This window comes from Elephas maximus, chromosome 24, assembly GCF_024166365.1.
Source record: "Elephas maximus indicus isolate mEleMax1 chromosome 24, mEleMax1 primary haplotype, whole genome shotgun sequence".
Taxonomy (NCBI): Eukaryota; Metazoa; Chordata; class Mammalia; order Proboscidea; family Elephantidae; genus Elephas; species Elephas maximus.
This window is the reverse complement of record NC_064842.1, coordinates 15403786-15542717: the sequence shown is the minus strand read 5'-3', so window position 1 is coordinate 15542717 and position 138932 is coordinate 15403786. Positions and strand designations below refer to the sequence as shown.

General features: G+C 49.0%; 3 protein-coding genes across 11 annotated transcripts; 2 read left to right on the top strand and 1 right to left on the bottom strand.

The window, feature by feature from the left end:
- Window positions 1–35346: 35346 nt before the first annotated feature.
- LOC126066953 (left-right determination factor 2-like) lies at window positions 35347–38688 on the top strand. 2 transcript variants are annotated; one of them, XM_049868478.1, is made up of 5 exons: window positions 35347–35593; window positions 37353–37381; window positions 37484–37599; window positions 37742–37984; window positions 38325–38688. In XM_049868478.1, the coding sequence occupies exons 1-5, from the start codon at window positions 35347–35349 to the stop codon at window positions 38686–38688; spliced, it is 999 nt and encodes a 332-aa protein (XP_049724435.1). The 2 variants fall into 2 exon arrangements, with proteins under 2 accessions (XP_049724435.1, XP_049724434.1); XM_049868477.1 differs by having other exon boundaries at window positions 37353–37599.
- A 2061-nt stretch (window positions 38689–40749) lies between these two features.
- TMEM63A (transmembrane protein 63A) lies at window positions 40750–88155 on the top strand. 7 transcript variants are annotated; one of them, XM_049868457.1, is made up of 24 exons: window positions 40750–40892; window positions 45477–45667; window positions 47315–47514; window positions 50249–50328; window positions 55371–55437; window positions 56389–56426; window positions 60817–60959; window positions 61708–61759; window positions 62416–62524; window positions 64028–64098; window positions 67455–67535; window positions 67793–67916; window positions 68019–68152; window positions 68878–69015; window positions 70496–70649; window positions 73263–73369; window positions 73480–73566; window positions 77644–77706; window positions 81337–81499; window positions 82356–82461; window positions 84403–84570; window positions 85445–85560; window positions 85805–85927; window positions 87102–88155. In XM_049868457.1, the coding sequence occupies exons 3-24, from the start codon at window positions 47329–47331 to the stop codon at window positions 87267–87269; spliced, it is 2478 nt and encodes an 825-aa protein (XP_049724414.1). In that variant the 5' UTR covers window positions 40750–40892; window positions 45477–45667; window positions 47315–47328; the 3' UTR covers window positions 87270–88155. The 7 variants fall into 7 exon arrangements, with proteins under 7 accessions (XP_049724414.1, XP_049724412.1, XP_049724415.1 ...); XM_049868455.1 differs by lacking the exon at window positions 45477–45667 and adding an exon at window positions 40995–41402; XM_049868456.1 differs by lacking the exon at window positions 40750–40892 and adding an exon at window positions 40935–41402.
- A 697-nt stretch (window positions 88156–88852) lies between these two features.
- EPHX1 (epoxide hydrolase 1) lies at window positions 88853–130500 on the bottom strand. 2 transcript variants are annotated; one of them, XM_049868472.1, is made up of 10 exons: window positions 130273–130500; window positions 123464–123635; window positions 105033–105220; window positions 102746–102926; window positions 97586–97813; window positions 96856–96985; window positions 96170–96378; window positions 94067–94175; window positions 90033–90158; window positions 88853–89388 (listed from the first exon to the last, which is right to left on the bottom strand). In XM_049868472.1, exons 3-10 carry the CDS (start codon window positions 105213–105215, stop codon window positions 89187–89189), a joined length of 1368 nt encoding a protein of 455 aa, XP_049724429.1. In that variant the 5' UTR covers window positions 105216–105220; window positions 123464–123635; window positions 130273–130500; the 3' UTR covers window positions 88853–89186. The 2 variants fall into 2 exon arrangements, with proteins under 2 accessions (XP_049724429.1, XP_049724430.1); XM_049868473.1 differs by lacking the exon at window positions 123464–123635.
- Between the last annotated feature and the right edge of the window lie 8432 nt (window positions 130501–138932).

Here is a 138932-nt window from a genome sequence, read left to right as displayed (position 1 = left end):
GATAATGCCAAATACCACCCATTTTGTCCCCTAGCATTCGTTATGAAGATTAATAATACTATTTCTGCAAAGAAATAGTTATTAGAGTACTTATGCTAACCAAAGTGTCGGCAGTTCGAATCCGCCAGGCGCTCCTTGGAAACTCAATGGGGCAGTTCTACTCCGTCCTATAGGGTCACTATGGGTCGGAATCGACTTGAGGGCACTGAGTCTGGGATGCCCTGATTTGGCTAAAAAATTCTCTGTAACTGGCCACATAAATTAATCCTGCAGGATAAAAAAGAATAATGGGATCTTTCTGCTGTTTTACATAATATACAGGAAAAATCATCATTAATACCTTTCAAAGGGCTTTGGTAATAAAATGTAACTTCTAAGACCTTAAAAAAAAAAAAAAAGGAAAGTTCTTTCAAAGTTCCATTTGGTTATTTTTATAAACATTCTTTGTCTAAAAAAAAAAACCCAATGAGATACCACTTCACATCCGCTGTCGTTAATTGCTGTTGAGCGGGCTCTGACTCCTGGCACCCCATGTCTGCGGAGTAGGTCTGCCCCACAGGGTTTTCAAGGCTGTGACCTTTTGGAAGCAGGTCACCAGGCCTGTCTCCTGAGACGTCTCTGGGTGGGTTCGAACCATTGCGCCACCCAGGGACTCCTCACACCCACTAGGATGAGTATAATAAAAAAAGACAGACAATAACAAGTGTTGGTGAGGATGTGGAGAAGATGGAACTCCCACAAGTCACTGATGGGAATGCAAAATGGTGCAGCCACTTTGGAAAGCAGTTTGGCAGTTCCTTAAGTTAAATACACAGTGACCATAAAAACCAAACCCATTGCCGTTGAGTCGATTCTGACTCAGCAACCCTCTAAGACAGAGTAGAACTGCCCCATAGGGTTTCCAAGGAGTGGCTGGTGGATTCGAACTGCCAGCCTTCTGGTTAGCAAGCCTGTTCTTAACCACTGCCCCACCAGGGCCGCAGAGTTATCATACCAAAAACCAAACCTGTTGCCGTCAAGTCAATTCTGACTCATAGTGACCCTGTAGGACAAAGTAGAACTGCCCCATAGAGTTTCCAAGGGGCGCCTGGTAGATTTGAACTGCTGACCTCTTGGTTGGCAGCTGTAGCTCTTACCCACTACGCCACCAGGGTTTCCAGAGTTATCACATGACTCTTCAATTCCACACTTAGGTATACAAAGAAATGAAAACATATGTCCACACAAAGACTTACACATAAATGTTCCAAGCAGTGTTATTCACAGTAGAAACAACTCGAATGTCCATCACCTGGTGAGCTGATGTACAGATGTGGTACGTGCATGCCAGGGCATGCTGATATTCAGCAATAAATTTCTGACACATGCTACAACATGGGTGAACCTCAAAAACACTATGCTAAGTGAAAAAAACCAAACCCAAAGGCCACATATTGTGTGGCGCCATTTTTATGGAACACCCACACAAAGGAAATCTCTGGAGACTAACAGTGGCTGCTAAGGTTGGGGGTGGGGATGGGAAGTGACTGCAAACAGGTCCCAGGTTTCTGTTTGGAGTGATGGAAATGATTTAAAATAAGATTGTGGTGATGGTTGCACAACTCTAAATATATAATCATTGAATTGTACACTAAAAATGGGTGAATTTTATGATACAAAGTATACTCAACAAAATTTCAAAAAACTGTAAGTCCAGGTTGGAATTTGCTAGGAAGTGGTGGTGTCTATTCTTGTGCTAGTGAGCTTCCGAGACGACTGAAGTCCGCCCCCTCATCTTCTTTCCCTCCTCTACTACCCTGCCAGGCCACCCCCTTTCCAGGCCTGAACCTACCAACATGCATTTACTGAGGATCTACTAAATGCCAGGCTCCGGCTTGTGCTTGGTTCATGGGGTCGACCTGGCTCAGGTGGGGGTCTCTACGGTGAAACCCACTGCCCTTAGTTTCCAAGCTTCAACCAGGTGTGGTCAGGGTAGCTGAGGCCCTGGTACTTCTCCGGGGAGAGGGAGGAGATGAGCCATTCCTTGGAGAACAGCTCTGGTCATCTCTCCTGGGCCGTTGTCTGGAGTGGACCAGACTTCCAGCTCCCATGTGCCCAGCCGCTCACTTAAAGGGCTGCCTAGCTCTGTGGCTGGTGCCGCAGGCAGGCCAGGGCCTGGCAACTCCCCGAGGTGGCCTAGGGAGCCTCCATGGGGCCAGGCCCTGGATGGAGGTTCTAAAGCTTTGATTCCTGCCCCTCAGGTGCCTGAGCCATCAGGAAAACACCCACGTGTCCCTTCAGGCCTTCCAGGAGTAAGAGCTGGGGTTCCAGGTAAGCTCTGCCTTTTCAAGGAGTATCTGCTGAATGCTGCCTCTGGGCCAAGCACCCTGCTGGGCTGAGTGTGCCCTAGGCAATAAGACTTTGTTGTGGTCCTGAGTTGTGCAAGGGCGGGAAGCGATGTGTAAACAGAGAGATATCGAAAGGCAGCTGGAGAATGTGTAGGAGAGTGTCAGGCAGTGTGCTAACCATCTGCTCCTTGTCCTCCTCCCGCCAGCTTCCTCCTCGCTCTTCTCTTCTCAGGCTTCGTTGACAGTCAGGCTTAGAACAGGCCTCAGTCCTGATTTCATAATTGACTTCACTTGTCAGCGGCTGTTTAGCGGCCCCTACTCATGGCGATCCCATGCACAACAGAACAAAATACTTCCTGGTCTTGCGCCATCCTCATGATTGGTTTTGGATTGGACCATTGTGATCATGGAGTTTTCACTGGCTAACTTTCAGAACCAGATTGCCAGGCCTTTCTTCCTAGTCCATCTTAGTCTGGAAGCTCTGCTGAAACCTGTTCAGTATCAGAGCAACAGGCTAGCCACCACTGACAGACGAGTGGTGGCTGCACATGACACGCATTGGTCAGGGACTGAACCTGGGTCTCCCACATGGAAGGTGAGAATTCTACCATGAAACCACCGGTGCCCTCACTGACTTCTCTTAACTGGAGCCTGGAGAAACACTTTCTTACTTAGTGCGTCGATTTTGCTGTCCTATAAAATGGACATAAGAACCTCTGCCCCCAACTATTAACAAAAGTTGTTTTGGGGATTGTAGGGTTGAGGATGGCACAGGACCAGGCAGTGGTTCGTTCTGTTGCAGGCAGGGTCTCTGTGAGTCGGAGTCCACTGGACGGCACCTAACAACATCAACAACAGGATGAGGTTGACTTCTCACTTGATTTATTTATTTTACTTTAGGTAATTTGTTGATTACAGGCATGACTTTGGTCGTTAAAATATAAGATTAGGCATTTTTCCACTGCTCCTCACACGCAGGCTGCGCGGGAACACAAACACAACCCCCCACCTCCCGCTGCCGAAGATCTCACTGTTACTAAGCAACGCTCTCTGGAGGGACATGAGTGCTGATCTGAGCCACAGGGCTGGCTGTGCTTTCCCTCACAATTCCAGGCCGTATAGACAGGCCTTTCTGCGCATCTTATCAAAATGTTTGTAAACCCTTAACCTGTGCTTTCCTTTCAACAACAAACCAGAACATAAACAAAAATGGGTATTGTTAGTATGTAGAATCAGCAGGATTTGAAAATGAAATACACCTCTTTTCAAGGTCTAAGCCAGTGTGTATAATATACCACCTTACATAACCAAAACCAAACCAAACCCATTGCCATCTAGTAGATTCTGACTCATAGCAACCCTTTAGGACAGAGTAGAACTGCCCCATCGGGTTTCCAAGGAGCAGCTGGTGGATTCAAACTGCCTACCTTTTGGTTAACAGTTGAGCTCTTAACCATTGTGCCACCAGGGCTCCACCTTATCGAAGAAAGGGGGGAGATGAGAAGTTGAATAAAGAAACACTAGAAGGATGCACAAGAAACCAACAAAAGGTGGTACTCGGTTGGGGTGGGGAGGTAATGTGATGGGGCAGGTGGGGGCGGGGGCAGGATTACATTATAAACTTTTTTTTATTGTATCGATTTCTGAATCATACAGAAATAGATAGCAGCTGTCAAGTCAACTCCAACTCATGACGACTTTATGTAAAAAAGAAGGAAACGTTGCCTGGTCCTGTGCCATCCTCACAATTGCTGGCATGTTTGAGTCCATCGTTGCAGCTACTGTGCCAATCCATCTCACTTAGGGTCTCCCTCGCTCTTGCTGGCCCTCTACTTCACCAAAACGATGTCCTCCTCGATTGATTGATCCCTCTTGATGACACGTCCAAAGCAAGCGAGTTAGATAATGTTCTGTTGTGATCCAGAAGGTTTTCATTGGCTAGTTTTCCTGGTGGCATAGTGGTTAAGTGCTGCAGCTGTTAACCAAGAGGTTTGCAGTTCAAACCCGCCAGGCGCTCTTTGGAAACTCTATGGGGCAGGTCTACTCTGTCCTATAGGGTTGCTATGAGTCGGAATCGACTCGATGGCAGTGGGTTTGGTTTTTGGTTTAGTTTTCAAAAGTAGATTGCCAGGCCTTTCTTCCTAGTCTGTCTTAGCCTGGAAGCTCCACTGAAACCTGCCCACCATAGGCGAGTCTGCTGGTATTTGAAACATCAAAGGCATAGCTTCCAGCATTGTAGCAACATGTAAGCCACCGTAACATGACAAACCGTCAGACGGGTGCTGGGTGAACCACGTAAGGTACTATCTATTCACAAAATACATTTTGAAAATTTCTAGGTGGCTGCTTAGGCCTCGCCAGGCATGTGGTGCTTAGCAGAGGTCAATGAGGGCTAGAGCATGTCCTTCCAGCCCCGCTGTGGTCTAGAACTATGTCCAGGAACACTCTGAGCTTGGGAGTGTCTTCCTCAGCAAAGGCGGACACATGGGTCTTCCATGCCCCAGGTTTTCCCTCCACCTAAGCTCACCTTCTGTGTAGCTAGTTCCCAAAACGGGTGGGGAGCACTGCTTAGGCTCCTGTAGCACCCAGGCCTCTCTACTGGCACCTATCATATGGTGTGGTAATAATCTGTTTACCAACCCATCTCCCCCACCAGCCTGGTGCTCCCAGAAGGAATAGCTGGATTGGAGGCCATCCCTCAGGTCCTAGCACAGGGCATGGCACCCAATAAACATGGTTGGATGAATGCATACATCCATGAATAAATAAATGACGGCTCTTCTGCTTGAATGTCAGCTTGGGCTATTTCCTGATGTACCTCAGGTCTACTGGGTGTGAGAACATGGTGCAGCTCCCAGCCTGCCCTTAGACTTGTTTGGTTAAAAGAAAAAAAAACAACCTAACCAGTTGCTGTCGAGTCAATTCCAACTCATGGTGACCCCAGGTATGTCAGAGTAGAAATGTGGTCCATGGGGATTTCTAGGGCTGATTTTGAAGAAAGAGATCACCAGGCCTTTCTTCCAAGGCACCTCTGGGTGGATTTGAACTGCCAACCTTTAGGTTAGCAGTTGAACACAAACTGTTTGTGCCACTGAGGGACCTTAGTCAAGCACTTGGACTTTTCCTATTTATTGAGTGTTTCTGAAGTGCTGAGCTTGTACCTGACTGGCTTGGATATAGGGAAAGCATAGTGAATTTCTCTTCTGGCCATTCTGCCTCCAGTGCCTCCACTAGTGCCCCCTGCCCCTGTCCCAGCAGGCTGTCTAGATGAGGGTGCTTCGGTAGCGGATACCTCAATGGCATCCTGCCATGTTATTCAGGTAAGACGGATGCGGCTCAGGTACGTTTGATGAGCACTGGGATGTAAATCAATTTCGTAACAGTTTTCAATTTTAGGAGCGGTTGCATGGATGAATGTTCATTCTTGCTTGGTGATATAAATAACCCAAAACTTACTTGGTGGGCTGGAGCAGCAACGTGAGAGAGTTGGCTAGACATCGAAGCATTTTCTTATCAGCTGAGGTACTTCAATACTGGGTGACCCAGACAGGCTGAGAAATCTTTGCCTCTGGGATTAAAAAAAATTGATTAGCTTTCATCTGAAGTCTGTTCAGTCACTGTTCCTCCCTGAATTCTAAGATGTGTGAAGACTAAATTGGAATTTAATTTGTAGTACCTTTTCAATTAAATTACGGTGAAGATTGTTTTCTTGCTGCCAGTTTTGTTCATAAATTTTTGGGAACACAAAGACAAAAGGCCTGAGTTCTAATCTTCCCAAGCCAGGTGATCTTGGACAAGAGACTCATCTGTTTCAGTTTCAACTAGTTATTAGTTAATTAAAATGAAATATAATTGCCTGCCCTTCTCCCAGGGTGGTTGGTTGCTTTGGGTAAAGCCTGTGTGTAGCCTGAGTCACAGCACCTCCTGGTGGCCCAGCCCCTCGGCAGGTGAGGGCACTGCCCTGACTAGCCCCTCCACTTGCTGCAACCCCACACACAGCAAAGTTGGCGCTGTGATGGCTCAGTGGTTAAGAGTTCGGCTGCCAACCAAAAGGTCAGCAGTCTGAATTCACAAGCTGCTCCTTAGAAATCTTATGGGGCAGTTCTACTCCGTCCTGTAGGGTCACTGTGAGTCTGAATTGACTCCACAGCAATGTTTTTTTTTTTTTTTAAGATGGGGAGAGGAGCCCTGGTGGCGCAGTGTTAAAGCACTTGGCTGCTAACAGAAAGTAGGCAGAACTCACCAGCCGCTCCTTGGGAGAAAGATATGGAAGTTGGCTGCTGGGAATATTACAGCCTTGGAAACCCTAGGGGGCAGCTCTGCTTTGTCCTACAGGGTCGCTATGAATCAGGATCAACTTGACAGCAATGTTTTTTTTTTAAGATGGGAAGCCCTGCCCATATACCTCTTCAGGCAGCTTCTCATATATGACCTAAAATGTAGAAATTTCCTTAATAAACTAGTATGCATGTTCTTCCTATGTACCTAGTCTTATGCCCGTAAGACACATGCTCTCATTTAATCTTTAACTGAATAATTATGATGTCGTTATTATGTACTATTTTACTGATGGGAAAACACGCTTGGAGAAGTTAGGGACACAGCCAGGGAGGGGAAAGGCCTGGGTGCCTAAAGCCAAGACGTATTTTCTGAAGCCCTGGACTGTCCTGCTCTGACCGAGGGGTCCTGGCTGAGACATGGGAACAACTGGAAAACGAGGTTGGGTGAGAAGCTGTGGGGTGCAGACAGAGACTAATGCTGTGGGGGCCCCTGACAGGGCCTTGGGTAAAAATTGGCCTGGTTTACAGCCTTCAGTGGAGGGGAGGCCCTTGTTTCTGAGAGTCCTGAGCCATGAGGGAATTGGCTCTAAGAGCAGAGAAGTAAACATTTTCATTTTTTTGAAAAGCAAATGTAACTGTCACTCCTACCTGTCTTTTGAATTAAGGGAAAGGAGCAAGAGGTGAGCATTTATTGAGTTCCTTCTCAACCTCAGTGCCCACATCTCTCCACGAAGCTCCGTTTGTGCTAAACAGATGTATCTCTCTCTGCTGAACCCCCAAGCCACCTTTCCCCACCGCCCTCCTGGGTCTCATTCCCATCATCCCCTCCATCCTCAGTGATGTCCTTGCCCTCTTTTCTGCCCCTTTAAGTGCTTCACATTTCAGCCTTAGCCCCAGCTCCTTCCCCCACATCCAGCCCTCAACCACCCTTAGCACCCTGGACCTTTCCCTGTTAACTTTCCATTGAACTTCACACTTTAGTAGCTCTTTCAAGCTGACAGGGTGCTGTCACCCATTGCACCCAGTAGGACTCTCACAATGATCCTGGGAGGCAGATAGGGTGGGGCGGGTGTCCCCATCTCACTTGCTGAAGGCCCCTGTTGGGGGGGTGGTGTAGCTGGTCCAGCCTTGGAACGCCAAGCCCTCTTTCCTGTTTCCCCCTCATTCTCACAGGCGAGCTCTCAAGGCCCTCAGGTCAGCAGCAGTGGCTCCTAAAAATCAGGGCTTCCAGTTTGAACCCCCGCTGAAAATGTGAATTTCTAACAAGTTCCCTGCTGATAATTTGCACTTCCACCCAGATATATTGAGTCAGGCACTGGGGTGGGGATACTGAGTCAGAACCTATGCGTTTTAACAAGATCCCCAGGTGATGCTTATGTATAACGTCCCGGGAACTTGTTAGACAGGTAAATTCTCAGAAGGGGTTGAACGGGAAGGAACTAGTTAGAAGCACCTGCTAACAGTGCACCTTACTGGCAGTCCCACGGAAACCCTGGTGGCATAGTGGTTAAAAGGTATGGCTGCTAACCAAAAGTTCGGCAGTTCGAATCCACCAGGCACTCCTTGGAAACCCTATGATTTTTTTTTTTTTTTGGCAGTCCCACAAATAAAGCTGGTTGCCAGCGCAGGCCCTCCCCAACCCTTGCCCAGATAAAGCGAACAGACTCCCCTGCGCCACTAGAGGGCGCCAGGCGCTAACCGCTGAACACCCTGGGCACCCTGATCCAGGCGGTAAAACCCATCAGCGTGTGCTGGGAGAAACCAGATCTAGAGACACTCCATCCAGCTGGGTGCCCCGCGTGCCAGGGGGACGGGTAGTTTCATGTATTCACGTAAAAAAAAAAACAGCCCAGCTGTAGGTTAAAGAGAGAGCACTTAAATTAATTCTCTGCTTCCTTTTCGAAGAAGCTGTCCTGGCTAACCCACAGACCTGGGTCCCTTCCCTTGGCATCCCAGAACTGAGGGAAGGGGCCTTATCAAGTGCCCACTGTGTCCTGGCTTCTTGTAGACCATCTGAATCAGTGTATACCAGTCTTACTCAGAAAGAGGCCTTGGGAGTCAGACAGGCCTTGTTTGAATCTCAATCTGGCTGTGTGACCTTGGACAGTTACTCAACCTCCAGGAATTTATCTGTAAAAGGAGGATGCTAACAGTCAACACCTGGAAGGGCTGAGATGAGGGTTAAACGAGATAAAGGGTTTAGCATGGTGTCTGGCACCAGGTAAGCACCAGTAACCAGAGGTTGCTGTTCTTATTACAATGTTAAGGAATCTGGCGAGTCCCTCCCTGAGTTGGGCAAACAGTTAAGTGCTTGCCACAAGGTATGAACCCACGCAGAGGCACTCCAAAGAAAGACCTGGCGATTTGCTTCTGAAAAGTCACATAGCCTTGAAAAACCTCTGGAGCAGTTCTGCTCTGCACACATGAGGTCACCGTGAGTCAGAATCGACTTGATGGCAACTAACAACAACAAGGAATCCGGAGCTTGGGGGGTTTAACTGGTAGGACAGGTCTCAGAATCAGGTTCTGGTCTCGGTCGTTCCACAGCCCCTCTTCCCCGGAGTACCACTAGCTCCCAGACTTTGTTCCCAGACCTAGACCCCAAACCGGAATTGATCGCCCGCCTTTTTAACTAAGTAGAGGGGACAGGCAACTAGCATTTATTGAGTTTTGTTTCCAACCTTCTTACCCTCGATGCTCCAAAATGCCCCCTGTGTCTGCCTTATCCATATGCCCTCCACCGTTTGCTTCCCCGTTTCCTCAGCTGGAAATGGCTTCTCCTCAGCTTTTCTTTCTCTCTAAATGTGGCAGATCCGCCTCCCGCTCCAGACCTTGGAATCAGACTCTCCAGAGCACCTGCGGGAGATCCCGGCCCTCAGCCAGCGTGGAAGCCACTGCCCGGGACTGCCCTGCAACTCGACAAATATTTGCTAAATTGAACTGAGGTGTTTGTGGCCTGCAGCCAACATTCCTGGGCCACAAAGGAGATGGACGAGAAAGAAGGCAAGACCAGAGAGAAAGTCCTGCATAATTACCAGTCAACATACATTGATTTAGATCTCATTAGGGGAAAAAAAGTGCAAATTATTCATGTACCAGGACCCATGATGTTATGGTGTCAACATTCTGAGGCATCCAGGACCAGCCTTGGGAAATGGTGGCCCAGGCAAAGAGAAGCCCCAGGGGAGGTGGAGGGAAAGGAAAGGGGAAGGGAGAGGCAGGTACTGGCTTCTTACAGGCTGGTGCTTCCTCAACTGTGTGAGGTTAAATGGGATGAGGCAAGGGAAGCCCCTGGCTCTTCCCATTTATTCATTCGGTCATTTACTGGGTCTGCGCATTTAATGAGCATTCACTGTGTGCCACTCACTGGAGCTACAAGTATGACCAGATCCTATCTCTTCCCCCGCTAACGGGGTTCCTGATCTGGTAGGAAAATGAATTTGTGGAGAAACCATTGCAATGCCATACCGTTGTCGTTAGTTGTCATCAAGTCCGCTCCAACTTACGGCGACCTCGTGTACAACAGAACAACGAAACATTGCCCAATCCTGTGCCATCTTCATGATCTTTGATATGCACGAGTCCACTTTTTCAGCTGCCGTATACTTTGAGTGCCTTCCAACCATTTTCCAGCACTAAATCAGATGATATTCTGTTGTGATCCAAAGCATTTTCATTGGCTAATTTTCAGAAGTAGATCGCCTTTTTTCCTAGTCTGTCTTAGTCTGGAAGCTCTGCTGAAACCTGTCCGCCATGAGTGACCCTGCTGGTATTTGAAATACTGGTGACATAGCTTCTAGCATCATAGCAACACACAAGCCACCACAGTACGACAAGCTGACAGATGGGTGGTGGAAATGCTATAGGTAAGGGCCCTCAAAGAGGCAGTGAGGATTGCTGGGGAGCAGAGAGGAGGTGTGGGACTTGGCAAAGGAAGTGATGCTGGAAATGGACCTTGAAAGATAATGACGAGTTTCCCAGGTAGAAGAGAGGGGGGACAAGGGCAAGGGTGGACTCAGGAGTTGCACCCCGGGCGATGGCACTGCCTCTGCCCGGTATGTTGGTGTAAACCAATGCTGAGTGTTGGTAGAAAGTCTTCTCGTGATAAGAGCGAAGACAGCATGAGTGCTGGGGTGGAGGCAGGGCTGGTGGCTGGGTGACAGACTGGAAGGCAAGTGAAACTGGGCCTGAAGACCCCAGACTGGGCCCACTGGGAGGCAGGTGTATCCACGGAGGTGTTTTAGGCAGGGAGCAATCAGGCCTATTTTTGCTTAAGAAAGAAAACTCTGGAAGCTGGGAGACCTGTAACTTGAGACTTGTAGCCATCTGGGTAAAAGAGGAGGGAGGTCAGTTGCAGAGGGTAATACACAAAGTTTAAGGACTTCTGGCTTCCCCCAACACATCCCCTTATATCATAATTGATTGTGTAAAATCCAATTTGTTTAGTGCCAGATAGGCTGTTGCCTCCTCCCCCTCCAGAGCTCGAGCACAATGGCTGTCATTCAGTAGGCACTCAATGCCAATTGTTGTGTGGGGGGAGGGAGAGAGGCCAGACATAGGGGCCAGGTCAAGACTTCCTGCTCAGTGGCTCCATTAACTGACCTAGGACATACTGGAAGACAGATTGGAGAGAACAATAAAAATAGCAGCTGCTGTTGGTTGAGTGCCAACTACAAGTGAAACCCAGTGCTGGGCCCTTTACATAACCTTCCCTAATTCTCACGGCCACGGCCACTCTGTGGTGGTGCCTTTTGCATTGCTGTGATGCTGGAAGCTACGCCACCAATATTTCAAACACCAGCAGGATCACACGTGGTGGACAGGTTTCGGAGGAGCTTCTAGACTAAGACAAACTAGAAGGAAGAGCATGGCTATCTACTTCCAAAAATTAGCCAAAGAAAACCCTATGGATCACATCAGAACATTATCCAACCCAGTGCTGGAAGATGAGAAGATTGTCCAAAACTGGGCAATGTTTCCTTCTGTTGAACATAGGTCACCATGAGTCAGAGCCAATTAGATGGCAAGTGACAGCAACAGCAGTCCTCATAGATGACCCTGTTGAGTGGGTGTTTTGATCCCCACTTTTACAAACAAGGAAACTAAGACTCTGAGCAGCTTGGCTGTGGCAAGCAACAGTGGAGGCCAGAAGCTGTCTCTCTCCACTTGACTACCACAGGTGGGGTGCTGTAGGGTGAGGTAAGGACACCCAAAGAACAAGTGGGGACAGAGTCAGGGCCTCAGAAGATGCTTGGGGCCCGGATATAGACTTGGACCTGTACCATAAGGTAGAATTAGAGCTGGGTCATCTTCTGTGTACCAAGAGCCCAATACACTGGACCTACAAGTATGACCAGACCCACATCTTCCCTACTAACGGGGCTCCTGATAGAGTAGAGAAATAGATATATAGAGAAACCATTGCCAGTACCATACAGTTGTTGTTGTTGTGTTCTGTGGAGTTGATTCTGGCGCATAGCAACCCCATGTGACAGAGTAGAACTGCCTCATAGGGTTTCCTTGGCTGAAATCTTCATGGGAGCAGATCGCCAGGTCCTTTTTTTCCCCCAGAGCGGCTGGTGGGTTGAAACACCAACCTTTCTGTTAACAGCCAAGTGCTTAACCACGGCTCCACCAGCGCTCCTTAAATGTCATACTAGGAGGTGATGAGGGCTCTCTTAGAGGCAAGGAGGAGTGCTGGAGAGCAGAGAGGAGGTGTGGGGAAGACTTGGCAAAGGAGGTGACATTGGAGATGGGTCTCGAAAGATAAGACAGAGCTTCCCAGGTAGGAAAGAGGCGATAAAAGGCAAGATGGGCACAGTCTGGGGATCACGAGGATTTAAGGGATGGGGTGGGAGGACCATGAGAAAAGAGACACAGAGGGCATGGAAAACAGGAAGGGGAGAGGGAGTCCTGGGAGTACAGTGGGAAGCTCAAGTAGGAGGAGGGTGATAGAGGCCCTGAAGTTGGCAAATGATGTGGGTTAAGTAGGACTGCGTTCCCCAAACCCAGAACTTTCAAAACAGGAGGATGTTCGGGAGGAGATCATGGATGGGGCGGCTACCTCCATCTGCAAAGGCTTCATTCAGTCAGACCTGCTTAAAATGAAGGTCAATGCAGCAATGGAGGGCACACCTGGGAGGGCACATCAGAGGGAGTAAAGGCCACTACAGAGCTGCGGGGTGGGGCTCCCCCCACCCACCCTCTGCTGGCTCACCAGCTAGACATCCAGGCCTCAGGAGGGCAGACTCTGCGGGTGAGTCCTCCCCCTCAGCATGAAGGGTCTGCCGCAGGCCCGATCCACATCTGGGACAAAGGCCGTCATAAGCACAGTGGGGCAGTTGGCCCCAGGACCCAAGGGCACCAATGGTTCATGTTTGTGAACCACCGTGGACTCTCCTGATCTCACCACCTCTGAAGGGGCTGGTTTATTTTCCTTTCTTTCCCCGCCCCATCCCATGTCTGGAATCTGCCTCTGGACACTGGCCCAGCTTCTTCCATTAAAAAACAAAACAAAAATCAAAAACGTTTCCTGGGACCACCATGAGCCGGTTCTGTGGTCATGGTGCAGACACAGAGCCATTGGTCCTGCTCTTGTGCAGCTTGTAGTGGGGGAGGGGGGCGGGAATCACACTTGTACTCACACTCACTCACACACAGATACTCAACACACACACACTGTCGCACAGATACACACACTCACACACAGATACACTCACATAAACTCACATGCATTCACACACACTCTCATATACGCACACACATTCACACACCCCTACTCACACATGTATATACTTACACATGCACACACCCACTCACACCCACTGTCACACAGAAACACACTTGCACACATGCACACACTCACTTATGCACACTTTTTTTTATTGTACTTTAGATGAAGGTTTACAGAACAAACTGGTTTCTCATTAAACAGTACACATACTGCTTTATGACAGGTCAACACTCTCCCTTCTCGACCTTGGGTTCCCTATCACCAACTTTTCTGTCCCCTCCTGCCTTCTCGTCCTTGCCCCTGGGCGGTTGTGACCCTTTAGTCTTGTTTTGTTTTATGGGCCTGTCTAATCTCTGACTGAAGGGTAAACTTCAGGAGTGACTTTATTACTTAACTAAAAGGGTGTCCCGGGGCCATACTCTGGGGGTTTGTCCAGTCTCAGTCAGGCCAGTAAGTTTCATCTTTTTTTGTAAGTAAGAATTTTGTTCTACATTTTTCTCCAGCTCTGTCCTGAACCCTTTATTGTGATCCCTGTCAGAGCAGTCAGTGGTGGTAGTTAGGCACAATCTAGTTGTACTGGTCTCAGTCTGGTGGGGGCCGTGGTAGTTGTCACTCACACACACTTTTATATACCAGAGGATGCTTCTATTTTATCCAGTTGTGGCCGACAGCAAACTAGCACATCTTAGAATCTTCTCATGGTAAACGCCAACAGAAACAACACAGACCCGTCCCTCATGACTCCTGATTAAAGGAGACAGCCTAGAACCAGAGATGCTGGAGGGGCGTGAAGATCACTCAGATCAAACCCTTATTTTCCAGAGTGGTCCTGGGCTGCCCGAGGCCACACAATGCACTGGCCCTGTGGTGGGCCCGCTCCCCTTGCGAGCCCCTTGGATCAAGGTCAAGTTAGGAGGCCAGCCCTGTCAACGCTGACCCACAAGCAGGCCCATGGGGTGTACCTCCAGCATAGCAGGTGCTTTGACCCCAGGTATAGCCTTCTCTGTGCGCAAGGTGACTGTGACTACCTCCTACCTTAGCCTCCCCCTACCCTCAAGCCTCCATGGCTTCCAGGGGCCCTGAGCAGGAAACTGAAGCCTGATGTACGAAAACCAGAGGCTGGTCCCACAGCAGCCCCAGAGCCCAGCTCTCTCCTCCTTACATACTATTTCATTGTTAATTACAGAATCAAAGCTGCAGACTCTCCCAGGCCAAGCCAGAAATAGTCAGATTTTTAATTTGATTTTGTTCTCCTGAAGGAAAGCCTGTGGGCCCACTGCACAGAGCCTGTGGGGTGGAGGACTCAGTGAGGCCCGGGGCTTGGGGATGGGGGATCCTGTGTCCTAGATGCTTGCCTCCATCCTGGCTCCACCATTAACAAGTGGGACGACGTCAGGATTCAGTTTGCCCATCTGTGAGTTGAGGGGTTGGACCAAAGCTTCCTCTCAGGTCCTTTCCAGCACTAAAAACCTGTAGAATCCAGAACTAGGCACAATTCTCTCTCCAAAACCATGGGGACAGACATTTATTTTGCAGTTTTGAAACTGCAGAACCTCTGCCCCTCAGGCCCAGGGTGCAGAAGTGTCCTGATTATGAGCTGGTGACAGAGCCAGGCCAAATTCAGGTCTCTGGACTCCTGTCAGGGGTTTCCTGGGCTGACCTTGCATGCCACACTGCTAGCCCCCCAGCATACAGAGCTCCCTGGAGCTCTCTTGGAGAGGAGCACAGACTGGTATTCAACAAGGACCTGCTGTCACCATGCTGGGGGAGGCCGGGCTCCTGGCACTGCTCCCCTCACCCAGGCAAGGCCCCCATAAAACACACAAGGCACCTTCCTGCCAGGAGATGTCATAGGGGGCTGCAACCCTCTGGAAGTTCTTGGGTGGCCAGAGTCCCTGTTGGACTGGGAAAGACTGAACACCTAACTTAAAGCTTGTTGTCTTGGTTATCTAGTGTTGCTATAACAGAAATATCACAAGTGGGTGGCTTTAACAAAGAGAAATTTATTCTCTCACAGTCTGGGAGGCTAGAAGTTTGAATTCAAGGTGCCAGCTCCAGGAGCAGGCTTTCTGTCTCTGTTGGCTCTGGGGGAAGGTCTTTGTTATCAATCTGGTCTAGGAGTTTCTCAGCACAGGGATCCTGGGCCCCAAAGGACACAATCTGCTCCTGGTTCTTCATTCTTGGTGGTAGGAGGTCCTCCTCCTCTCTGCTCGCTTCTCTCTTTTACATCTATAAGGAGATTGAGTCAAGATACAACCTAATTTTGTAGATTGAGTCATTCCCCATTAACATAACTGCCTCTAATCCTGCCTCATGAACATCATAGAGGTAGTATTTACAACAGGTAGGAAAATCACATCAGATGACAAAATGGTGGACAATCACACAATATGAATATGAATCATGGCCTCACCAAGTTGACACACATTTTTGGGGGACACAATTCAATCCATAATGCTTGTTCCCCAGAAAAGGAGGTGAAATCAAGCCCATCTCCTCACTAAGACACATCTGTGGGGTCAGCCCCTTAGTGCAGAACCCATTGGGGCTGCTGTGTGCACCCAGCGTCCTGCCCCTTGCTGGGACTGAGCCCTTGTCAGACACAGAAACTTCCCCACCACACGGGGGCTGGAGCATTGAGGAGCTGTCGGGCCTGTAGGATGGGCCTGGGCTCAGAGAGCTCCTGGGTGGGTGGCCCACAGCTGGGAAGCTGAGAACCTTCCCGGCCCTGGGGCACCTTCTCTGGCAGGAGTCTGATGGTGTTCAGCACCAATGGAGGTCTCCCTCTTCTGTCTTCTAGTGCTTGAGAGCTGGAAGGAGACATCTAGTTCGCCTCCTTCGTTTTACAAAGAAATTCAAATCCAGAGAAGTTACAAGCGGTACAAAGTTTGCACAGCTGAAACTGTTTTTAATTAATGAATGCATTCAACTAGTACTTATGAAGTACTATCACATGCGTTGGTCGTTGCTCTAGGCACGGAACGCTGGTAAACAGGCTGGAGAAAATCACTGCGAGGGCCAAGAACTTACATTCCAGTGGGGAAACAAAAAAACCAAACCAAACCCATTGCCATGGAGTCGATTCCGACTCATAGCGACCGTATAGGACAGAGTAGAACTGCCCTATAATGTTTCCAAGGAGCACCTGGTGGATTTGAACTGCAGACTTTTTGTTAGCAGCCGTGGCACTTGACCACTACACCACCAGGGTTTCCTCCAGCGGGGAGAGAGTCAATAAACAGTAAAACAGATGAGGAAAATAATTTAGATAGTACTAAGTACTACAAATGAGCCCTGGTAGCATAGTGGTTAAAGTGATCGATTGCAAACCGAAAGGTTGGCAGTTCAAACCCATCCCCTGCTCCACAGGAGAAAAATGTGGCAGTCAGCTCCCATAAAGATTACAGCCTTGGAAACCCTATGGGGGCAGTTCTGCTCTGTCGTACAGGATTGCTACGAGTCGGAATTGACTTGATGGCAACAGGTTTTGGTTTAAGTGCTAAGAAGGAAATAAACCAGGATGATGGGAGAGACAGCAACTGGTGGAAGCAATGAGGCCTCGGCGGAGACTCCCCCCTACCCCGCCCCGTTCCGCTGCGATTACCCTCCCCCGCCCTGCACAGCCTGCCAAGCCACTTCTTCTAACCGGGGTTTGGCCCGACCACATTGTGGCCCTAGTTGCAGTTTGAATTTGGTGCCAGAATCCCACACATGCGTGAACCAGGATTTTGGAACATGCACAGGACCTGAAGGGTCAATCTGTCCTTGGACCTGAACATCAGTGACATGATTCAACATCCGGACCTCCAAATGTGGACATGGGAGGGCTAAGGGCGGAGAGTTCCAGGCACCAAACCCAACCCCCAGACGCCATTGGAAATAAAAAGGTCCCCAACCCCCTCAGACAGGGAGCGCATGGTCTTCCAGCTGCTAAGCCCTATGTTGTTCCTTGTTTGCGCAAACAAAAAATTTCCACTTTCTGTTTCCCTTGCAGCTGGTGGTGTGGCAACCGTCTTATTTCAATTGGCTAATGGGACAGGACAAGAACCCTTGTTTGGTTACAGCAAGAAGGGACATATAGATATGCATGCGCGGGAAAGGAGATGACATTTGTTCTCACTCCTGAGTGCTGAGAATTAGCTAACCCTGAAAGGATCTGGCTGCAGTACCTTCCAGACAGAGGGAACAGCTAGTGCAAAGGCCCTGAGGTGAGGCCAGCATGACTTGCTTGGGGAGAATAAGAAAGCTGGCTTGGCTGGTCTCAGGGAGCGAGTGAGGAATGGAAGGAGGTGGAGAAGGTGAGCATGGCCCAGGCCACCCTAGGCTTTAAGGCCGTGGTAAGAAACCTGAGTTTTATCCAAACTGTAATGAGAAGCTATTTACCCAACAAACAAACAGCTGTTGCCTTTGAGTTAACTCCGACTTATAGTAAAAAAAAAAATTTTTTTTTTTTTTATAGTGACCCTACAGGACAGAGCCCTGGTGGCACAGTGGTTAAGCATTCAGCTGCTAACCAAAACGTCAGCAGTTCAAATCCACCAGCTTCTCCTTGGAAACCCTATGAAGCAGTTCTACTCTGTCCTATAAGGTCGCTATGAGTCAGGATTGACTCAACGGCAAGGGGTTTATAGGACAGAGTAGAACTGCCCCATAGGGTTTCCAAGGAGGAACTTTTAGTTAGCAGCTGAGCTCTTTACTATGGGGCTCCAATGAGAAGCCATTGGAAGGCATTAATTAACAGAGTACATATCTGACTAAGGAGCCCTGCTGGCACAGTGGTGAAGAGATCAGCTGCTAACCAAAGGCTGGCAGTTCAAATCCAGCAGCCACTCCTTGGAAACCCTATAGTGCATTTCTACTCTGTCTAACAGGGTTGCTTTCGACTCGACAGCAAAGGGTTTGGGTTTTGTTGGTTTATATCTGATTAAAGTTTGTAAAAGACTACTTTGTTTTTGTAGTAAATATATGTAACAGAACATTTGCCATTTCACCACATAAACCAGAGACTCCATCAGCCTGAGACCAGAAGAACTAGATGGTGCCTGGCTACCACTAATGACCACCCTGACAGGGAACATAACAGAAGGTCCCTGATGGAGCAGGAGAAAAGTGGGGGGCAGAACTCAAATTCTAGTAAAAAGAGCAGACTTAATGGTCTAACTGTGACTGGAGGAACCCCAGGGGACATGGCCCTCGGACTCTCTGTTAACCCAGAACTAAAAGTGTTCCTGAAGCCAACTCTTCAGACAAAGATTAGACTGGATTGTAAGACAATAAAATCATACTCATGGAGAGCGATACACAAGACCAAATGGGCAGGTCCTGATCCTGAGGCGAGATGAGAAGGCAGGAGCTGATTGAATGGACATGGGAAATCTAGGGTGGAAAGGAGGAGTGTGCTGTCACATTATAGGGATAGCAACTGGGGTCATATAACAATGTGTGTGTAAATTTTTGTTTGAGAATCTAACTTGAGCTATAACCTTTCCCCTAAAGCACAATATAAAAAAATTTAAAATTGCCATTCAGCATCCTTCGCATGTACAGTTCAGTGACATTAACTTACATTCATCATGGTGTTCAGCCATCCTTAGCCATTCCCAGATTTTTCCACCAAAAAGCCTACTGTTTTAAGGTCCCTCATGGAGAGGTCAGGCTGGAGGTATGAGCTGGGAGTCACCAGTGAGTGGAGGGCAGTACAGAAGAGCAATGAGAAGCTGGCCTGGGCCAGGTGGGGTCAACATGTCCTTCAGACCCTGGCGCCCTTTTGGCAAGGCGTTGGGGAGAGGGTGAAGCACTGTGAACACAGGGAGCTGACTGGGTGTGGGCCTGGACCAGGGAAACAGGAGAGCAGACAGAGGACAAATCCCCCAGACCCATTATCCCTGCGCAAACACACGCCCTTTCCTGAATGTGGATTGCAGGGCGGTTCAGGAGTTTTGCTGGGAAAATCAAATAATTTAAGCAAGGAGCCAGGGGCCTAAAGAAGAAAGTGAGTGTGGATTGGGAGGCTTTTCACAGTGGGCTGATGAGTGGCGGAGGAGGACAGCCTGCCCTGTGTCATGCAGAGCAAGGGACCTGACCTCCCTCTCCCCCTCCCCTGCCTGAGGATTTTGGAGAGTCTGGCCAATGGTCTTCTGGTCAGATTGGGCCTGAAGGGCCCAGAGATGGTGAAGTCAGGCCTTCTGTCCTGGGGCAAGGGTGGGGATCAGGGCACCCAGGGGGAGGGGCTAAACTCAACACCTTTGACTGAGGGCCTGGCCCTGGGCCCAGAGTGGGAGAGATAGGCTGAGATGGGGGATGGGTGGTGCAGAGTCATGGGCCCAGGACGACCCTCCTGTGCCTGCTGCCCTGACCCTGAGAGCTGGGGTTTGACCTCGACCAGATGCTGGACTGCCGAATGTGGGGCGTGAGAAAATGCAGAGGTCAGAGGTCAAGAGCAGCATCCATGGATGGGGGCGAGCTGGACCAGGGCCTGGGCTCAGACCTAAAGGTGGCTCTGAGGTCAGCAAAGACCAGAGCCCAGGAGAGAGGCCAGTACCTCATGACAGCCCAGCATCTGGGGGTCTTCTGGTGGCTCCTGTCCCCTTCCCAGTTAGGGACAGACACCACAGTGGGTGCTCTGTAGACACACTGAGGCCCAGCCCTAGGTGCCCTCTGCTGCCCCATCCCTCACCCACCAGCCTCCCTGACCCCAGGCCTGGGGGCACCCGTGGCTCCTTAGGGGTCCACAGACACTTCCCTGTGGGCCCTCCCTGGGGCTAAGGAGGGCTGGGGACAAGGCAGGAAGAAGGACCCCCATTTGCACGGGGCTCTTCACTTCATACAGCCCCTTCCTGGCAACAGTGAGTCCTGGGTTCAAGCCTCTCTGTGCCACTCACTAGCTGTGTGGCCTTGGACATGTCGTTGAGCCTCCTTCTGACCCACCCCTGCTAGTCAGTGAGATAAGGAGAGGCGGGACTCTGAAAAGCGGGCTGGGAAGGAAGCACGGCTCTGCAGCCAGATAACAAGGGATGTTGATTGGGTGTTTACTCCGTGCTCCACCCGGTTCACATGTAATCCTCACTACGAGCTCATGGGATGTTGTTCTTGTATGCTGTCAAGTCAGTTCCGACTCACAACGACCCTATAGAGCTGCCGCATAGGGTTTCCTAGGCTGTAATCTTTACAGGAGCAGATTGACAGCTCTTCATCCTGCGGAGCTGCTGGTGGGTTCAAACTGCCGGTCTTTCAGTTAGCAGCCAAGCACTTAACCATTGTGCCACCAGGGCTCCTTCAGTCTCATGGAAAAATATTATTAATATCCCATCTCACAAATGAGAAGTCTGAGCAGAGACAGATAATGAGCTTGTCCAAGGTCACCCCGCTGTAGGTGATAGAGCCAGGACTGGCCCCCTGCTATCTAATTCCTTGTAGTTATAATGGGCGCCAGTGCTCTCACTAATACTCTGTGACCTTGGGTAAGTGTCTTAACTTCTCTGAGCCTTGTTTGTGAAATGTCAGCAATGCCTTCCTCCCAAGGTGCAGGAGACAGTGAGAAGCTGATGAGTAAAGCAAAGGGAAAGACGAGGCTGCCCAAGGGTGAGTGCCTCCCTTGTGGAGGAGGGACCACGGTGGAGTACACCTTGGCAGAGTACCTTGGGCCCTGCGGATCCCCACACCTCACCTGAGCTTCCTCTGACAGCAGCTGCCCCTTGGTCTCCCTAGGTGCCTCCAGGGCATAGAGAAGGAGGGAAATCATCAATAAATATTTGCTTAATTAATTGAAGAGAAAGGAAGGCAGGAAGAGTAGCTTATGGAGATAAATGGCTTCTAGAGGCTCCTTCTTCAGGGCAAAGTCTGGGGGAAAAGTCTGGTTTACATGGCTGTTTTCTTTTTTGAACATTTTTTATTTGAACATCCCCCTCACCCCCCCCCCCAAAAAAAACTGCCCACAATGCTACCACCTAACACAGTGATTTTTTTTTTTGTTGTTATTTTCTGAATTCTGGAAAGTCCTTTTTTTAGAAAAGGGAAAGAAAGTGTTTGGAATGAGCTGCTGAAAGGTAACAGCTCTCAGAAGGTTGTGGAGTAAGAAAAAGAAGTTGGCAGCTCAAGTTGGCTGCTCTGTACAGAGAAAGGCAGGGGGAAGCCGCACCTTCAGTGAAGTTGGCTTTGTCCTGGGCACTAGGCTGCGTGCGCGTCTGTGTGGCCAGCGACCACAGAGTGGGGAGGTGGCTGAATCCAAAACTCACCCTCACTGTCCACCTTCCAGGTGTCTTCCAGCCGGAAGTGGTTTGTTGACAGCTAGTGCCGAGATAAGCCATAATGAGAAAAGCAAGCCGGAAGGTTCTCTCGCTCTCCTGAGGGCTCCTTTGTGTTTGGTACAAGTTCCTGTTCTATATTTGTATTTTTTTGTTAGGTGCTGTAGAGTCAGTTTTGATTCATAGCCACCCCATGCGACAGAATAGGCTATAATCTTTACAGGAGCAGATCTCCAGGTCTTTCTCTTAAAAAGCTGCTGGGTGGGTTCGAACCACCAACCTTTCAGTTAGCGGCTAAGCATTTAACCAGGGCTCCTCCCACAGGTATTATCGATCCTAAGTGCTCTCAGGTCTTATGTGCTTTTGTCTGGACGGAGTAACAGCTTCCCCGATGAGGCCCACAGGAAAAAAAAAAAAAAAAAGGAAAAGACAAGACTTAGGAGATAGATTTTTTTTTTTATTGCGCTTTAAGTGCAGTTTACAAATCAAGTCAGTCTCTCACACAAAAACTTATATACACCTTGCTACATATTCCCAATTGCTCTCTCCCTAATGAAACAGCCCGATCCCTCCCTCCACTCTCTCTTTTCCTGTCCATTTCACCAGCTTCCAACCCCCTCTACCCTCTCATCTCCCCTCCAGGCAGGAGATGCCAACATAGCCTCAAGTGTCTACTTGACCCAAGAAGCTCCTCCTCACCAGCATCCCTCTTCAACCCATTGTCCAGTCCAATCTCTGTCTGAAGAGTTGGCTTTGGGAATGGTTCCTGTCCTGGGGCAACAGAAGGTCTGGGGGCCATGACCACGGGGGTCCTTCTAGTCTCAGTCAGACCATTAAGTCTGGTCTTTTTATGAGAATTTGGGGTCTGCATCCCACTGCTTTCCTACTCCCTCAGGGGTTTTCTCTCGTGTTCCCTCTCAGGGCAGTCATCAGTTGTAGCCGGGCACCATCTAGCTCTTCTGGTCTCAGGCTGATGTAGTCTCTGGTTTATGTGACCCTTTCTGTCTCTTGGGCGCATAATTACCTTGTGTCTTTGGTGTTCTTCATTTCCCTTTGTTCTGGGTGGGTTGAGACCAATTGATGCATCTTAGATGGTCGCTTGCTAGCAGTTAAGACCCCAGACGCCACTCTCCAAAGTGGGATGCAGAATGTTTTCTTAATAGATTTTATTATGCCAGTTGACTTAGATGTCCCCTGAAACCATGGTCCCCAAGCCCCCACCCCTGCTACAGTGGACTTTGAAGCATTCAGTTTATTCAGGAAACTTCTTTGCTTTTGGTTTAGTCCAGTTGTGCTGACCTCCCCTGTATTGTGTGCTGTCTTTCCCTTCACCTAAAGTAGTTCTTATCTACTATCTAATTAGTGAATACCCCTCTCCCGCCCTCCCTCCCTCCCTCCCCTCTCTCGTAACCATCAAAGAATATCTTCTTCTCTGTTTAAACTATTTCTTGATTTCTTATAATAGTGGTTTTATACAATATTTGTCCTTTTGCAACTGACTAATTTTACTCAGCATAATGCCTTCCAGGTTCCTCCATGTAATGAAATGTTTCAGATTCCTCACTGTTCTTTAGTGATGCGTAGTATTCCATTGTGTGAATGTACCATAATTTATTTATCCAGTCATCCATTGATGGGCACCTTGGTTGCTTCCATCTTTTTGCTATTGTAAACAGTGCTGCAATGAACATGGGTGTGTATATACATCTGTTTGTGTAAAGGCTCTTATTTCTCTAGGATATATTCCAAGGAGTGGGATTGCCGGATCGTATGGTAGTTCTATATCTAGCTCTTTAAGGAAGCGCCAAATAGATTTCCAAAGTGGTTGTACCATTTGATATTCCCACCAGCAGTGTAGAAGTGTTCCAATTTCTCCACAGCCTCTCCAACATTTATTATTTTGTGTTTTTTGGATTAATGCCAGCCTTGATGGAGTGAGATGAAATCCCATTGTACTTTTGATTTGCATTTCTCTAATGGTTAATGATCATGAGCATTTCCTCAAGTATCTGTTAGCTACCCGAATGTCTTCTTTAGTGAAGTGTCTGTTCATATCTTTTGCCCATTTTTTAATTGGGTTATTTGTCTTTTTGTAGTTGAGTTTTTGCAGTATCATGTAGATTTTAGAGATCAGGCACTGATCGGAAATGTCGTAGCTAAAAACTTTTTCCCAGCCTGTAGGTAATCTGTAGATACACTTTTAAAATCAGAAGGAAAAAGCAAGCATGTCACAACAGCACTCTCTAAGCCGGATGCAGAACCCATAGTGAAGGAACTAGTGGTCTCTTGGCCCCAGCCTGGGCATCCTTCTGTGGCCTGGCCACCACTCCCCTCCAGCTGCCCAAATCATGTGCTCCTGGGCCTCCCTTGCTTCCAGCCATAATTGAGGACTCGGGGGATAGGGCTGGAAAATGGGTGACTGGGTCGCCATGCAACCACCCACACTGTGCACCCAGCTCGTTTAGCTTGATATGAGTTTCGTAGCCCTCCCGGATGGCCAGAGCTTGTGGGAAGCTGGTGGTCTTGGCACACTGCAAGAGCCTTGAGACCTGGGGGCAGCTCCCCACACAGTAGGAGACCTAAAATCCGGGCAGGATGGAGGATCCAGCGTCTACCCCACTCCATCTGCCAGAGGTTGACATGGTTCTGCTGTATGGGTGGTGTTGGAGCACGGGGCAGGGGACAGAGTGATGGGGATCAGGCCCTAGAGAAGGACATCGTGCTTGGTAAAGTAGCGGGTCCGCAAAAAAGAGGAAGGCCCTTAACAAGATGGATTGACACAGTGGCTGCAACAATGGGCTCAAGCATAACAGCGACTGTGAGGATGCCACAGGACCGGGCAGTGTTTTGTTCTGTTGTACACGGGGTCCTATGAGTTGGAACTGACTCAATAACACCTAACAACAACAACAATGTTCATTGTAGCATTTCTCACAATAGCCAAAAGGGGAAACAACTGAAATGTCCATCAACAGATGAATGGATAAACAAAATGCAGTACATACATACAATGAAATATTTCTTAGTCGTAAGTAATTCCAAACATGGATAAATCCTGAAAATATGCTAAGTGAAATCAGTCAGTCACAAAAGGACAAATATTTTATGATCCCATGTATGTGAAACAGGCAAATGTATAGAGACCAAAGTTGATTAGTGATTATCAGGGATGGGAGGATGGGGTAGGGGCAGGAAAGGGGGATCTTAGCTTAGAAACACTGAGCTTCTCTGTTAATGGTGGTGGAATAACCTAGAAGCAGGTAATGATGATGGTTGCAGAACACAATGGACGTAACCGATGTTACTGAATTGTACAGGTAAAAAATGTTCAATTGGCAAATGTTTTGTTATGTATGTTTTTATCACAATAAAACAACAACAAAAAAATGTGACTACTCAGCCATTAGAGAATTAAAGTCCTGACCCATGGTACAACATGTGTGAACCTCAAAAACCTTATGCTCAGTGAAATAAGTCAATACAAAAAGGACAAATACTGGGGAAGCCAGGACAACTTGTCCAAGGCCAGGTCACAGAAGCTCAACAGACACATCCAAACTCCCTGAGGGACCAAATTGCTGGGCTGAGGGCTGTGAAGAACATGGTCTCAGGAAACATCTAGCTCAATTGGCATAACATAGTTTATAAAGAAAATGTTCTACAATCTACTTTGGTGAGTAGTGTCTGGGATCTTAAAGGCCTGTGAGTGGCCATCTAAGATAGTCCACTGGTCTCACCCCTTTGGGAGCAAGGGAGAATGAAGAAAACTAAAGACACAAGGGAAAGATTAGTCCAAAGGACTAATGGACCACATCTATCACAGCCTTCACCAGACTGAGTCCAGTACAACTAAGAGGTGCCTGGCTACCACCACTGACTGCTCTGACAGGGATCACAATAGAGGGTTCCGGACAGAGCTGGGGAAAAATGCAGAACAAAATTCTGACTCACAAAAAAAGTCCAGACTTACTGGCTTGACAGAGACTGGTGAAACCCCAAGAGTATGGCCCCTGGACACCCTTTTAGCTCAGTAATGAAGTCACTCCCAAGGTTCACCCTTCAGCCAAAGATTAGACTGGCCCATAAAACAAAACGAGACTAAAGGGGCACAACAGCCCAGGGGCAAGGACGAGAAGGCACGAGGGGACAGGAAAGCTGGTAATAGGGAACCCAAGGTCGAGAAGGAAGAGCGTTGACATGTCGTGGGGTAGTTAACCAACGTCATAAAACCGTATATGTACTAACTGTTTAATGAGAAACTGGTTTGTTCTATAAACCTTCATTTAAAGTACAGTAAAAAAAAATTTAATTTTTTTAAAAAAGGACAAATATCGTATGATCTCCCTTATATGAAATAACAAGAATAGGCAAATGTATAGAGACCGAAGTTTTATTAGTGGCTACGGGGGCAGGAGGAAGGGGAAAGGAGAGCCATTTTTTAGGAGGCAGTGAACGTTTGTTTATGGCGATAGGAAATTGGGCAAAGATTGTGAGTGGTGGTTGTACAACTGATTAATATAATTGATATCACTAAGTTGCACATGTGAAAAATGTTGTGTTATGTATATTTTCATGACACTAATTTTAAAAAGAATATGATATTAACCATCCTAGTTTGCCAGGATTATCTTTTAAATAAGAAGCTACATTCTGAATGTGAATTAATAAAATGAACAAGGTGGCTCAGCAAGCCCTCACTTTTCATGTTCATTCCTGTAATCGTCCATGTTTTAGAAAAAGCAAAGAAGTACAAAATTATAAAAACAAAAAAGGCCCTGTGGCTTGTGGAAGGCTCCCTTCCTCCTATTACTGTTCTCTGGAACATCCGAGTCCTTTCCCCTCCCTCCCATACGTCTCTCCTGTATCGTGGCATCCTCTCTGAGAAAGCCCTTTTTGCTCAGGAAAAGCTTCCAATCTCTGGTGGGCCACCCGCCAACCCTGCAGCTGTTAACACACCCTAGTTCAGACTGGTGCCTAGGTTACAGCGTCGTACCCAGCCAGGGTCTGCATTCCTACGCCTGACTGCTCCCCCCCGGACTCCCCACTCATCCCTCCTTCTCCTTCAGGTCTTCACTCAAGAGCCACTTTCCCAGCAAGACCTTCCTGGTCACCATCCTTTGTGACATTGCATCTCCTCCTTTCCGCTTTATTTTTTCTTCCTAACACTCATCACTATTGTTGTTGGTAGTTGCCATCGAGTTGATTCCAACTTATGGGGACCCCACGTGTGCAGAGTAGAACTGTATTCTGCAGGGTTTTCAAGGCTGTGACCTTTTGGAAGCAGATCACCGGCCCTGTCTCCAGAGGTGCCTCTGAGTGGGTTTGAATCGCCAAAGCTTTGGCTAGTAATCGAGCACTTAACGGTTTACTCCACCCAGGGACACCCTCATCATCATTAAACTACTATATACAGTTGTGTTGCTGTCGTCAGGTGCCCTGAGCAGTTTCCGACTCACAGAAACCCTATATACAACAGAACCAAATGCTGCCCGGTTCTATGTCATCCTCACAATTGTTCTTATGCTTGAGCCCATTGTTGAAGCCACTGTGTCAATCCACCTCATTGAGGGTCCTCCTGTTTTTCACTGACCCTCTACTTTACCGAGTATGATGTACCTCTCTAGGGACTGATCCCTCCTGATAACAAAGTATGTTTATCTCGCCATTCTTACTTCTAAGGATCATTCTGGCTGTACTTCTTCCAAGACAAATTTGTTTATTCTTCTAGCAGTCCATGGCATATTCAATATTCTTCAGCAGCACCATGATTCAAAGATGTCTCTTCTACCGGCTTCCTTATTCATTGTCCAGCTTTCGCATGCATATGAGGCAATTGAGTCAGGCCCACCACAGTCCTCAAAGGAATGTCTTTGCTTTTTTTTGACACTTTAAAGAAGTCTCTTGCAGCAGATTTACCCAATGCAACACGTACTTTACTTATTTATCTTTTAAAATTGTCTATCTCCTCTACCTTCATCCAGTAGGCTGTGGGCTTTTAGAGGCTGTGTCCAATTCTGGGTTTCTGGCTGGTAGCTGGGATGACACAGGGGGAGCTCCCCAGACTCCCTCACCCCGTGGGCCTATCCACCTAATTGTAAATGCTTAGACTTCTTCAAGCAGGGGGCAAAGCCTGCCACTCTGAGATGGGAGATGAGGCCGAAAATACAAACATCCCGGCAAAGGAAGCCCACCGACATGCATCCACAGTGGGCAACCCACAGGGGCACTCAGATGCCATCCAAGCACAATATGTCCTGACTGGCACCAAGACAACAGGGGACAACTTGAAATGGACAACTAGAGACCTCGAGGATGCATCTCCCAGCTAGTGTCTAGAGAGCTACAGTTCAGGTGCCCAATATGTTTGTGAACGAGCATTATATCTGTGGGGACGCCTAAATCCCTATGTTCCATAGATTGGGACTCAGAAGTGGCGATAGATCAATCTATCTTGGTCGTAAGTTGGGGTCTCGTTTGAGGCTGGGGTAAGCAGAGAGGATGAAGGGGAGGGTACTCCAGTTCTCACCTGAACCCAGCAGGGCTGGCTCTATCCTACCTGGAGTTGATGAAAGAGGTGCAGTTGGTCCCACACTCCTCAGTAGATAGAGACCTGCATAGAGGATGGAAGGGTGGGTGGCTGAGATCTGCACCGGGTGAGGGTCTTGCTTCCAGGGAGCTCCTTCAGCAGCTGCAGCAGGGCCAGGCCCATCTCACTGTGGAGGGCCATCTACCCCCTCATGTCAAAGACTGGCAGTGGGCTGAAGGCCTCTGACATCTGGAAGCTGCCTGGGATGTCTGCGAAAAGACCATGTGAGGGCCTCCTGTCACACACCCCACAGGGAATGAGCCTGAAGACCAGGGCCTCCCAAATTATGTAAGTTCCAAATTGTTATCAGTGACAGGTCCTTTGCCAATAGACAGTTGATAGGAGAAGAACTTACAGGCCCAGCAAGTCATTGCTGAAGTCCATGTCCTCTCCAAGTGACCCTTTTGCTCATCCATGCAGCCTCTGCTACATAGAGACTGGTAGTTGGCACTAGGTCTGGGAGCAGAAAGCAGCCCACTGCACAACTTCTGTGCTGGGCTCAGACCCACTCAGCAACAGCAGCAAGGAGAGACAGCATCTTAGAGCTCCTGGTGGGCTGAGTGTTGTTGCTCTGGACCTGTGGTGGGAGGACACCCAGAGGAAGCACAGGTGAGAAACTTCAAGGGCAGCCCTCCTGGTATCACTGGTGCCAATCCAGGTAGGGTCACCCCCAACCCCTGAAGCCACCCATTCCTTCCCAGCCTGCATTGCAGGTGATGTCTGTCTCCTCTTACCTGCTAGTGAGGCTCAGGAGGAGGAAAAGTGTGGTCACCTCTGGGCTAGCTCCTAGCACAGGGGCTCCTGCAGAGTGGGCAGGCTGGGCTCTACTGGCACTGTTGTCACTTAACTGCTGTGTGCTGGGGTAAGAAGGTGAAGAAGAATCAGCTTCTGTACTTAGGGGCATGGAGCCTGGAGCCAGGAGCCCCAGAGGTGCAGGCCTTTACCACGAACATCCTCCTGGACACTTCCTGGGCCTCCAGGCCCAAGGGGCTATCATACAGTTGGTGAATTGGGCAACACACAATTTGAGACTGAGTGTTGGCCAAGAAATGGGGTTCTTGTTAGGTGTTGTCAAGTTGGTTCCAACTCATAGTGACCCTGTGTATAACAGAATGAAACACTGCCCGATCCTGTGCCATCCTCACAATCGTTGCTATGTCTGAGCCCATTGTTGGAGTCACTATGCCAATCTATCTCACTGAGAGTCTTCCTCTTTTTCCCTAACCCTCTACTTTACCAAACATGATGTCCTTCTCCAGGGACTTGTCCCTCCTGATAACATGTCCAAAGTACACAAGAAGTCTCACTATCCTTGCTTCTAAGGAGCATTCTGGCTACACTTCTTCCAAGACAGATTTGTTTGTTCTTCTGGCGGTCTATGGTATATTCAATATTCTTTGTCAACACCATTATTCAAAGGCATTTATTCTTCTTCAGTCTTCCTTATTCGTTGTCCAGCTTTCACATGCATATGAGGCAACTGAAAACGCCATGGCTTGGGTCAGGCATCTTAATCTCCAGGGTTACATCTTTGCTTTTGAATACATCAAAGATGTCTTTTGCAGCAGATTTGCCCAATGCAATACATCATTTGATTTCTTGACTGCTGCTTCCATGGGCATTGATTGCAGATCCAAGTAAAATGAAATCCTTGACAACACCAATCTTTTCTCCATTTATCATGATGTTGCTTTTTGGTCCAGTTGTGAGGATTTCTGTTTTCTTTATGTTAAACTCTAATCCATACTGAAGGCCGTAGTCTTTGATCTTGATCATTAAGTGCTTCAAGTCCTCTTCACTTTCAGCAAACAAGGTTATATCATCTGCATATCGCAGGTTGTTAATGAGTCTTCCTTCAATTCAGATGCCCTGTTCTTCTTCATACAGTCCAGTTTCTCAGCATACAAATTGAGTAAGTATGGAAAAAGGATACAAGCCTGGTGCACACCTTTCCTGACTTTAAACCACAAAGTATCTTCTCCTTCTGTTCAAGCGACTCCTCTTGATCTATGTACAGGTTCCTCATGAGCACAATTAAGTGTTCTGGAATTCCTATTTTTCACAATGTTAGCCATAATTTGTTATGATTCACACAGTTAAATGTCTTTGCAAGGTCAATAAAACACAGGTAAACATCTTTCCGGTATTCTCTGCATTCAGCCAAGATCCATCTGACATCAGCAATGATATCCCTCGTTCCACGTCCTCTTCTGAATCTAGCTTGAATTTCTGGCAGTTCCCTGTTGATGTACTGCTGCAACTGTTTTTGAATGATCTTTAGCAAAATTTTACTTGGGTGTGATATTAAAGATTAAAAAAAAAAATCCATTGCTGTAGAGCCAATTCTGACTTATAGCGACCCTTTAGGACAAAGTAGAACTGCCCCATAGGGTTTCCAAGGAGTGGCTGGTAGATTCGAATTACCAGCTTTTTGGTTAACAGCTGGACTCTTAGCCACTACACCACCAGGGCTCCAAAATTAATGATACTGTTTGATAATTTCTGCATCTGGTCAGATGACCTTTCTTTGGAATGGCCACATACATGGGTCTCTTCCCGTAGGTTGGCCAGGTAGCTGTCTTCCAAATTTCCTGTTATAGAGGAGTGGGCGCTTCCAGCATTGCATCCATTTGCTGAAACATCTCAACTGGTATTCCATCAATTCCTGGAGCCTTGTTTTTTGCCTATGCCTTCAGGGCAGCTGGGACTTCTTTCAACACCAACTGTTGTTGATCATATGCTACCTTCTGGAATATTTGTTGAATGTTGACTAATTTCTTTTGGTACAGTGACCATGTGTATTCCTTTCATCTTCTTTTGATGCTTCGTGCATCGTTCAACACTTTACCCACAGAATTCAATATTGCATCTTGAGGGTTGAATTTTTTCTTTGGTTCTTTCAGCTTGAAAAATGCTGAGTGTTTTCTTCCCTTTTGATTTCCTAACTCTAGGTCTTTGCACATTTCATCAGAATACTTAACTTTGTCTTCTCGAGCAGCCCCTTGAAATCTTCTGCTTAGCTCTTTTTCTTCATCATTTCTTCAGTTTGTTTTATCTACTCTATATTCAAGAGCCAGTTTCAGAGTCTCTTCTGACATCCATTTTGGTCTTTTCTTTCTTTCCTGTCTTTTTAATGGCCTTTTGCTTTCTTTATGTACGATGACCTTGTTGTCATCCCACAGCTCTTCTGGTCTTCAGTCATTAATGTTCACTGCATCAAATCTATTATTGAGATGATCTCTAAATTCAGGTGGAATATACTCAAGGTTGTACTTGGCTCTTGTGGTCTTGTTCTAATTTTCTTCAACTGCAACTTGAAGTTTCATCTGAGCAATTGATGGTCTCTTCCACAGTCAGCCCTGCCCTTGTCCTGACTGATGATACTGAGCTTCTCCATCACTTCTTTCCACAGAGGTAGCCTTTTTGATTACTGTGTATTCCATCTGACTGAAACCTGTCCACAATGGGTGACCCTGCTGGTATTTGAAATACTGGTGGCATAGCTTCCAGCATCACGGCAACATGCAAGCCACCACAGTACAACACACTGACAGATGAGTGGTGGGAACAAAATGTATAGAAATTGTTAAATGGGAACTTAATTTGCTGTGTAAACTTCCACCAAAAACACAATAAAATATTTTTTTAAATTAAAAATTAGGTTAATATCCTGAATTATAAAGAGTGTCTACAAATCAGTAAGAAAAAACAAGTCAATAGAAAAACAGACACAATTTATGAACAAATAGTTCTCGGGAATGGAAATACAAATGGCTTTGAATATGTGAAAAAATGCTCAACCTCACTTATATATAGTAAAGCAAATGCAAACTGAGAGTACAGGGAAATGCCATTTGTCATCTGTTAGACTGATGTTTTTTAAATTTGATCTTTACTGACACTGCGCTGGTGAGGCTATGAGGAAACAGGCACTCTGATTTGTTGCTGATGAAAACGGAGGTGGATTTAGCAATATCTACCAAAATGAAAGCTGTGCGTGCCCTGTGAGCCAGCATACCCACATGTGGAAATTTATCCAACAGATACATTCACACATGTACAAAGTGGCATTTATGAGGGGCTGTTTATTAGGGCACTGTTTGTAATAGCAAACGCCAGGCAACAACCTGAATCTCCATTTGAAGGGATCTGGTTATATAAATTACGGTATATCTATACAAAGGGATTTTATGTAGTAATAAAGTAAAATAAAAGAATGAGGAAGTGCTAGAATAGATGAGTCTCCAAGATACAGTAATTGGAAACAAAAACAAGTATAAAATGATGTGTATTGTGCTCATTTTGAGTTTAAAAGAAAAAAATGTATTTGCACAGAATATCTCTGAAAGAGTGTATTTCCTCAAACCTAAGGGTTTGGTGCTGGCACTTCCCTCATCTAACCAGCTGATAAGATTCTCACACAGCTCTGTCTGGACTGCCACCTGGCTGACAGCGATTATGAGATAAGTTCTGATCTGCAAGAGGCTAAAATGTGAGAGAACTTCGAAAAGCCCCTTAGAATCGATGGAGCTAACAACACTCGGTTATTCTAGAGAGGGGGATAGGCTGACTGGGGCCCCTGGGTGGGACAGACTTTTCACTCCATCATCTAAAAAGTAAAATTATAACAATAAATCACAATGATGATTTTAAAAAGCAGGGGATAGACAGTGTTGGCAGAATAGTATGGCTTGTGGTGTGAGGGAAAATATTATTTTGTTTGTAAGAACGCAGACTGCCCATGGGGAGGGGAGATAGGTAGATGAGGAACCAAAGAAGGGAGACCGACATGTCTCTGTATACCTTTCTGTATCACTTGAAATCTATACTATGTATATTAATTACCCCCCAAAAAAATATGTTAACATAATTTTTTTTAGATTTAAAATATTCAAAAATCAATAATGCTGGAAACACCAAAACCAAACCTGTTGCAGTAGAGTCAATTCCAACTCATATTGACCCCACAGGACAGAGTAGAACTGCCTTATGGGGTTTCCAAGGAGTGGCTGGTGGCTTCGAACTGCCCACCTTTTTGGTTAGCAGCCAACCTTTTGGTTAGCAGTCAGAGCTCTTAACCACTGCTCCGCCAGGTCTCCTATAATGCTAGAGGACACCCACTATTTATCAAGCACCTTCTGTGGGCCAGGGCCTGTGCTGTGTCTCTGGTGAACACTGACAACTTCCCTGCAAAGTTGGTACTTTATCCTCATTGTTGAAGAGGGTAGAAAACTCACCAGAGGCTACATAGCTAGTGAGTGGCAGGGCAAGGCTTGAACCCAGGACTCACTCTTGCCAGGAAGGGGCTGTATGAAGTGAAGAGCCCTGTGCAAATGGGGTTCCTTCTTCCTGCCTAGTCCCCAGCCCTCCTTGGTCCTAGAAGCCCCAGGGAAGGGCTGGCCCTGCTGATGCTAAAGAGAACAAGGAAGGTCCACCCAGGGGAGTATCTGCAGACCCCCAAGGAACCACAGGTGCCCCCAGGCCTGGGGTCTGGGAGGCTGGGGGGTGAGGGCTGGGGCAGCACAGGACACCTGGGGCTGGGCCTCAGTGTGTCTGCAGAGCACCTGCTGTGGTGTCTGTCCCTGACTGGAAAGGGGACAGGAGCTACCAGAAGACCCCCAGATGCTGGGCTGTCAGGAGGAACTGGCCCCACTCCTGGGCTCCAACTTTGCTGACCTCGGAGCCCACTTTGGTTCTGAGCCCAGACCCTGGTCCAGCTGGTTCCCATCCACAAAGGTCACCTATGACCTCTGACCTCACATTTCTGGCGCCCCACACCCTCGGCCTGGCTTCTGGTTGGAATCAATTCCTGGTGTCTCACTATCTTGACTCTGATTTTGCTGCCCTCCATCATGCCTTCAGCTGTGGGCCCAGGGCCAGGTCCGGATTGTCCCTCAGGCAAGGGTACTGATCCCCTTTATTCTGTTCCCCCCTTTTCTCCCTCAGGACAGAAGATCTGGCTCTGGGGCCACTTAACCATCTCTGATCTTTCAGGCCCGACATGACAGTGATCCTCTCCCCAGAGGCCAGGACTCCTTCCTCTGCATGACAAAAGTGGGCGATGCCCTCCCCACCTGTTGACTAATCAGCTCATTGTAAGAAGTTTCCCAATCCACATTTGCTTTCTTCCTTTGGCCTCAGCCTAGGGTTGCCAGATTTAGCAAATAAAAACAGGATGCATAGTGAAATTTGAATTACAGATAAACAATGAATAATTTTCTAGTATTAGTATGTCCCAAGTATTGCATCTTTGATTTGGCCGCCCTACCCCTGGCTGATTGCCCAGTTATTTTTTCCCCAGCATTACTCTCCAACCAGCCTGAAATCCACTCTCAGGAAAGCAGTCCTGTGTCCTGGGAAGCCTCAGAAGTCTGGGGGATTTGCCCTCCTACCCTTGCCCAGGCCCATCCCCTGGATGGAGTCGGATCAGCTCTCTTCAGGGGCCAGGGCAGGACTCTGCACTGGAATCATTGGGGGGTCTGGAAAGGACTTTGGGCTGAGAACTGGAAGACCAGACTTTATGTCATCAGCCACTAAATACATGAGCTTTGAGACCTTGCCTTCTCTCTGAGTCTGGGCTTTCTTGGCTCAAAACCTGGGGGAAGGAGTGGAATGGGTGATCCTTTCAGCTGGAAACTGCTTCTGTGAGCAGCAGGGAAGAGGGGAGGATGGGGCTTCTTACTGGACAAAATCCCATCAATACTGAATGCTCCCAGGCTCCCTGCCTAGAAAGCTTGCCACTGTTGGGACTGGGAAGGAGGAAGGGATCAAGCAGAGAAGGGACTCCCTGTACTCCACCTCTTCTTCAAAACCCAAGCTTTTAATTTAACTGTTTGGGCACCCCAAGCCAAGGTGAAGGGTCGTGACCATTGCTGAGCAACTGGGACAGCAGCAGGCTGTGGCCCCAGGCCGGCGTGACTTCCAGACAGCCCTTTGTGCCCTTTCCAGACAGCCCCCTCCTCCAGGCTCATGGACCTGTCTGGCCGCTGAGCCCCCAGGAGGTCCAAGTGGTCTGCCCTCCTCCCTCCCTCCTCCCGCCCACCCCCCTCCAGGCCCAGCCCAGGGCGCCTATAAAGCTGCCCTGGGCCTGGCTCTCAGCACACCCTGCTGGGCCATAAGTCCCTCCTGCACCCTCCTCCGGATCACACTCCTCTGCCCCTAGCTCCTGAGCAGCAGCATGTGGCCGCTGTGGCTCTGCTGGGCGCTCTGGGTGCTGCCCCTGGTTGGCCCTGCGGCCCTGACTGAGGAGCAGGTCCGGGCCAGCCTGCTGCAGCAGCTGCACCTCAGCCAGGTGCCCGTCCTGGACAAGGCTGACGTGGAGGACCTGGTCATCCCTGCCCACGTGAGGGCCCAGTACGTGGCCCTGCTGCAGCGTAGCCATGGGGTCCTCTCCCGCGGGAAGAGGTTCAGCCAGAAATTCCGAGGTGAGACCTCCCTCCCTGCTGCTCCCCAGGCTGGGGGGTGGTGGGGCTAAGGCTGGTCATGCCTGTTGTGGTGGTGTCAAAGGGGTCCTAGCTAGGGCTCTGTGGGGGGCTGCCTGGGGGTCATGGCCCAAGGGGTAGTGAGAAGGGAACACGGTCCCGTGAGCATGGCCCTGTGAGCATGGTGGGCCTTGTGGTCTCTGTACACTGAGGGCCCCACCAGGGCCAGGAGAGCCAGCTGGACCTACTGGCAAAGCCAAGGAAAGAATCGATATCCACGGGGTGGGGCAGCAGAGTGGAAGGAGGGAAGGACTGAGAAGAGGACAGGGTCTGGCCAAGGCGGCTTCATGCTGTGGACAAAAAGAGCGGCCTCAGCAGAAGGTATTGCCATCGAGAGAAGAGACTCATCCTGGGCTCAGGTCTCAGCTTTGACATTTGTCGTGTCACCTTGGACATGTCGTGGACTATCCGAGACTGCGTGCTTCTCCAGAATGAGATTAAATTACCTCTGGGTATCCTCCCAGAATGGGGCCCTGGTGGTGCAGTGGTTAAGCATCTGGCTGCTAACCAAAAGGTCAGCAGTTCAAATTCACTAGCTGCTACTTGGAAACCACATGGAACAGTTCTCCTCTGTCCTGTAGGGTCACTATGAGTCGGAATTGACTTGACGGCAAAGGGTTTGGTTTGAGTTTGGTTAACCTTCCAGAGTTGACAGCACTAAATGAGCCGTGAGGGGCAATTTAACACCTTTAAGGTTCATTGCCTGAAAAACAGCAATGAACTTAATGGGTCCTGGATCGTATTCTGGATAGTATTGCAGCCTCTCACTTCCCTGGGGTCATCTTCTCAGTGCCCAGACCCACACCCATCTGCTCTCAGGCCAGCCTTCGTGCCTGAGGAGACAAGGGTGCTGGCCTGAATACCTCAGTAGAGGCGACTGCAGGCGGCATTATGACTCGATGGTCAGGGGATCACGCTGCCAACCTGGAGTCTCAGGTGTTAGGGAAATGTTTCCTGGTACCTCTGAGAAGGGTGTCACTCTCCCTGCCACTTATCTCAGGGCTCAGTAGCCCCCCAAAGGTTGTTTACAGGCACCTGGCTCCCTGTCCCCTAGGGGACATTTCACTGGGCCTGAGCGAACGTGTGCGTGCGCATACACACACACACACACGCACACACACACACTCCATAGGGTTCCCAGTGGCTGATTTTTTGGAAGTAGATGGCCAGGACCTTCTTTAGAGGCACCTCTGGGTGGACTCGAACTTCCAACATTTGCACCACCCAGGGACTCTTAGGTCCCTTACCAGAGAGGGAAATGAGTAATTTCGAGGCTCTTCACTTGCCCTAAGACTCTACTAGGGAAAGCTAGGTTTAGCTGTGACCAGGGATTGCAGGGCCCCTGCTTCCCCATCTCCGACCCTGCTCCCAGTTCAGTCTGCTTCCTACCCCTGAAGAAGCCTGGGTTTCTGTACAGGTTGCAGCTAAAGCCTCAACCTTTTTCTCCAGTTTCCAAAGCTGAGCTGGCCCAGGGAGGGTGGAGATTACTAGTAAACAAGCCCACAATCCCGTGGGATTGTTTTAGGAGACTGGACCTGGCTGGGAAGATCTTTTTTTTGGGGGCAGGGCCCTCTAGTTTTCCAGCCCCCAAATTTTCCCTGGAGATTTCTGGGGCTATCCTGTTCACTGATTCTGGGTCCTGCCACGGTCAGTGCTTCCCCCGTGCCTGGAAAGGCTCTGCTAACCCTGCTCCTGTTCCCAGAGGTGGCCGGCAGGCTCCTGGCGTCGGAGGCCTCCACGCACCTGCTGGTGTTCCGCATGGAGCAGCGGCTGCCCCCCGACAGCGAGCTGGTGCAGGCTGTGCTGCGGCTCTTCCAGGAGCCGGTCCCCAAGGCCGCGCTCCGCAGGCACGAGCGGCTCTTCCAGCGCAGCGCCCGGGCCCGGGTCACGGTCGAGTGGCTGCGCGTGCGCGACGACGGCACCAACCGCACGTCCCTCATCGACTCCAGGTGGGGAGGTGGGGGCCGCGGGGTGCGTGTGTGTCGGGGGGACGTGGGCGTGGGGCGTCCCGGCTGGACCACCGGGAGGGGGCGGCGGGGAGAGGCTCCCAGGGCCCCGCGTGACCTCCCGCGTCTCCGTGTCTGCTCCCAGGCTGGTGTCCCTCCACGAGAGTGGCTGGAAGGCCTTCGACGTGACCGAGGCGGTGAGCCTCTGGCAGCAGCTGAGCCGGCCCCGGCAGCCGCTGGTGCTGCAGGTGTCGGTGCAGAGGGAGCACCTGGGCCCGCTGGCCTCCGACGCCCACAAGCTGGTGCGCTTCGCCTCCCAGGTGGCGGGGGACGCGGGGCAGTGCGAGCCCCAGCTGGAGCTGCACACCCTGGACCTGAAGGCCTATGGGTAGGCCCTGTGGGTCAAACGGTGAACCTGAATTACCAGCCAGATCGAGTACTAAACTTCTTGAAAAGGGCAACTTTTTGGGTTGCTGTGGGAATGTGGCAGAGAGACAATATGTATAATATCCCTACTTCAACTCTTAGGAGACCTCAGTAAACATTAGTTGCTATTACTCATGGCTTGGATATTCACTCATCTGTAATCACAAAGTTCCAGCTTTTAGAACATAATTAGAGATGGATCATACATCTCCCTCCCAGATACCCCACTGTGCCGCACCCTGGCTCCCCTGCCCTCAGCCCTCCCAGCTGACCTCTGACCCTGCCTCTCCTTCTCCCCACAGAGCTCAGGGTGATTGTGACCCTGAGGCGCCAGTGGCTGAGGGCGCCCGCTGCTGCCGCCAGGAGACCTACATTGACCTGCAGGGGATGAAATGGGCTGAGAACTGGGTCCTGGAGCCCCCGGGCTTCCTGGCCTACGAGTGTGTGGGCGCCTGCCAGCAGCCACAGGAGTCCCTGACCTTCCAGTGGCCGTTTCTGGGGCCACGACAGTGCATCGCCTCAGAGACGGCCTCCCTGCCCATGATCGTTGGTATCAAGGAGGGAGGCAGGGCCAGGCCCCAGGTGGTGAGCCTCCCCAACCTGCGGGTGCAGAAGTGCAGCTGCACCTCAGACGGGGTGCCTGTGCCCAGGGAGCTGGGGCCATAGGTACCCAGTGTAACCACCGAGGGACTTGGCTGTGTCAGAGCTGTTCCACGGCAGGAGAAGAGAGGGGAATTGCTGGGTGGCTGATGGGTAGAAGCTCCCTGCTCCCTACTGGGCTCTTTTACATCCACCTGGAGACAGTCGCCAAGGCTCTGATGGACCTCTGGATGCTTCTTCTGAACAGTCTGCTCCCCTCCTAACTTTCACTTCCAGGAACAAGACTTTGGTCACTGGATGGTCCCTGCCCAGTCTTCTCTGTTCTTGATATTATTCACTGCACTATTTCCTAAGCACTTACATGTCTAGATGCTGTAACTGAAGGTCAGAAACCACAAGTTGTCGTTGTTTGCTTATCCTGTCACCACTGGACCTGGGCTGAGCCCTGTGGTCTGGGCAGGAGATTCAGGCCCCCTGGGGGTTAAGTGTGGGCTGTGTATCCCCAACCCTGAGAATAACAGCCATTTTGCAAGAAGCAAATAATACACCTTTTATTCTGCAATCTTATATTTCTTTCTTTTTAACCAAAACCCTGCAAATTGTGAGGAGGGAGCAAAAGGTTCTACAAGGATTAGGTCAACCTGATTGTAAAACTAAGGGGAAAAAAGACTTGGCCAATGTCTCAGTTAAGTAATACAGGAAGTAAATATTGAAATGCATTCACATTCTACTATCTGTGGTGTCTACCCTCTCAGAATTGAGGGAGAAAAAATTTTTGGCATTTTGACTTTCCTGGGCACAGTGGGTGGACCTGATTTCAATTTTACTTGCATAAAATGAAAGGATCTCATCAAAATCATCAATACTACTAGAATGTGGGTCACTCCTTTAGATTTTGAGGCAGAAAAAGAAAATATTGAAAATGTTGAGTATAACATTTAGAATGCCAGGATTAAGGGTGCTTTTTTAAGCAGTGACACTGGGGCTTCAGGGATAGATATTTTTGGTTCCTTGCCCATTAGGACAGCTCTTACGGGCCGTAAATTCGATAACCTACAACTCTCCATTTTCTTTGTCAAATAGAAACAATCCCTGACTTCCACACTTTTGCCAGGGGGTTAAGGAAACAGTTTTTTACAAGCATTCCACACACTGTCTGACACCTAACAGATGTAATGGTTATCTCAACTCACATTCTGATCCATCTCAACCTGGATTTTGAGATAGCTTTAATCTACCAAAAATCAATTTAGAAACCTCTTCTCTCTCCAAAATCAAGGACCCTAACTTCTTTTTTTTTGTCACTGGCTCTCCCAGGTCTAATACTGGGGTCAACCCTGCACTTCTCTGGACCCCATGGCATAGACCAGGCAGATGGTGCCCTCATTAACTTAGGCGGGGAAGGTATGAGGACGTGCAGGCAGGGCTGTGGGAAGCAGGGTGGACATGGTCAGCCTGAGGAGCCAGGGAAAGTCAGCAGGCCACACTCCCAGGGGAGGGCTGGGTGGGAGATACAGGTGTGGGTCCTTGGCAGCAGGGGATAACAGCAGGAAAGGAGGGATGGCCAGGACCTGTGCCCAAAGGACAAGGGCAGAGAGCAGAGGCAGAGGGCAAACTGGGAGGTAACTAATGGTTGGGGGTCTGGGAGGAGAGAAGAGGGAAGCCAGATGAGACAGAAAAAAGCCTGTCGAGAGAGACAGGAGGAGACCCCCACCCCCACCCCCGGAGCCACAGGCTGGTGCTAGAACAAGGACAGGGAGCTAAGGAGGGTATTTGTACGATTAGAATAAAAGATGAAAGTCCAGAAATGGAAGAGAGGGGAGAACCAGATAGAGAGCCAGAAAAGCTGCCCATGTGTGGAGTGAGGAGCTGTTCCAGGTTCTGCAGATTTTTACTGCTGGAAAGGACCTGAGATTTAGAAACTCTGGTGCAACCCCTCATTTCACAGGCGAGCAAACTGAGGTCCGCCGAGGTGGCTGCAGGCGGGCCGTGCTCTTCCGCTTCGCGGGACGCGCCGTCCTCATTGAACCGCATCCTGGGCCCTGCCAGGTGCATCTTCCGCGCCAGGTGCGCTGAGCCGGCCCCGCCCCCGACGATCTTACAGTCTAACTGCAGAGGCCGCTGGCTCATAGGAAACGTCTCCGTGTCCCCGGGCCGCGCGTGGCTGTCCCGGCACGGGCACGACCGGCCTTGGTCCCGGAGAGCCGCTGGAGCAGCTGCGCCCTGGGTTTGGGCTGAGCGGAGCATCCACAGGGCTTTCACGGACTCAGGTCTGAGCAGCGGCAGGGACTCCCTAGCCTCCCAACCCTTCACCCCCTCTCCCTTGTCGAGGAAATTCCATTCAACTCAGGGACATTTACAAATGTTTGCAGATGCCCTCCCCGCGCGGCCGCGTCCACCCTGCGTTGGCCCGGGGTCTTCCAGGGGTTATGCGACGACTTAGCCCCCAGTGGCGCCCTCCTGGGCTCCTAGACGCAAGCTGGCCAGGCTGGGGTCCTCGGACCGCCTGGAAAAGCCTCGCGGGCTGAGCGACCACCCTTGGGCCCGGCTGCGGCTGAGGGGCGCACAGTCCTGGGCGCAGCCGGCGGCGTGGCTGTGGGGGCTGGCCCGCTTGAGGACTCCAAGCTGGGCAGGCGATGGCCGGAGTTCTGCGCATGTGCAGGAGGCGCCGGAGTTTCACTTTGTAACTTTTAAGCGGTCGGGACACAGCCCCGCCGGGCCAGGTGGGGCCAGACAGCTGCCCCAGCCGCGCCAGCCGAGCCAGGTCGCCGCCGCCGCAGGTAAAGTGGGCACCGGGTGTGGAGGAGGGGGAATGTCCTTGCCGCCCGTCCTGGGACGTGCGGGCTCGAGGGGCTACACCAGGTGCCACGTCAAGTGTCGGGTTCCGGGACACGGCTCTCCGGCAACCGTGGCCCCCACTGCCGAAGCAGGGGTGACTGGAGGGACGTGAGGGGGAGAAGAGGGTCAGTCCTGGGCCGCGCGTACCCGGCGGCCCGTTCCAGCCCAGCGCTCCCAGGGACTTCCTGACAGCTTTTCCGGACTTTCCTCCGCCGAAGCTCCACCTTTTCGCTTTCACGCCTGATTCCTCCCGCCTCCCCACCTCTTCCTCTGGGGATTTGTAAACCGGAGTACGAGCTCCCAGTTTAACCCGGAGCACAGCTATGAGACTTTTCCTTCCTAGGTTATCACCGAGGCGGCCTTGGGAAAGGGTACCCTGGCGCCGGGGGGGGGGGGGCCGAACCACTTTCCCCCTGCCCCTCGGTGACCACTCCATGCTGTCTGGTGGAGTCCTGAGGAGGGAGGCTGGGGATATGGGGCAGGAGACAGGAGAGTGAAGAGAGTTCTGCAAAGAAACTAAGTCCCCCGAGGTTTCAGTACCTGATGTGACTGACTACCTGAGTCCCGGAGTGGTCTTCATCTTTCAGCCCCAAGGGTGTCCCCAAGGGCAGGGGTCGATAGTGTGATAGACCAAATGACCTCCAAAGTTCCTTCCAGCCCTGAGGCTCTGTGGCTTTGTACCGCAGCGCCTAGATTGTGGTGGGTTTGAAGTTAAGCATAAGTGGATGGTTCTCACCTGTACAGGTACCAAAGGGGCTGTGGGTGGGATCCTGGGGCCTTTCTGAGAGTCTGGCTCCAGCAGGGTTGCAGACTGCCACTGGGTGGGGATAAGGAAAGATTCTGGCCATCCCTTACTGGAGAAAGAACCCGTAATCACTCCCAATCTCCCAGCCCCCACACCTTCCTAGCTGCCCATTTCTCTCCCTTTTCCACTCATGTGACACCTGTCAAGAGCCCTCCAGTCTGCTTCTGCTTTAAGGTGGCCGTGAACAGAAGCCAAGGCCATCTTTTCCCTTCACACACCCCTCTTGTTTGTTTAGTGTTGGGCCAAGGTTTCCTGGGTGTTCACCGGGCTCTAACAGAAAGGACATCAGATGGGGCCCTGCCCTTATGTTTCTCATTAGCTGGAAGGGTGACTATATTTTATTTTGTTGTTGAGAATATACACGGCAGAACATACACCAATTCAACAATTTCTACATGTACGATTCAGTGACGTTGATCACATTCTTCAAGTTATGAATCCCTTCTCATGCATCTTTTCTGAATTATTTCTCCATTAACATAAGCTCACTGCCCTCTATGTTTCCTATCTAATCTTTCGAGTTGCTATTGTCAGTCTGATCCCAAATAGATAGTTCTTACAAGAGCACAATGTTCAAGGCAGACATTCTTTTCTAGTTAAGCTAAATTATTATTTGGTTTAAAGAAGATTTCAGAAGATATTTTTGGTTTATGATTTAAAGACTATCTCAGCAGTAGTTTCTGGGGTTCATCCAGCCTCTGCAGCTCCAGAAAGTCTGGATTCTATGAGAATTTGAAGTGTTGCTCTGCATTTTCCCCCTTTTGATCAAGGTTGTCTATAGAATCTTTGGTTAAAACATTCAGTAATTGGAGTGGTAACTTAAAAGCAAACAGCTTTTGAGCACTCATTAGGGCCTGGCCCCGCGCTAAGTGCTTTACCTCCCATCAGCCCTATAAGAGAAACATCCCTCTTCCCCACCCCCTATCTTATGGAGAAGGAAGCTAAGGCACACAGTAATTAAGCAACTTTTCTAAGTTATGTAACTGCACGTGATGATGGCAAGATCCTAATGCCGGAGTCTGCTCAATAACCATACCACTGCGCTGTCTCCCACTTCAGCCAGGGGCAGCATCACCCCTGTGGTGTCCAGGGTTGCTGTCTGTGGAGGTAAACAGTGGTCCAGATCTCTGGGCCCTGTCTGGCGGTGCCTTAAGGAGGTGGTTTGTGTTTATTTCTCAAGCTTCTTCCACATCTGGAAGACCAGAGTTAGCTGCTGTGACAGAAAGGACTGGAGCTGCTTGTAGTCTAGCTATCATCTTAACAAAATCGCAAGCTTTGGTGATGATAAAAATACCCTGCATTTGTTCAGGGCCTGTTTTGAGATGTGAGAATTCTCACCCACTTCCTGCAGCATTCTGTCAGCATCTCAGGCAGGGAGACATAGAAGTCATCCAGTCTGCTACAAGGAGCCCTTGGGTGATTAAGTGCCGGACTACTAAACGAAAGGTTGGTGGTTCAACTCACCTAGAGGCACCTTGGAAGACAGGCCTGGCGATCTGTTTCTGAAAGGTCACAGCCTTGAAGACCCTATGGAGCAGTTCTACTCTGCACACATGGGGTCGCCATGAGTTGGAAGCAACTTGATGGGCAACTAACAGCAACAAGTTGCCTACAGGGGTCTCTTATGCTCCCACAGGAGCATCATGTGAATCCTTGTTGTCAGCCCAGGCTGGCAGTGGGTTATTGTTCGTGGCTACTTCTTTGCTAAATTCGAGATCAGCTGTTGAATTCAGCTCTCTGACCTACTGATCACATCACACTCTCGGGTGCACACAGGCTGAATTTTGGGTCAGAGGTCCTGCCGGTCATCCTGGCTCCCGGTCCTCAGAGGTAACTCTTGTGTTTACCACCCTCAGGGTGCTGGGGAAATGAGATGATGATTAGGAGCTCTCTGGAAAGCATGGATAAGTGGTAGGCATTCACACCTACAGGTATTTAGCAAATGTGCGATGACTAATTATTGCCAATGGTACGATGCCAGGCAGGGCTTCCATTGCCACAGTGCCTACTTGCCCAGCACTATGTGACTAAATATTGCCAAGTGTGTCTGGCCAGGCAGGGCTCCTGTTGCCACAGTGCCTACTTGCCCAGCATTATCAGTCTCTCCCATTACTGTCCCCTGAGGCTCTCCTCCTCAGCCTGGCAAGATCTGCCCTGTGGCAGCTGTGTTCCTCAACCAGGCAGACTGTCTAGCTGACTTCTTGGAGTGTACCTGTTTGGGAGGATGCCCAGGGGTGCCCTCTGAGAGCCAGAGGGGCCACAATGTTCGGCAGGATCTGAACTTCCCATGTCTAATGGGCAGGGACTGAGTAGAAAGGTCTGAGAGATGAGATGAGGGCCCCCAATGCTGTGCCCTCACCTGGGGAGGAGTGGGGCAGCCAGGACAGGCCATCTGGGTGAGAGAGCCATGAGGTCTGCCTGACATTCCTCCCAGACTGGCAGTGGCTGACCACACTGAGTACTTATCAGACTTTGTAAAACCACCTTGGAGAGCCTGTTTGGCCAAAGGAGAGTGACTTAAGAGTCCTGTGACCAGGGCTGAAGGGGGAAGAGAAGCTGCAGGACCTTCTGCCCATGAGGCCTTTTTGCTGTTTTAACACTCCAGCATACAGCAGCCCTGGCAAGGGATTCCCACTCCAAGCACCCCCACAACAGCCTCCCTTCCCAGGGACAAGACTTCCTCTGAGCATTTTATGGGGATGGTTTTTCCTTCACCTCACCTTTCCTTGTTTGTTCTCTGATGTTCCATCTTCCTGGCTGTAGCCCGTGGGTAACCTTGGGGTACCTCCCTGGCAGCAGCAGCCCTTGGAGTTCGTGTGAGGTCCTCATTCAGGTTCTCTCCTCCAGCTCCCAGCCACTAGTGCTTCTATGAGGCAAGAGGAAGGTAAATGGAGAGGACCCTTCCCCTGGCCCCAGCAGGGCTGCAGCCAGGGAAGAGGGGAGAGAGGTTGGAGCTGCAGGTGATGCTGGGTGAGGAGAGTGGAGCAGGTGGCCCAGACAAGCATGGATGAGTGATCTGCTCTGGAGGTCTGGGGAGAGCCAGGGCTAGAGGGAACCCAGTGGGCAGAACCAAAACCTCCCCGTGAATGTTTGAGTTCAGAGACATCAGGGCAGGTTTGAGCGCAGGGGAGGTGTGCTGGAGGCTTTGAAGCCAGCACCTCTGAACTGGAAAAGGGCAGCTCCAGTATGACTCAGCTCTGTGTTCCTTCAGGGAGGTCTGTAAAGGCCGGTGGCCCTGGATCCTGGGGCCAGGAGACCCCTGCAGAAAATGAGTGGGAGGCCCCAAGGCATGGCCTCCAGCAGCTTGGGAGGTGGTCCAGGCTGCCTTTGCCTTTACCAGCGACAGCTCCAACTGAGAACCCCTCAGGGCTCTTCCACAGCCCCTTCTTCCCCTGGTTCGTGGTAAGTGTGGGAACAGGAAGGCATGTCCCGCCCCCTTGCAGTGTTGGCTGGAGACTGTGTTAGGGTGGTGCCACTGGGTGGGACTTAAAGGAGGGAAGTCAAGACCATCTGTCTCCCAAAGTAAGCTTTCATGACTCTGTTCTGAGCCACCAGCTCCTTGGCTCTGGCATCACTACTGCCAGCCATCCCCAAGTCTCACAGGGATGAGGAAGTGACTTTCCCTCTGGGGAATCCCCCCATTCCTTTGGACCTGCCAAACATTCACCCTTACTGCATTTCTTTTTTTTTTAAATCTTATTTTAATTATTATTATTGTCCCCAGAACAGCATTCCTAGGAGTCAGACTTGGGAACCACCCTCCTTTCTGGTCCCGGCCCCCCCCCCCCCGTTAACTACCACCCACCATGACCGCCCCATAGGCCAAACATCTGTTTGGGCTCTCTGTGCCTTTTCTTTTTGTCTCCAAGATTTTTGTCCCTGTAACAGATAGAAAGACCAGACCTAGCAGAAGTCCCCTCACCAGGAGTCACTGTCCCCTGGGAATTCTAGTTTAACCATATTTGGGGAGGTGGAAGTTTGAGGAAGGGGAGAGGTACTGAGTGTGTTTCCTGGCACTTCAGCCACAGACAGTGTGAAAAGCCAGAACTTGGGCATCAACTCCCAGGCCTGCAGTGTTAGGAGGTAAACCCTGGAGATTTACATTAGCTTCATCAGGAGTGCCAGGAGCCTCAGAAAGGAAAGGTTAGCAACCCAGCCAGGAAGGGGTGTTTGCTTTGGAAATGTAGGTCCTTCCTGTTAGACCAAGGTGCCCAGAAGTGCCAAGGGAGGGAGGGTGAGAAGGCAAAACTGGGGAGCACTCCATGGACTGACTCACAGTGGTGACTGGGGCTCCTGAGACTTCCTAGCCCACCCAGCCCATCGCCTCTTTGGCTCCTCTTTCTGTCTCCTCACATCCTAGCCTCCTCTATCTGGCTGCCTCTTCTCCTGCCTTTAATCTCTCGGTGACAAACAGGAGAGTGTATGGTATAGTAAAAAGGAGGCTGGGCTTGAGACCTGTTACTGCCCGACCAGCTCCTCAATTTTGGGCAAGTTACCAAGCCTCAGAGCCCCAGTCTTTTTGTGTATCCAGTGGGCCCAGCTCTGACATTCTGTGGACAGACCTTGTCTGTGGTCCGAATGTGGCCTGGTGTTGTGGACTTGCATGTTCCCTTTCTTCCTCTTTGCATGGCCCTTGCCTTTGTGTCCTGTTCCCCACCTCCCCTGCCTGTGCCTAGACCTCCCAGAGGCTCCCACAGGAACAATCTGCCCAGTGGTGATCCTGGAGGCTGGAGGAGCTTCCGCACCTGTGAGCAGGCTGCCCAGCAGCGCTTGCCCTTCCCTTTCTTCTCCTTCCCTGCCCCTCTGGGGAGTCTGTGATGTGTCCCAGATGAGCCCATCTGCCCTGGCCATCTGACCCGCTGGGACAGTTTCCACAATGTAGCTATTCTCTATGGACACTGCCAGGCACACAAGGGCTGCGGTGTCTGGCTTTCCCTCATTCTGTCCTGCCAGCTCCCTGTGCCCCACTAGCCTTAGGGGATATACTCTGACTTTGGGGAAGCTGCAGGAGACTTCAAGCCCTGATGAACACCTCATCCTGTTCTCCAGGGAGGGCAGACGTGATGACCGACTCCCCATTCCTGGAGCTATGGCACCCCAAGGCGGTGTCCATCCGTGAGCGGCTGGGCATCGGGGACCGGCCGAATGACTCCTACTGCTACAACTCAGCCAAAAACAGCACCGTGCTCCAGGGGGTCAACTTTGGTGGCATCCCCATCGTTCTGCTCATAGATGTCAGCTGCTTCTTGGTGAGCCCCCTCGCGAGTCACACCCTTCTTCAGTTATTTGTTTGATTAACTCCTCCTCCCAGGGCCTTCTGGGAAACTCAGGTGAGGGAGCAGACAGACACACCTGGGTTTAAATCCTAGCTTGGCTACTTACCAGCTGTATGACCTTCGAGCCTTAGTTTTCAGTCTATAAAATGGGGATAATCATTCTTACCTCAGAGAGCTTTGGAGGAGATTAAGTGAGGTGATGTAGGTAAAGAACACGCATAGCTGTTCCTTAGGTTATTACCATTATTAGGGGGTTCTTGGCCTGTCGTATCTCCAGGGTCCTTGGGAGGGTCAGTCCCATAGCAGTGAGAGGCGGGAATGGAGAGCGTTGACTAGAAATAGAGCAGTTGCAGTTCCCAACATGGAAATGTCACCCCTGCCTCAACTGGGCTCTCTGGGGCTTTTAGAGACTCAGAAGTGGAGTGAAGGAGAAAACCGTGAAAAGGGACATCTTATCAGAGCGGATCCTCGGAGGGCAGCCTGTCTTTAATGTAGAGCTCCTTGTTCACAATAATACCCCCCTCCCCAGTTTGAAATATGTCATTTTTCTTCCTTGTACTGACTGAACATTGGCTACGTGGGATTTACTGGGTTTAAGGTGCACTTTCTTTTCACAAATGCCCATGAGGTGGTCAATCCTTCATGATGACTTTTCCTAACACGTAGCAGACACCAGCTGAGTAAACGGGGTCAGTTCTGGTGTGGGGGTAGTAGACATTCTTGGGCTACTTTGGGCAGGGGGCTAGGCTTGGGTGGGGGTAACGGGGAAAGGTGAGTTAGGGTAGCAGGAGGGTCCCAGTCCCTGCAGGAGAGAGTCCTGGGAGGTGAGAAGGAAGGCTCTCAAACACAAGTTTGCTGGCACCAAAAATGTTTGTAAGAAAGAGGTAAAGCTTTCCCTCCTCTCCCAATTTTTAGTCCCCAGGATTGAAGTCTGAATTGTTGCATTAGAGCTTTGCTACATTGTTGGTTCTCTATGGTCTGATGTGGAAACATGCTTGCTGCTCACTCATGTTCATGAAAAAGGACTCTTTTAGTAACAAAGCGACCAAAAGTTTGGCAGTTTGAATATACCCAGTGGAGCAATGAAAGGAAGGCCTGGCCATCTTCTGTAAGATTCCAAACCCAGTGCCATCAAGTCGATTCCGACTACAGCCAAGAAAACCCTGTGAAGTGCAGTCTTACTCTGAAACACATGGGGATTCCGTGAACTGGAATCGACTCGACAGCAATGGGTTTGGGTTTTGTTTTGTTTAGCCCCAAATAATTGGAGCTAAAACCCATTTGTAGATGGAGAACACCTCATATTTACCAATGCTGGCTGAGAGAGGGGAGTAGGCAGGGACGTGTTAATGGATTTGAGAATCCCAGTTGGTGGAACTGATTTACCAGGGTGGTCCTGGATCTGTGATCCAGAGCCTTCAGGATGGGGAGAGATTGGGCAAAAGGGCAGAGTCTGGGGAGAAGGACTGGGCAAGGGTCCCAAGGTGGCCTGGGCTGGGTGTGGCTGAAACATGGTCGCTTGAGAAGAGAGTCGATCTCCAGTGGTGTGTCCTGGTGGGGGTAGACTTTTATTGCAGGAAGTTATAGAGGGAGCATGTATGAGCCAGAGGGACCTAGAAACAGGGATTCGTGGGAAATGTGAATGGTACACACGCCAAGAAAGCAGCAGTTGGGGGACAGAGAGGGTGGCACGGGCTGAGCAGCCATTGTGTTTGTCCTACAACATGGCTCACTGCCTTTGAAAATATGTCATGACTTCCTGATGCACCTTGAGAAAATCCCGCGAGAACTGAACGCCTCTGGATCCCCTATAGGAAACAAAACCTACATTTTAACCCCAGTTTCTGTCCAGGGCAGGTAGGGATATGATACTTTGTTGTATTAATTAAAATGTACCTCTACCTCCCCAAACCTTGATTGATGAGAGCCTGAATAGAGATGTGTGAGAGGCTGGAACAGGCCAGGGAACGTGCAAAGGTGGAGGTGTAGGGAGTGAGGAGACAGTCTAGAATCTATAGGGGGTTTGTGGAGACCGTTAGTCCAGCTACTCCTATTGTGCAGGGCACATGGATCAGCCAAGGTCGTGCAGCTTGCTGGAGGCCAAGATGGCACAGGGTACCAGCCCTCATGAGCACCGCTGCCCACGTGCCCACAATGGGTCTGCAGGGCTTGCCTTCAGGAGAACCAAACTCAAAGGAGAAATCTGACCATTTCTTCCTCAGCCTGGGGAGTTCTGCTACCTTGGTTCTGTAATTAAAAATGAAATTCCACATAAAGTGAGAAAGGGAGCTGGTCCCCACTGCTGCTGTGAGACCAGACCCTGCCCTCCTGCTCAGGGGCCCCTGAAGGCAGATCAGAGTTGAGGAAGGTTGTGGCTGTTGTTGGAAAGGACAGAGCTGATGTATTTGACTAGGAGTGCTCCAGGGAAGGTTTGGTATCAGCGTTGACAGACCTTCATGACTTGGACATAAGTGAAAGGATCTAGGGATGAGCAAAGTATCAGCCATTTTGCTGTGTGGCCTTGGGCAGCTCAGTACCCTCTCGGAGCCAGAGTTACCTCATACATAAAATGGCCTCAGTGATCTCCAAGTCCTTACTAGCCACCTCATTCTAGGCAGGTGGGCTTTGCCCCTAAGATAGCTGTCTTCTCTAATTAGAAGCCATCAACTATAGTTTTTTTTTTTTTTAATATCTTTTCTACTTTTAGACCATAATATTGGTGTTTTCCTTCATAAGAAGAAGATTCTGGGACTACGGCCGCATTGCTTTGGTATCAGAAGCGGAGAGGTAAAAAAGATACATTGTCTAGAGTGTGAGTGTGAGTGTGTGTGTGTGTGTGTATCACAGGCACGGGGAAGTGGGAGCTAGGCATGCCAGGGTACTGGCTTTAGGGCCTGGCCTTGCTTCCTTCCTCCTTGGCCACATACCTGGTAGGCGGAGTCGGAGGCAGAGAGTGGGCTAAGGAGGAGGTGGTTCTGCCCATTGCTGTTTAATGAGCCACGGGATTCCTCCTTGCAAAGCTGGGGTCTGCTTCTCTCCCTCTGCCCACTCCAGATGCCTTAGCCTGATTGGAGCTGGATGTCAGTGGCTTGTGAGGGCCTCCAGGCTGGGCCCACACATGATGCTGATATTAGATTGTATTCATCAAGTTTATCTGCCAGGCCTGTACCAGAAACTCTGTTCTCTCTGATCTTCCCACTGACCATGAGGTCTGTCTTGGGGCCCTCATGCCCACGAGAAACTGAAGCCCAGACAACATATGAAATTGTCTATGGCCCAGAGCTAGTAAACGGTGGCCCCAGTTTCTATCCAGACCGTGTGCTCTGAGGATTGGTGGTGGAGGTCTCAGCTTGTCCCCTCCCTGTGGGGTAGTTTTGGCATTACCCAGTGTTCCTACAGCAGGGAGCTCTTGTTTCCCCAGCCCAGGGGTCACAGCGCAGCTCCCTCTTGGGACGCCTGGCCAGGCCGTGGCTATAGACCTTGTCTACTTGAGCCTATGGAGGACAACTAGTTGTTTTGGCTACTTAAGTCTTTCATCATCACTGAGGATGCTAGTTTTCTTTCTCCCCTGGAATAGTTTATACTGTATCTTCTTTTAAATTGGAGTCCCTGGGTGGCACAAATGGTTAACAGGCTCAGCTGCTAATAGAAAGGTTGGAGGTTGAAGCCTATTCAGAGGAACGTCAGAAGAAAGGCCTTGTGATCTACTTCTAAAAAGTCGGGCGATGAAAACCCTGTGGGGACAGTTCTCTGACACATGTGGGGTCGCTGAGAGTTGGAGTTGATTCAACAGCGACTGTTTTTTTTTGTTCTTTGAAATTGGTTAGCTTGGGGGTGGAAGAATGGGGTGAGGTGGATTAAGAAGGGTAGTAGGTCCGAGGCGAGCTGTTTCTGTCCTCCTTCAGGGTCCACATGGGTGACGGCTCGAACTCAGCCGGTTTCAGATGAGTGTTACAAAGCCCAGGCTCCCCTGGCCAGACCTCAGGCCCTTCCAGCTCCATCCTGGGCTCTGACGCTCTCTGCTCACTTCACCTGATAGATGACAGTGAATTGCACAACTGCGCAACTGGAAGTTCCAGCTCCAGCTGGCTGTTGCCGGGCCTGTGTCAGATGTGGCAGGAGGAACCGGGTGGGGTAAACACAGGCTGGCCCAGACCACACAGGCCAGAGCCTCCCCTGGCGATCCCCAGGCAGACCCCTCACACTTGCTCCACAGGCTGAGCTGGTGCTGAAATGAGGCCTGGAGGGAGGGAGAAGAGTCCTCTGGACCAAGACGGGGAGATGTATCTGTAAAGGCGCCTCTTTCTCTGTGCTGGCATTTATGAAAGTCCGTGGGTGATGATGACCTTGGGGTCAGGTGGCAGGGCCTCTTGCTTTAGTTGTGTTGAAGACTTAGCTATCTGGGGGTGGAAAATTTGGGGACATCTAGTGCATTTAGAGCAATTCGCCCCCAGGAGGGGCAGGGCACGATGATAGAAAAGAGTGCTTGGAAATCAGAGACCCCTGCCCGCTGCTGTCCTGGCTATGTGGTCTTGGTCAAGCCCGCACAACTTAACCCACAAAACCCAGTGCCGTCAAGTCGATTCCGACTCATAGAGACCCCACAACTTATTGGGGTTGATTTCCTCCTGCCCGCTTGTTTTGGATTGAATTGTGTCCTCCAAAAAAGTGTGTTGAAGTCCTAACCCCACACTTGTGAGTCACTATGAGTCAGAATTAACTGGAAGGCAGTGGGTTGGTTTTTTTTTTTTTTTTTTTACATGTGGATGTAATGCCTTCTGGAAATAAGATTTTCTTTGTTATGTTAATGGGGCTACAGCAGTGTAGGGTATGTCTTAAACCTGACCAGTTTGGAGAAATAAAAAGAGCAGGTAAGGCACAGAGACAAGGAGAACAAGTGGGAATACAGAAGCCTGTGTGAGGACCGCCAAGGCACCGAGGAAGAGAAGCTGAGACAGGACTTTTTCCCAGAGCTGGCGCAGAAACCTTCCCCTAGAGCCGGCACCCTGAATTTGGATGTCTAGCCTCCTACACCATAAGAAAATAAATTTCTGTTAAATACTTGAGGAATTTCTGTTACAAGAGCACTAGATAACTAAGACACCACCCTTCCACACAGGGTACTGTGAAGATCAAATGAAATAGTGTACCTGTAAATGCTTTGAAAGTTACATTTCCTTGTGTTTTATGCCATTAGTTGTGGGATGGTGGGGCCAGGAGAATGGAAAATAGAGGAAGGTAAAAATTCAAGTATGGCAAAGAGCCCAGATTCATAGCACACAGGGTGTTTTTATGGGGCACTCAGAAGAAGCGAGCTGATTCAAAAGCCATAATACAAAAGGCCGCAGTTCAGTGACTCTAAAGTACACGTGTTCACATCTCTGAAATCAGGACGCATCTCATCAATGGTGGTGTCTCAGTTTCCTAGTGCTGCGATAACACACATCTCACAAGTGGGTGGCTTTAAAGAACAGTCATTTATTGTCTCATAGTTCTGGGGGCTAAAAGTTCAAGGGTCTCGGTCATGTCAGTTCCCTCCTTGTCAGTAGCCCTGGATGTTGTTGGTTTTTCGGCTTATGGACGACCCTTTTACGGAGTCTCTCTTCCCTGTGAGTGTGTGTCTCTGTGTGTAACTTGCTCTTTCTATAACTCAGAAGTGACTAAGTTTAGGACACACCCTGCACTGGTATGGCCTCATTAATATAACAAAGAAAACCCTATTTCCAAACAGGATTACATCTACAGGTGTAGGGGTTTAGGATTCCAGTACATATTTTGGGGGGACACAGTTCAATCCTTTACCCGTTGACCCTTGGCACAGTTTACTCCTTTACTCTTTATCCATTGCCATCAGGTTGATTCTGACTTGTAGTGACCCTGCAGGACGGATTAGAACTGCCCCATAGGGCTTCCAAGGAATGGCTGGTGGAATCAAACTGCCCACCTTTTGGTTAGCACCCAAGCTCTTAACCACTGTGCCACCAGGGCTCCTTGCACCATTTGTGCTACCCAAGATTCATGACCATCAACATGTAAAACACATTCACCCTATATCATATCATCTCTTAAAGCCTTAACGCATTCAGTATCAACTCTAAATCCCAAATCTCATTTTCTTGAATCTCTAAATCAATTATGGGCTGGGCTCTGGATGTGGCCCATCCTGGGGCAAAATTCCCCTCCCTCTATGGAGCTGTGAATATAAGTTATCTGCTTCCCAAGTACAATGGTGAAATAAGCACAAGGTAGACATTTCTATTCCAATTAGAGAAAAAGAAGGGGTCGCAGGTAACATGCAAATCCCAAACCCAGCACAGCAAATTTCTTTAGTTCTGAAGGCTTAAAAACAATCCATTGGGGCAATAGCCCAGCCTCTGGACTCTGGGCATTGGCTAGAATCTGAGTAGAAGCCCCTTAACCCTGGGCATCAGCCCTGTCTTCTAGGTGCACCAGGACACAGACCCAGCACCCTGGGCTTTGGGTGGCCCCGTTCTCCTGGTCCACCTGAGTGGTGGCCCCATTCCTGCAGCCCTAGGTGATTCCATTCCCCTGGCCCACTGACACAGCAGCCATCTTCATCAACTTTGGGATAGTGGTCCTATTTTCTAGGCCCACCTGAACGGCAGCCCCACCTTCTAGAACCAAGCTACTATAGTTACTACCACCTTACTGCCAATGGCGTCTTAAACCAAACCAAAACCAAACCCAGTGCTGTCAAGTCCATTCCAACTCATAGCGACCCTATAGGAGAGAGTAGAACTGCCCCATAGTGTTTCCAAGGAACACCTGGTGGATTTGAACTGCTCACCCTTTGGTTTGCAGCCGTAGCACTTGACCACTACGCCACCAGGGTTTCCAACGGCGTCTTAGATTTGATAAAATATTTATCCCAAGTTTTATCTGATGTATTAGGAAATCAGAGTCGACTCGACGGCACTGGGGTTTACATTGTAAGCAGGCAACACTTTGAAGTCACTTTCGGTAGACAAGTCATCGTGCTGAGGTTTAAGGGTGTGTCATGCAGAGATGCTCTATTAATGCCTGTCATGAATTGAATTGTGTCCCCCCAAAATATGTGTCAATTTGGCTAGCCATGATTCCCAGTATTGTGTGTTGTCCTCCATTTTGTGATCGTAATTTTCCTATGTGTTGTAAATCCTAATCTCTGCCTGTGGTTAATGAGGCAAGATTAGATTATGTTAAAGAGGATTAGGGTAGGATTATAACACCCTTACTAAGGTCACATTCCTGATCCAATGTAAAGGGAGTTTCCCTGGGGTGTGGCCTGCACCACCTTTTATCTTAAAAGAGATAAAAGGAAAGGGAAGTGAGCAGAGAGTGGGGGACCTCATGCCACCAGGAAAGCAGCACCAGGAACAGAGCGCATCCTTTGGACCTGGGGTCCCTGCGCCTGAGAAGCTCCTTGACCAGGGGAAGATTGATGACAAGGACCTTCCCCTAGAGCTGACAGAGAATGCCTTCCACTGGAGCTGATGCCCTGAATTTGGACTTCTAGCCTACTAGACTGTGAGAGAATAAATATCTCTTTGTTAAAGCCATCCACTTATGGTATTTCTGTTATAGCAGTACTAGATCACGAAGACAGTGCCCCAACTCTGTTATTCATCCAAGGGTTAGAGTTGTATGTTGACCATACCTGGGAATGGCCCATTGCCCTTAGCTACATTTTCACAGGGTGAGTTATATTGGGTCACAGCCACTGAAGTCTGGTAGCTTTGGTCCTGAGCTCTAAGAGGCAGCAATATACTGGACATAAATTTTTAGGCTTTTTGAAAGAATTATCTGCCTTTTTTTTTTTTTTCCTGTAGTGAGTCCAGATTCCAGAGGCTGTCGTCTTCTACCTCCTCAGGGCAACAAGACTTCGAACATGAGCTGGTGGGTATTTAAGGTACAGATGGGACCCTGCAGTAATGATTTGGAGGGCAGCGCTGTGGTGTTCCTAGTTCAGCTGCTACCTTGGTGCTCTGGATCTTGAGTGACAAGTGCTGGTGAAAGGTCTTCTCTACAACAACATGGGTACTTGAGCTTGGAAAATACCATAGGGAAGATGGCCACTGGGTGACCCAAGGTGATGAGACTAGAGTAACTCACAGGCAGAGCTGGCTGTGGAATCCTCTGAGCTTCCCCAGCACGTGTCTCTGTCATCCTCGTCATGGCTTTGCATTACAGTTCATCACTTGACTTGCTGTTTCCTGCTAGATTATGAGCCAAATGTGGGCAGGAATCATGTCTTATCCAGCCTGTTCCCCAGCACCTGAGGCTTAGTAATTGTTGAATGAGAGATGAACAAATATTTATCTTCCCCAGCTGGATAATAGCCCAGCTTTAGGGAGTATGATGCTTAAGAGATATGACAGTCAATAAAATCTACAGACACCCTTTCCGTTTCTAAATCCCACTCCAGGAGACTGTCAGACTTAGTAGGTTTGTTTCTCCTCTTTGTCCCACATCTTAATCAGTCATGTTGAAGTGCTGGAATAGAGGCCCACACCAATTTCTCCAGAGCTTCCCTGGGCTTCCATCAGCTGTCGAGCCAAGTTTCATGATTTGACTCTGGAGCTTGTGTGGTTCCCGAGATTGTCCAGACATGGCTGGTTTTCTTAAGAATTCTACGTACACGGTGCATATCGCGATGGGCCGATGGGCCGGGGAACATGTGGACTCTGTCATGTTTGGGGCAAGGGGGCAGCTGGCTAAATTTGGGACAAAAGTATTATTTTTATAAAACAGGAAGTCAAATGATTATTTAGGGTCCAAGATGATGATTCCATCTGCCTCCCAAGGACACTGATGTTGGAAACTAATCTGAGTTCTCTCTGTTTCCAGGGATGCTGTGCCTGGCTGACTGCCATCTTCTACCTGACGTGAGTACAGTACAGGGCAGTGGCAGGGCCTTTGTTAGGCTGGTTCGCTGGGGCTTTCGGTTAGTGAGGAAGAAAAAGCCAAGATGCCTGACCCTGAGATGGGGTCTCTTACATCCTTTTCGGTTCAGGTCAAGCAGTATATGGGGGCTGGGAATAAAGGTTGACCAGGCAGCCCCCTGAGGTGGGGCCAGGGAGGAAAAGGTCTCTAGGATGGGGGTCTTGGTGATGGAGATGCCAGCCCCTGCCACTAGCGCAGGGCTTCCCAAAATGTAGTTGATTCCAAGGACTTCTTGGAGGTAGTGATGAACTTTCTATTTCAAAATATTCACTGGAAATTATGTATTCATCCTTCATGATGCTGCACAAGCCAATTAAAGCAAAATTTTATATCTATTCAATATCTAACATTGATTGGTTGTGGATGGAAGCTCTACTAGGCAGTTTCACATGTCTTTGAATTAATGAAAAGTGGAGAAATAAAGTAATTGTGACTTAATACATTCAGCTCATTTAGTTAAAAGTTTTCTTTCTTTATTTAAAACTTGGGGAGCATGGAGAGAAATCCTGAAAGAGGTCCTTGGTGATTAAAAGCTGGTTAGTCACCCCTCATGTGGTCCAAGGAGCTCTAACTGGAAGTCAGGAGCCCACATATGAGTCGGCTCTGGCACCTGCTGCCACGTTCCACCAAATCTAAGAAGCCGTCATTGTCAGATGGGCATATTTTACATAGCACTATGAAAGAGGAGGAGTCCCTGGGACATGCAAACAGTTACTGTGCTTGGCTGCTAAACAAAAAGTTGGTAGTTCAAATCCACCCAGAGGCACCTCGGAAGAAAGCCCTGGCTATCTATTTCTGAAACACCAGACATTGGAAACCCTATGGAGCTCAGTTCTACTCTGACACAAAAGGGGTCGCCATGAGTCACAGTCAACTCGAGGGCAGCTTTTTTTTTTTTTTCAAGAAAGAGAAAATTCTGCCAATTAAATTATGATCAACTTTTGATTGTAGAGTGTACCTCGTTTCAGAGGTTAAAATATGAAAAAGGATGCCTTAGATTTGATGAAATATGGTAGTTATATGATATTGGGTGATATATAACTCTCTGGCCTCAGTGTCCCCAACTATAAAACGGCCAAGGATAACACCTGCTCTGCCTAATTCAGATAAACTGATATGTGTGAGAGTGTGATATAAGCAGTCAGGTTTGGTGGGAGGTGTTATCAGGAGATCTGGCAGGAAGCAGAGTTTCTGAGGAAGAAGCTAGCGAACTCTGGTCTGGAGCAGGAGGACACAGGAGAGAGTGTTTCCAGAAAGGGAGGGAGAAGACAGTGGTGGGAGAGAATTTGTCACCCGACCCTGTGGGACATTGGTGGTTTTGTGGTAGAATTCTCACCTTCCATGTGGGAGACCTGGGTTTGAGTCCTGGCCAATGCACCTGATATACAGCCACCACCCTCCTGTCAATGGAGGTTTGCATGTTGCTATAATGCTGAACGGAAATCCTGGTGGTGAAGTGGTTAAGAGCTATGGCTGCTAACCAAAAGGTTGGCAGTTCGAATCCACCAGGCACTCCTTAGGAACCCTATGGGGCAGTTCTGTTCTGTCCTGTAGGGTCACTATGAGTCGGAATGGACTCGATGGCAATGGGTATGATGCTCAACAGGTTTCAGTGGAGCTTCCAGACTAATACGGCCTGGTGATCTGCTTCTGAAAATCAGTTGGTGAAAACCCTATGGATCACAGCTGTCCAATCCACAGCTGATCATGGGGGTGGCATAGGACCCAGTAGCACTGGTTCTGCCGTGCATGGGGTCACCGTGAGTCGGGGGCCAACTCGATGGCAGGTAACAACAACAGCCCCTTCCCTGCACACCAAAAACCCATCACTGGGACACATTTCCTCCTGGTGTTGGAAGTCATGATGCTGTGTGCAAAAAGTGCACCAGAAAAGAAGCAATGAAGATGAAAGGTATAAGTCTCCCGTAAGCCCGCTTCTGAAAGCCGCCCACTGTGCCGTTTCTACTCTATGGCCACTGCTGGTGGGGGCTCTGCCCCCACCCCCACCCCAGTCATGCCATGCCTGTCACAGGACTGAGCCCAGTTATGCTTTTTTCTAAATAATATTGTGTTTTCGGTTTAAGCTTACATGGTAAGTTAGCTCCCCATTTGTTTAGTGACGTTAGTTACCTCTTCCACAAGGTGTTCACATTCTCTTCTGCTCTGGTTGTTCCATTTCCAGTACTCTAGTTTCCCTGGCCCCCGTATCTTCTTATCTTTGCTGTAGAGAAAATGTTGACCTTTCAGTCTCATACAGATGGTTTTTCGGTACAGCACTGTTCTTAGGGTAATCTTTTATTTTGTATGCCACTCTGCTACTTTGCTAAAAGAGAATCGCAGACGATAGTTTTGGTTCAAGGTTTAAAGAGCGTCTCAGGGCGATAGTCTCAGGAAGTCCTCTGGTCTCAACTGGTCTGATGAGACCTTGACACAGAAACTTTGATTTATCATTTTCATGGTAACTGGCAAAGGCTATTAACCAATTTCAACTTTGACCTCTCTACTCTTGCACATTACTGTTCTCATCGTTCTGTGTTCGCTTCAATCCTCTGTGCGTGGAAATGCGGTTTTCACTGAACGGGGCTGTACAGTGTGTGCAGCTACATGCCCCTCGTTCTCATTTTAATGTTATACTGGAAAGATTTTTCCATTTCGACTATCAGTGTTTTTTCTTTTCTAGCCACGGAGCAGACTACCCGTTGACTTTTTTAAAGCTGCGATTAAATTTTAACAGCTGCTCCCTGCCAACATTGCAACTAACATTCAGAGAGATCTCTCAGTTTCCTTCCTTGCCTTTCCCTAGTAAGACAGGGAAGTCAGAAGTACGTTGCAAGGAAAACCGGAGAGGAAAAGGTTAATTGTTGGTTTTAGTCTGCATTAATATTCATTTATTAAACACATGTTATGGCAAAGTACGTGCATTCTGGTAGTTTATTTAGAAGTAAAAACAATGTAGTTAATTGCAAAGTTTCGTTCTCCATGTAAAGAGCAAACATCAGCAGTACCAACAGCTGAGTTTTTCTGAGGGTCTGCTGTGTGCCAGGCACGGTCTTAGATGCTGCACCCTCATTGTTTCTTTTGAGCCTCTGATGAGTCAATGAAGTCAGGTAGTTGTTGTCATTGAGTCGGCCCCTGACTCATGGCGACCCCATACACAACAGAGCCCAATGCTGCCCAGTCCTGCACCGTCCCCGTCACTGGTCGCAGCTCGAACCATTGTGATCCATAGGGTCTTCATTGCTTGATTTTTGGAATTAGATCGCAGGTCTTTCTTCCTGGTCTTAGTTTGGAAGCTCTGCTGTGAAACCTGTTCAGCATCACAGCAACACACAAGCCTCCGCTGACTGGTGGGTGGTGGCTGCACGTGAGATGCATTGGCCGGGAATTGAACCCAGGTCTTCTGCACGGAGGGTGAGAGTTGTACCAATGAACCACCACTGCCCCAATGGTGGGTAGTAGTTTCTCCGCTTTCTGACTGAGCTCAGATAAGTCATGTGACCTGTTTCCAGTCACGCAGCTGAGAGGCGGCTGAACTAGGATCACCTTTGGTCAGTCTGACTGCAAAGCCATGCTCACCACCTTTCAGATCTGCCTTTTTATACAGCTTGCACTGTGCTTTCCTGTCCTGGGGACAGGACCCTCGGGGCCTCTTCCCTGTCAGGAGACCCCCCCCTTCTCCTTCTGTAGCACTGAAGTCTGGCTGTCTGAACCTGGGAGTTTCCAGGTTCCCAATCAACCCAGAGCTTCCAAATATAGCACTGAAGGTGGAAAAGGGCAGAATAGGCAGCTTGCCCATCCTCCAGACTCTGGCGGGGTCACAGGGAGGAGGCAGGAGGGTACGATGGACTGAGAGCTAGAGTGTTTATCACATCGGCTCCATCTCTCTCTCCCAGCTCTCCTGAGGGGGAGACTGGAGAAAGGCCTGGGGCCATGAGCCTGGACACACTCCCTGCTTCATTCTGAACGTGATTCTCAGCAGCCATCTTGTCAGTGACTTTGTTCCTGGAAGCTAGGAAGGCTGTGTAGTAACTTTGTTCGTGTACCACAACCACATACATATTGTGGCCTCAGATGTTTCTAGTGACATAAAATGGAGTGGTGGTCAGTTCTTCACCCGATATGACATAGGGGCTAAGAGTGGGCCCTCTGGAGTTCACATCGTAGCTCTGTGATCCTGAAAGTTACACAACTTTCTGTACCTCTGTCTCCTCTTATGTTAAAAAAAAAAAAAAAAAAATGGGGATAATAATAGACCCTGCCTCATAGGACTCTAGGCTCTGAGAACCCTGCCTGGTGCTACCACTCATTAAGATTCTGTGTGTGTTTGGCCAGCGATGACCAGATCCTGGAATGGTGTGGAGAGGATGCCATCCACTACCTGTCCTTCCAGAGGCACATCATTGGTCTGCTGGTGGTGGTCAGCTTCTTGTCCCTGTGTGTCATCCTACCCGTCAACCTCTCAGGAAACTTGCTGGGTAAGGACTCTGCTCACCCTCCTTCTGTGTTTGGCTCGGGCACGGCAGTGGCATGGGGGAAAAGGGCTCATTGTGGTAGACCAGAACTCCAGGATTCAGGCTCACATGTGAGGTCTCAGGGTGAGTTTCTGAACTTTTCTGATTGAAGATCTGGAGAGGAATCCACCCAAACCTGGAGCCAAGAGGTAGGGCTCCAATATAAATTCTGGTTGTAACTAAATAGGAGGAAGAAAAAAATGTATAGAATTTAGGAACTTTTACAGAGAGTGCTTTATACTTTCCTGCCCACATGGAAATTAGGAAGGCACAATTAGCAGGCCTGGAAAATATTTGTGATGCTCACAAGTCAAATTCAGAGTGCGGAATACCATCTCTAAGTAACCGCAGAAATTTATAACCAAAATGCTATGAAGAATCCACTTATTATGCCCAGTAATTCCTAGCCTTGGCTTTGGCAACAGCTTATGATGTTTCTAGTTTTATTACAGAGTTCCATGAGAACCTCAAAGCAAAATGAATCCAGATTCTAACTTTACCTGCCTGATGGGTTGGGAAGAAGTTGTCAGGGAATATCTTGGAGTAAACCTGAGGCCTGGGTTAGTGTAGCTCCGGTAAGACTAGACGTCATTGTCTTCTGATGGGTCGGATCATCTCGTGTTCCTCCTTCTCAGAACCCACAGACCCAGGCTAACTGTGCCCCCACTTTCCCCACTATAGCCCTGAGCTAAGTATCTGTGTTTCTCTGCAGATAAAGACCCTTACAGTTTTGGGAGAACGACAATAGCAAACCTACAGACTGAGTGAGTACAGGGCAAGCCAGGGGTAAGGCTGGGTAGTGAGGGTGCTCATGGGTGAGACTCTGAGAAGAAGGCAAATTTGAGAGTCCAGAGTAGGCCAGAGGTAGTCCAAAGCAGGCTGAGATGTTTGAGAGCCCTTTTACAGCTAATGCATTGCTGGGCTGTGGGTGAGAGCATGCCACAGGTAGCCCTTGTTTGCGGGAGGTTTAACAAAACACTGGGTGATGGACATGGTTTAACGCTTGAGTACTAACTGAAAGGTTGGCAGTTCGAACTCACCCAGAGTTGCCTGGAAGAAAGGCCTGGCGATCTGCTTCTGCAAGATCACAGTTTTCAAGACCCTGTGGGGTGCAGCTGTACTCTGCAACATATGGGGTCACCAAGAGTTGGAAGTGGCTAGGTGGCAACTGGTTTTAACAAAACACAGAGGCCCTGTGGACTTGGAGTTCATTTGTCAGGACAGAGCCAAGGGAGCCTCTCTGAAGTATTCACTGTGGGCCAAGAGGCTTTGGTCTCATGGCCTTCAGTGGGTGGTGTCTGTGGTGATGAAGCCGCTGGTCCTCAGCTCAGTGCCCAGGGTAACCAGGCCCCAGCCCCCACCCAAGCCCACCCTCCACCCCAGAGCCCAGCCCTGATGGTAGGCAATGTCCTCCCCTCAGCACCAACCTTCTCTGGCTGCACACTGTCTTCGCCGTCATCTACCTTATCCTCACCGTGGGCTTCATGCGGCACCACACCCAGTCCATCAGGTACAAAGCAGAGAGCCTGGTGAGTGACCCAGTCCCAGCCTGAGGCCTGGGGGGAGTAGCCCATGCTGGGGAGGGGTCTCAGGTGGGAGCCGGAGAGGACAGCATCTGAGGCTTCTTCTCCAGGACCATGATGGCAGCAAGCCTTTGTAAAGAGGGGTGTCTGTCAGCACTTGGGGATCCTCCCCCAATAGCAGACAGCTTTCATAAATAACAATTTCCTTGAAAACATTATCCTGAGCGAAATTGGTCAGTCGCAAAAGGACTCCTGTAAAGTGTAATCTCACTTATATGAAATAAGCAAATACATGGCAACCTAAAATAGTATTAGTGATTACCGACCGAGGGATGGAGGAGTAGGAAGTGGGTTTTGCTTCCGGTGCATTGAGTTTATGTTACTGGTGGTGGAATGACTTGGAAAAGGAGGCTGAGAATGGCTGCGCAACTGGAAGATTGTAGTCAGTGTGGCTGAATTGTACCTGAAGAAATTGTTTAAAAAAACAAACATTAATGGGATGAGCTCAGTGAAAATGAATCAGAAACATATGAATTAAAAAATAAATGAATAAATAAGAGAGGCCTATGTAGAATCTGGAAACCCTGGTGGCGTAGTGGTTAAGTGCTATGGCTGCTAACCAAAAGGTCAGCAGTTCAAATCTGCCAGGTGCTCCTTGGAAACTCTATGGGGCAGGTCTACTCTGACCTATAGGGTCATTATGAGTTGGAATCGACTCGATGGCAGTGGGTTTGGTTTGGTTATGTAGAATCTAAACCCTGGTGGTGTAGTGGTTAAGTGCTATGGCTGCTAACCAAAGGGTTGGCAGTTCAAATCCACCAGGCGCTCCTTGGAAACCCTATGCGGCAGTTCTACTCTGTCCTATATGGTTGCTATGAGTAGGAATCGACTCGACGGCACTCGGTTTGTTGTTTTTTTTTTTTTTTTTTTTTGGTTTTATGTAGAATCTGGCTTGCATATTTGTGCCCAGACTGGCATTCTCTCTCTTTTAAAATTTCCTGGTGGATTGTTTTAGGACTTGGATATTCCTGTTCCCCCCCACCCCCCACCCCATTCTGCCAACTAGCCCTTTGATTTGTGGGGAGTTGGACTCATCATTAATGATTCTGAGTAACTTCTAAGAGGTCTGGGTTAAGAGCAGCCCCTCTCTCTTGGCAGCCCACAGTTCGGTGGTGGTGGGGGTGTCTGTTACCAGGATACCAGGCCTTGGTCCTCCTCTGATCTGCTTTGTGGCCCCACCTGAGTTATTTCCCCTCTCTGGGTTCTTTCTGGGTACCCTGTCTCACAAAGGAAGCTTAGAGTTGCTGTGGAAGTACACAGCCTTGGAAGAAAATGATACGTAAATAACCCGCCTCAAGGCTCTCCACAGAAAGACCAAAACACCAGCCTCTGTCAGTATTCTGGTCTCCCATTGTTTCCTTTCTGGGGGCTTGAACAGGGTTGAAAACCTGGGCCCATCAGAAACTGTCTTCCCCGGTGACTTTTCTCCCTGGTGTCTTTCTCTGGCAGGTGAGACGGACCCTGTTCATCACAGGGCTCCCCAGAGATGCCAACAAGGAGAAGGTGGAGAGCCACTTCCGGTGAGTTGGGCTGTGGGCAGCCCCCGAGGGCCAGGACCCTGCAGAGGGAGGGACAGGGAGAGGAGCTGAGCCCCCTCCAGCACTGTCCCATGGGGCAAGGTCTTCCCCTTGGCTACTGGGTGAGATCCAAGAAGGGCCTGTCCTGCCATATGGGTATCGAATGGCTGTTGTGAGCCAGGCCTCTGCTGTGGCTCTGAGGGATTGGCATCCTCCACACGCAGCCACACTGCCTCACGTAACCGCAGCAGAGTATGTGCCAGAGTGCAGGTGCAAATAAACGTCGTCAGAGCCCCACGGGAAAAGGAGTTAATTTGTACTGGGGCTTTCAGGTTCAGCTTTGTAGAGTAAGAGATACCTGAGCTGAGCCTTCACGCCGCCCCACAGAGCCAGAGGGTCTCAGAGGTAGAAGGACCTTAGGGCCATATTGTCATTCTTTGGGTCACTCATCCATACCGCAGGGGTTTGTTGAATGAGGACTCTGTGTCCTACTTAGGCGGTACAAGCCCCTGTCCTCACAGACTGGGCTCACCATTTAGCCAAGTCCAAGCTTTCCGCTGGCCAGACCTCCATTTCATCGGCCCCAGCTGAGTGTACCAATGACTCCTCCAGGTGGAGGCTGGAAGGAGGCCTTTTCTGTGAGAAGAAAATTACGTGTGCAACGCTGTGAGTGCAGGAAAAGGCCCCAGGTGGCCTATCTGGAGCATGGGTGGTGAGGGGGGCACAGACTGGGAAGGTTCCCAGGGACCCCATAGTGGAGGGTTTAAAGGCCTTCTCCGCACTAAGGAACTGGGGTTTGAGTCCTGTTCATTCCTTATCAGTTCAGCTGTCACTAATACATAGTATGGACTTGTTAACTACCGTCAAGTCAGCTCCAACTCGTGGTGACCTTATGCCTAACAGAACAAAATGTTGCCTGATTCTGCACTGTCTTCGTGATCATTGGCAATTGGACCATGATCTGTTGTGCTCTGTAGAGTTTTCATTGGCTGATTTTTGGAAGTAGATCACCAAACCTTTCTTCCTAGTCTCTTTTTGGGAGCTCTGCTGAAACCTGTCCACCGTGGGTAACCCTGCTGATATTTGAAATACTAGTGGCATAGCTTCCAGCATCACAGCAACACACAAGCCACCACAGTAGGACAAACTGACAGATGGGTAGTGGTAGTACCAACTAGGGCGTGGCTGAAGTTAAACTTTGCACTATTCGCGAACAGAGCACTTGCTGTGCAAATTAATAGTATAAACAGAATTATAAAATGAATGTCCGAAATGTATAGCTAACCTCTTCTTCAGAAACTCTGCTATTCTAGAGAGATTTACTTATACATAAAAACATCTGATACTGTAATCATTTTTCTCTATTCATTGAAACAACTCCCCAGAGACTACAACTTTTGGCAACATTTAGAAACAGTGGTTCACTTACTGTATAACCTTAAAGAGAGAAAAGAAGTCCCCACGTATAATCATACCTCCCCCTGTTTTAGGAGCCCCCTTGTGTGAACACCTGCAGTCCGTGAGGACTGAGGTGTGAATTTGCCTTGTATCTGTTTTGTGGTTAGTTGTCGTGGAGTCGGCTCTGACTCTTGGTGGCCCCATGTACAACAGAATGAAACATTACCTGGTCCTGCGCCATCTTCCCAATAGTTGGTATGGTCAAGTCTATTGTCATGGCCACCACGTGTTTTGAGTGCCTCCCAATCTAGGGGGCTCTTCCTCCAGCTCTGTATCAGACAATATTCTGTTGTGATCCATACGGTTTTCAGTGGCAAATTTTTGGAAGTAGATGGCCAGACTTTTCTTCCTAGTCTTAGTCTTAGAAGCTCCGCTGAAACCTTGCCACCCGGGGTGACCCTGCTACTATTTGAAATACTGGCAGCATAGCTTCCAACATCCCAGCAGCATGCAAGCCAGCATAGTAGGACAAATTGATGACAGGTGGTGGTGGTGCCTTAAAGCAGGATGCTTAAACTGGGATTATCTTCCTCAGAGGTCTCAGTGGGGCCTGAAGTTATCCTCTTGATTAACTGAATGATTGACGTGTCTATGGGTTTCTCTCTCACTAAAATGTAAGCTTATCCAGGCTTCATCCTCAGCACCTAGAATAGTACGTGGCACACAGTAGGTGGGGATTTACATGGTCCAGGAATCCCCAGAAGGTACATGTACAGTTGTGTGTGTGTGGTGAGGGAGCATTTCAGGGTGGCTGTGAACATGGACTGGCTCAGACACTCCCTTGCTATATGACCTGAGGCACAAGTTACTTAGCCTCTCTGGGCCTTAGTTTCTTCATCTGTGGCCTGGGGACAAAACCTCACAGGTTATGGTGAGGATTAAATTTAATACATGTACCAATACCTGGCCAATAGTACCATATTTTTACACAAATAATGCACACCTTCTACATTTGTTTGCCAACAGCACCCTCCCACCTTGAGGTATTTTTGTAAGCATGCTATGCTGATTTTTCACAGCAACATTAAAAAAAAAAAAAAAAATTGGCCTAGGGGCACTTAAGAACATACGGTGGGAGAGCTCAGTTGGCAAATAAACATAGAAAAAAAAAAAACTTTTTTTAGAAGGTGTGCGTTATTTGAGTAAAAGCGTGGTAAAATAAGTATATATTTTTGCTATGATTGTTAATATGTGTGTACATTTTCTGGGGTGAGGGTCCTTTGCTTTTATTCTTGTTATTAGCTGTTGTCTAGTCGGTGCCAACTCATGAAAGCCCTGTGCACAACAGACTGTTGTGATCCATAGGGTTTTCACTAGCTGAATTTTGGAAGTAGATCACCATGCCTTTTTCCTAGTCTGTCTTAGTCTGGAAGCTCTGCTGAAACCTGTCCAGCCTCATAACAACATGCAAACCCCCACTGACAGATGGGTCTCCTGCATGAAAGACGAGGGTTCTCCTGCTGAACCACCACTGCCCCTCTTGCTATAGGACAGAGTAGAACTGCCCCATAGGGTTTCCAAAGAGTGGCTGGTGGATTTGAACTGCCGACCTTTTGGTTAGCAGCTGAGCTCTTAGCCATTATACCGCCAGAGCTCCGGGTAATGGATAGTGTTCATTTTTTCCCATGAGACGTGTCAGCTGACTTCAAGCCAAGTGGGTATAAACTTATCAATTCCAGGCAGTTACTGTTATGCTATAAAATAAGTCTCTTTGTATTAAATTTCAAAATTTCCGATTTGGTAAATAACAGAGAGGACAAGGTCTTTGCTGGCCCCAAATGAGCAGCATGACTGCATGCCATCCTTGCCCTTGGAGACTGGGGGGTAGGGGGTTGCCTCTCCACCTGGGGTGCTCTCTGTTCCAATGGCTGTCTTTTGCCTCCTGCCCTGGCTGGGCACAGGGACGCATACCCCACGTGCCAGGTGGTGGAGGTCCAGCTGTGCTATAATGTGGCCAAGCTGATTTATCTGTGCAAGGAGAGGTAAGGAGGGTCGGCGGAGGGGGGTGTGTGTGCTGTGAATGAAGCTGGCCTTGAGCTTTCTCTCGCCTACCCACTTGTCATACCCACCCCTCTGTCCTTGCTGGCCTCGGATTCCCTGGCTGCTAAGGGACGGGGGTGGCTCTATCCTTTCTTGTTCAGAAAGCTGTACTCCGGGCTCTGGCTTTCTGACCGATGGCTGCACTCCAGGATTGTGAGTCTGAAGATTGTGTCCTCCCCACACCCCACCCCCGCTGCAGGAAGAAGACGGAGAAGAGCCTGACCTATTACACAAACCTGCAGGTGAAGACAGGCCAGCGGGTCCTTATCAACCCCAAGACCTGTGGCCAGTTCTGCTGCTGTGAAGTGCCGGGGTGTGAGGGGGTAAGGGCCTCACAGCCCAACCAGGGGTGTGGGCGCTGGCTCCAGGGTCCCACTGCCACCTGCACAGGGCACATCCTCACAAGGGGCTGTGTCTCCTGGCAGGAGGACGCCATCTCTTACTACACACACTTGAAGGACGGGCTGATGGAGAAAATCGCAGAGGAGGAATGCAGGGTCCAGTACCAGCCCTTGGGTATGGCCTTCGTCACCTTCCAGGAGAAGTCCATGGCCACCCAGTAAGTGAGCATGTCCCAGGCCTTTTCTGGGCTGTCTCTGTTTGGCCTTTAGTCACTCCCCGTCCCCTTTCAGTTAGCATGCTGTCCCTCTTGGATAAAGACAGTATGCTTAGTCAGTGCTGCTGGGATTTGTGGGTGACATTTTCCTGTCCTTTCCCAGGTGTGGCTGGGAGGCAGTCATCTGCACTTCCACCCTGGGTGAGCCCACCCCATGCTTGTGCAACAGTGGGTAGGCGCTGGGTGTGGGCAGTGACCATGGAGTGGGTGACACTAGCTGGCCCCTGGAGAGTTGAATGGTGGCCTTGTTCTGCTGCCAGGCTCTCGCCAGCTATTCTAGGGCATCTCATTGGCTCTGCCAGGTGTGATGGATGCCAGTCTCCTTTCAGATATCTGCTCCAGAACCCCAGACCCTTCTCTGTCTATGGGCTTCGTGTCTTCCTACAGATGCAAAGCAGGGGGGGAAGACCTCAGGGCACCTCTAGGGTGGTCACTGCTGTGGGAGCCCAGCCCGGGGGATGGGTTAACAGTGCTCCTGGATGTGGGTGTAGTCTGCCAAGCATGGTGGCTGTTGCACAGCATTAGTCATAATTAAATAATAACAATCAAGGAAAGGTCTGTCCCGCGAGGCTCCCAGACTGTCCTATACCACGCTTCCTCGGCTGCCATCTGCTGTGTATTATGTGTCCTGGGTGGGCTGGGCCCTGACTGTCTGCCTCCCCTGGCAGCATCCTGAAGGATTTCAATGCCTGCAAGTGTCAGGGCCTCCAGTGCAAAGGGGAGCCCCAGCCATCTTCCCACAGCAGAGAGCTCTGTACCTCCAAGTGGACCGTCACCTTCGCCACTTACCCCGAGGACATCTGCTGGTGAGCTCCCAGGCCCGGGGGCGGGAGAGAGAGGCCTGAGTACCTGGGAGGGGGCATTTTCTGAAAGCACAGGTCTGAAATGACACTTGGTGACAGTTCCCAAGTGGAGATCTGCACACGCCCCCTGCCATACTCTAGGTTGTGGGGTGCTGTGACGTACTTGCTGTGTGGACTCGGGGTATTCACACTCAGGGTGTCCACACCCAGCTTTTCACTCCAGTTTTACTCCTTAGCATTCCTTGTTATCCAGTAGAAATCTAGTGCAAGCTACACATACGATTTTATATTTTCTAGTAGCCACCTGGAGCTCTGGTGGCTCAGTGGTCAAGAGCTCAGCTACTAACCAAAAGGTTGGCAGTTTGAATCCACCAGCCACTCCTTGGACGCCCTATGGGGCAGTTCTACTCTGTCCTATAGGGTCACTATGAGTCAGGGTTGACCCAAGGGCAATGGGTTTGGTTTAATGGATAAAAACAAACCAAACCCCGTGCCATTGAGTCGATTCCAACTCATAGCAACCCTATAATGGATAGCCTCATTAAAAAAGTAAAAAAAGAGACAGTTGGAATTATTTTGTTTAATATATCTTGTTTATCCCAATATATCCAAAATAATTAACATTTCAACATGTAATCAATACCAAAATACTGAGACATTTTAAGTTCTCTGTTTCATACATCGTCTTTAAAATCTGGAGTGTATTTTACCTTTGCAGCGCATCTCAGTTCAAACTAGCTACATTTCAATTGCTCAGTACTCACAGCTGGCTTGTGGCTACCACATTGCATGGTGCAGCCACTTCTCCAGTCTGGGGACACCTTGGCGAGCTAAGCCACACCCATGGGGGGGTCATAAGTGAGCCCTAAGCACAATGGCCAGATGAGGGCAGCCCCAGCAGAGGCCCCAGCATGCCTGCCTCAGTATCTTGCACAGAGCGAGCTTTGGGTGATTGTCTCTACTGTTCTCGGTCCTTCTCTGACAGCTTTGCTCTTTGACTCACAGGGCCTTCTAAACTTGGAATTGGTTTGTCTATCTGTTCTTGGTGGGGGTGAGCAGCCAGGGCAGATTCCAGCTGGGCCTCTGCCCCGTTGTCCTGCTCTCCCTCTGCACCCATGGGCCCCCTGGGAAGAATGTGTCATTAGTCACAACGCACCGCAGATATGCCTGAGGAGTGCCTCGTTGGGGTCTTGTTTGCTCTGCTAAGGGTACTTTCAGCATCTCTTTGGGTAGCCTCTGGCCCCCGGGCCTGCCCGGGAAGCCACGTTAGCAGTGAATAACCTGTTTTCTCTCGGAGCTCCCGGAGGCCCAAGATTTCCCCTCCTGTAGCAGAAGGTCAGTGTAAGAGCTTGCTCTTACTCCCGAGCCCCGTATGAGCCCTCACCCAAGCCTCAGGCCTACCTAAGCCATAAGCCCCGTTGGCAGCACAGGGGGCCAGAGCCTGGGAGGATAAGCCTCGGGGCCTGTGTCCTCTTCTCTGCAGGAAGAACCTCTCAATCCAGGGCCTCCGCTGGTGGCTGCAGTGGCTGGGCATCAACTTCACTCTCTTCCTGGGGCTCTTTTTCCTGACCACACCCTCCATCATCCTGTCCACCATAGACAAGTTCAATGTCACCAAGCCCATCCATGCACTGAATGTGAGTGACCCAGGGCCCTGCAGGGCCTATCCCAGGAGGGCTGGTGAGGAGAGGGTGTGGTGGGTGTGGGAGAAATGGGGACCAAGGTCAGGGGGTGGGGGGGTGGGGAGAGCACCAGACCAGGAGGCCATGTCGCTCAGTGCATGACTGTGCTTTTAAGCCCTGAGCAGTCATGGGCATGTTAATTGCAATGACTTTATAATAGTACCAATGATAATAATAATAATAGTTTTTTAATGGAATCAATCAAAATGTTCAACAATAGGGGACCCTTTGAGTGGAATGTGGGTATATTCAGTCTGATAGAAAATTAGGCATCCATTAAAAATTATATAGACTTTGTGGCAAAGACGGAAGCCTTATGATAAAAACAGAATGTAAAAGTGTACCCGAGCAACGGTTGTAATGATGTGCTGGTGATGTGTGAAGGAGCCCTGGTGGCGCAATGGGTAAGTGCTTAGCTGCTAACCGAAAGGTTGGCAGGTGGAACCCACCCAGTGGCTGTGAGGGAGAAGGACCTAGGGATCTGTTCCTGTAAAGATTACAGCCTAGGAAATCCTAGGGGGCAATTCTGCTCTGTCTCATTTGAGTTGCCATGAGTTGAAAATTGACTCGATGGCACCCAACAACAGCGATGTGTGTCTACAGTGGGCGTGTCTGGGAGGGAACAGGAAAGAATGGAAAGAGCTCTGTCAATTGGGGTGGCAGGATAGTGAACTAATTATTGATTTTGTCCTTTAGCTTTGGATAATCTAGTTATAAAGTCATTTATGCTGTATAGGTGATGCATGGTTAAACAAACAAACAAAAACATGGATGATTTGAGTTGATGAGGTAACAGCTGAACGCTCCCTAAGTTGGGATCTACTTAAAAACCTTGCTTTCCCATATTTAGCTTTACTGAAATACGCCCCTAAATCTTTTCTTTTTTCCATTTCCATTTGGCATTTGGTGAATCACCCTCTGGGAAAAGACCCTGGGCTGGAGGCCTTTGGGTCCTAGTCCTAGCTTTCCAGCTGCTAGCTGAGTGTATTCTGGGCCTTGATTTTTTTCATTCAAAAACTGGAGTTAAAACACTTGCCATACTATACTCATGGGGTTATTGAGATGAAGAACAAATGAGTTAATGAGTGGCTGAAGCTCTCTTATCTGACTCAATATAAAATAAAAAACACATAAGTATAGATGAAGCAGTTTTATTCGGATTTAAAGTTTTAATATGCATTTGGGAGCCCTGGTGATGTAGTGGGTAAGAGCTACGGCTGCTAACCAAAAGGCTGGCAGTTTGAATCCACCAGGCGCTCCTTGGAAACCCTATGGGGCAGTTCTACCCTGTCCTATACAGTTGCTATGACTCCCCTGCAGTGGGTTTGGTTTTTTGTTTGTTTGTTTGTTTTAAAGTGCGTTCTTTTGCCAATTTTTTGATGTCAGGTTAAGGCCTGTTCTTTTGAGCATGGATCTGCTGATTAGAGCACCTCCTTGCCTATTTTACATAAATAAACCACAACTTTATTTCATTGTTTGTGATTCTGGTTTCGGTTTCTTTAAAGTAAAACCCAGCCCAGTAAAGAAAGACATTAAAGATACTTGCAAAGCCATCCTTAGTATGGACTCCTCCTAGACCTCATTCGAGTCAACATTTTTTAGAAAGCGGCTTTTATCAAGTCTTTTCAAAGTATTCAGCTTAGTTTCCCAAGAAATTTTCTCTCTATTTTTACGTTCATTTAATTAAAGTAATAGGTTTTCATATCGTGAGGTTACAGTAATAAGTACAACCAGATAAGCAGGGCTGGGGGCAAACAGTGGAGTCCTGGTATACACATAGCCCGACAGTGGTTGCTAAGTGCGCAGGCCGACTGGAGAGGAGCCCTGGCCTTAAGTGTTCAGTCTTCCCTTGGCACCTGTCATTTATCTTTACAGGGAACCCAGAAGGTGATCTCACCTAGCCTGTCAGATGAGTGGAATTCAGTTGTATGTGAAATTGCTTTCTCCACTCTAAAGAGCTATACAAATGGGTTGTTAACTGCTGTTGAATCAATTCAGACTCATGGTGACCTCGTGTGCAACAGGACAAAATGTTGCCTGGTCCTGCACCATCTTCAGGATTGTTGGTATACTCGAGTTCATTGTTGTGGCCACTGTCTGTTTTGACTGCCTTCCAACCTAGGAGACTCATCTTTCAGCATTATATGGGACAGTGTTCTGCTGTAATCCATAGGGTTTCATTAGCTAATTTTCAGAAATAGATCACCTTTCTTCCTTGTAGGTCTTAGTCTGGAAGCTCTGCTGAAACCTCTCCGCCATGGGTGACCCTGCTGGTATTTGAAATACTGGTGGCATAGCTTCCAGTATCATAGCAACGCGCAAGCCACCACAGTGTAACAAACTGACAGATGGGTGGTGAATACGAATATAAGGTGCTGATATTGATTGCTCAGCTACCATTTATAGAATGCTTGCCCTGTGCCAGGTACAGTGCTGGCTCTGGGAGTCAAGGATGACTGGAAGCTCAGCCCTTCCCCCAGGAGCTCACTCAGCTGTCATGCCAACAGGTCATGGCCTCAGAGCCCACAGGCCTGCCCTGACTGTTTGCTGTGGGTCTTACTTTTCTAGAACCCAGTCATCAGCCAGTTCTTCCCAACCCTCCTCCTGTGGTCATTCTCTGCCCTGCTCCCAACCATCGTCTACTACTCCACACTGCTGGAGTCTCACTGGACCAAGTGAGTGTCAGAGGGAGGCTACGGGTCCATCGCCTGAGAATGAGATCTCTGAGGGGACTGGGAGCATAGCAGCGGCCTTGCTGTGAATGCTCACCTCTGACTTTCCGCAGGTCAGGGGAAAACTGGATCATGATGACCAAGGTCTACATTTTCCTGATCTTCATGGTGCTGATCCTGCCCTCTCTAGGCCTCACCAGGTACCCATCACCACCTCCAGCTCTGAATTCTGCATCAGGGCCACATCCGGAGAGCATTGTCCCCAGGAGGGTGGAAATGGACTTGGAGCCAATGCACACCTTACAACATTTCAGCCTGGCATACCCACTTTCAGTGCGATTATGCTGGCCCTTTTGTTCTTCTGGAAATATGATCTTTTTTCCTTAAAAAAAAAAAAAAACTTTTGAAAACAATACTGATCGAGGACCTTCTTTTTAGGGAGGGTCTAATCAGGGCCTCTAGGAGTCCTGGTGGCACAGTGGTTAAGTGCTAGGGCTCCTAAAAGGTCTGCAGTTCAAACCTACCAGCTACTCCATGGGAGAAAGATGTGGCAGTCTGCTTCCGTAAAGATTTGTTGTTGTTAGGTGCCATGGAGTTGGTTCCAACTCATAGTGAGCTTATGTACCACAGAACAAAACACTGCCCAGCCCTGCGCCATGCTCACAATCCTTGTTATGCTTGAGCTCATTGTTGCAACCACTGTGTCAATCCACCTCGTTGAGGGCCTTCCTCTTTTCAGCTGACCCTGTACTTTGCCAAGCATGATGTTCTTCTCCAGGGACTGATCCCTCCTGACAACATGTCCAAAGTATGTAAGACACAGCCTTGCCATCCTTGCTTCTAAGGAGCATCCTGGTTGTACTTCTTCCAAGACAGATTTGTTTGTCCTTTTGGCAGTCCATGGTATAGTCAATATTCTTCACCAACACCACAATTCAAAGGTGCCAATTCTTCTTTGGTCTTCCCTATCCAGTGTCCAGCTTTCTCATGCATATGATGGGATTGAAAATACCATGGCTTGGGTCAGGCGCACCTAGTCTTCAAGGTGACGTTCTTGCTTTTCAACACTTTAAAGAGGTCCTTTGCAGCAGATTTGCCCCCAAAAATGTGTCTTTTCATTTCTTTTTTTTTTTTATCTTTTGATTTCTTGTCTGCTGTTTCCATGGCTGTTGATTTTGGATCCAAGTAAAATGAAATCCTTGACCATTTCAATCTTTTCTCCATTTATCATGATGTTGCTTATTGAGTTGTGAGGATTTTTGTTTTCTTTATGTTGAGTTATAATCCATACTGAAGGCTGTGGTCTTTGATCTTCATCAGTAAGGGCTTCAAGTCCTCTTTACTTTCAGCAAGCAAGGTTGCATTATCTGCATAACGTAGGTTGTTAATGAGTCTTCCTCCAATCCTGATGCCCCATTCTTCAGATAGTCCAGCTTCTCAGATTATTTGCTCAGCATACAGATCGAATAGGTATAGTGAAAGGATACAACCCTGATGCACACCTTTCCTGACTTTAAACCAATCAGTATCCCCTTGTTCTGTCTGAACAACTGCCTCTTGATCTATGTAAAGGTTCCTTATGAGCACAATTAAGTGTTCTGGAATTCTTATCCTTTGCAATGTTATCCATAATTTGTTATGATCCACACAGTTGAATGCCTCTGCATAGTCAATACAACACAGGTAAACATCCTTCTGGTATTCTCTGCTTTCAGCCAGGATCCGTCTGACATCAGCAATGATATCCTTGGTTCCATGTCCTCTTCTGAAACCAGCCTGAATTTCTGGCAGTTCCCTGTCGATATACTGCTGCAGCTGCTTTCGAATGATCTTCAGCAGAATTTTGCTTGCATGCAATATTAATGGTATTGTTCGATAATTTCTGCATTCGGTTGAATCACCTTTCTTGGGAATAGTTATAAATATGGATCTCTTCCAGGTAGCTGTCTTCCGAATTTCTTAGCATAGACAAGTGAGCACTTCCAGTGCTGCATCCGTTTGTTGAAACATCTCAATTGATATTCTGTCAATTCCTGGAGCCTTTTTTTTCGCCAGTGCCTTCAGAGCAGCTTGGACTTCTTCCTTCATTGCCATGGGTTCCTGATCATATGTAACTTCCTGACATGGTTGAACGTTGACCAGTTCTTCTTGGTATAATGACTCTGCGTATTCCTTCCATCTTCCTTTGATGCTTCCTGCATTGTTAAATATTTTCACCATAGAATCCTTCACTATTGCAACTTGAGGCTTGAATTTTTTCTTCAGTTCTTTCAGATTGAGAAACGCTGAGCGTGCTCTTCCCTTTTGGTTTTCTATCTCCAGCTCTGTGCACATGTTGTCATTATAGTACTTTGCTTTGTCTTCTCAAGCCACCCCTTGAAATCTTCTGTTCAGTTATTTTACTTCATTTCTTCCTTTTGCTTTAGCTGCTTGAAGTTCATGAGCAAGTTTCAGAGTCTCCTCTGACATCCATCTTGGTATTTTCTTTCTCTCCTGTTTTTTCAATGACCTCTTGCTTTCTTCATGTATGATGTCCTTGATGTCATCCCACAACTTGTCTGGTCTTCAGTCATTACTGTTCAACGTGTCAAATCTATTCTTGAGATGGTCTCTAAATTCAGGTGGGATATACTCAAGGTCGTACTTTGGCTCTTGTGGACTTGTTCTAATTTTCTTCGGTTTCATCTTGAACTTGCATAAGAGCAATTGATGGTCTGTTCCATATTCGGCCCCGGCCTTGTTCTGACTGATGATATTGAGCTTTTCCATTGTCTCTTTCCACAGATATAGTCAATTTGATTCCTGTGTATTCCATCTGGCTAGGTCCATGTTATAGTTGCCGTTTATGTTGGTGGAAAGAGGTACTTCCAATGAAGAAGTCATTGGTCTTGCAAAATTCAATCATGTGATCTCTGGCATCATTTTTATCACCAAGGCCATATTTTCCAACTACCTGTCCTTTGTTTCCAGCTTCCGCGTTGCAATCACCAGTAATTATCAATGCATCCTGATTGCATGTTTGATCAATTTCAGACTGCAGAAGCTGGTAAAAATCTTCAATTTCTTCATCTCTGGCCTTAGAGGTTGGAGTGTAAATTTGAATAATAGTCTTATTAACTGGTCTTCCTTATAGGTGTATGGATATTATCCTATCCCTGACAGCGTTGTACTTCAGGATAGACCTTGAAATGTTCTTTTTGACAATGAAGGCAACACCATTCCTCTTCAAGTTGTCATTCTGGGCATAGTAGACTATATGATTGTCCGATTCAGAATGGCCTATACCAGTCCATATCAGCTCACTAATGCTAAGATATCAATGTTTATGCACTCCATTTCGTTTCTGATGACTTCCAGTTTTCCTAGATTCATACTTCATGCATTACACATTCCGATTATTAATGGATGTTTGTAGCCGTTTCTTCTCGTTTTGAATTGTGCCACATCAGCAAATGAAGGTCCCGAAAGCTTGACTCCATCTACGTCATTAAGGTCAACTTTACTTTGAGGAGGCAGCTCTTCCCCAGTCATACTTTGAGTGCCTTCCAACCTGGGGGGCTCATCTTCCAGCACTATATCAGACAATGTCCCACTGCTATTCCTAAGGTTGTCACTGGCTAATTCTTTTCAGAAGTAGACTGCCAGGTCCTTCTTCCTAGTTTGTCTTAGTTTGGAAGCTCAGCTGGGACCTGTCTGCCATGGGTGACCCTGCTGGTATCTGAATATCAGTGGTTTAGTTTCCAGCATCACAGCAACACACAAGCCCCCACAGTATTACAAACTGACAGACACAAAAAACCCACTGCCGTCAAGTTGATTCCGACTCGTAGTGACCCTATAGGACAGAGTAGAACTGCCCCATAGAGTTTCCGAGGAGTGCCTGGTGGATTTGAACTGCCGACCTCTTTGTTAGCAGCTGTAGCACAGACACATGGAGACTGTAAAGATTTACAGCCTTGGAAACCTTATGTAACAGTTCTACTCTGTCCTACAGAGTCACTGTGGGTTGGAATCAACTTGACAGCCGCAGGTTTCGTTTGGTATTTGGTAATCAGGGCCTTGTTTATCTCAAGGAAGGACGTTTCGGTTAAAGCAGGCCCCTATATAAGTCACACTGCAGTAAATGGCGTCTTATTAGAGAACAAATGCAAGTCTTGAGATTTGGCCTGTTTCTAGAGCAGGAAAAAATGGAAAAGAAAAGAAAACAAAAACAGAACCATGTGTAGTGATTGTATGGAATGTTGGAAATGAACTTTACAAATTAATTTGTCTTTCAGCCTGGATTTTTTCTTCCGGTGGCTCTTTGACAAAACTTTCTCAGAGGCCTCTGTCAGATTGGAGTAAGTATCTGCCGCGTCGTGTTGTGCAGGCGGGACCGCGTGTAAATGTCGCACAGGGGCTGGGGCTGGGGCTGCAGGGCATCGTGGGGAGTCTATGCTTCAGAACCTCCATCTTCCTCCCACAAACAGGTCTGGGGGCATCACCACCACCCTACCACTTCCTGGCTGGGCCGGGGCCCCACAGAGGCCCTGGGCTGCACCATGGGAGCTGCCCCACTTTGTGCTGCACATGCAGAAATGTAGTTAATTTTTTAGGCGAAAATTCAATTAGTGGCAGTCTTATTCATTCTTTGAACTTACTTAGTGAGAACAGAGCTGCTTGGGGAGAAAGAACTGCTGGGTCTCAGTGGTGCCAGGGAGGAGGAGAGTAATAATTAAACACTGAGACCAGAGTGACTGTCTGGTCTGGGGAGTATTTTTGCCAGGAGAATGGAGTTAAACATATTGCAGATGTGGATCCCAGTTAGTGTTTAAGGCTTGTACCACACCCACTAAAAGGAGCCCTGGTGGCTCAGAGGTTCAGTGCTAGGCTGCTAACCGAAAGGTTGGCGGTTCGAATCCACCAGCCACTCCATGGGAGAAAGATGTGGTAGTCTGCTTCTGTAAACATTTGTTGTTAGGTGCTGTCGAGTAGGCTCTGGTTCATAGTGACCCCAAGTACAACAGAGCGAAATGCTACCCTGTCCTGTGCTATCCTCACAATCATTGCTTTGTTTGAGCCCATTGTTGCAGCCACTGTATCAATCCATCTCATTGAGGGTCTTCCTCTTTTTAGCTGACCCTCTGCTTTACCAAACATGATGTCCTTCTCTAGGGACTGATCCCTCCTGACAACATGTCCAAAGTATGTGAATCGAAGTCTCGCCATCCTCCTTTCTAAGGAGCATTCTGACTATACTTCTTCCAAGGCAGATTTGTTCATTCTTCTGGCAGTTCGTAGTATATTCGATATTCTTCACCAACACCATAATTCAAATGCATCAATTCTTTGGACTTCCTTATTCAATGTCCAACTTTTGAGGCAATTGAAAATACCATGGCTTGAGTCAGGCACACCTTAGTTCTCAAAGTGACTTCTTTGCTTTTTAATATTTTAAAGAGGTCTTTTGCAGCAGATTTTCCCAATGCAATACATCATTTGATTTCTTGACTGCTGCTTGAATGGGTGTTGATTGTGGATTCAAGTAAAATGAAATCCTTGACAACTTCAATCCTTAACAACTTCAGCTGTAATGATTATAGCCTTGGAAACCCTATGGGGCAGTTTTACTTTGTCCTATAGGATTGCTATGAGTGGAATCGACTCAACGGTAATGGGTTAGTTTTTTTGACCATACCTACTTAATAGTAATAGCTATTATTTAAGTAGGCACATGCTAAGTGCTTTAAATGTCTTTTTCTCATTTAACCTTTACAACAAGTTATGAGGTAGTTACTATTATTATCTCCATTTTACAGATGAGGAGACTGAGGCCCAGAGATGTTGAATAACTTGCTCAAGGTTACCCAGCTAGTCAAGAGCCAGTGCTGGGGCTCAATCCAGCTCCTGTTGCACTATACTTGATGTCCTAATATGGGTCCCACTGATCAGAACTGACTCTTCCAAAGGATCGTTTATAGGGAAGGCTGGTTGTGAACCATGCTTACCTGTAAGGATGGAGTGAATAACAAAACTGGTTCTTACTGGATAAGATAATGACCTGGGAGCTGGAAACCACAGGCAGACACACACCCAACCAGCTCTTCTGTATGTTGACAGTGACTTCCAAGTGGCCACATCCAATGGTCAAGTCTCAGTCCTAGTCTTATGCGATCTATCAGCAGCATCAGACATGTTGAACCACACCTTCCTTCCTTAAATGCTGTCTTCACGTGGCTTCTGTGAGCCGCCGTCTTGGTTCTCCCATCCACTGCTTCTCCTTCTCTGCCTTCTTTCTTGTCTCCCAAGCTCTGAATGTTGGTTGCCGAGGGCCTGGACCTCAGTCCTCCATCCACCTCTATCTCTAGGTGACCTTGGCTGATCTCATAGCTTTAATACCACCTGCTACTCCTGAATTACAGTACGCTGATGACTTCCACGTTTATAACGCCAGCCTGCATCACCAGACTCCTGTATCCAACTGTCTGCCCACAAATCTTATCTAGAGTTCTCATGGGCATTTCAGACTTAACCTGCCCAAAACCAAACTCCTGACTTTGATCACCAAATCTACTTCTCCCACAGCTTCCCCTGGCCCATAACTCTCTTCTTTAAGTTGCTCTGGCAAAAAAAAAAAAAAAAGAGAGAGAGAGACATTGGAGTTATTCTTGTTCTCCTGTCTTTCCTTCATACACCACACCGAATCCATCAGCAAATCTCGACAGCTCTGATACCCAGAATCCGACCGTTTCTCCTGCCTCCACCACAACCGTCCTTGCTCCTGCACGGGGATGGCAGCAGTAGCTGTCTGCAGAGTCTCCTGCTCCCACCTCCCCGAGAGCGCCCTCGCCACAGTGGAGCTGCTTCTGCTCAGAGCCCTCCCACGGTCTCTCATAGGCCCACCGTGGGCCAGGCCTCTGCGCCTTTCAGCCATATTGGTGTTCTAGGGCTTCCCCAACAAAGTATCTCAAACAGGGTGCCTTAAAACAACAGAGACTTATCGTCTCACAGTTCCGGAAGCCAGAAGTCCAAAATCAAGGTGTCAGCGGAGCCTGCTGTCTCTGAAGGTTCTAGGGGAAGACCCTTCCTTGGCTCTTTCTAGCTTCTGGTGTTTGGCAGCAGTCCTTGGTGTTCCTTGGCTTATAGATGTGTCACCCCAGCCTCTGCCTCTGTCTTCACGTGGTCGTCTTCTCCATGTCTCTCTGTGTCTGTCCTCCTCTTTGTATAAGGACACCACTCATATTGGATTAGGACCCACCCTACTCCAGGATGACCTTCATCTTAATTTAACCGATAACATCTTTAAAGGCTCCATTTCCAAACAAGGTTACATTTACCAGTGCTGGGGTTTAGAACTTGAACTTGTCTTTTGGAGGGATGCAGTTCAACCCATAACAGTCCTACCTCTCTGTCTCTGGTCTGTCGTCTGTGGCTCCGCCTGTCCCTTTATGTTCCATGGGTCTGTTCGGCGCGCCCCCATAGGAAAAAAAAAAAATTTTTTTTTTTTCTAAAGCCCTCGCTTTATTGCTCCCTCTGCTTGGAGTGTGCTCCCCTGACCAGATTACTAGATGACCGGTTCCTTAGGCACCTTCAGTGCCTTCATGTCTGCAGGAGGCTTCTCTGACCACCCCCGCATAAAACAGTAAACACTCCACCCCCACCTTATCTTTTTCTAGAGCACTTATCCCCACCCAGCATGAGGTATATTTACCTGTTCTTTTGTCTCCTTTGCCACCGTGGGTACTCTGATGGAAAAGTTGCAGGGTCAGGGGATTTGTTTCATTCCCAGTGCCTGGCACAGTGCCTGGCACATAGATGTGCCTACACATACTCACTGCCTGAAGGAGTGACTATAAAGCCACACCAGGCTTCCCTGCTGCTGCCCAGCAAGGAGCCCCCATTTTCCCTCTGGTGGGAAGGAGGAGGCTGTTGCTGGTGAGAGCCTCCCAGGCCTCGTGGCTACCGACTCACAGGCCCCTGGTTTTCCCCAGGTGTGTCTTCCTGCCTGACCAGGGCGCCTTCTTTGTGAACTACGTCATCGCCTCGGCCTTCATTGGCAATGCCATGGAGCTGCTGCGGCTGCCAGGCCTCATCCTCTATACTTTTCGCATGATCATGGCCAAGACAGCCGCTGACCGAAGGAACGTCAAGCAGGTGCCACACTGCAGCGGAGTGGGCAGGGTCTGCCTCCAGGTGCACGACTGTGCCTGGTGACTCACCCCCCAAAACACTCAGTACCTAGCCAGCACCGGGCACTGTGCTGCATGCTTCTGGGATAGGAGTGGGGAGCTGGAGGCAGGAGGAGCCACCACGTGAATGTGACACCTCTTCAAGCCATGACTCTAACTGACAGGCTGGCCACACACACATACAACCAAAATCACCAAATTCCTTTTCCATGGGTGCCAGTTTACATAACTTCTTGGGATTACCACAGATGTCAAAGGCATTTTGGGCTTGTGACATTTGTTCCGTGATACCCTAAATTTGCTGGAAGGGGGTTCTCTTTTATTCCCCTTTGCCATTGTGGGTACTGTGATAGCAAAGTTGCATCCTTTTATTTAGTACTTGAAACACCTGTATGAGATGGGCACTGCAGTATCCCTGCTGCACACATGAGCAAACTAAGCCCCAGAGAGGCTAAGCGTTTTGCCCAAGACACACAGCTGCAAGTGGCAGAGCTGATGCTGGGTCCAACACCATAGGGGAGCCATTCTCCAGCTGTCCTCAGATAGTATCCTCAAGGAGCTCGCAGTCCTTTGGGGCAGACACGACTACCACAAGGGAAATACTAAGAAAACATGCAATCTCCGTACCTTGTGCAATTCTGGGTGAAGCTGGCAAAGGCTTTGTGGAGGGAAAGAAAGGATCTGAAGAGGCAGGAGTGGCTGTGGGTCTCCCATTCCCAAATCCTCATCCACCCCGCTCTCCCCTTGCTACCTGAAGTACAGTGAGTGGTGTTTGGGGGCAGGGGACAAGCCTGTGAGCCTCTCCCACCACCTCCTCCCAGAACCAGGCCTTCGAGTATGAGTTTGGCGCCATGTACGCGTGGATGCTGTGTGTCTTCACTGTCATTGTGGCCTACAGCATCACCTGTCCTATCATCGCGCCATTCGGTGAGTGGCCCCCTGTGGAAGGGAAGGCTGCATGGAGGGGGGTGCACCAGCCAGCGGCCCTTGGGAGCTGGGCCAGGGGTAGTGGGGCAGCTGATTCCCTCAATGTCCTAGGAACAACCATCACCAGGACATTATGGAAACCTGGAAATGGTGGACATCTTATAACCACTTGGGCAAGCTACCAAAGAACCACACGTGACACCAAATTTCATTTCCAAATGAGCTCCTTCCGCTGGCCTTCCAAACGATGCCCTCTCTGTATTTCTCCTGGTCTGAGGTTCTTCCTTGCTAGAGGATCACTTCATTCTTGGTTTTTAACCCTTTGATTTTAGCAACAACTAAGGTTAGCACTGTTGCTGTGCTCTCAATCTGGCCGCTCACTGTTACACTCCATGCAGGCTGTCATGTTTAAGCCTCAGAATCCTATGAGGCAGGTCTTGTTTCTGCCCCTCTTTCACGGATGAAGAATTGAGGGGCACATGGTTAGTGAGAGATAGAGCCAGGATTTGAACTTAGGACTGCTTGACTTCAAAGGCCAAGGTCTTGATCACTACCCTAAAATAGAACATCAGGAACTGGCAGAGGAATGAAAGACTCTGGGAGGAAGCAGGATAAACTGTTGGTAGTGATAGCTGAGGTTTAGGGATAGGAGGAAGTTTTATTTTCCCCTGTATACTCTGTGGGAGTCCCTGGGTAGTGTAAACAGTTGGCCTAGGCTGCTGAAAGGTTGGAGGTTTGAGTCCACCCAGAGGTACCTGGGAAGAAAGACCTATCGATCTACTTCTGAAAGATCACAGCCATTGGAAACCCTACAGAGTGCAGTTCTACTCTGACAAGCATGGGTTGCCATGAGTCTGAGTTGAGTTTACGGCGACTGCTCTGATTCTTTTTTTTTTTTCCTAACATTTTACTGTTGTTTCGGTGAAAGTTTACAGAGCAAATTCATTTCCCATTCAATGATTTATACACAGCTTGTTTCATGACATTAGTTGCAAACCCCTTCCTCCTGGGTTCCCGGTGTCCATATGCCCAGTTTTCCTGCCCCTAGCATCCTTCTGAACTTTGCTTTTGGGCAGATGCTGCCCTTCAGGTCTCATGTAGTTGATAGTTCTGAGGTGCACATTTTCCTCGCTGGTGTTATTATTCATTTTATAGGTCTGTCTATTGTATGATTATAATGTGATCTCTGGGGTGATTTTAGTTCCAAGTTTGAAGGATGTCTAAGGTCCATAGTCTCAGGGGTTCCACTGGTCTCTAACAGACCAGTAAGTCTGGTCTTACGCGTTTGAGTTTTGTTCTGCATTTCTCTCCCACTCTGTCCATGACCTACTGTTGTGGTCCTGGTGGAAGTGGTTTGTAGTGGTAGCTGGGCACCATCTAGTTCTTCTGGTCTTAGGCTAGTAGAGGCTGTGATTTGCTTCCGACTCTCACTCTGTTGTACTATTTTAAAAATCTACAGCATTACTTTAAAAAAAAAGAACCTGGCATAGTAGAAAAGGCAGCACCCACCTTCAGTGCCACTCCTGGGGGAAGACCCCTGGGCATCTGTTGACTGTGGTGAGGGTCGGAGGTCAGCCTGGGTAGGAAAGAAGAGGAGGATCTGGGGCTCTGGGGGAACACAGTGTGGGAGGGGCCCTGGGAGAATCTGAATCCAGGCAACTGAGTTCTTTCCTCAAAACGATCCTAGAATGTCAGTGTTCCATAGAGACAGAATCGCAGATGCCTCTACTCCTTTGGAGTCAGAAAGAGGCCAGGAGAGAGTGAAAGAGAGAACAGACTAGCATTCAGGTTATGCATTTTGCCCAACTTGGGGTTCACGCTGTTGGATTTCCCCTCCACCTGGCCCCAGCCCCATGCACAAGTAGCCACCCACCGGAGGAAGGGGGCAGAGCAGCCCTGGTGGCCCAGCTGGGGCCTCCAGCTCACAGCCTACCTCCGCAGGCCTCATCTACATCCTGCTCAAGCACATGGTGGACCGGCACAACCTCTACTTCATCTACCTTCCGGCCAAGCTGGAGAAGAAGATCCACTTCGCCGCCGTGAACCAGGCCTTGGCAGCTCCCATCCTGTGCCTTTTCTGGCTCTTCTTCTTCTCCTTCCTTCGCCTGGGTGAGGGGTCCAGACCTTGGCTTCACATTCCCGCATCTACACCAGCCAATCAGATCCCTCACTACTTTAATAGCATCAACCTGGTGTCCAATCAGAATGTCGCACCTGAGGGAGAGGGCTGGTTGGGTGGGGCAGTGGACAGACCAACTCCCAAGCTAGCCAGAGTTCAACTGTAAGCTTTGTGAAAAGGCCTGGCCAATTGCCCCAGACACCCTTAGAGAGAAAACAGCCTCTTCACCAGCCTTGGTGGAGCTGAACCAGAGGAGATGGGCTGATGGTCCAGATTTCTCTTTGGGGATGGTTGGTGGGCCCAGGTCCTCACACCTCAGAGTGGAGGACGATGGGACGTGCTAGGAAGAACTGACATTCTTTTGGAAAGACAGAAAAAAGTAGAAGAACTGGGTGACTCTGCCCCAGTCAGGTTGGGGGAAGATTTCATCCTACCAAGCCCAGGCCACTGGAGACTAGAGGGACTGACCCAACAACGAAACTGGCCAATTGTCATTGACTTGGTGTCCTGGCCCTGGTGACCTACTTCCAAAAAAATCAGCTGTTGAAAACCCTATGCAGCAAGTCAGAATTGACTTGATGGCAACTGGTTTTATTTTGTTTTTGGTGTCCCAGTTCCTGCTGGGAGCCTGGGCAAAGGTTTTGAAATCTGACCAGCTGTTCAGTGGGTCATTCTGTGCAGTCCTAGCTGTGAAGGCACCATCCCAGCTGCAGGAGTGAGGGGGTATAGGTTGTAGGCCTTCCCTTTACTTTCTTCTTGAGTGAGAAGTCACCCTCTGAGAGGAGAGGGCACCAGGTGTGGCCCACCCCTCACCAGGAGTGGCAGCCCACCCCCTACAAGGTCAGCATCCCTCTCCACCCCCAGGTCTGAAGGCCCCCGCCACTCTGTTCACCTTCCTGGTGGTGCTGCTCACCATCCTGGTCTGCCTGGCCTACACCTGCTTTGGATGCTTCAAGCACCTCAGCCCTCTGAACTATAAGGTAACCCCCTCCACCCCTGCTGGTTCACTCTGGCCCTCCTCGCTCCTTCACATATCAGCAGTCTTCTGTAGATTTTATTTGCCCACAGGATGGGTGTGGGTAGCTGGGTGCAAGGTGTAGCTTCCTCCCCCCACTTCCCTACTCCCTGTACCCCTCCCCCCCCAGTCCTCTCTGGGGCTGCTACTGAGACCTTGGTGCCAGCTGGTACTATTATTCTGGGTGTTAATCATCTGTTTGTTTGGAGGGTGTTTGTTCCGGAAGATCAGTTTTGTGTATCGTTGCAATGTTTGGCTGTTACCTGCAGACAGAAGAATCAGCAAGTGACAAAGGAAGTGAAGCCGAGGCCCCCGTGCCCCCACCATTCACAGTAAGCAACAGTTCTCACCCAAGCATCCATTTTCCTTTTTCTGGTTTTAATGGTCCTAACCAGATAGGCCCAGGAAAACATGTTTTGATGGTCTCTTGTTGAGAGAGAAGCCCCTTGATGACATGGCAGGTGGGTTTCTGAGTTGTCAGCAGAAAGGCATCCCTAGTCCCTCTGGGTGGGGAACCTGCATATGCGAAGCCACACAGCCACTGAAGTGATAATTTGCCACCGAAGTAGGCCCTCCCCCAGTGGTTTCGGTTCCTCTTCACTTTCCTTTGCTGCATATTTAATGCATGGTGAGCCTTTGGCTTTAGTGAAGCGATGCTGTAAGGCCCTATGGTTTGATGCAGCTTCATCACAGCCCTTCATCAGCACCTGCCTGGGTGAGGTCCTCTGATAGGCACCAAGAGGGGGTCAAACAGGCCCCCATTTTAATTCAAATGATGGAGCACTTGCTTAAAAGGAAGGCACCATGTTAGATAGATGTCTGTCTTTCTGGACCCCCCTGCTTCCAGCTCCCAGGGTGGGGCTGGGCAAGGAAAACAGAGCTGCCTACACCTGGGCCAGCATCAGCAGCAGGTGTCCTTTCCAGGTGTCAGGCCCTCTTATCAGTGGCTGTCCTTGGACAAACCCCAGGAGAGAAAGTCCTCTGAAAGATTCCTTGCTGAGAGACGCGCCTGTGGCTGTGCCAGCCAGGCAGGGGGGGAGGCAGGACAGGTGGCTGATGCAATCCCTCACTTCTCAGCCGGGTCTGGGGAGGAGTGGAGCAGGCGGCAAGCCTGGGATTAGAGGAACCGGAACTTAGGTTTGTTCAGCATCTGAGAAGTTCAACTGGAAGCCCTCTGAACCTGCCCTCTGTTAGTGGAGTCTTGTTTCCCATATACAGTGAGAAATTCCCTTAGAATTCAGTGCTGAGAAATAGGTGTTTCCTTCTCTGCGATAACGAGAATGGGGGAATGATTCCCTATTGCTCTGTCTGCTAGGAAGTTCTACAGCTGGCGTGTTTGGAGTCCTGACTTCTGAGTCTCTACTGTGGTTTCACTGTGTGTGTTTACAAGCAGTGTGAAAGCCTTGCTGGGAGGAGGAGGGTGACTGACGTGTGGGCAGCGGGGAGGAACGGGTACAGAGTCTCATGCCCACCCCACCAAGCACTAACTCCACCATTTGCTGGCAGCCATACGTGCCCCGGATTCTGAACAGCTTGGCCTCGGAGAAGACAGCTCTGTCCTCACAGCAGCAGCAGACATACGGTGCCATTCACAACATCAGCGGGGCTCTCCCAGGGCCGTGGTTGGCCCAGAACCCTGCAGACAGCATGGCTGCCACCGACCAGGAGGCCTGAGGGCAAGCTGCCCCGCTGGCCCAGGCTCTGGGAGCCAGATGCTGAGGAGACACAAGAGCAGGAGCACGGTCTCCGATTCCAGCCAAGTTCAGGACTTCTCTCCACTGTTTCAGGCTCCACTGCTCTAGAAATGTGGACCCAGGAAGGCCATGGGCTCAGGCCCTTGGCTAGGTGGGATGGGTTGGGATGCCAGTTAAGGGCCAGTGGGTGGCCTTTTCTGGTCACAGCAGTGGTGAAGGGTATACTCACAGCTCTGTACCTTACCTGCTCCCCTGCGGCCTGCTCATTTCCCAGGTTCCTCCCCCCTCCCCTTTGCACAGCTTCCAGCTCCTAGCTGGAATGATGTCCCCAATGATGTCCAATCCAGATCATGTGTTGGAATTTTGTCCCTCAGAGCCATTAGCTCTTGTGACTCTAGAAGGTAACAGTGAAGACTTTCTCCCTTCTGAATACTCAAACACCTTTTACATACACACACCCATGCGCACACACAGACACATCCGATAACCAAAGAGCCTGCAGCAGGCCCGGGTCTGAGATGGGGTGCAAATGGGAGCCCAGGTTCAGTTCAGCTCACCCCTCCTTGTATTAAGTTGTTCATCCATCCTCCCACCCCCAGCAGTGTTGGCCCCTTGAAGCTGCTCCCAGGCATCAGCTGTGGGGAGCAGGGAGGAGATGGGATGGTGCTGGCTGCAGCAGGCTCAGCCAGCTGAGCACACACTCTGCATCCTGCTATCTCGTCCTTGCGTGGGGTTCTTGTACCATGTTGCCAGTGATGCTATGGCTGGATCAGGGTCACCCACAGCAGTCAGGGATAATGAGGATTATTAATAAAGTGTCCATTTGGACAGGTTGCTGAGACCCAGACTCTCCTGCCTTTTTAGGGCTGAGGGTGAGGGGCTCAGCCTCCACTCAGCCCTCGATCCTGTCTGCGTCCTTCAAAAGGGGTGGAACAGCTCTAAGGGGAGGACAGTGTGGACAAGTGTGGGGCTGGACACCAGCCCAGGGCAGAAGAGAGGAGGAGGTAGGTGTGTCTGGGCTGGGTGCAAGACTGTTCTCTTAAACTGTGATGCTGGCAGGAAGGAGCAGCAGCCCTTTGCCCTTTCTCCTCCGATGGGGCTGGGACCCAACTCTGGACTTGTTACGCTTCCTCCCTCCTGCCTCCAGGTGGCGCCAGAGGCCAAGTCGGTGTGTCGTGGGTGGGCGGGGCCGCTCGAGGATTCTGGAGCCTGACAGCGGCGGGGCCTGGGCGGCCCCACATCAGCCCCGTGGCCGAGCCGGGGTTTCGGAGGCGAGGCGTAAAGCGGGGCCCTTCTCACAGCTGCGCCCCCCTTAATTCTCCGTGCTGGCCTATCCTCGGCGCTCACGCCGGCTTGCCCCTTCTGCCCCGCGCTCTGGGATGGGGTGGAGGCGGGGTTCGTCTTTTGGGGCGGCCCAGCCTCCTACACCGGGGTTCCCGCGCAGCGTGGGCTCGGTTAGCGGCCTCTCTTTCCCTTCCCAGGAGGAGGGGCGGCAGAGGGCCCGGTGGGACCCCCTCCCCAACACAGGCTGCAGAGCTGCCGTCCCCGCGCTGGAAGCGGAACCTGCTCTGGGGTCAGGGACTCGCGTGTTACTCAGACGTAAAATCGTTTATTATCAAAGCCACGTTTTCTCCCACGTGGGGGTGGGGGGCATGGAGCTGAGCTTGGGGTCCCAGCGTGGGCGGGGAAGGACACAAATTCAATCCTCAGGAAAGGGGCATCTTTGCCAAGAAAAGGAGGCCACTACTCCCTGCCAGCCCCACTCCCCGGGGCCCAGGGAGGACGGGGGCTGCTCCGAGGAGAGCTGGCGCCAGGAGGCTGGGGCTTCGGTGCCAAAGGGCAGGGTGGCAGCGAGGGTCGGGGCTGCCTCGGGGGCGACTGCCAGTCCCCGCGGGCGTCACTGCCGCTCCACCTGCTCCACGAATTTGCGGATGTCCTTGGCGAGCAGCTCTGGCTCCTCAAAGGCAGCGAAGTGGCCCCCGCGGGGCATGTAGGAATAGGAGAGCAGTTTTGGGTACTTGAACCTCACCAGCTTTTCCGGGACGTGGATTAGCTCGTCAGGGAAGGCGGCAAAGCCGGTGGGCACGTGGACCTTCATCCTGGGGAGGGGGGCAGAGATCCCATTGGGGGAGAGGCTGGCCCCATTCCTCTCTGTTGCCCAGAGCATGGGTCCAGGGGCCTGGGGGAGGGGGTCAGCTCACCCACCCACCGAGACCTTCAGAGCCATAAAGAAAAGGACCGACCCAGGGCTTTAACGGCTTTTCCCAGCCTACCCCCTCAATTCCAGCCCACTAAGGGGCCTCTCTTTTCTGGGAGGAGTGGCTGAGAACATAGCTGAGAGCCAGGGTGGGACAGCCTCCAGCTGCCCACCTTTGCTCCCCCTTCCCTTCACTGTTGCCTGAGGGTCTCCATGTGAGATTTGGAAACCAGCTGGCCCCAGCAGGGTGCCGGGGACATCCCGGAACTATCAGTGCCACATCAGGTCAGCACCCTGGCCCCAGGGGAGCCCTAGGGACATCTAGGGACCGGCTCGGTGTGCTCTAGGAGCCAACTGGAAAGGCATGGGCATTTCAGCCAGCATCCTGACTAAATAGTGTTCTTATCCAGGCACCCAGTGCATACCGCGGGTGGCAGCTGGGCCAGACTGTGCTTTTCCTACCACAATGCCCCTCCTGTGCTCAAGACTGGTGTTCCCCTGCTCCCTGCCTCAGAGGCCCCCACTCCAGACTCCAACCAGGCTCACCTCTCATGCCTGTGGACGTTCAAACCCTTCCCCAGGTTCTCCTTGTAGTAGCGCTGGGAGGAGACTATGGTCCCAGTTGTCCAGTAGAGCATGATGTTGGTCAGCAGGTCATCCAGGGAGAACTTCCTGGCAAGTGGCACAGGAAGCCCTGCTCAGTACCACTTACACAAATGGGAGCTGCCACTCAGCATCGGCCAGGCGCTGTGCTCTGTGGTTCCACCCTCATGACATCGCTGTGAGACTGGTGCTGTCATGCCATTCCACAGACAGGCTCGGAACCTGCCCTGGGTCACCAGCTACTCATGTGATGGTGACAGGACATACAGGGTGCTTACCATGTATGAGGCAGGCACTGTTGTAAGCTCTTTATGTGGACTAATTCATTTATTCCTCTCAGCAACCTATGGGACGTTGGTACTACCATTACCTCCATTTTGCTGATAAACGGAAAATCCAGATTCAAACTTAGGCACTTTGGGTTCAGGACTCATGTTCCTAACTATGGTTGCTAAACTGTGTCACCCCTCCCTACCCCCATGACTCCCCTCATAGTGGGTCCCTCTACAGAGGCCTGGTTCCAGATTTCTCTAGAGCACTGAATTTCACACTCCTCAGAATCCTATGGGATTTCTAGCACTTATTAGAGGTTGTCTGGATGAGCTCCTGGGAGCAGGCATGAGGCCTGGCTTCTGTGTTCCCCAGAGCCCACCATTGCTGGAGGCAATGAACAGAAAGGGCCAGAAGTCTAGGGACCCACATTTGGCCTCAGCCATGTCACTAAGGAGCATGGGGACTCTGGCAATTGTTTACCTCAGCCGCGTCACTAAGGAGCACGGGGACTCTGGCGATTGTTTACCCCGCCTGTGCCCCAGTTTCTCTTCTTGTAAAACTAGGATTAGTAACTTGGAAAGCATGTGGGACTTTTCTAAAGAAAAAGTGCTCTACAAAACCCAGGACCATTAATAACAGCCTGTTCAGCCAGAAAGCTGACATTGCCAAATTTACCTCTGTTAAAAGGGTACTGTGGTACTATTCATTTGCTAAGAAAGCACCTTTTGAGCACTTACTGTGTGCCAGGTGCTGAGCTAGGTATTGAGGATCCAAAGGTAAGTCAGGCTGGGTGCCTGCCTAGAGGAGCATGTGGCCCAGCAGGGAGACCGAGCATAAGCCACTGGCTGTACTGGTAGAGGTGGGGGTAGGTACGCACAAGAACAAATTCGGCCTGGACTGAGGGAGAAGTCAGGGAAGGCTTCTCAGAGGAGGTGACCTTTGCACTGGCTCTTTAAAGGAAAGTAAATTGGGGGGAAGGGTGTCAGAACATGAGCATGCGCAAAAGGCACAAGGGCTGAGTGTAGAAGGCAGGTTCATGGACTGGACCGGCTAAAGCCCAGGAAGTAGAGAGGGCAGGGGTGGAGAGAGCTAAAGCCCAGGAAGTAGAGAGGGTCGGGGTGGAGAGGGTGGCTCGGTCTCTGAGCATCTGAAACACCATGTTAACTCTGCTGGTTGGCTACTACTGAGAGCAAGCTGTGTGTTCAAGGGAAAGCAGTAAGACGGCTATCCAGGATTTTTTTTTTGGGTGTACCTGTTGCTCTTGGGCCCAGGCCCTGTGCTAGACCCATAATGTCCCAGAGGTGCCCCCTCATGTCACTGCTGCCTGAAGGAAAAGGGCATTTGCTGCCCACCCCCTCCACACACACACCTTGCTCTTCAGCGCTAGGGTAGTCAGTCTTATCTATTCAGTTTGGTGAGTTTCCTTGTTTGCTTCAGCTATTTACATGCCGTTGATCAATCCCATGTTATCCTCACAACCATGTTTTTAAAGAATGCTCAATTCACCTTTGCCCTGTGTCATGGATTGAGTTATGTCCCCCCAAAAAATATGTGTATCAACTTGGTTAGGCCATGATTCCCAGTATTCTGTGGTTGTCCTCCATTTTGTGATTGTAATTTTATGTTAAAGAGGATCAGGGTGGGATTGTAATACCCTTAACCAGTCACATCCCTGATCCAATGTAAAGGGAGTTTCCCTGGGGTGTGGCCTGCAGCACCTTTTATTTCTCAAGAGATAAAAGGAAAGGGAAGGAAGCAGAGAGTTGGGGATCTCATACCACCAAGAATGCAGCACCAGGAGCAAAGCCTGTCCTTTGGACCCGCGGTCCCTGAGCCTGAGAAGCTCCTCGTCCAGGGGAAGATTGAGGACAAGGACCTTCTTCCAGAGCTGACAGAGAATCTTCCCCTGGAGCTGATGTCCTGAATTTGGACTTTTAGCCTACTTTACTGTGAGAAAATAAACTTCTCTTTGTTAAAGCCATCCACTACTGGATGACTAAGACACCCTGCTTTCTGTTACAGCAGCACTAGATGACTAAGACACCCTGTTTTCAAGGAATGCAGCTGGACGTAGGAGTAGAGAGAGGTGGGGTAGAGAGAAAGGCACTAATATGGAATCTGAAAACATGAGGAATTGTTGTGAAAAGAGGCTTCCTGGGAATGAAGAAGATATTCACAAGATAGCGTCACAGGCAGGAGTATATTCTTCTTGTGCCCTCAGTTCCTCCTCCCCAAAGCTCTGGATGTCCAGCAATAGCTGTTCACAGCACAGCAGAGAGAAAGTAGATGGCTTTTAAACACAATTTTGATGATAGAATGAAAACCGTCACTGAAAACTTAATAGTTACAACGAACATTTCAATCCTGTGGACTGGCTTTCAGCGAGCTGGCCTGCTTCCATTTGCCTTGGCCCCTGACCACAGCTGGAAAACTACCAAAATAACCATCTTCCATCCTACTGCAGTGAGAGGGATCTTTCTAGAACACAAACCTGATCTTGCCTGTGCCCTGCTCAAAGCTTTGGTTCTCCCGGTAGTCCAGCAGCTGTAGGAGGTGGTATGGGAGGGCCTCACGTCTGGTGGCTGCTCCCCGTATTTGTGTGCAAGGAGCAGGGCCAAGCCTCTGCCAGGATGGTCCTAATGGAGAGCCACTGACCCATGAGTCCTGCCAGACGTGGGGTGGGAAACGGGTCCCTGGGTAAAGGCTTGCAAGGCTCTTGGAAGACCTGTCTATAAGAATGAGTTCACGGTCTGGCCCTGCTCTAGCCTCTGTGCAAGTTCAAGCTCATCCTACATTTCAATCCAGTCTTTGCTTCTGCTGTTCCCTCTGCCTGTATTTCCTTCTCTCACCTTCTCCATGTGGCAAACTCCTATTCATCCTTCAAGGCCCAGATAGATTCTCCCAGTCATTTCTCCTCCCTGTCCTTAGACTAATCAAGTTCTCCATCCTCTAGACTCCCATAGTCCTTTGCATGTGTCTGTATTCTAGAACTCATTCATTCAACAAATATTTATTGAGCACCTACTACATGCCCAGCACTGTTCTAGGTGATTACAGCAGGGCCAAGACAGAGCACCTCCCCTAAGGCAGGGATCCCTTTCCTTTCACTCTCTCCCGACCCCAGCACTGGGTGTGGCGCTGTGTGAGTCACTGAAGGAATAAAGAAAGAGATAGGCCTGGAGAAGGCGGTTCAGAGGCAACCTTGATGGAGCCTGAGGTTGGCCAGGGACCTGGGAGTCCCTGGTCTACGGAGCCTGCAGCCTTCTAAGACTCTGGGAGATGGGACAGCCCAAGTCTTCCTGCCAGCCACACTTGGGATCGGCTTGCAGAGTCCTAGGGGCCCAGGAGGGTGAGGCCCAGGCTCTAGAAGGGTACTCACTGCCCTCAGGGCTCCCAGATCTCAGGAGGCAGCTGTTTAGCCGACGGAGCGTAGGCAATCGCAAGTCCTATGTCCTGTTCCTGACCACCCTGCTGTGAGGCTCAGAGCAGGGCACCAGACCTCTCTGTGCCTCAGCTTCCTTATCCACAAGACAAGGCTAAGTGATGGGTCAGTTGAAAATAGATGGGACTTGCCAATCCATCCCCCAAGTCCGCCCACCCCAACCCAGGTAAAACAACCAGAGACGAGATGAAGAGGACAGTAATATGTGAAGAAGGTGGTTGCTGGGATGGGGGCCCAACGGCAGCGGCCAGTGGGGTCTCACCTCTCCAAGCCTCCATCTTCCAGGTTCAGGAATTCCGAATTGGTCCAGGTGGAGAACTTCTCCAGAATATAGGCAGCCAGCCCCACGGGGGAGTCATTCAGAGCACAGCCTAGGTGGGAAGGAGGAAGGGAGGGCCTCAGGCCTGATAGCCAGGTGTCCCATCAGGACTCAGGTGTGGTGCTGGCCCCACACAGTGAGCTGTGGACAGGAAGCCACATTTACTCTGTCCTAAATCTTGAGGTGCTCATGTACCTCACTTCCTTAACCCTCAGCCTCGGGACCCTCATCGTGAGGCCCAAATGAGACATATACATGAATGCTATTTTTGAAAAGGGTTTTCGTGGCTGTTGGTTTTTTGTTTTTGGTCTGTACGCTATAATTAGTGAAAAATGAGAAACAACCTGAAGTCCAAATTAGGGTATCAGTTAAAAATAAATACTGATACCGATTAGTGGTGCCAGGGGCAGGTAGAATGGAGGGGAAGCAGAGTAACTGTTTAGGGGACACTGAGCTTCTGCTAAGCGTGATGGAAAATTCTGGAAACAGATAATGGTGATGGTTGAAAACATGCTGAATGCAATTAACGTTAATGAATTATACTTGTAAAAAATGCTAAAATGGAAAATGTTGTTACATATATATTTACAATAAATAAATAAATACACCTATAAGCTAAAATAGTGTGCAGTCATTAAAAATGGCTAGGGCAACAACACAGGTAAATCTCACAAACATAATATGAGGAAAAGCGGCCAGACTCGAAAGAATACACACTCTGATTCCATCCATATAAAGTATAAAAGCAGACAAAAGCAATCTATCTCTTAGAAGTTGAGAGAATGGTTCACCTTGAGTGGGAAGCACGCCTGGAGAGCACAAGGGGGGCTTCTGGGATACTGGGGTCATGTTCTGTTTCCTGATGTGACCGCTGGTTACACGGGCATATTCCATTCGTGAAAATTCATCAACCAAAAAGCTAGCAAGTTCTTTTGAAGACTGGGAAGGGGACAGAGGGCTGGGAAAGGTGGGGAATTATAGGTGATAGACTTTGGATTGTGTTTTTTTTTTTTTGTATTTTTCTATTTCTTGACAATGAACATGGATTACTTTTATAATCAAAGACTGGTTTTATCAAGTGTTATTATTATTATGGGCTGTCTCACATATGTGAGCATGGGACTATGGTGAAAATTGTAAAAAGTTTTAAAATGGACCGAAGGGGAATCCTTTCAGTGGAATTCTGAGTTTTCTAGTGGACCCTAATGTGGCCTTCTGATTATACTGGGGTCCCATCTTCCTTTGTCTTAGAGCTATTTTACAGCTCTGTGAATCATGGAAAACTGCTAGTAACGCATATGATTCTTGTTCCTTCAGTGGAGATGTAATTGAGTCTTACCCTGTGGATTTGGACCAGTTCTGAATCTGTTAGCAAACTGACTTCGGTGTTCCTAATTGCCTTTGAACCATTTTTTAATTTTTTCTTACTTTATGGGTTCCTTTATTAATTAATGAACTAAATAAAATCTTTGAACGTGCTCAATTTATATTTCTGTCAGTCGTGGTTTTATCTTTTAAAAAGAATTATGCTTTCACAAGACCCTGGTGGCAGAGATGGTTTCCGGGCCCTAGCCTGCTGTCACAGGAACTTCCCCCCAGTGGCCCAAGGGCACCCTCTCCCTTTCCTCTGCTGAGGGCTCCCCCACCCCCATAGCCCCAGAGCTGCCCAAGCCCCAGGCTTTTTCCTCTCCCCGCTTCCCATCTCTCACCCCTCTCCTTCCTAGTGTAGGACTCAGGCTCTGGGGTGGGGGGACCAGGGGTCTAAGTCACTATGAATATAGAATCAGATAAATAGAGTTGTTTGATCTGGCCTGGGAATTTGGTGATCATTATAAACTTGCTTCTAACAGAAAAATGCAGTTCAAGGGTCAAAAGAACTTGGAGTTCCCTACAAAACGTTTCTGGGTCGTGTGAGCAGTGTTCTGAGGATAGTGACGTTGGCCCGGTTGTGTGCCTTGTTGAATGGAATGGATATAAAACCATTTACGTCTCTGATGTGAGCCCCAGGAAGGAAGGCCCAGCTGCAGCCGCCTTGAGAGCGCTCACCCACAGTGTCCGGCTTGGTGGCCTGGATGTGCAGGTAACCACTCTCCCTCATCACGGTGTAGAAGATCTTCTCCTTAAAGGGGTACAGCAGCTCCATGTCCCTCTCAGTGTAGCCAAAAAGCCTCCCGAAACGCCGCCCCAGCAGAAGGGTCAGGGTGAAGAAATTTCTTATAACCAAAGCCATGTTCAAATGCAGGCCTTTCACGTGCCTGAGGGCAGAGAAGGTGCACAGTGAGGAAAGGAAAGAGAAGAGACGGGGGAGGAACAGGCCACAGGCTGAGGAGCACAGCGCCAGCCCGCTTCATGCCCTGCCCCTCAGGGGTAGACACAGGAGTTTGAAGAAGGGGATTTGAGAAAGATACAGAACTTCTAGAAAGTTCAAGTCAGGTCTCTCCCAGTGCTTGGCCCATCAGAAATGCCTAGTCCCTGACCTTCCCTCCCCTCGCTGGCCCTCTTTGCCTGGGCACCTGGCACAGACTCACCAGGCAAGTGTTATACCCACAGAGGGTGGCCCAGGTATAGCTGAATGACAGGGGACCCTCCTACCGCTCCCCTGGGCCCACAGCATCCCTGCCAGGGGCCACCAAAGGGATCCCTGGCTCAGACACAATACCCAGTGGGCAACATTACACAAAAGACCATCTCTTAGAGACATGTGACCACACACACCTGAAAGTGACCCTCACCTGGGCACCATCTGGGCCATGTTGGTGCAGATCAGGGAGCCCCAGTCTCCACCTTGCACATAGAACTCCTGGAAGTTCAGCCGCTGCATCAGCTTGTAAAAGATCCTGGCGGTAGCCACTGAATTCAAGCCTGGTTGTGAGGGGGAAACAGGACAGAGTCACAGAGATGTCACTGTGAAATTCCTCAGGCCTGCCTCCCCCAGGTTGAGATAAGAGCAGCTTGCGGGAGGCTAGAAGGAATCCTGGGGCCCGAGGGTATGTGGGGTGCCAGCCTGGGAAGGTAGCTCCCTTCTCTGTGGAGGGGGCTGTGAGTGACAGCCACTCCTCTGCCAGGCTGGAAGGGGTGTACTCGGCTCAGGCCAGCCCCTGTGAGGTGTCCATGAGAGCCCACACTCACTGTGTGTGCTGTCTGGTCAGCCTGGCTAGCCTGAAACAGTCTAGGACCCAGATGCAGACCTGCTCCTGAGTGGGGAAGTCATGAGAACACAAGAGTCCAGGCCCCAACCAGCACTGAACACCCTGACTGGTGCTCTGCCTGGCCCCTCCCGTCTGTACCCTTCAGATCTAAGAAAATGCGCTGGCCCTCTGCTTAAGACAAATGCCTCCTGGCTGCCTCTACACCCTAGTTCCAGACCTCCTCCCCCAGCATACTCCTCCTCGAAGTGCCTGATGGGGAATCTCACCCACACTGGGCAAGGACTGGGCAGACACAACCTCCAGCAGCCCCTACCCTTCTTGGAGGATGCCTCTGAGAAGCCGTAGCCTGGAATGGATGGGCAGATGACTTCAAAAACATGCTCGTCGCTCAGGCCGTGGCTCTTGGGGTCAGTCAGGAGAGGGATGATTTTATAAAACTCATAGAAGGAGCCAGGCCAGCCATGAACCATCAGCAAGGGCTTCGCGGAGCGGCCTGCGGGCAGCTGTGTGGGCTTCACATGGATGAAGTGGATGTCCAGGCCTGGGGGACAGGGACAGTCAGGGCTGGGAGGGGAGACAGCTTGCAGCTGGGGGGCTGCAGTCCTGACACAATGGCCCTCAGGGCATCCGGTCAGGCACTCCACCCTCCAGAGCATGGACAGTGGGTGCTCCACAGTTCACACCCGCCCCCCCGTCATGGTATCGCTCACAGCGACAACAGCCAACACCTGCACTGTGCTGCCGGCCACACGGGTGCCCTCATTCGTCCTCCAAGACAACCTTGCAACCTGTTATCACCCTGTTTCACAGAGGCACTTGAGTGCAGAAAAGCTACTGTAGCATCTCTGACAAAGAATAAAAACCAAACCTGTTGCTGCTGAGTCGATTCCAACTCATGGTGACCCCAGATGTTAGAGTAGAAGTGAGCTCCATAAGGTTTTCTTGGCTGTAATCTTTTGGCATAGTGGTTAAGTGCTACGGCTGGTAACCAAAGGGTTGGCAGTTCGAATCTGCCAGGCATTCCTTGGAAACTCCATGGGGCAGTTCTACTCTGACCTATAGGGTTGCTATGAGTCGGAATCGACTCGACGGCACTGGGTTTGGTTTTTTGGTTTTAATCTTTACCGAAGCAAACACAGTCGGGGTTGCTGACTTAACTGGAACCTCCACCATAAGGGCTGGTTGACAGTGTGGTCTACCTAATGCTCTGTTCTGTTTCATTGTTAATCACTAATACCAATAATATGTGTTTGCCCTAGAAAACATGGATGAAAAAAGAAACAAATCTTGCGTAATCCCGCTGCTTGAAGGGAACACTGACTGTGCTGTCGGTCAGTCCATCCAGCCTTTTGTTGTTGCTGGTAAGAATCTTTTTATTTTACAACCGTTTTAGATTTATGGACAAGTGGCAAAGATAGTACAGAGAGTTCCCATATACTCACACCTAGCTTCCTCTAGAAGGAGCCCTGGTGGTGCAGTGATTAAAGTGCTCAGCTGCTAACGGAAAAGTCAGTGGTTCGAACCCACCAGCTGCTCAGAGGGAGAAAGACGTGGCAGTCTGCTTCTGTAAGGGTTACGGCCTTGGAAGCCCTATGGGGCAGCTCTACCCTATCCCATAGCCTTGCTGGGTCAAAATCGACTCCACAACAGGTAGCTTCTCCTGCTGGTAACATCTCACCTCAGTATGGTCCACCTCTCACAACGAATGAACCAGCTCTCACACACCGTTATGAACTAAGGTCTATGCTTTACTCAGATTTCCTTAGTTTTCTCCTAATACCCTTTTGCTGTGCCAGGGCTCCACCCAGGACGCCACATTACGTTTAGCTGTCACATCTCCATAGGGTCCTCTTGGCTGTGACAGTTCAGACTTTAAAAAAGTACTTAGAGGACACAGTTTTATTTTAACAAAAAAAGAACCGTGCATACATTCTATTTGGGAACCTTACTTTTTCTTTCACTTAACAGTATATCCTGGGTATCCTTCTATGTTGCTCGATTTGCTCTTATCCTGCAGTTTATTTTAATGGTGTGTCCTTTGTAACACACTGCATGATGTGAGGTTAATTTTTATTCAAATTCTACCACATTATCATTTGAGTTTAAAATTAGAAACCCGCATGCTTGAGTATGCCTGGGCCAGCCCTGGATTCCACTAGGAGAAAAGCAGATGCTGTCTCTGGGGAGGAAAACGGGTAGCTAGGGGTGGGGCAGGAGGGGACCTTCTTTGCCCTGCATACTTTTTGATTTTTATACCTTGTGCATGTACTATACATTTAAAAGAAATTTTTAAAAAACTCACACCACCCAATTTACCCTGTCTGCCCCTATTTCCCTTTGAGGAAGGAAACGTTCTCTCCCTGGGTTTTGCTCTAAGTCTGTGGAGCCAGCATCTCTGAGCCAAGGTTGCTGGCTCAGAAACCAGGAGCCAAGTGGACTTAGGAAGGCAGTGCTGGGCCTGGTGGGTGATGGGGTGAGGGCTCGGGAAGAGGGTCCCTTCACAATCAGAAGGCCGAGCCCGGAGAGCAGCCACTGGCTGAAGGAAGAAAGGACAAGTTGGGAGTCTGGACACCTCGGTACTGGCCCTGAACCTCTTCCTTCCTGATTACTCTGGGCAGATTCCTCCTCCTCACTGGATGTGCTGGGGCTGGATTTACCCACTGGCCTCTGAAGCCCCTTTAAGCTCTAAAATTCTGGGAAAATAAGGGACCGATATACTGTGACGGGAGGCACAGGGCATCAGTTAGAAGCTCATCACAGAATAAGCCGAGAAGTGGCAGGAATAAAGAGGCCAATGGTGAGGCTGCTGGTGACCAGGTTGAGCCTGAGGAGCTAGGAGCACAGGGGTCAAAAGCAGGGACAGAGAGGACCCTGAAAAGCTCAACACATGTGAGGAGGATGGCAGCAAATAGAGGGAGGAGGTAGGTCTTCTAGCACCAACCCCAGGCTAGGGGTCCCAGCAAAGGAGATGAACCTGAGTCCAGCTCTTCTTGCAGAACGACTCCATACTGTAGGGACCAACCCATGGCCAGTCCTGTAGGGACCAACCCACGGCTAGTCCGCCAGCCCTAGGGAAGTGCACCAGAACGCACATGGGCTAAGCTCCCTTTGGAGTGCTTGTACCTTGAAGGAAGTTTTGTGCTATAAACATCTGACATCCCGTGATGTCCTTAGGAACTCCAAGGTAGTACAAGGGGTCATGCGTTCAGGAGAGAAACAGCGCTTTGTCTCCTCCTGCCTCTAAGTCTTTGAACATACTATTCCCCCCTCTTGGACCACCTTCCCTACACACCTGGCAAACTCCTATTCATCCTTCAAGTCTCAGCTTAGATGCTGCCTCCTTCAGGAAGCCTTCCTCACACTGCCAGGCAGAACATGGGCTCACAAAGCACCTGCCGCCTCCTCCCTCATAGCAGCCCTCTCAATTATGTGCCGTAATTGCCCCCGGGCAGCCCGTGAGTTGTTAGAGAAGCTGGGGACCGTGTCCTCTCCGATTGTGTGTCCCCAGTCCCAGCAGACTGTCTGGGTACAGAGGTGCCCTGACAACACTGTTGGATGGATGCTAAAGAGTTGGGGCAATAGAAGGACCAAGTCGCACCCAAGGAAGCCAGGTAATTTGGCAGCCAGGATCCAAACAGCAACCTTTGGAAATTATATGCAAGGACATGAAGTGTCCTTGTTGGCTTAGGACAGAAGATATCAACTCTCTAAAGGACACAGCAATCCTCGGAAGGAGTTTAAATTTGACCTCCCCCTCTCCACCCCCTGCCGCCAAAAAAAAAAAAAAAATGATTCCGGACTTTTTTCTGTTGCTTCTGACTTAGCTCCAGGAAGGGCTCCAGTTCTGGGACACTCACTGTGATTCTGCTTAGAACCCAGAGGATGAGCCAGCTCCCCACATTCGCCAGCAACCCCATTCTCCCTCAGCCCTAGCCTCCTCACCTCTGGAGGGCAGGGCATTTGGCTGCTTCTCCAGATCAGAGTTTCCATCCATCCTTTCTTGCCCTGAAGTTGTTGTTATATGCCATGGAGTCAGTTTCGGCTCATAGCGATGCTATAGGACAGAGTAGAGCTGCCCCATAGGGTTTCCAAGGAGTGTCTGGTGGATTCGAGCTCTTAACCATTGCACCACTAGGGCTCCTGAAGAAGGAACTACCATTTCCTCATCACACAACAAGGCTCGGTTACAGCCAAGTCCTTCCCGCTTGAAAGACAGCATCCCAACCTCCCAGCTAGCTGCAAGCCCTGCTTGCTACATTGTCCATGTGAGGTTTTGGGTGACCTTGAGGATGGTCTTTTTACTTTATACGTAAAACAGAATACTCAGCAGTTACTTTGGTTTTAAAAAGTAATATTCAATTTATTAAGGTTATGAATGAAAAGACCTAGTTTTTCTCCAAGCATGCAGCTTACAAATCTTATTCTATATATTTATCAATCCTTCAAATGTTGAAAGTCCCTCTTCAGGAATCTTTGATTAATGGGTGGTTGCATTTGTAAGCGTGCTTGATGACGTTCCTTTAAACACTGTAAACCGCATTTATGATTTCAATTTCCTTTTTTAAGAACTTTAGTTGATCTGACTGTCCAATAAACCTTTCACATACTTTAAGCAATTCCTAGAATTCTGATAAATTAAATGTATAATATGGTGAGGCTTAAATATGCATTATTCCAATACTGCATATAAACTCAGTAAGCTTTCCATATAAAATCACAAATCTAAATCCATTACTCAATTACACATTTTAAATTATAACTACAAGTCTAACTCGTTACTTGAAAAGGCCAAATTCTTTTAAGTATTACAAATATTTGAAATTCCAAACATGCACAATTTCAACCTAAAAAAGTAGCAGTGTTGGTTTCATTTTCTTATATTTCCATGTTTGATTCTAAATCTCTCTGGGGTTAAAAGAGATTTTTCCACTAAGGAAACTGTTGACCTCATTCCAAATGATTTGAGATTACCTTCCCAAGAAAATTTTGAGAGATACTGTCTTGCCTGGGATACAGCTGGGACTTGAGGTCAAGAGCTGAAGATAGACAGAGCCATTTTTCTTAGGGCCTTGACCAACATGCTGAGTACCTTTGACCAGTCACAGTATCATGGACTCCAAACCAGCCAGAAATGGTGAACCCGTCTAAGGCCATGCCCTGATCTAAGTCTTATCTCCACACTCTCAAGGAAGTCTCTATGCCTCACTTAAGATAGTTACATCACTGGACTGCATTCTGCATTTTTGTTTTAAAATTATTTATGTGTTTTACTATCCAGCTCTAAGGACCATTGGGTTTGTTGAGATTTTGCATTCTTTTTGTATGTGGGTAGGGCTACAACTTATATATATTCCAGTGACCACTTAATTGGACTCCGGGTCTCCCCAGCTTTGTCTGACTCTAAATGGCATCATGCAAGAAGGCCGCTCCCAGGACACACACCCCACCTCCGGCTGGGGATTTGGAAACCTACCTTCAATCTTCGTCTTGAAGTGAGGGTATTTGTTGAGAATCTCCACCTGTTTCTTCCAGTCAAATTCATTCCTCCAGTAGGAGAGGATCTTCTTCAGATAGTTGGAGTTGAAACCGTAGTGGAAACAGCTGTCCTCCAAAGGTGCGGCTAAACGGGTCTTATCGATCCTCCAGTGTAAGTCCTGAAGGGGTGGGCAGGGCACAAGAGAAAGCTTGTTTCGGGAAGATGGAGCAAACCCCGAAGCCAGTGCACTAGAGTAGTGGAAAGCAAAGGTTCACCGGCGAGGATTAGGGGCCCAGGTCTGCAGACTTGTGCTCCGGGGTGGCCAGCTTTATCCCAGAAGAAGCCTCCACATTTCCTACAACAGTGACTATTCCCAAAGTGTAGGTGTCCCTCACTTTCAACTTCAGGTTTACGCCTCATCTTTAATTTTTTAAATGTATGAACGACACTCATCTTTAATTTACCTAAGCTTTTATATACTTTAGGCTTTGCAGGCTGCAACTACTCAGTTCTACCCTTGTAGCTTGAAATCAGCCACAGATAATACATAGATGAATACGTGTGGCTGTGTTCCAATGAAACTTTATTTATTCAACAAAGTTTGAGTGTCGTAATTTTTATGAGTCACAAAATATTATTCTTTTGGTTTTTTTTAACCATCTAAAAATGTAAAATTCCTTCTTAGCCTGTGGCCACACAAAAACAGGGAGCGGGGCCATAGTTTGCTGACTGCTGATAATACAGCATCAAAGGACACATTATAACCCAGTTGGGTAAAAATTACAGACCAGGGGAGAGGGTGCAAATCAAATGGACATGTGGTAGGTTAAAGACGCCAGCCCCAGTGGAGACAGTTCACATCTGCTCACGGAACACCCCAAGCCTTCCGAGGGCTTCGTCCCAAGTGCTTCAGCAACCCCTAGGTGATTTCAGAAATCTTACAGGGAGTCTAAGAACTCACTAAGGGACTTATTCTCAGGACTCAGACTCTGTCCTAAATAACTAGGCCCTAGAGAGTCTCTGGGTGTTGGTGGTATGAGTCTACCCACAGGTGCCTCAGAAGAAAGGCCTGGCAATCTACTTGCAAAATATCGGCCATCGCAAACCCTGTTGAGCACAGTTCAACTCAGACATGCACAGGGCTGCCATGAGTTGGAATCAATGGCAACTGGTATATCTACATACCAAAGGAGTCTCAACCTGGTTTCTCTTGATGACCTCCAGTTTCTATTTTTTAACCCCTTCCTCCTCTGAACTCTCATGACTTCCTACTATGGCATTTATCCCTATTCATATGGCATCTATCCCTATTATGGCATTTATCCCTATTAATCTTTCAGCTAACTTTTCTTCGTGCACGTTCCTTTTCTCACCTATTGGACTATGTGCTATTTGAGAAGGGTCTCTCTCTTCTTCCTAGCACCCAGCAGAGTGCCTGCTCACAGGAGGTGCCCAAATACCCACAGAATGAAAGAAAGAGTGGATAGGGACACTCCAGGTCCCACCCACCCCCTGGTGTTGCGCAAGCCTAGCTCTTCTGTGAGGCTGCTCTCTTACCACCCTGCCCCACTGGTCACCGCCCTACTGACTCTAGCCCTGTGCAGTGGAGAGGGCAGTGGCTTTGGAGTGAGACAGGCCTGAGTTCAAATCCTCCTACTTATTAACTTGGACACCTTGGACGATGGGCTTTTACGTCTCTGAGCTTCAGTTTCTGCGTCTGTAAAATGGGAACAATAGTCCTTGCCCTTCAGTATTACTGTAGCGCCCGAATGTGATAATGAATGGCTGGGCACACAAAAAGGGTGCTTAATCGATGCTGGCCCTGCCTTTCCAGTGCTACAGTGTTTATGCCAGCATTGCCCCACTCTTCACCCAGGACCGAGGGGAACCCGCCCACTTTCTCCCATGAGCCCACTCCTAAGGTTTTGGGTGGGACACGAAGGAGGTGAAAACAGCTGCTTTCTGTGAGCACTTAATTGTGTCCAGCTGGCACCCGCTCTTCCCCTGGGCACTGCTGGGGCCTTGGGGAGGGAAAGGAGACTTAGAGGAGGCCAAGGAGCAGAAGCAATGGGGTAGGCAAGCCGGGGGTGCCTCTCTGGAGAACCTGTGTCTGCTCAGTGGCGGAAGAGGAGACACACTAAAGGTGGGGGGGGGCCCACTTCCCAAGCCCCCAGCCCCTCCCAGTCCAGCTGCAGGCCCAACCCCCAATCCCAGTCTCAGGTAAACCACAGAAGGGGCTTCCCCACCCTCCCTGCTCAGCCCTGCCTGGGAGAGGGTGCCTTACATTGATCTCCTCGTCGGATGTTTCCACCCTGAAGGGGCGGATGCTCGCATCCTCCTCAGTGGTGGGCCTCGTCCCCGGCCCCCACCACCCATATTCAAGGGGCAAGGTTTCTTCCTCATCCCGGGAGACAAACCAGTAGATGACAAAGCCCAGCACAGAGGCAAGGAGAATCTCTAGCCACATGACTCCTGAAAGAGGGGGGAGGTTCCATCAGCAACAGAGACTACTCGTGCCCACCCCAACCCTAGGCCCAGAGACGCCAGACTCCCACGCCCAACCCTTGATTTTACGTGTTTCCGAACTAAAATAATAATAATAATAATAAATAATAATACAAGCATAATATAGAAAAATCGGGAAATGAAAGAAAATCACCCATAAGCCTACTAAATTATGAAACTGTTATTTGGACTGGAAAAACATGAACTGGGGTTGATCTCCGACAGCCCTTGGTGTTGGGACTCCATTTCCTTGGCCTCCTGCATCCATGAGGGACTTCTGCTCCAGGCACCTGTGGGAAGGTTTCTCTCACGCCCTCTCAGCGCCCTCCCGCCATGGGCAGAGAGTGGTGGGCTCTGGAGAAAGACACAGCCTGTGGCCCAGCCCCCTTCTCTGTCTCTCTCTTTGAGGGCCTCTGGACATCCAAGGGGCAGGAGAAGTCTAGGTGCTAAGCAGTTAGGTTCCCTTCATGGGTGCGTCAGGAGGCCCAGCCACAACTCACATCCCTGCCGTGTCTCGATCCCCATTTGTCTGATTCCGTGTCTTTTTTCTCAGAAAGGGGAGAAAGAGGAGCTCCAACCCAGCACCAGGAAGATCCTGGTCTAGGATTTTTCTCTAGCTCCTCATCTTCCACATTCCCCGGGAAGTAACCCCAGAGAACATGCCACAGGTCAGAGGGGGTGGTGCTGGCTGCAGTGCAGTTAGGACCCACTGGGGGAGAAAGCACCCTGTCTGAGCCAAGGCACCACCACTGACTCTGTCCTGGGAACCCAGGGCAAGAGAGGCCCAGGCCCTGCGGGGGAGCCTGCGCGCTCGCTAGTCTACGCTCATGCTCCCCATGTTAGACATACAGAGCCCTCCCCTGGACCACAGTCACCTCACCTCATACCTAGATGACCATGACAGCTTTCAAGGGAGGCAACCTCCAACCCCATGTCTCAGGTCACTGGCACACGTTTCAGAGCCACTGCAGCGTTCTGGACATACCTTGTGTGCCCAGCCCCTGATTTGTGGGGAAGAGTTGGCTCACCTCCCTCTGCACTGTGAAACTTAAAAGCCTCAAGGTCTCACTTTCTCAGTACTGACTGTGAGCCTCGATGTGCCCGAGCCAACGCCTTTGCCACCCCAGCAGGGAGGCAGCATGTGGTTTGCTGGCACCTGCTCTGCCCCTAGCTTTTCTCTTTCAATCCCAAGTCTGACCCCAGGTACCCTATACATGCCAGCTAATGGATGGGTGGCTGATGCCAGCACTCCTACAATTAAAACAAGGTAAGGGACAGCTGGTCCCTGGATAGCACTAAAGGTTAATGCACTCGGCTGCTAACCAAATGGTTGGAGGTTCAAGTCCACCCAGAGGTGCCTCGGAAGAAAGGCCTGGCGATCTACTTCTGAAAAATCAGCCACTGAAAACCCTATAGAACATGGTTCTACTGTGACGTACACGGGGTCACCATGAGTCAGAGTCGACGCCATGGCAACTGTTTTTTTTAATGAATAGAGGTGAGTCCCTTCTATTTTAAGGAATTCAGAAAACTTCTGCAGGCTTCCTCGATCTCCAGAGAGACCCTACCCTTTGAGATGATGACGAAGGGCCACCCACTAGCCTCAATGGTACCTTAAGGCAGGCCCAAGCTTTGAGTCTGTGGGTCATGCGAGGGGGCATTGAGTGGAGGTGGTGGGCAGAGGGCCCCAGCAGCAGAAGCAGGACACAGTCCACCTGGCAGAGACTGTCAGCGCAGGCAGGCAGGGACTGTGTCTGTTCTGGTCACGCCCTAACCATGCCCACCCAAGTGAGACACTCGGTCCACATTTGTGCACACAGCACCTGTGGTGGAAGCTAATAGCACACATTTTGCATGAAGTTATAAAAGGAGCTGCAAACATAATGAACAATAAAGAGGAGTCAAGCAAACCCCAAGTTCCCAAGAGACCTTTACAGTCTGTCCTCCTTACCTGACTTCAGCAGAGAGAGGCCAAAAGCAGCGTGTCACTGTCCCCTGAGATAAAATACTCAACTTTCCCTTTTCCAGGCAGAATGATCCACCACTCTCACTTGTCCCCGTGGCCCTGCATCCTCATCTTTGAACCTTCCTCGGGAAGCAGGGAGCAGGGAGCCCTGCCTACAGCCACACTGGAAGGCCTGAGGCTGCCACACAGAGGCTGGGCTTTTGTACAGCCTCACAGGCCTGCTGACTCAGCAGATGTGCTGTGTGCACAGCGTGTTATCTCCCTGGACTTCAAACAGCAAATTGAACACGCTGACCCAGGGATGAAACGTTGAAGCCATCAGTGCTCAAGGACCCATCTCAAGGAATGGGCAAGGTCCAAAGCGAGGAGCACTACAGTAGCCCAGGGCGTAATGGCTAAAAATCCGAGCAAAGTAAAAGACTCAAAGAGAAATACAGAACCCTGCTACTCTGCACTTTCATTAAGATAATAAGAATATTAATGCTTGGCTCAAAAACAGGGCTTCGGGATCACTGATCGGGGAGTACAAGCAGATTTTACTGCAGGTGCGTTTATTTGCAAGCCAGTAACTGCTCTTTGGAGCTCTGGTGGTGTAGTGGTTAAGAGCCTAGCCACTAACCAAAAGGTCCTAAGTTCGAATCTACGAGCTGCTGCCTGGAAACCCCGTGGAGCAGTTCTACTCTGTCCCACAGGATCTCTACTCGATGGTAATGGGTTTTTTTTTTTTTTAACTGCCCTTTATTTAGTGTTGTTGTTAGTTGTCATGGAGTCAGCTCCAACTCATGTCAACCTATGTACAACAGAACGAATCATTGCCCAGTTCTGTGCTGTCTTCACGATTGTTCGTATGTTTGAATCCATTGTTGTGGCCACTGTGTGTTTTGAGTGCCTTCTAACCTAGGAGGCTTATCTTCCAGCCCTATAGCAGACAATATTCTGTTGTGATCCACAGGGTTTTCACTGGTTAATTTTCAGATGTAGATTGTCAGGCCTTTCTCAGTCTAGAAGCTCCACTGAAACCTGCCCACCATGGGTGATCCTGAAATACCAGTGGGCATAGTTTCCAGCATCATAGCAACACACAAGCCACCAAAAGACAACAAACTGACCTACAGGCGGTGGTTAACGTCATAGCCCACACAAAGCAAGGTGCGCTGGGTGAGCCTACGTACCAGGTGGGTTTGCAGAGATGTGATAAAGCAAGGTATGTGCAAATCCACATGCCAAGGAGCCAAAATTCATCGAAGCTAACTTTCTTTTTCACTTATTTAAGGCAAGGATTAGAGCAGCCAAGGGCCTTGCCCCAAATCACATGGCAATTGTGAGGATTAGAATGGAAGCCAAAGATTAATTTCCCATCTGTCTTCCCATGTGCTGTACCCCCCTCCCCAATCTTGTCTCCCCTCAGCACCCCTCTTCAGCCCCGAGCCTTCAGACCTCCTCTCTGGGACTCCTGAGCACACGCGGCAATGACTGCCCAGGGTCGCTGCTCTCTGCCTCAGCATACCTTCCAGGCCTGCGCATCTTTCCCCAAAAACTGAAAGAACAATAAACAAAACCTTCCCCGTTGCTGGGCACAAGAGGAGTTGAAGTTCATCTTGCTCTCCTGTGCTGAGTTCCTTTTGTTTGAGGATTTCTTTTGTTTTTATTGAGGCTTTATGTTTTTCTTCTTTATTTTGATGAGTAGGTTTGTTAACTTTCTTTGTGGTTACCTTGAAATTTACCCCTGTCTTCCGAGGTTTGAACCAGTCTATTATTACTTGGTATCACCTTGCCTTCCTCTCCATTAGAAAGTTCTATACCTACACTGGTTATTCCCTCTTTTATTGTTCTGACGTTGTTGTCATTTACAGATTAACCTCTCTGGTTCCCTGTTGCAATTCTTTTGGTTTTGGATAGTCCTTGAAAGTTCATTTCCTAGGTTGGCATCAGGCTGGTGCAATCTTGCATCCTAGATTCAGGCTGCGGTCTGATGTTTATTCTCAGACCAAAGGACTCCCTTTAATAATTCTTGTAAATTTTGTTTGGTTTTTACATACTCCCTTAATTTCTTTTATCTGGAAATGTCCTAATTTCACCATCATATTCGAATGGAAGTTTTGCAGGATTTGTTATTCTTGTTTGGCAATTTTTTTTCTTTCAAGGTTTTATATGTTTTATCCCATTGAGAGGAGCTGAAGTTGAATGGAGAAGAAAGTGGGTCAAGGAGCTCAGGGCCTGGCTTTTGCCCTGGAAGAGCGTGGGCCAGGTGTCAGACCAATCAGAATTCAAGCTCCCACTCTACCTTCAATTTAACTCAGCCACACGCTCTTCATCTGTAACCTAGTAAATCTACTAAACTCATGGCAACCCCACGTGTGTCAGAGTAGACCTGTGCTCCAGAGGGTTTTCAATGGCCGAGTTTTCACAAGTAGCTGTGCCAAGCTGCCCTCAGGAATTTGAGGAAAGAGAAGGTCCGAGGCTTAGTAACAAGGGCTCTGCCCTGTCTGCCCAGTTCCCAGAACCAAATCAATGGTGTGTGGGGCCAGCTGTTGGCTCTTGTTCCTCCCAGGGTGGCTCCTTGGGTTGGGCCAGTGGAGGCAAATACCACAGTGGGAGATGGGGGCGCTATTCACAGGAACCCAAGCCCAGCTGGACTCTCAGAAGCAGTGGGCCTGGGTGGGGAGGGGGTAGTGCTAGGCAGGTGACAGAGCTGTCCCCTCCCGAGGCCCCTCTCACTGCCACCAAGTACCTAACAGAAGAAAAGGGCTGCATCGGCCCACCCTCCATGGGGCCAGCCAGTCACAGCCACTGGACGTGGAAGCTGGAAGGGAACACAGCAGACGCGCGCCCAACCCCCTCACTTCAGAGCTGGGGAAACTGAGGCCAGAAGAGGCAGTTATTTGCCTCAGGTCACATGGCCAAGGACGGCACTTCTGGGATAAAAGGACAATCCCCGCACCCTCTGTGGGCTGTGGTAATTGCTCTTGGGCAAGTTCCTCACCCTCAGCCCTACTGACATTTTTGATCCAACAATGCTTTGTTGTGGGGGGCTGTCCTGTGCATTGTAGGGTGTTTAGCAGCAACCCTGGCCTCTACCCACTAAATACCAGTGAAATGTCCCTCCAATTCCCTCCACCCTCAATAGTTTGTGACAACTCAAAATGTCTCCAGACATTGCCAAATGTCCACAGAGGGGTGAAATCACCCTAAGTTGAGAATTACTGCTCTAGACCAGTGGTTCAACCTTACGGTACTTCAGAATCACCTGGGGAGGAGGTGGAGCCAAGAGGGTGGACTAGTCAGATGCACTAAGCCATCCTGCTGCAACAAAGACACGAAAAACCAAGTAAAATAGATGCAGACCTCAATCCTAGAACCCTGAACCTTAAATGAAGGGGTAAGTATTAGATTGGAAGCCACTGAGAAGAAGAAACTGACAGAAAATGGCAAAGGAGTAGAGGTTCCCAGCCAAACAGTATGACTCAGCATGGCCATCTTGGCATAAAGCCAACAACCCTGCACACAGAAAAGCACCTCCACAGAATTCCCAATAGGAGATAGAGGTACTGCGCGGACATACCCAGGGCTAAGTAAGACCACATTTGCTGGCTGCAACTCAAGGAAGAGCCCAGACTCTCTCACCTGGTAATCACAGGTGCGCGCTCCCATAACTTCTCCCATTGGTGAACAGCAGTAAGAACCGTCCCATCTCAGCAGCCTCAACTGCCAGGAACCACAGTACTAACCAATCCTATCCCCTTCCATCTATCCCCTCCATCTATCCCCCATGCTCCTGCCTTCACTACTCTTTCTGCCTCTCACCTCAGCCCTGCGGGCCAGACTGCCAGGCCCCTCCTGGCCGGCTCAGCCCCAACTTCGCTGTGCCCCGTTGCCCCAAGAGGAACTGGCTCAGACCCCCAGGCCCCTCCTGGCCGGCTGAGCCCCCAAGTCACTTTACTCTGCAGCCCTGAGAGAAACTGGCCTGCCCTGCCACAGGCCCTACTCCAGCCCCCAGCCCTGGTCTGGTTCACAATGCAGACAAATGACCTATCTCCACCCCTTCTCCCCCTGCTGAACCTACCCTGCTGCACCATAGCTGAGTGACTGGCCCAACACACCCGGACAAGGTGGTAAGAAATATCGTGCCAATAGATGAACGAGCAACAAAACATGCCTAGCCTGCTCACCCGGACGTAAACAAACCAAACAAAAACACAGGATGAAAAAACAAACCTATAATCAGTAAGTAAAGAAAATAATACCTAAATGTCTCGGAAACAACAGACAATATCAAAACATACAAGAAAAACAGGACAAGATGGCTACAGTAAGTGACCAAAATCAAGCACCAGATGAGCTTGAGCTGTAAACTTTCACCTAACCCACAATAAAAAAAAAAAAAGGGAGGGTACAAAATCAAAACGTTATCCCTATAGCTCAAACAAATAGAAAGAGAACAGCAAAAGAAGCCCACGGCCACCAGAAGAAAGGAAATAATGAAGACCAGAGAAGAAATAAATGAAATAGAGGAAATAATAAAGACCAGAGAAGAAATAAATGGAATAGAGAACAGAAAAACAATAGAATCAACAAAACCAAAAGTTGGTTCTTTGAAAGAATCAACAAAATCAACAAACCACTGGCCAAACTAACAAAAGAAAAACAGGAGAGGATGCAAATAACCCAAATAAGAAATGAAATGGGGGACATTACAACAGACCTAACTGAAATAAAAAAGGATCATAACAACATATTATGAAAAATTATACTCCAACAAATTTGAAAACATAGAGGAAATGGACAAATTTCTAGAAACACACTACCTACTCAAACAAAATGACGTTGAAAACCCGAACAGCCCCATAACAAAAGAAGAGATTGAAAAGGTAATAATAATAATAAAAAACTCTCAACAAAAAAAAGCCCTGGCCCACATAAACAGTATACAAAACATCACTAAAAATGCAGAAGAAAAAGCTAGGTAACTGGGAGCTCCTAAAAACCAAACACCGATGCTCATCCAAAGGCTTCACCAAAAGAGTAAAAAGACCACCTACAGACTGGGAAAGAGTTTTTAGCTATGACATTTCCGATCAGCGCCTGATCTCTAAAATCTACATGATACTGCAAAAACTCAACTACAGAAAGACAAATAACCCAATTAAAAAATGGGCAAAAGATATGAATAGACACTTCACTAAAGAAGACATTCAGGTAGCTAACAGATACATGAGGAAATGTTCACGATCATTAGCCATTAGAGAAATGCAAATCAAAACTACAATGAGATTTCCGGTGGGAGAGAGATGCTGATGAAGAGCGAGCTAATTATATCAGGTGGACACTTGAGAGTGCCATGGCAGCTCTTGTCTGGAGGGGGGATGGGAGGATAGAGAGAGAGGGAAGCTGGCAAAATTGTCACGAAAGGAGAGACTGAAAGGGCTGACTCAATAGGGGAAGAGCAGGTGGGAGTACGGAGTAAGATGTATGTAAACTTACATGTGACAGACTGATTGGATTTGTAAAGGTTCACTTGAAGCTTAATAAAAGTTAATAAAAAAAAAAAACTACAATGAGATTTCATCTCACTCCAACAAGGGTGGTATTAATCCAAAAAACACAAAACAATAAATGTTGGAGAAGTCGTGGAGAGATTGGAACACTTCTACACTGCTGTTGGGAATGTCAAATGGTACAACCACTTTGGAAATCGATTTGGCGCTTCCTTAAAAAGCTAGAACTACCACAAGATCTAGCAATCCCAGTCCTTGGAATATATCCTAGACAAATAAGAGCCTTTACACGAACAGATATTTGCATACCCATGTTCACTGCAGCACTGTTTACGACAGCAAAAAAATGGAATCAACCAAGGTGCCCATCAATGGAGGAATGGATAAATAAATCACGGTATATTCACACAATGGAATACTACACTTGGATAAAGAACAGTGATGAATCTGTGAAACATTTCATAACATGGAGGAATCTGGAAGGCATTATGCTGAGTGAAATTAGTCAGTTGCAAAAGGACAAATATTGTATAAAACCACTATTATAAGAACTCGAGAAATAGTTTAGAGAAGATAATATTCCTTGATGGCTACGAGGGGGGGAGGGAGGGAGGGAGGGAGAGGGGTTTTCACTAATTAGACAGGTAAGAACTATTTTAGGTGAGGGGAAAGACAAGACACAGTACCAGAGAGGTCAGCACAACTGAACTAAACCAGAAGCAAAGAAGTTTCCTGAATAAACTGAAAGCTTTGAAGGCCAGCGTAGCAGGCTCAGGGGTTTGGGGACTATGGTTTCAGGGGACATCTAAGTCAATTGGCATAATAAAATGTATTAAGAAAACATTCTGCATCCCACTTTGAAGAGTGGCGTCTGGGGGCTTAAATGCTAGCAAGCGGCCATCTAAGATGCATCAATTGGTCTCAATCCATCTGGAGCAAAGGAGAATGAAGAATACCAAAGACACAAGGTAACTATGAGCCCAAGAGACAGAAAGGGCCACATAAACCTGAGGCCAGAAGAACTAGATGGTGCCTGGCTACAACTGATGACTGCCCCGACAGGGAACACAACAGAAGACTCCTGAAGGAGCAGGAGAGCAGTGGAATAAAAAAAATACAGATCCCAAATTCTCGTAAAAAGACCAGACTTAATGGTCTGACTGAGACCAGAAGCAACCTGGTGGTCATGGTCCCCAGACCTTCTATTATCTCAAGACAGGAACCATTCCCAAAGCCAACTCTTCAGACAGGGATTGGACTGGTCAATGGGATAGAAAATGATACTGGTGAAGAATGAGCTTCTTGGATCAAGTAGACACATGAGACTATGTTGGTTATCACCTGTCTGGAGGGGAAATCAGAGGGCAGAGGCGGTCAGAAGCTGGTGGAATGGACACAAAAAGAGAGAGTGGAGGGAAGGAGTGTGCTGTCTCATTAGGGGGAGAGCAATTAGGAGTATATAGCAAGGTGTATATAAGGTGTATATTTGTTACAGTTGATGAACCAATATTTATCTTTTCAACAGTGCTAAGAACAAAGCACCTATTTTACTTGGCCTCCTAAGTTTTTTTTTTTCCTAAGTTTAAAACTTTCCTTTGGAAGTCAGACCCAGAAAGACAAAAGTAAAATAAATAGCTCCGCTTGCATTACCTGTGACTTGCAAATATTTCACATTTAATCAGTCTTTTAACTGTTCAGGTCACTATATTTTCACTTCCTTCTTAATTTTTCATGGTGTTTCCTAAATGCTGCTTTTTTTTTTTAATTGTGCTTTCAGTGAAAGTTGAGTTTTTGCAGTATCATGTAAACTTTCACTGAAAGCACAATTAAAAAAAAAACCCAGCATTTAGCAAACACCATGAAAAATTCAGAAGGAAGAAAATACAAAATGAGAGCGCCTGCTTTATCATGCTAGCACCTGAAATTAGAGCTTAAGCGACCCTCTAGAAATTGCAGAAATATATTTTAGCCAACTAGTTTTTTTGTGGTTTTTCTTTGTAATGCACTCTCCATGATACTGACAAAATAATTGTGCTGGTCATCCTGAGATTAGAAGAACTAGATGGTGTCCGGCCACAACCAATGACTGCCCTGACAGGGAGCACAACAGAGAACCCCTGAGGGAGCAGGAGAACAGTGGGATGCGGACCCCACATTCTCATAAAAAGACCAGACTTAATGGTCTCACTGAGACTAGAGAAATCCCGGCAGTCATGGTCCCCAAACCTTCTGTTGGCCCAGGATAGGAACCATTCCCGAAGACAACTCATCAGACATGGAATGGACTGGACAATGGGTAGGAGAGAGATGCTGATGAAGAGTGAGCTACTTGTATCAGGTGGACACTTGAGACTGTGTTGGCATCTCCTGTCTGCAGGGGAGATGGGAGGGTAGAGAGGGTTAGAAACTGGCAAAATGGTCACGAAAAGAGAGACTGGAAGGAGGGAGCGGGTTGACTCATTAGGGGGAGAGTAAATGCGAGTATATGGTAAGGTGTATATAAGTTTATATGTGAGACACTGACTTGATTTGTAAACTTTAAATAAAGCACAACAAAAATTATTTAAAAATAATTGTGCTGGAAAAGCTGGGGTGGTGGCTGGGAGCCTTTCAGAATGAAAGCATTATTTTTGGGGGGGGGGTCATGGTTACCTTCCCCAAGGAAATAAGTCTGCCTCACAAGGACAGTGTATTTTTTTCTTGTCATAAAATTTGTTGTTGGTTAGTTGCCATTGGGGAAGCTCTGACTCATGGCTGATTTTAAACACAGTGACTAGTGGCTAATGGTCATTTAGTTACCAGATGCTGAGCTTAGAAGGAAACCTAATGATGAGCGACAACTGTAGGAAAAGTGGTGTAGTGGTTAAGAGCTCCCAGTTCAAATCCACCAGTCACTTCTAGGAAACCCTATGAGATAGTTCTGCTTTGCCTACAGGATTGCTATGAGTCGGAATGGACCGCAACGACTTTATACACAGTTTAATTTCCTAATAAATTTTTTTTATACCAAAGTCACGTTCTGGGCATGCATTTATGAAACCTGGAAGAAAATCAGGAATGAGTGTGCAAGTTGAAGAAGTTAGTTGAGAATATAGTGACCTGAACAGTTAAAAGACTGATTAAACGTGAAATGTTTGCAAGTCACAGATGATGCAAGTGGAGCTATTTATTTTACTTTTATCTTTCTGGGTCTGACTTCCAAAGGAAAGTTTTAAACTTAGGAGACCAAGTAAAATAGGTGCTTTGTTCTCAGCACTGTTGAAAAGATAAATACTGGTTCATCAACTGTAACAAATGTATCACAGAAATGCAAGATATTATAGGACAAACGGTGACGTCTCTAGGGAGGTGCGGGGTGACACTGTCTGAGGAGGTGACAGCGTGCGAGGCAGCCAGGCAGTGCTGGAGCTGCGCGTCCTGCCCAAAGCGCGGATACATGCAGGCGCCGGCTTGCAAGCAGGAGCCAAGCGCGCACGCCAGCCTGGGCCCTGTGCAGCGCCCTAGTCCTCCATCTAAGGGCGCACCCGCGGGGCTCCGGCCAGGCCTCTAGGCGCGGCTTGGCGGCAGATCTCCCTCCCTCCCACCGCCCTTGAGACACTGCCCTTCCCCCGTCCGCGACTGCGCCAGGACCCGCGCTGGGCCCAGGAGTTGGGTGGCCATCTCCGCCCTTCTCACGCCAACTCCCAGGAACTGCGCCTTTCTCCAGGTGGGGCGGGGACGGGCCGCGTGAGCACTGCCCCTGGAGGGATGTGCCAATCGCATGCACGCCAGCCTGGGATGAGGGGGCGCACGGCGCGAGAAGCCCCCTCTGTTCCAAGGCCCCTTCCCCTCCCTAGCCCGAGAGCTTCGCTCTAACCCTTTCCATTGCCACCCGGAGCTACCTCGCAGCCCAACTGGCTGCCAATTTCTCTGACACGTCAAAGAGCCAGCAAATCCATGTGCCAAAAGGGAACCTCGAAGGCCAGGGGGTCTCCGGTGGAGGTACCCCCAGGTTGCAGCATGCCTCAGGTGGCCCTAGAGGAGGCCCAGCTGTTAGTGAGCGCTGAGTGGGAGTGCGGGTCCACCATCCATTCCCGGCTCTCTATCCAGGCGCCCGGGATCCTGGGGGTTGGGGCCAGTCTACCAGCGCCCCTGACGTTCCGCCCCCTTCCCCCATGACCTCAGGGCTGGGGTCGCTGCGCTTCTCACGGAGCCAGAGCAGGGACTCAGTAACCCGCAGGAAGGAGGTCATCCCCTAGCACCCCAGTCTCTGCCTGCCCGTCGGCTTGCAGAAAGAGAGGCACTTTTACGTCCAGGGAATTACTATCTACACAAGAACATTACTAAGGATTTTGTGGGGCCGGCAAGAGAAGAGGTCCACGTGTTACCAGAATAAGGTTCTTGCCTCTCACTGGTCAAGAATGAGCAGGTAAGGCACATAGTTTTCCACATGAGCAAAGCTTTATTGCAGAGCCTTGCAAACGGATAGGTGGAGGGCCTAGAGCAACGCTTACCCCTGTCTCACAGAATAAAAGACAGGCCCCAGTTTTTAAAAGTTCTTGGGCGGGAAAAGATTCATGTTTACTCATAGGCACAGGCGGGAATATGTTAACTAAGGTGCGCCTGCAGCAGCTTTCCAAGATGGCTCCCATCCTGGAGGCCTCTGGGATTCCTAGCAGGACTTATTATGGGGTGTCACGCCTGCACAGTCTCCCTCTCCCCAGGTTCGATTCCGGCTGGGGCTGTAGCCCCTCACTGCCCCTGGTGGAAGGTCACACAGTGGTCACAGGTGTATGTTCTGTGCATGTCCCTGGGCCCGGTTTTCTCCAGCTGCTTCTGAAAGGCAACTTTAAAGAAGGTTGCTGGCTATTTTTAGATACCCTGCCCCATTTTTCTGGGGAATGGCTTTGTTTTTGTGCCCTGGCCCATTTCTTGTTACTTCGTATGCAGATTTTGGGACCCCTCTGTTCTCTGTCTTACTAAGTCTCTAGGTTCCATGTTCAACCCCCATTACCTCTCTTATAGTCTATTTCTCTTCTACTTGTTTCTCCTCTAACCACAGCAGAGTCTTTGCTATTTCTCAAACAGGCGCCCTGCAATCTCAGGGCCTTTGCCACTGTCTTACATGGGTGGCGAGGGTGACACTATGAGTTAACGCGTTGGGTGACACCAACCCTAGTGACGCCACGGTGAACAGTATGGCGGGGGGGAGTGTATGGGAGCTCTCTGTACTTCCTGAACAATTTTTCTGTAAGCCTAAACTGTTCAAAAAATAGTCTACTTTAAAAAAAAAAAAAGTAAAAGGAGAGAATAAAAACAAAACAAAAACGTAAATTAGTCCAATGATTTAATTGAACTTAGTATTTCTGTAACATTTGGGGCAAAAATACAAGTTTTAAAATATATGTATGATTTAAGATTGATATTGAAAATGCAAGTGAATTATTTTCCTATAATTTGGTCTGTAACGTGCTGATAAGTCTTCTTTTTTGGAAAATAAATAAGAGATTTGGACTGGTGCCTTGCTACCGTTATTTTAGGTTTTCTATTGTATAAAGCCTAAAAGGAGCCTGGGTGGCTCAAGTGGTTTGTGATCAGTTCCTAACTCAAAGGTCGGTGGTTTGAATCCACCTAGCAGCTCTACAGAAGAAAAGGCCTGGCTAATTGCTTCTGTGAAGATTATAGCCAAGGCAACCTTCTGGAGCAGTTCAATTTTAACACAGGAGCTGGCTCAATGGCAGCTAACAACCACAACAAAAATTATATAAAGCCTAACATAATCCTAACTAATTGAGAAAATCAGGGGGGAAAGAAAATATATCAAGTCCCCAGGTAGACAATCTCTCAAGAACTAATTCTCAAAGTACAATTAAAAAAAAAAAAACTAATTCTCAGTCTTCAAAAGTTTCCTTGCTATATTAATGTTCTACCTCTGAAACACTGACATTACCAATAAGGTTTTCCTTCTGCCCTAATCAGATAAAAAGCATGTTCTCAGAGAGCAGACAGATGCACCAGGTGGTCCTTTTTGAAGAGGTGCCCTTAGGGATGAAGCCCTGAGGGTAGAAAGGGTATCATTCCACTTAGCTCAAAGTACACAGACTTCTTTAAATAAAAAGTTGGATGAAAAGCAATCTTTAATATTTGTCCAAATGTAAAATACACACAGCCTTCCACCCAGGAATTCTACTTATAGGAATTTATCCCCTGAATGTATTATATATTGACTTGCACTTACGTAAAGTAACATAGTATATTGACAACTTTTTTTTTTTTTTTTGGTAAAAGCAGAAGGTTGCAAACCACCTGAGTGTCCATAATCGGGGACTGGTGAAATTAGTTCTGACAAATCCATACAATGGAACAGCAACTAAAAACAAAGCAAATCTAAATACGCCGATACGGAAAGATCTCTAAGATATAAAACAAAACAAACCAGTCCCACTGCTGGAGAGTCGATTCCGACTCATAACGACCCTATAGGACAGAGTGGAACTGCCCCATAGGGTTTCCAAGGAGCGGCTGGTGGATTTTCACTGCTGACCTTTTCGTTAGCAGCCAGGCTCTTAGCCGCTACACAACCAGAGCTCCTAAGATACACAATTAAATGAAAAAAGCAGGGTGCGGAAAAGTGTACGTGATGAGCAGGCGCCATTTGTTTGCACCAACGAACACATACACTCATGCTGAAGGCTATCTCTGGAAGTTTCCCTAAGACACTGGTAACAGCGGTGACTGCCTGCAAGGAGGGACCTAGGGAGCTAGTGAAGGGGTCGGAGCAAGCATTCGCTGAACGTGCTTTTGTACCCTGAAAAGATTTTTTTTTTTTACCAATTGCATGTATTATCTACTCAAAAATAAAATGATTATACATGTTTTAAAAATATGAAACCATCAGGTCAAGTCTTCGCCGTGATTCCACTTTAACTGTGAACTGGATGCCTTCACCACACAAGAAAGACATGCTCAAGCAGCTGCGGCTGGGATGTCTTCTGCCTGACTTTCTCTGCCCAAGTGCCCATGGGACAAAAGGGAATCCAGAACCCACAGGCATCAGAAGGCCAGAGGCCTGGTGACAAATGTCAAACTGGGCAAACAAAGCTGGCCTGGCTGAGTGAATGGGAGAAACAGTAGGTGCCAGAAACTGGTGTTCAGATGTGGCCATCCTTTCTGTGAACGTGGCTTGTGGCCACCGCTGTGCACATGATGGACACGTGGGCGTCTCTCACCTAGACCTCCTCTGAACTAAGACCTGGATCCCCACCTGCCAACTTGATGACTGCTCCTGAGCATCTCAAAGCCTTCTCCAGTGAATCTGAAATTGTACTGTGATCCTGTCCCACTGAACGCTGTCTTCTTCTGGGGTTGTGTCTCACAGTAAACTATCTACCCTCCCACTGCCAAGCCAAAACCCGGGTGATGTCCTTCACACCCCTCTCCTCCGTCCCACCCATATCCAAGCCAACCCATTAGCAAGTTCCGGCAGCTCTACCTCAAAATACATCTAGAATCCATCTCTACCACCACAAACCAGCTCAGGTTCCTGGGGTCTCTCCCCTGGACCACACAGGTGGTCCACGCACACCTGCCCTGCCCCCTTCAACACACTTACTGCTCTGCAGCCAGGGTGAGCTTTTGGAAAGGCAAGTCTGGCCATGTTACACCTAGCCTGCTGCTAGCAAGTCGACTCTGACTCACGGAGACCCAAGGTGTGTCAGAGTAGAACTGTGCTCCGTAGGTTTTCAGTGGCTGATGTTTTGGAAGTAGATCACCAGGCCTTTCTTCCAAGTTGCCTCTGGGTGGACTGAACCTCAAACCTTTCAGTTTGCAGGCATTTGCAATACCTGGGGAATCTTGACCATGTCAAACGCCCTAATAAAACCGTAAATAACTTCCCACTGCCCTTGAGACCAAACACTGGTAACGTGGCCTTCACGCCCTGTGTGGTCTGACCTGCCAGCCTCTCTGCCCTCCGTTGTCCAGCTCCCTCACTTTCTTTCAGTACTTTATACTCACCTTGCTCCCTCCTGCCACAGGGCTTTGCAAATACTGTTCCCTCTGTCTGGAATACTCTTCCCTCCCCATCTCATTTCATTAACTCCTGCTCATCCTTCAGGTTTCAGATCAAGCAGCCCTTTCCAGGCAACCTCTCTTGGACTATTTCAGCACAGCACACCTCTTATTTCGAGCCCTTGCCACTGTCATGTGGGTCTGTGTGGTTCTGTGATTGAGACTGGCACCTCCACTAGAAGTAAGCCTCTTGTGGGCAGAGACTGTGTCTGCTTTGGCTTCCCTCTGTATTCCCAGTGCCTGGCATTTACCAGAAGCTCAGAAAATGTCTGTTGAATGAGTGAATGAATTTTAAAATTCTCTGAATAACAGCATAGAAAATTATCAGAATTCTTGAACAAAAAGATGGCTGAATTCTCCTTAAGGAATAACACACAACCGACTTCTCTGTCTAGTTTGTAGAGAGACCATAGGATGCAGGAAAGGGGTTGAGTAGATGGCACGTGGTACTACAGCAAGTTTTCCCCAAAAAGAAGACTGGCGAACCTGGACCCCAGGTGCACTGGGATATTAATCAGGTTTCTGGGTCTAAAAAGATGAGAATCAGACCCAGGAGCTTGCAGCACATGAGGGGGTGGGCCAGCCAGCCTGCTCTTGGAGACTCCCACCCCCAAACCCAGGCACATGGTCAGAGCCTCACAATTGGAAAATGCTCCTAACACTGTAGCAAGGTGCTAGCTAACGGTGACTCAGCATTTACCGTGTGCAAGCCCTGGCAAAGTGCATCACGAGGCTGAACTCCAGTGTTTTTCAAGAACAAAGACTGAGATGGTGGCACAGCCCTGAGATTCTGAGGCTCTGGCATCCATGCTAGAAACTCCTCCCTCTGCTGTGCTGTTTGCCTGACATTTTCCTGACAGTGACCCAGACTCAGACTCTCACCAGCAGGAAAGCCTGGTGCTCTGCAATGCAGTGAATTGCTTTTATATGGCTTTTCTAGTCATGATCTTGTAACTCCTACAAAATGAATTGGCTGGGACTAAGTAAAAAAGGTTTGGAAGACTCTTGCAGTGACTGGACCATTTACTATGCAAATAAGGTGACTATGCCTACCACAGGAAACCCTGGTGGCGTAGCGGTTAAGTGCTATGGCTGCTAACCAAAATGTCAGCAGTTCAAATCCACCAGGCGCTCCTTGAAAACTCTATGGGGCAGTTCTACTCTGACCTGTAGGGTCACTATGAGTCAGAATTGACTCACGGCAATGGGTTTGGTTTTTTTTTTTTTTTTTTGGTTTTATAGGCTACCACCAGACTTGTTCAGTTTTGCCACCTTGCTAGGTTTGAAAGAGCCAATCCCACAGAGGTTTGGAAGGAACCTCACTGCTATCAAGAAGAGTCTGGAATGGAGTACGTCCTTTGGACCAAGGACCCAGGAGACAGAAAGAGGTGTAACATTAGTGACGGCATGAGACAGCTGCGATGGGTTTCCAGACCCGCAGAGTGCCTTCAGGCAGGAGGCTTGTCAGGGGAGCTAAAAGGGCGGTGACACTTGCCCGTGTAGGGCAGAGGTCTAAGTGGGCCCCATGTAGGGACTGCCTCGGAGGAGCCTGGGCAGGGGTTTCCTACAGCAGGGCGAAGCTGGGCACCTTGGGGCAGGAGGCAAGCCAGCAGAGCTAAAAGGGCTATACCACTTGCTTGTGAAGGCAAGGGATTCCATGCCTCCCTCCTGGGGAAGCTCAGAGGGTCCATGTGTTCCCTCAGGCCTGTGCCCCACACCGCTCTGCCCTGCCCATTACCCCCCAGCCTGGCTGCTCCTTAGGGGGATACGGGGGGAAGACGTAGGGAAGATCGATGGAAAGAGAAAAACAGATGGCTTCCCTCCTCTTCCAGGGCTGGCCTCCCAAGGCAACGAAGAACGGGAAAGTTCCGGCCACCAACTTGCCATCAGCAGCTGCCCAAGTGATGGGGCTCCCGTGGGCTTCCCTACAACGTTCCCCCAAATTCCAGCCATGCTCACATTAGCAGAGACCAGTCTGGGAGGCAGGATGGCTGAGGACTGATGGGGTCAGATCCTCAGGGGACATTTCCTCTGACATTTGCTTGCTCACAGCCCGGCAGACTGCCAGCCTTCCCACCCTTGGCCATTTCCTTGACATGAACCTGGACTCAGGACAGGCGAGCCTGGATGCAGCTGAGCTGGGCTGTGGAGAGCACACTGCACCAGGCCAAGGGTCTTGTTTATCTCTGTTTAAGACACTGAGCCAAGCCCTGGGAGGAGGGCAGCCTAGAGCCAGCAGCCAAGGGAGAGGAAAAATGTAGCTTTAGAACAAAACCAAACTTGTTCCAATTCATGGAAAGTCCATGTACTTCAGAGTAGAACTGCTCCATGAAGTTTTCTTGGCTGCAGTCTTGTGGCAGCAAACCACCAGGTCTTTCTTCTGTGGCACACACCATGGCCAAAACCAAACCAAACCCAACCCGTTGCTGTAGAGTTGATTCCAACTCTTGGCAACCCCACGTGTGACAGAGTGGAACTGTGCACCATGGGGTTTTCTTGGCTGTAATCTAATGGAAGTAGATTGCCAGGCCTTTCTTCTGTGGCACTGCTGGGTGGGTTTGAACTGCCAACCTGTAGGTTAGTAGTTGAGTGCAAACCATTTGCACCGCCCAGGGTCCTCATGGCCAAAACAAAAGGGAGTAAAAACAGCTGGAGGTGGGGGAGCCTCTTGTAGGAGGGCCTGAGAGGCTACATCCTCACCTGTCTTGGAGGTTCTGGACAGGTGAAGGGGAGGACCCCTCGGGAGGCTGGTTGGCTCTGAGCACCTTCAGAGAGAGTGATGGCTGCTTTCAGTTTTCAAACACCTTGCGCTGGGAGCCACTACGAACTGCTTGACCACGCAGCTTTAAACTATGTAACCGAAGGTAGTGCTCTGGGGAGAGAGCAAAGAGGCTGTCTTCAGATTGTAGGCTGACACACTCATGCTCATAGGTGGGGCGGGGGGGTTCATCCAAACTTCTGCCTTATCTCACGTTCTGCCAGTTAAGGCAAAACTCCCAGAGTCTTCCACTGGTTCTAAATTCACAGAGGGAGAAAACCCAAGTGGAACACAGTTCACCATGCACAAGGAAAAAGCATCGCCTCTGGTGGAATTTTGATACTTAGCATTCTCTATTCAAATAGAGAACAACTCCTATTTCAGGGAATTAACAGGAGTGGGCCACATGATACACCGGATTTGATTTCCTTCCCGCTAGTAACTACACTCTGCACCTCCCCCGCCCTTCACCCCTGGCCTCCTTTTCCTCAACAATGTGCCCTATGGTCTGGAAGCTTCCTCAATAGCACCTAACAGGATAGCACTGTTCACTGGGCCCTCAGTTGGGTAATCGGAGAGCCAGCTTTCTTCTGCGGAGCAGTAGGGAGGGGGTCAGTGAGCTTCACTGAGAACAGCCCTAATTACTGGGCTCGGAGTCCCCAGGAATGTTCTGGCTGTCAGTGTCTTGGTGGGGGTTAGTTTGTTTGTGTCAATGTCTAGGTTACAAAAAGAAGAGTCACGAAAGGCTAAAAATACTCATAGAGTTCAATCAAACGTTCTGGGGTGACTCTGAAATGAAGATGTTCACTATTAATAGAGTATCACGGTGACTCTGACAGCAGCCCTGCTGGCAGTGTCCAGAAGTCCTACCTCTTCGGGAGGGAGGCAGATAACCCGGAGAGGAAGGGTGCACTCCCTCCCCTGGAAGCTGTGCTGACTGGGCTGCCCTTGCCTCCTCAGAGGAACACCTTGGTCCAACAAATGAGTCTTGCCACAGGCAGAAAATTCAGAAGGTGTGAAAGTATATCCTTTTGCTCCCAAAGAGTAAGAGTCAGATTTCCCTGAACTGCCCTTGTCATTGGAGTCCCAAAACCAAAGTTTACCACACTTGGCTGCTAATCAAAAGGCTGGAGATTCAAGTCTACCCAGAGGCGCCTTGGAAGAAAGATGTGGCAATCTACTTTTGAAAAATCAGCCAGTGGAAAACCCTATGGAGCACAGTTCGACTCTGATGCACACGGGGTCGCCATGAGTCAGAGATGACTCAACGGCCACTGGGCCCTTGTCACCACAGGGGTTAATCGTGCCTGGAAAGACAGCCTTTATTTTATTTCTTTTTTTTTTAATTGTACTTTAGATGAAGGTTTACAGAACAAACTAGTTCCTCATCAAAGAGTTAGTACACATAATGTTTTATGACATTGGTTAACAACCCCATGATATGTCAACACTCTCCCTTCTCAACCCAGGGTTCCCTGTTACCAGCTTTCCTGTTCCCTCCTGCCTTCCAGTCCCTGCCCCAGGGCCGGTGCGCCCCTTTAGTCTTGTTTTGTTCTGTGAGCCTGTTCAATCTTTGGCTGAAGGGTGAACCTCAGGAGTGACCTCATTACTGAGCTGAAAGGGTGTCCAGGGGCCATACTCTCAGGGTTTCTCCAGTCTCTGCCAAGCCAGCAAGCCTGGTCTTTCTTTTGGAGTTAGAACTTTGTTCTACATTTTTCTCCAGCTCTGTCCACGACCCTCTACTGTGATCCTTGTCAGGGCAGTCAGTTGTGGTAGCCAGGCACCATCTAGTTGTACTGGACTCAGTCTGGTGGAGGCCGTGGTAGGCGTGGTCCATTAGTCCTTTGGACTAATCTTTTCCTTGTATCTTTAGTTTTCTTCATTCTTCCTTATTCCCAAAGGGGTGAGACCAGTGGAGTATCCTACATGGCTGCTCACAGGCTTTCAAGACCCCAGATGCTACTCACCAAAGTAGATCGTAGAACATATTCTTTATAAACTATGTTATGCCAGTTGAGCTAGATGTTCCCTGAGACCATGGTCCCCACAGCCCTAAGCCCCGGAATTCCATCCCTCAGGGAGTTTGGATGTGTATTTTTTTTTTTTTTTTATGGACCTACCATGACCTTGCCTTGTACAGGTTGTGCTGGCTTCCCCAGTATTGTGTATTAGAAAGACAGCCTTTAGATTTGGCACTGAAACCAAACTGTTATCTTACTCTCCAAGTCTAACAGGAAGTTTGTTTGACTCACGTGACCACAGTCACCACGCAATGCAGCAAAGGTCTCTCATTCAGTAGGAAAAGTCAAGTGCCCAGGCTGAACTGCTGGGGTCAAGTCCGAGAGGGCAGCCCTCAGAGAAGGAGTGGAAGACCAATGGCCTTCTGTCGTCTGGCCTCTCAGATGCTTCATGGAGGCACTTTGATCTCCTTCCTGCAGCCCTCACAAGCCCAAAGTGCAGGCCACAGCAGCTAAAGCCAGCCAGCCAGGCCCAGGGGAGACTTTCAGAATCCTTCCAGGGCACTAGGTATGTGTCTGAGTGCCACAACCTTCTGTGAGGAAGCCCAGAGAGGCCCAGACTGTGGCACCGGGGTGAGAAGGTTCTTTAAGCATCTCATGTAATACAATAACCCTGAGAAATAAAGGGTAGTTTTTTCTATTTTAAAGAGATTTAAAAATGAAACTTAGGGAGGTTAAGTAGTTTGGTCAAGTCAACCCAGTTAGTAAGTGCCAAGGAGACACTCAAATTCAATCAGTCAGCTTACTGATGTTCTCAAATGCTAAAGGTGGCAAAAACTCCTGGACCTGGCCAGGGACAAGACCTGTGATCCCAGTTTGTGGATTAGCTAGAGAATTTTCTGGAAAATCTTTGAGCTTCTCAAAGAGAAGAGCATTTTTTCTAATGCAAACACTTTCAGTTAGGCCTTGGGGAACCTAAGAGTATGGCTTGGCAGCAGCTGGCCCTGCACTAAGTCAGCGCCCGCCCGCCCGCCCACCCACCCACCCACCCACCAGGTGGCAAAAGGAAATCACTGATGGCTGTGGGGGTCCTGTGGGCACCAACACTCCACTCCAGGCCTCTGAACCCATGGGAGGAATGCCCTGCAGGCTAGATGTTAAAGTTACAGTAGCCACCTCCTGTGAGAAAGGATGGACTATGACCTCCCCTCAGGAAGGTAAATAAACCCTGAGGGCAGAAGAGGTTGCTTTGGTTTAGAGCTTAGTTTGTACAAGCTTTCTGAGTTACATAACCATGGATAAGGTTGCACAGTTCTTGCCTCGGCAAGCGGCAGTTCTTCCTGGAGTGCCCCCAACTACTTTCTCCTCTTTGGTTCCTTCTTAATAGGGGAGCCGCTGGGACGCCTTCTCCGCGCCACAGCTTCCCACCTCACCACACACAGCCTCCTGGAAACCTGCTCCTAAGCCGCCAGGCCTGGCGCGAGAACCACCCACGAGCAGCCCACGGGTGACCCCAGGAGGCCAGCTGGGCTGGGCAGTGACCCTCCCACCTCGACCTAGGGCTGTTGCCCTCTGTCTGAGGCTTCGCCTCTGGGGCTAGGGCCTTCACTCCATGCATAGCTGCCCTCAGTAGGCCCTGCGTAGGTTGCAGGGCCAATAACCAGGCCCTATCAAAACTGACCATTCCCCACCTATATGTTTCCTTTCCTGAGTCCCCCTTGGGACTTAACCACAGAATCATCACATATTAGAGCTGCAAGCTTTGCAGATTGTCTAGCCCAAACTGCCCATTTTATAGATAAGAAAACTGAGGGAGGGGACTCATTATTGGCAGAGCTGAGACATGAGCTTGGCCTTCTGTCTAGGTCAACTCTCTTTCCACATCACTGTATTACCTCTCAAAGAAATGAATCACTAATGGTGAAATTCAGGGCTCTACCGGAAGTGAGATGTTTACCTGTGTTTTATTGATCACGCAAAGGCATTCGACTGTGTGGATCATAACAAATTATCTATAACATTGCAAAGAATGAAAATTCCCGAACATCTATTTGTGCTCATGACGAACATGTACATAGACCAAGAGGCAGTCATTTGAACAGAACCAGAGGATACTGCCTAGTTTAAAATCAGGAAAGGTGTGTGTCTGGGTTATATCTTTTCACCATACTTATTCAATCTATATGCTGAGCAAATAATCCAAGAAGCTGGACTATATGAAGAACACGGCACCAGGATTGGAGCAAGACTCACTAACAATCTGCGATATGCAGATGACACACCGTTCCTTGCTGAAAGTGAAGAAGACTTGAAGCATTTGCTGATGAAGATCAAAGACCACAGCCTTCAATACGGATTATGCCTCAACATAAAGAAAACAAATATCCTCACTAGACCAATAAGCAACATCATGATAAATAGAAAAAATACTGAAGTTGTCAAGGATTTCATTTTACTTGGATCCACAATCAACACCCATGGAAGCAGCAGTCAAGAAATCAAATGATGTATTGCACTGGGCAAATCTTCTTCAAAAGATCTCTTTAGTGTTAAAAAAACAAAGATGTGACTTTAAGGGCTAAGGTGCGTCTGCCCCAAGCCATGGTGTTTTCAATCGCCTCATATACACACAAAAGCTGGACAACAAATAAGAAAGACCAGAGAAGAATTGACGCATTTGAACTATGGTGTTGGTGAGAGTATTGAATACACCGCAGACTGTCAGAAGAACGAACAAATCTATCTGGAAAGAAGTACAGCCAGAATGTTCTTTAGAAGCGAGGATGCAAGAGTTCATCTCACGTACTTTGGACATGTTATTTGGAGGGACCAGTCCCTGGAGAAGGATATCATGCTCGGTAAAGTAAAGGGTCAGCGAAAAAGAGGAAGACCTTCAACAAGATGGACTGGCACAGTGCTACAATAATGGGCTTAAACCTAGCAATGACTACGAAGATGGTGCAGGACCAGCCAGTGTTTTGTTCTATTGTACATAGGGTTGCTGAGTCAAAATCGACTCAATGGTACCTAACAACAGTAAGCAGAGGTGGGTTTTAAACATAAGATACAAGAGGCCCCTCAAATCACACCACATGCCTACTCCGTGTTCACTCCAGGCCTGAGTGGGTGTGCTCTGAGCTACTTCTTCACAGGTGGTTATCAGCTTACACTTACCCCCCTTACTTTGTAAGCCCAGCTGTGTTGCATTTCTTTGAGCATCTCAACTCAAGAATCAAGAAATGGAATCTGGGCAGCCCCTGCCTTCACATCCTGGACCAAGACGCTAGAAAGGGAGAGTCAAGATACCAGGTGAGCAATCACCAAGCCAGGACTTGTTGGGTTCTATGCCGATGGAGTCCCCGGGGGATGTAAATGGTTAAGCACTCAACTCCTAGCTGAAAGGGGAGTGGTTGGAACCCACCCAGAGATGCCTGGGAGAACAGGTCTGGCCATCTGCTTCCAAAAGGTCACAGCTTTGAAAATCCTATGGAAAAGTTCTACTCTGCACACATGGGGTCAACATGAGTTGGAAACAACCGACAGCAACCAACAACAAATGACATGTCAATGGGGTGAGGGTGTGCTGTGCATTTGTGATGGGGGGGGCCCTAGAGCTCCAGTTGGTGCAGGATTATCAACAGGCATGAACCGGAATACCACGGCAGGAGACTCTACTTCCTCAATGGGCGGGTGCCCTTTCCCTAAGGTCCCTCAGCCCAAAAAGCCCTCATTCAGTCCCCTCCCACAGACATCCCTACCCTTAAGTCTGTGCCAGGCCGTGTGCTTAAGGTACAGCTGAGAGGCAGCAGGGTAGGCAGAGAGCATGTGGATTGTAGCCTGTGGTGTTGCGGTTCATCCCTGCTGCCTTGCTTAGCAATTATTTCCCATGGGAGGCTCTTCCCTGGAATTTGGGGGGAGGGGAATGGTAAGCAGAAAGGTTGGGATCCTCTCGCTCTCAGGCTGGCCCAGGGTTCGATTTGGGTCACTCACACCAAAGGGTACTGGTGGGCAGCTTGGCCCACGCTCAGCAAACATGAACATAAAGCACCTCCATGGCAGGCACGCTCCTGCCTCAGAACCTCTGCTCTTGCTCTTCCCTCAGCCTGGTGCCCTGTCCCCACAGACAGCACCATAGCCTGCTCCATTCCGGCTTCAAGTCTACTCCAATGTCCCCTCAGCAAGCCCTTCTCCTTTCACCTGTCAATCCCCTTGTCTCTTTCGTGCTTTACTTTTCTCCACAGCAGGTATCATCTTCTAACATCTGTTTAAAAGTTTATTCTGTTGTCCATCCCGCCCCTCCCACCACTACCAAAGTGCAAACTCCAGGAGGGGATGCCCCCTGCTAGTGCCCCAGTGCCTACAACAGTGCCTGCACTGCCCACACTTCCTCAAGGAAGCAGGAAAAAGTCACCACACTGCCCTCCTGGGTGTGGAAATTTGAGAAAGCAAAAACAAAACAAACATAAATTAAAAACTGCTGAACACTCTCGGAGCTTTTTACTGCCAAGTTAGACTCAGTGTGACTAATAAAAGGCTCCCACAACGTCCCCCCAAGCCCTGACCCCTGAAGAAAACCACCACCACACCAGAAGGCTATGGTACTTTCTGGGGCGTGTGGCTTCCTAAGAATGTTTACATTAAATTATGCTGAATTCAGAGAAGGTTGCAGACAGGTGAAGCCCAGTGTCCTCAACAGCTTCCCCCAGCAGCTCACAAATCCAGCACGCACGTACGGTACCCTGAGCTGGCGAGCCAAACGCCTGGTCGCCCCCACCGCCCGGGCAGATACTCACAGCGGTCAGACCGGGAGAGAGTGTCAGCTGATCCCGGCGCCTGAGGGCGATGCAGGCTTGCTGGCCCTAGACATTTATACAATGGTGAGTGGGGGTGTGGGGTGGGGAGGCGGGTCCCAAGTGGCGGAGCAAGTGAAGGCCTCAGAAGCTTCGAAGCCAATGAGCCCCTTCCAGGGCCCTGCGCCCGGTGCGGGAGGCGGGACGCCACGCGGGTTTCTGCGGCGCTTTATTCAACCGGATCACGTGCCTCGGCTTTTGCTATGTAGTGAACCCTTAACCGCGCGCAGGCCCACGTTTTCTCTTCTGTGCACAGAGCGGGTTGGCCTTCTCCCAGGTCCCTTCCTCCGTAAAGAGGAGCAACGGGGCGAGAGGAAAGCGAAAACTGGGGGGGTGAGGGGGGGTACAAACAGAGATGACAAGAAAGCACACTGCAACTTAAAGACCTGGAGATCAGCTTTAGAACTTCGGTGACGAACAAGTGAATTTCACTGCAGCAGTGAGATGCACCGCTCGATATTAGCTCCTGGAGGCAACATTCGCCGGGCGGTTTGGGCAAGGGAACCCCGCTCTGTCCTCCTCGGGCCACGGCCTTACTCCCGGCCATGCCCACCGCCCCCGCGGTGGGGGACCACCGGCATTCCTGCCCAAATGGCCCTAGCGCGCTCCCAGGCTGGGGTGCCGCTTCCCAAGTCTGCGTGCACTTCCAGGCCGGAGGTGAGCCGCTTGCAAGGGGTGGGCAGGGAGATGGGGGTGACAAGGGGAGGGTTGTTGTTGTTAAGTGCCCTCGAGTCGGTTCCGACTCATAGCGACCCTATGCACAACAGAACGAAACACTGCCCGGTCCCCGGTCCTGCGCCATCCTTAAAATCCTTGTTATGCTTGAGCTCATTGTTGCAGTCACTGTGTCAATCCACCTCTTTGAGAGCCTTCCTCTTTTCAGCTGACCCTGTACTCTGCCAAGCATGATGTCCTTCTCCAGGGACTGATCCCTCCTGACAACATGTCCAAAGTATGTAAGACGCAGTCTCGCCATCCTTGCTTCTAAGGAGCATTCTGGTTGTACTTCTTACTAAGACAGATTTGTTCTTTTGGCAGTCCATGGTATATTCAATATTTTTCACCAACACCACAATTCAAAGTCATCAGTTCTTCTTTGGTCTTCCTTATTCATTGTCCAGCTTTCACATGCATATGATGCGATTGAAAATACCATGGCTTGGGTCAGGCGCACCTTAGTCTTCAAGGTGACATCTTTGCTCTTCAACACTTTAAAGAGGTCGTTTGCAATGCATCTTTTGATTTCTTGACTGCTGTTTCCATGGCTGTTGATTGTGGATCCAAGTAAAATGAAATACTTGACAACTTCAGTCTTTTCTCTGTTTATCATGATGTTGCTCACTGGTCCAGTTGCGAGGATTTTTGTTTTATGTTGAGTTATAATCCATACTGAAGGCTGCGGTCTTTTGATCTTCATTAGTAAGTGCTTCAAGTCCTCTTCACTTTCAGCAAGCAAGGTTGCGCCATCTGCATAAGGTAGGTTGTTAATGAGTCTTCCTCCAATCCTGATGCCCCGTTCTTCATATAGTCCAGCTTCTCGGATTATTTGCTCAGCATACAGATTGAATAGGTATGGTGAAAGGATACAACCCTGACGCACACCTTTCCTGACTTTAAACCAATCAGTATCCCCTTGTTCTGTCCGAACAACTGCCTCTTGATCTGTGTAAAGGTTCCTCATGAGCACGATTAAGTGTTCTGGAATTCCTGTTCTTTGCAGTGTTATCCATAGTTTATGATCCACACAGTCAAATGCCTTTGCACAGTCAATAAAACACAGGTAAACATCCTTCTGGTATTCTCTGCTTTCAGCCAGGATCCATGTGACATCAGCAATGATATCCCTGGTTCCACGTCCTCTTCTGAAACGGGCCTGAATTTCTGGCAGTTTCCTGTTGATGTATTGCTGCAGCCGTTTTTGAATGATCTTCAGCAAAATTTTGTTTGCATGTGATATTAATGATATTGTTCGATAGTTTCCACATTCGGTTGGATCACTTTTCTTGGGAATAGGCATAAATACGGATCTTTTCCAGTCAGTTGGCCAGGAAGCTGTCTTCCATATTTCTTGCTGCCCCAAAATGTTAGGGGTGGCCTGTCTAGAGGCCATATTTGAGCCCCTGCCCCAGGGTGCAGACCCGACCACATCCCCCCATCCCATGGTCCACCCGGGGCCCCGCGGGGCGCAGAGGGGGTGGCTGCGCCTCAGGCGCCAGTGGGATGCGGATCCACATTGGATCCTGGGAGCGCAGTCCCTTGTCGCCCTGGCCCAGAAGCTGCACTCACAGACACGCCTCAGGCGCTCCGAGGCCCCGGCGGCAGCGAGCGCGCCCGGTCCCTCCGGCTCCAAGGCTGCTTCTGGGCACGTTTTCGCCCCGCGCGGCCGCCCCAGGCTAATCCCGCTGCTCGGTCCACTCGGGTTCAGTCCTGCCCCGCCGCGGTTTACTTGAGGAACCCGGGAGCAATTCAGCCACCCCAAGGCTCCTCCCCCGCGTTAGAAAAAGACACAGTGCCGCCCGCTGACCTGGGCTGCTGAGGTGAGTACAGAAATGGAATGTGAGCGTTTTGGAACCCTTACCAGAACCAGTTGCTGCGAAGTCACCCCGACCATGGCGACCCCGTGTGTGTCAGCGTAGAACTGTACTCCATGCGGTTTTCAATGGCTGATTTTTTCAGACATCGCCAGGCCTTTCTTCAGAGGTGCATCTGGGTGGACTGAACTTCCAACCTTTTGATTAGCAGCAGGGCTCATTAAGTTTGCACTACCCAGGGACTTACAAACCCTTATACCAATTTAATACAGCAATTTTGTCAGTTGAATCTAAAAACAAAAAAAGTCCAAGCTCGTGTTTTTGTTATTTCATTTTTCTAGCAATTCATTGCTATTGTATTTTACTTCTGCAGCACCGTTAAACCTCAGATCCTCCTGCCTTAGAAAACCTGCCCTATCCCTCTTCATTGTTAGGTGCCATCGAGTCCGTTCTGACTCATGGCGACCCTGTGCACAACAAAATGACACACTGCCCAGTTCTGCGCCATTCTCACAATTGTTGCTATGCTTGAGCCCATTGTTGCAGATACTGTCAATCCATCTGATCGATGGTCTTCCTCTTTTTCACTGACCCTCTATTTTACCAAGCGTGATGTCCTTCTCCAGGGACTGAACCCTCCTGACAACATGTCCAAAGTATGTGAGAGGCAGTCTTGCCGTTCTTGCTTCCAAGGAGCATTCTGGTTGCACTTCTTCCAAGACAAATTTGTTCATTCTTTTGGCAGTCCATGGTTTTTCAATATTCTTCGCCAACACCACAATTCATAGGTGTCGATTCTTCAGTCCTTCTTATTCATTGTCCAGCTTTTGCATGCATGAGACGATTGAAAACACCATGGCTTGGGTCAGGCACACCTTAGTCTTCAAGGTAACATCTTTGCTTTTCAATACTTTAAAGAGATCTCTTGTAGCTCATTTGCCCAATGCAATGCATCTTTTGATTTCTTTATTTTTAATTGTACTTTAGATGAAGGTTTACAGAACAAACTAGTTTCTCCTTAAACAGTTAGTACATACATTGTTCCATGACATTGGTTAACAGCCTCACGACATGTGAACACTGTCTCTTCTCAGCCTTGGGTTCCATATTACCAGCTCCTGTCCCCTCCTGCCTTCAAGTCCCTGCCCCAGGGCTGGTGCTCCCCTTTAGTCTCATTTTGTTTTATAGGCTGTCCAATCTTTGGCTGAAAGGTGAACCTCGGGAGTGACTTCATTACTGAGCTGAAAGGGTATCTGAGGGCTATACTCTCAGGGTTTCTGCAGTCTCTGTCAGGCCAGCAAGCCTGGTCTTGCTTTTTGAGTTAGAATTTTGTTCTACATTGTTCTCCAGCTCTGTCTGGGACCCTCTATTGTGATGGTTAATAACCCTTAACAACCGTTTCAGGACTGCCTACTTCATTCCCTCCTCTAATACTGGTCCCTTTAATCTTAGAGGGGTAGAGGCGAAGATGATTCTTCTGTAAGTTTTTCAAGATGTCAAGGGGCACTGGTCTAACTGAGTAAAAATCTCTGTCTGTCCTAAAGACCTGTAAGGGCCGGCGGTCTCACTGTCAGGAATGGGCTGGGAACCCTGTATAGTCTCGGAGTTGTTGTAACCTAGAGGACACAAACTGTATCAGAAGCTTGAGGAGACAAGGTTCAAAAATCAAAAGTAGAAGTATAGCAACTAGAGGGCCCCGAAAGGGTAGAAACCAAGTAATAGAGGGGAGTGCCTCCCACACTGCCTACCAAATATCTTGGCCTCCCCCTCTTTTGTTTCTCAATCTCACACTGTTCTTTTTTTTGTATTCTCTGTGTCTCTGTCTCTCTTCTCTTACGGGCTCCTTCTTCTTCTCAGACCCTCACTGTCTAGAACTCTCCCTAGTCTCAGCTTTTCTCTCTCTCTCCAATCTTTGTCTCTTCTTGTCTCTCTCTCACTAATTTTTTTCTCTTCTAGCTTCTGTATCACTTTCTCAGCCAATCTTTTTGTTCTGGAGTAAACACTGCTCCAGCTTCAGCAGTCAGCTGGTAAGACTGGTTTGTTCGTTGGTTGTTTTCTACTCTCAGCATAGGGGCTTTTCTGATGACTATCCACACAAATAACAAAGGCTTCTCAGGAACAGGACTAATTTTTTTTTTTTTTGTCCAGATGTCTCATCTCCAGAGAGACTTGCTTTATATGTCAGTCCGAGGGTTGTCGGTGGCCGGACTGAATGGCCAGGCTATTAGCTATAGCCCACGTCACAGTTTCCGTGTGCCCCTCTAAAAATGGCCCTAACTGTAGCAATTCCCATCATGACTTGGAGGCAAAAGACTACAAAGGTGTGTCTTAATACATCAACATCATCAGTACATACAATAAGGATTTGTAGGGGCCCCAAAGAGACTCATCCTTAGGCTGGAGCAAGTGTCTCAATGATAGTGACCTCAGACCCCAAAGTTTACCTCATTGAACTTTAATTGTAACACAAGGCCTTTGGCCCTCCCTGGTGACAGAGGGACCTAGGCTTAGTCTTCGGTCTTAATTGTTTCTGAAATAAGATCTGGGAAAAGTTGGCAGAGCCCTCAGTCATTTGTGGAGCCACGCCTCTACCACACTAAGTGCAAACATGGGTCCAGCCCAGCTGCCTGGCAACCTGGAGGCGGGCCCTCCTATTTTAGTTTTCCCCTTACTATTGCAGCTGCAACTATGTTGCTGCTCGGTTATCTTGGCAGGGGCCTCTATCAGAGAATTCCAGAGAGGGTTTCTGAGGACTCTTCAAGGTCGCTCAACACAAGCTATCTTGAAGGGCTTTTTATTCTTTCTTATTTCTGCTGTCTCAACTCTTGCTTTGTGCTGGGTTGACTGCTGGCGACAGCTGGGTATGTGCCAGATTTCCAGCGCCATCTCTGTGTGGTCAAGTCTAATTGCTTGGAGAAGTATCCTACGGGTCTCTGATGAGGCCCCAGACTCTGGGTAAGGATTCTCGGGGCCGTCCCTTTGCGTTCGTAGGTGTAGAGACGAAAAGGCTTTTCCAAGTCAGGGAGGCCTGAAGCAGGGGCCTTTAATAATGCAGCCTTTATTTTCTTAAAGGCCTATCGGCAGCTAGGAGACCAAATGAATGGGTCTCCATCCCCCCTTTTGTAGCATTGTAAATCCAGATTCTTTAAAACCCAGCCATACCCAAAGTCCCCTAAGTTCCCATCTGTTGGATGGTTGCCGGGTAGCACAAACAACCTCTTTATGTGTGGGTGGCAGGGTTCGAGTTCCTTGTGATGTGAGGAATCCCAAATATTGGACCTGTAGGTGGGATATCTGGGCTTTTTCCTTTGAGACTTTATATCTCAGTCAGGCCAGGAGATTCAAAGTCTTAAACGTATTTTGGTCAGAGGCCTTACGCCCTTTACTGGCGATGAGAAGATCGTCAACATATTGGAGCAGGACACCCTCCTCTAATTTGAGGCCCTGCTGATCCCGATTGGGTGCTTCTCCAAAGACGGTTGGGCTTTTTTCAAATCCCTGAGGTGGGGCGCATGGGGACTGCAGTCCAGGTTAATTGGGACTCGTGTTCTGTGTTGTAGCCTTGCCACTCAAAGGTGAACGGTGCCTGAGATTTTTGGGCAGCAGGGATGCAGAGAAATGCATCTTTTAAATCAAGCACGGAGAAGTTGTTACAGCCTCCAGGTATTAGAGCTAGCAAGGCTCCGGACAACTGGGCTGATACCACTTACGATGTGGTTGATAGCTCAGAGGTCCTGTACCATCCTGTATTCTCCAGTGGGTTTCTTTACTGACAGGGTGGGTGTGTCATACTCCGACTGGCATGCTCGAAGAAGTCCTGTTTTCAAGAATCGGGTTACCAGTTTCCAAAGTCCTTCTCGAGCCTCTCTTAAGGGGAATTGGCCCACTTCTGGATCACCCTCTTTGTCAGTACTCTGGCTAGTTGAGGAAACGGACTGTCCCTGGCCAAATGTAGCACCACTGCGGGTGTGAGGTGGGGAGACCATTCCTGTTCCTGAGGTTCCAGGATCAGCAGGGGCTGCTCCTGAGGCCCCGGCCTGGGGTTGGTGGGAACCACTTGGGGAATCTGAGGGTAAATAGGGTTATATGGAGGTGGCAGTCCCGCTACAACCTCAGACTCTTCTGTCTCAAGAACTTGTTTAGATTTCTGATTAACCTGGACCATTAATTTGCATTGCTGTTGTAATCCCTGATTCTAATACAGAGTCATGAACATTGGAACATAAAGTACTTCATTCCACTTATGGGTTTTCTTACAAAACAAATCTAACTGCAAAATGGTATTATAATTCAAACTTTCCTTGGCCAGCCACTTGTCTTGATCTTCTAAGTTATATTGAGGCCAAGCTGTGCCACAGAGGAACCTCAAACCCTTCCTCCTGGTGCCCCCAATTAAAAAAAAAAAAATCCCAACGGGTTAAGACGCATTCTAAAGGGGATGGTTTACGGGTGGACTGACCAGTGCCCAACTTGTTTATAGATGTTATTCCTTCCAATTAGTTGGTCAGGGGAAGGATGTATTCGAGAGGCCCTGGCTATTTAGAGGTACATAGCTTGGTTACCTGGATAAATAATCTCAGTGGCGCAATTCAAGTACCACACCTTCCAGAGCCAATATTTGTAAGGAGTGTACTTTGTTCTAACTGAATTAGTGTCTTATACAAGATTCAGTATCTAAAATTAGAAAGAATGTTTCAGTACACACCTCAGAAGAAAAAGGGAGAGAGAGATAAAACTGTCCCGCACAGGGAGGGTCCTGGTCTCGAGCTGGTCGAGTCTTCCTAGGAAACACATGAGACAAACGGGGGCTCAAGACACAAAGACAATTAACCAGATCCCATAACCAGATCTCAACCAAAAAAAAAAAATGCAGGGGCCAAGACAAAAGACCAGAAGGAGACCTGTGCCCTCATGCAGGTGGGGACTCAGCCCCAGAACACAGCGAGATCACCACAAGGCCTAATAACACCCATGACTGAGAACACAATCCACCACCTAGTAGCTACTCCAAAATGAAACTTAAATAGGTACCTGTTTCATGCTACTGTCAGAACGTTTCTGTTCTCCAACTGAGGACCCACAGGTTGTCTGATGCGGGGTTGGTGCTGCTTGGAAAATCCTCCTGACCCAATGGAGGGTCGAGGGCACCCTTCAGAAGAGGTTTCAGGACCTAATTTACCCTGAGCTGGAGTCTCTGCTGAGTCTCATCTCGGGTGTCAAACGAAGCAGTCAACTAATAGGTTCTTGGCAAGCATACTAGTGAATTGAAGTCAGTCAGACACAGGTTTGAAGAACAGAAAGGTTTATTCAGTTTGCAAACTGGCAGACAGGCAGGCTCTCATGACGTAAGGCTGCCAGCTCCCTGAGCCAGGGCAGATTTGCTCCTTTTAGAGGGAGTGACATACGTATGCATTAACAGTGAGGGCAGGATCTTCAGTCTTTTGATGCGTGTGTGGTCCACATAATTTTAGTGAATGGGTTTTTGCACACGGCTCTAAAAATACTGCCACAGCCCGAAAAAAACTGCGACGGCTCACTACTGCCACCCCAGGAAGGTCCCGTAGCGGGTAGATCTGCAGTCAGTGTGCCTGCGCCTCGGCCTCCTGCCGGGAGAAAACAAGAAACCTGGGGATTGAAGTGTTGTAAAAGTTGTAACAAAAATGTAGCAAGAATAGACATTTCTGGAAAAACAACTATTATGGGATGGTTAATAACCCTTAATAACCCTTTCGTGACTGCCTGCTTCAGTATCTGGCTGGTACAATAGTGCATCCTAGACTCAGGCTGTCGTCTGATGTTGTTTGTTCTCAGACTGAAGGATTCCCTTTAATAACTCTTGTAAGTTTGGTTTGGTTTTTACATATTCCCTTAATTTCTGTTTACCTGGAAAGGTCCTAATTTCACAATCATATTTGAATGTGAGTTTTGCAGGATATATTATTCTTGCCTGGCAGTTTTTTTCTTTCAAGGTTTTGTATATGTCATCTTATTGCCTTCTTGCCTGCTTGGTTTCTGCAGAATAACCAGAGCTCTTATTGTTTCAGCTTTGTATGTGACTTTTTATTTTTCTCG

Coding starts and splice junctions, on each gene's coding strand:
- TMEM63A (XM_049868458.1), top strand. CDS start 47,329: ATGACCGACTCCCCATTCCTGGAGCTATGGCACCCCAAGGCGGTGTCC. Junction 64,099..67,454: donor AAGGTGGAGAGCCACTTCCG/GTGAGTTGGGCT, acceptor GGCTGGGCACAG/GGACGCATACCCCACGTGCC. Junction 81,500..82,355: donor ACCGAAGGAACGTCAAGCAG/GTGCCACACTGC, acceptor ACCTCCTCCCAG/AACCAGGCCTTCGAGTATGA.
- EPHX1 (XM_049868472.1), bottom strand. CDS start 105,215: ATGTGGCTAGAGATTCTCCTTGCCTCTGTGCTGGGCTTTGTCATCTAC. Junction 102,927..105,032: donor CATCCGACGAGGAGATCAAT/GTAAGGCACCCT, acceptor CCACCCCTTCAG/GACTTACACTGGAGGATCGA. Junction 96,986..97,585: donor AGAGGCATCCTCCAAGAAGG/GTAGGGGCTGCT, acceptor CCTCACAACCAG/GCTTGAATTCAGTGGCTACC.
- LOC126066953 (XM_049868477.1), top strand. CDS start 35,347: ATGTGGCCGCTGTGGCTCTGCTGGGCGCTCTGGGTGCTGCCCCTGGTT. Junction 37,600..37,741: donor ACGTCCCTCATCGACTCCAG/GTGGGGAGGTGG, acceptor GTCTGCTCCCAG/GCTGGTGTCCCTCCACGAGA. Junction 37,985..38,324: donor CTGGACCTGAAGGCCTATGG/GTAGGCCCTGTG, acceptor TTCTCCCCACAG/AGCTCAGGGTGATTGTGACC.